This window comes from Pithys albifrons, chromosome 21 (assembly GCF_047495875.1).
Source record: "Pithys albifrons albifrons isolate INPA30051 chromosome 21, PitAlb_v1, whole genome shotgun sequence".
NCBI lineage: Eukaryota > Metazoa > Chordata > Aves > Passeriformes > Thamnophilidae > Pithys > Pithys albifrons.
The window spans coordinates 3,234,496-3,373,732 of record NC_092478.1 but is presented as its reverse complement, the minus strand read 5'-3'; the positions used below and the strand labels follow the sequence as shown (position 1 = coordinate 3,373,732).

At 50.5% G+C, this 139,237-nt stretch overlaps 7 protein-coding genes and 1 non-coding gene across 10 annotated transcripts in view; 4 read left to right on the top strand and 4 right to left on the bottom strand.

Moving 5' to 3' along the window:
* Window positions 1-10,864, top strand: part of MMP28 (matrix metallopeptidase 28) — a 16,079-nt gene extending 5,215 nt beyond the window's left edge. The window contains exons 2-8 of the mRNA XM_071574937.1: window positions 1,628-1,707; window positions 2,341-2,504; window positions 5,058-5,279; window positions 5,660-5,905; window positions 6,327-6,476; window positions 6,995-7,162; window positions 8,671-10,864. Coding sequence (XP_071431038.1) covers window positions 1,628-1,707; window positions 2,341-2,504; window positions 5,058-5,279; window positions 5,660-5,905; window positions 6,327-6,476; window positions 6,995-7,162; window positions 8,671-9,065 — 1,425 coding nt within the window. The 3' untranslated portion in view covers window positions 9,066-10,864. The remainder of the gene's footprint in view (window positions 1-1,627; window positions 1,708-2,340; window positions 2,505-5,057; window positions 5,280-5,659; window positions 5,906-6,326; window positions 6,477-6,994; window positions 7,163-8,670) is intronic.
* A 1,892-nt stretch (window positions 10,865-12,756) lies between these two features.
* Window positions 12,757-17,014, top strand: GAS2L2 (growth arrest specific 2 like 2). The gene is made up of 7 exons (XM_071575360.1): window positions 12,757-12,812; window positions 12,919-13,288; window positions 13,943-14,181; window positions 14,287-14,394; window positions 14,936-15,032; window positions 15,350-15,620; window positions 16,267-17,014. The coding sequence occupies exons 2-7, from the start codon at window positions 12,931-12,933 to the stop codon at window positions 17,012-17,014; spliced, it is 1,821 nt and encodes a 606-aa protein (XP_071431461.1). The 5' UTR covers window positions 12,757-12,812; window positions 12,919-12,930.
* A 3,513-nt stretch (window positions 17,015-20,527) lies between these two features.
* Window positions 20,528-26,937, bottom strand: RASL10B (RAS like family 10 member B). The gene is made up of 4 exons (XM_071574951.1): window positions 26,467-26,937; window positions 24,036-24,367; window positions 21,455-21,579; window positions 20,528-21,043 (listed from the first exon to the last, which is right to left on the bottom strand). Exons 2-4 carry the CDS (start codon window positions 24,249-24,251, stop codon window positions 20,773-20,775), a joined length of 612 nt encoding a protein of 203 aa, XP_071431052.1. The 5' UTR covers window positions 24,252-24,367; window positions 26,467-26,937; the 3' UTR covers window positions 20,528-20,772.
* A 2,728-nt stretch (window positions 26,938-29,665) lies between these two features.
* Window positions 29,666-111,447, bottom strand: AP2B1 (adaptor related protein complex 2 subunit beta 1). 2 transcript variants are annotated; one of them, XM_071574750.1, is made up of 22 exons: window positions 111,361-111,447; window positions 106,607-106,664; window positions 103,787-103,892; window positions 101,678-101,813; window positions 99,866-100,111; window positions 86,173-86,363; window positions 83,953-84,174; window positions 82,800-82,920; window positions 80,640-80,735; window positions 75,671-75,786; window positions 74,441-74,606; window positions 73,844-73,942; window positions 70,667-70,926; window positions 66,446-66,638; window positions 56,685-56,726; window positions 54,781-54,927; window positions 53,434-53,579; window positions 50,875-51,004; window positions 42,398-42,482; window positions 41,598-41,684; window positions 33,274-33,428; window positions 29,666-31,860 (listed from the first exon to the last, which is right to left on the bottom strand). In XM_071574750.1, the coding sequence occupies exons 2-22, from the start codon at window positions 106,641-106,643 to the stop codon at window positions 31,786-31,788; spliced, it is 2,856 nt and encodes a 951-aa protein (XP_071430851.1). In that variant the 5' UTR covers window positions 106,644-106,664; window positions 111,361-111,447; the 3' UTR covers window positions 29,666-31,785. The 2 variants fall into 2 exon arrangements, with proteins under 2 accessions (XP_071430851.1, XP_071430852.1); XM_071574751.1 differs by lacking the exon at window positions 56,685-56,726.
* A 134-nt stretch (window positions 111,448-111,581) lies between these two features.
* PEX12 (peroxisomal biogenesis factor 12) lies at window positions 111,582-115,751 on the top strand. Its single transcript, XM_071574965.1, has 3 exons — window positions 111,582-111,728; window positions 112,501-113,045; window positions 113,698-115,751. The coding sequence occupies exons 1-3, from the start codon at window positions 111,606-111,608 to the stop codon at window positions 114,095-114,097; spliced, it is 1,068 nt and encodes a 355-aa protein (XP_071431066.1). The 5' UTR covers window positions 111,582-111,605; the 3' UTR covers window positions 114,098-115,751.
* Window positions 115,752-117,253: 1,502 nt separating this feature from the next.
* LOC139681776 (Z30 small nucleolar RNA) lies at window positions 117,254-117,349 on the bottom strand. The gene has a single exon (XR_011699553.1). It is a non-coding gene; the product is annotated as a Z30 small nucleolar RNA (small nucleolar RNA).
* Window positions 117,350-118,709: 1,360 nt separating this feature from the next.
* UNC45B (unc-45 myosin chaperone B) lies at window positions 118,710-131,803 on the bottom strand. Its single transcript, XM_071574920.1, has 20 exons — window positions 131,638-131,803; window positions 130,211-130,380; window positions 129,430-129,466; window positions 128,961-129,136; window positions 128,316-128,405; window positions 127,691-127,858; window positions 127,290-127,458; window positions 126,849-127,019; window positions 125,863-126,034; window positions 125,287-125,587; window positions 124,663-124,757; window positions 123,880-124,021; window positions 123,304-123,444; window positions 122,991-123,118; window positions 122,462-122,528; window positions 122,007-122,120; window positions 121,638-121,753; window positions 120,896-121,013; window positions 120,391-120,546; window positions 118,710-119,455 (listed from the first exon to the last, which is right to left on the bottom strand). Exons 1-20 carry the CDS (start codon window positions 131,759-131,761, stop codon window positions 119,189-119,191), a joined length of 2,922 nt encoding a protein of 973 aa, XP_071431021.1. The 5' UTR covers window positions 131,762-131,803; the 3' UTR covers window positions 118,710-119,188.
* A 598-nt stretch (window positions 131,804-132,401) lies between these two features.
* On the top strand, window positions 132,402-138,366 carry RAD51D (RAD51 paralog D). Of its 2 annotated transcripts, none has more exons than XM_071574868.1 (11): window positions 132,402-132,600; window positions 132,903-133,019; window positions 133,623-133,684; window positions 133,839-133,957; window positions 134,215-134,296; window positions 134,403-134,537; window positions 134,952-135,047; window positions 135,231-135,321; window positions 136,038-136,108; window positions 137,020-137,187; window positions 137,832-138,366. In XM_071574868.1, exons 1-11 carry the CDS (start codon window positions 132,447-132,449, stop codon window positions 137,913-137,915), a joined length of 1,179 nt encoding a protein of 392 aa, XP_071430969.1. In that variant the 5' UTR covers window positions 132,402-132,446; the 3' UTR covers window positions 137,916-138,366. The 2 variants fall into 2 exon arrangements, with proteins under 2 accessions (XP_071430969.1, XP_071430970.1); XM_071574869.1 differs by having other exon boundaries at window positions 132,515-132,531.
* The last annotated feature ends 871 nt before the right edge of the window (window positions 138,367-139,237 follow it).

The window sequence follows — 139,237 nt, the reverse complement described above, 5'->3', positions numbered from 1 at the left end:
AGAGGAGGAGAGCCAGACACCTTCTTCTCCCCAGGCTGCTCCCTTAGGCCTCCAAGCCACCCCATCCCCAGGGAGGCTCCTCCATCCCTGTATCCTCCTTCCCTGCATCCTCATCCTGAGTTGCTGCTGTATTTTGTCTGCTGGTACCCACATAAAGGTGGAGTTATCCCAGTATGGCTGTGAGATGGCATGTCCAGGCTGTATGGTCCACCCCAGAGCAAAGGCGTTGTGGCTTCTCCCAGTGAACAAGCCGATGCTCTCACCTGCCAGCACAGCCCTTGCTGTGATTCATCCTGACTCACCTGACCAGGTGTGCTCTGTCTGGGTGTCTCTGGACACACTCAGGCTTTACTGTTGCAACCTGGTGCTGCTACAAGAAGCTACCGGTGCCTCCAGTTGAGAGAGGCACCTTTGGTGGGAAACGTGGCCAAGTGGATGTGCCTGCCCTGCAGGCCACGGGGATGAGTGTTTGGTGTTTTGGGATGATGTGAAGATGACTGTTAGTGGCAAGCAGAAGGTTTGGGCAGGAGGAGGAGAAGGAGAGGCCCTGACACACCTCAGGACTGCCAGGTCCATGAACTGGTCTCACTTCTTGCCAGGCAACAGGCCCAGAAAGCGATGCTGCCTCCTCTGCAGGGGCACCGTGGGGGACTGGATCACCCACCGGAGGTGGATGGTCAGGAGCAGCACTGAGGTTAAACATCCCAACCCCCTTCTTTTCCCTGCCCTGAGATGAGCAGGGAGGGAAGCAGCTTTAAAAACACAGGTTTTCCCAGAGGGCACCGGCCGTGCTGTCCCAGGTCAGCCCATGGCATTCCTGCTGCTCAGCTCACCTCTCCTTTGGGATGCGGCAGAGGAAGCCACCACTTTCACTTTTTATTCTTGTTATTATTCATTACTGTAACTCCGACTCTGCTGCACTAACAGGATGCTTGGCAGCTTGTTTGTCTCTCGCAGACATCCCCTGCGGGGCAGGCGGGTGTGGAGCATTCCTGTGACCCCGGCTATTAACTTCTCCTAAAGCCGCGGAGCAGCCTGAGCCGGGGGAAGCCGTTTATTTTCTTTAACATACAATTTAAGTGTTGGAGCAAGTTCAGAGAGACAACCTCCATCCGTGTCAGTGGCCGATAAGAAGAAGAATGATTTGGCAGAGCAGATTGCCCCCAGCGTGTCTCCACTTTGCAGCAGCACATCCTGCGTGGGGACGGGGGGAGGCTCCAGCCTGACCCCATCTCACCCCACACTCCCCGTGTCCACAGCTCGTTTGCCTTTATTTTAATCACTGCGTTGAGCTGAGATGATCAGAGCTGTGGGTTTGGTCGCCTCTGGCTGTGGATGACATGGCAGCAGAGTTTTTTGTTCTCTTGATGCAATGTTTCCTCCCACGCCTCCATCGGGTCATGGCCAAAAACCCCCAAGAACCATCAAAACTGATGGGAGGAGACACACATAAACCTGTATGAACACAGCTGGTGCGGCTGCTTGAGGTGCAGAGATCTCAGGAAAAAAGAATTGGGAATTTTGGCACAACCCTGGGTTTGCAGCCCTGGTTTCCATCGCATCTCCTTCATCCCCTTTCCCAAGCCAACACATGCTCAGAGCTGCGTTTCTCCCATGTCTTTTGCAGCTGTTCCTGGAGAAATACGGCTACTTTGGCGAGCCGGGGGCCGGCACACACAGCTCCGCCGAGTTCACGGAGGCGCTGAGGTAGGAGCCTTTTATTGCAAACCGCAGGGAAAAACTCAGCAACTCCAGCTGCGTGAACGGTGCCAGCACTCAGAGGGTCTTTCTGCAGCCAAAGGGGGCTGTTTTGCAGCTGGAGTCTCTCTCTCACGGTCCGGTGATAAAGCACAACCAGTCCTTTTGGGCACGGAGGGTCCGTGCCGGCTCCAGTCTGGGTGCTGCCTGCTGGCACCCGGCGCTCACCGCGCTGCTTTATTCGCCTTTTATGGCCCGGTGCTGCCCTCGCAATAATATCTGAGGGAGGCCGAGGGTGGCGACGGCTGGGATATGTCAGTGGGGGCGAGCTGCCAGCTCGGACTTCTCCGGAGGAGATCCCATCTGGGAGCATCCCTGGCGCAAAATCAAACACAGAGCCAAACAACTGGGGTTTAAAAACTGGAAAAGGCATTTTTTAGGCTCCACTGTCTGCTTTTGCCCTCCTAGGAGATAACTGACAGGTCAGCTGTTATTGCAGAGCCAAATCCTTGTTTTATCACCTGGATGAACTCCTCATGGCGGGTGTGAAGCTTGCTGGGTGAAAACCCTCAGCACAAACAGAACCGAGCCCCCCTGCAGGGGGTCCGGGTGAAGGTGCTGATATCTCCCTTCCTTTTCCAGGGATTTCCAGCGGGTGACCCACCTCCCGCTCAGCGGGGTGCTGGATGCCCCCACGCTCCACCAGATGGCCCAGGCGCGGTGTGGCACCGACGACGGGGACAGTCGCGCTGTGGGGACACGCCGGGGATCGGCCGCCCGGCGCCGCCGGCGAACGGCACAGCACGGTGGGCACCGACAGCAGCGCTCCCTGTGGGGTTTGGATGCTGCGCTGCTGCCAGTCCAGCTCTCCCACCCTGGGCTCTTAGGGATGCTGCTGTGAGTGGGAGGTGCAGCCCTGTCGGCACGGAATCCATCCCAGGACCCACTTGGGCTTTGTGCTGCTTTATTTATAAACCTCTTTATTTTTAGTAGTTCTGTGTCTTGATGTCAGCAGTGATTAGAGGCAGCTCCCACTTAAGGGGAATTTTGTCTCTCTCACGTGGTTTTTATTGGTATTGAGGGAGCCAGGACATCTCCCAAGGAGCAATCAGGTCACTGTGGCCCCAGACATGCCTGTGATGATCCACGATCTGGAGGGCAGGAGCTGGCAAACAGTGAAGTTATCTCTGTATTTTGCTGAGTTTTGGGCCTTCTAATGTGTTAGTGACCCATCAGTAACCACAAAACCTGCCAGCACTGGGCTGCCTGACCCAGAGAGTCTTCTCACCCATGTTAAGGGGTTTAACTGTGCCCCAAGCATTTCTGTGCTCCTGTGCATCCAGCACTGTGCCTCTTGTCCCTTGTGAGCTCCCTCCTGGGCTTGTGGATGAGTAACTGGATTCCTAGAGAGCAAGAGGGCTGGGGCCAGCTGTGCTTAGGACATGGGAAAAATGAAGGCGAGATTAAGAAAGGGCTCTGTGCCGTGTCAGGCTGTCTCTGCATCTGCAGGGCTGGTCATGGACGGCCCCAGGAGAGCCCACTCATCCTCCTCCAGCCTCTGGCTTTCCTTCCAAAGGCCTGACGTGCAGTGTGGCCCTTGCAGGGGCCATCCCATGCCCAAGACAGGTGGGTAGTGAGGCAGAGAGGAAAGGGCACACTACAGGAGATGGCAGCCAGTGCCCTGCAGCTTATGGGGGTCTTTTTTGGGGATCTGTGAGCGGGTGACAAGAGATGCCAAATGACTCAAGCCCAAGCAGGGAAGGGCTCTGTGTGACACCAGTTATTTCTCTGGTATTCTGGTGCCACAGGCAATGGGGATGGAAGCAACACCACATCAGTGTCCGCAGACTGGAGGGGCGGGAGAGGGTGCCTGCAGGGCTGGTGGCACTGGCCAGGATGGATGGAGGCTTTGTCCTCCAGGAAGGCTGCTTATCCTACTTGAAGCAGGAAACCCCTCCAGCTGAGCCAGCAAAGTGCTTTGTTATCCATCCTTCTCCCAGCAGAATTTTCACTGGGGAGCCGCTTTGTCCATCGCCCCCCTGGCTTTGGGTACACTCTCACCCCAGCATGTGGACAAATGCCAAACCATCCTCTTCCCAAGAGCTGGCCATATTTTTCTCACCCAGCCTTGCCCACTGGTGCCATCTGTCCTGTGGTGGTAGATGCTCTGCTCCTGTGGAGGGAAGGATGGGGTGCCAGGGCTTTATTTTAGGGCTGCAGCCATCCAGGCAGGTTTCAGCCTTTGCCTCTCAGGGGATGTCCTGATGGAAGCACTTCCATGTCCCTTTGGAGCTGGACGTTGCTGTCATCACACTGTCAAGGAATGGGAACAGACTCTGACCCCAGGAGTGTGACCAGCTGGTCCAGAATCCCTTGCCATGGGGCTCTCAGAAATGGGGGAGAAGGAAGGAGAGCTGGGCTTGGATGTGTTCCAGGCTTGCTGAGCTCTTGGCTCAGACCTGGAGCAGTGAGCCCCAGCGTGCTGCCGGCTCCGTTCCCCCTGTTCGCCCTCACATCTGGAGCAGCTGCAGACACTGGAGGTCTGTCACTGCTCCCACGCCTCAGCACCAGCTCTGGCACCCACATGTCCCCAGGGCCCCGTGGCTTTTTTCCTGCTCTTGGCCAGATGCACCCTGTTAGATGTAACTCCAGAGCCCTGGGGTCCCCACAGCTGTCCAGGGGTGCTGGAGGAGGAGGAGGAGGCTGTGATGCTGTGCAGCAGTGGTGGGAACACACATCTTTGCACTCCTGTGTGGTAAGAGGAAGGTTGGGAGCTTAGGGGACGTCACACAGGTTTGTCTCCTTCATCATTGTCACCATCTGTTGTGGTGGCATCGAGGCTCTGTCTCTCTTGAAAACTTTTAAGGAAGTCTTGGGCAGTGGTGTGTTGTGTCCCCAAGGTGCTGCCAAGAGCCCTTCCCATTCCTTTGCCCAACTTATTTTCAGAGTTGGCTTTGTTTTCTTTCCCTGAAATCCAGCCCTTGGGCTGTGTCTTCTGGACATGAAGCCGGCATTTGGCAGGAGACCTCCCAGCAGTGATCCATGCTGGATTTGGCTCTGGAGAGCATCCTGAGGCAAGGGTGGGGGTCAAACTGGGTGCCTCAGTTTGTCCTCTCCTTAAAGATGTTTTGGTCCCCCTCTAAGGATTTGGTTGCACCTCCAGCTTAGGCAATCTCTGGGTGGGCTCCAGTGTGGCACCTTCAGTGGCATTTCACGATGCAGAGTGCCGAGGTTGTGGGTGGCACACACATTCAGCTGGCAGTTTCCAGCACTGGGAAGCTTTCCTACACCCATGCAGCTCCTGAGTGGAAGAACAAGCCCGAGCCCCCCTGGTCATGCTGAGCTTGCCCCCGTTGCAGGTGGGAGGTGGTACAAGCGGCACCTGACGTACCGGGTGGTGAACTGGCCGCCGTACCTGCCGCAGCACGAGGTGCGCCTGGCCGTGAGAGCCGCCTTCGAGCTCTGGAGCAACGTGTCCTCCCTGGTGTTCTGGGAAGCCCAGGATGGCCCAGCTGACATCCGCCTCACCTTCTTCCACGGGGACCACAACGATGGACTCAACAACGCCTTTGATGGGCCAGGTGCTGGTCGCTTCCCCCTCGTAAGCTTCTCTTTTACAACAATGTGGGCTCTACCCCAGCAGGGAGGAGGGATGGGACGGTGGTGGGCTGGGGCTGAGGGAGACAGGGCCCTGCCCCAGCAGTCCCTCTAACCCAGTCTGCACCAGTTTGCTGTCTGATTTGGGGTCCTCCCTCCCAGCTCTGCAAATGAGATCTGCCAGTGAAGTGGCTGAGATATTCCCTATAGGATCATGCTGGTGGCCTTTAAGGAGCCCTCCCCTCTGACAGCATCCTCCAAACTGGGGTTTCTCCAAAACCAGCTAAAACTGGTGCAAATTTAGGCAAACCAGCACTGCATGTGTCCCCTGCCCTGTGGTCCCTGATGGCTGTTGTGTCCCCAGGAGGTGCCCTGGCCCACGCCTTCTTCCCCCGGCGTGGAGAAGCCCATTTTGACAGCGCTGAGCGCTGGTCCCTGCACAGCGGCAAAGGGCGCAACCTCTTCATCGTGGTGGCACACGAGGTGGGGCACACCCTGGGGCTGGAGCACTCCCCTGTCAAGAGTGCCCTGATGTCCCCATACTACAAGAAGCTCAGCAAGGATTTTGTCCTCAGCTGGGATGACATCTTGGCCGTCCAGAACTTGTATGGTGAGCCTGGTTTTCCTGACTATCCCTTCCTCTGGGGATGTTCCTCCTCTTTGGAGAGAGAGGAGCAGCGATGGGAGAGAATCCCTGCAAGGGGACAGAACTACATGCAAGGGACACAGCAGGGGTTGACACCATCCCCGTGTGGATGGGGAGGGAGATTTGGGAGGATATGTCGGATGGGCGACAGGTCCTTCAGGGCAGGGAAGGCTGGACTTGCTGCCTGCTTCTCTGCAACCAGGGAAATGCTGGTGTGTGTTTTTTTGGCTGCCAAGGGGTCTTTGCCACCATCATAGACGGGGACAGGAACCAGACAGTGGGACAAGGAGTGTTTTTAGCTCTGGGATGGCTCCTCAGCCCTGTTTTGCACAAAGTCCTTTCCCTGCCTCTTCTTCATGACTCACTGCCTTTTATTCCATCCCAGGGAAGCCCTCCAAGGGCTTGGCCATCCAGCTCCCAGGAAAGGTCTTCACTCACTTCCAGGACTGGAACACAGACCTTTATGGCAGGGACCAGCAGCAGAGGAGCCTCAGCACCTATTACTGCCACTCCTACTTCGATGCCATAACTGCTGGTGGGTGTTGACCAGTATGACCCTCACCCAGAATGTGCACCCCTACCCTTTGTCCCAGCCTGTTTCTACTCTGGATAAGCTCTGATAGTGGGAAAGGTTTTTTTTTCCTGGTCCACAGCTCCATGTGTGCTCTGGGGCTGATGCCATCACTGATGCACATTGCAGCTGTGGAGAAGAGCTCATTTTGGGGGCACCGTGGTGGCTTGGGGTGTCAGGAGCAGGGAAAACATCTAAAACTTGGGCCATGGCAAGAATTAATCACTGCAGAAGGTCAGCCATGAAAGATGAGCCTGGAGCTGTGGTCAGCTTTCATCCTCTCCAGCCTGGAGTGAAGCCCTGAAAACTGGAGTGGAGTTATGAAAGCCGAGGGGGTGCCTGGAGAGACAGAAGGGAACATCCAAAACCTGAACACCCCCAGAGCACCACAGGGCTGCAGGAGAGGAGAGGGGAGCTGGGGAGCAGTGATGGGCTGGTGGAATGGGGTTTCTCACCCAGAACATCCTCCCTATGCCTCACAGATGCAGATCACAACCTCTACATCTTCAAGGGCAGCCACTACTGGGTGGTGTCACCGAGTGGCAATGCCAGTGACCCACAACCCCTGGAGACACACTGGCCTGGCCTCCCTGCTGGCATCGATGCCTGTGCCTGGTCCCAGCTCAGTGGCAAGTTTTACTTCTTCAAAGGTAGGTGAGCCCCAAGAAGGGGAGCTCCCATTGTGGCTCCTGCTGCTCTTGCCTGTGGGGCTGGTTGTCCAGGTCTGGCTGGAGCACCTTCTCCTGCCCATGTCCCCTCCCACTGGTCCCCTCCCAGTGCAGAGTTGGGGCATTGCTGTATCCTGGGTGTGCCAGAACCAGGATGAACTGCATGGCCTGGGGTGTATTGCCCTGGCAGCCACATCACCCCCTTGTGCCTCAGTTTCCCCACCAACCCCTTCAGGAGAGCAGAGCTCACTGTGTGTCAAAACAAAACCAGGTGCCTCAAACCCTGTGGGATCTCAGGGGTAAAACACTCCCCAGAGACACGTGGTACAGAGGGGCTGAGTGTGGTATTTTGGTGGCCCACATGGATCCCTGGGTCATGCCGGGGGCTGAGCTGCCCTAGGAGCAGGAATGCCATCCATAAGCTGCCCAGCAGCACGCCATGGCCGGATGGGGAGAGGAAGGTCAGACCAGGCTGCCAGGGTCAGCCCCAGCTTTTAATGGAAACCAGTTGCTGGTTCTTCAGAAAAGGGGCTTTGTTGCTGCTGCTGGGTGGGAGCCAAAGCCCCTGTGCCTTCCCAGCCCTCGCCACTCCCTCTGTCCCTCCCCAGGGCTGGGCAGGCTGGGCTTGGGAGCAAGAAAGGGGCTTTTGTCTGCCTGTGCTGTAGGGACAGGGCACTGTGGGGACAGGGGTGTGAGGGGGATGTGGAGACAGGGGGAAGTGGGGACAGGGCACTGTGGGTACAGGGGGATATGGGGACAGGGGGAAGTGGGGACAGGGCACTGTGAGTACAGGGGGATGTGGGGGCAGGGGGAAGTGGGGACAGGGCACTGTGGGGACAGGGGGATGTGGGAACAGGGAACTGTGGGGACAGGGGGAAGTGGGGACAGGGCACTGTGGGTACAGAGCGTTGTGGGGACAGGGGGAAGTGGGGACAGGGAACTGTGGGGACAGAACGTTGTGGGGACAGCCAAGACATTGGTCCCCAACACAATTCCTGCTGCTGCAGTGCTGGTCTTGGTTGTCCCAACCCAGGTCAGGTCTGGGTTTGTCTGTCCCATTCGCTGTGTGGGAATAGGGGGGAGGTTTGCCAGGAAGTAGCAGGGGGATGGCCTTGCTCTGTCCCTGGCAGTCCCTTCCCATGCCTTCAAGCCCCTGAGCTGCTGTGCCTCAGTTTGCCCCCAGCCTGTTCCTTGGGACAGCCCCACAGAAGTGCTGGTTGGGTCACCAGTGGGATGGATGTCATGGACACACTCCACAGGCTTCAGGGCTGGCTCCATGGCTGAGCCCTTCCACATCTCCTGGAGCTGGTCCTGCTGTGGACCCCTTTGTGGTAATAACGCCAAGGTCATGGGTTCAATCCCCTCTGTGGGCCAGTGACTTAAGAGTTGGACTCGATGATCCTTGTGGTTCCCTTCCAACTCAGAATAGTCTGTGTTATTCTGTGTAATTCTGTGTGGTGGCCTCTGATCCCCTGCCCGTGTCCCCCCAGGTGGCCGATGCTGGCGCTACAAGGGCTCCACCCTGGACTCGGGTTTTCCCCAGAAGTGCAGCGCCCGTGGTCTCCCTCGGCACCCGGACACCGCGCTCTTCTTCCAGCAGCTGCGGCGCCTGGTGCTCTTCAAAGGCCCCAAGTACTTCGTGGTGAGCGAGGAACCGCTGGGCGTGGAGCCCTATTACCCGCGCAGCCTGCGGGACTGGCACGGGCTGCCCCCGGGCACGGCCGGGGCGCTCACCCACCGCGACGGCTTCTCCTACTTCTTCCGGGATGACCAATACTGGAAGTTTGACCGGGCAAAGCTGCAGGTGGTGGCCACTGGCAAATGGGCCACTCAGCTCCCCTGGATGGGCTGCTGGGACGCAAACAGTGGACAGGTTCTCTTCTGAGCGGGACCTGCCTCGATGAAATAGAGTCTGAGCCCCAACCTTGCTCACCACTGCCTGGATCCCTCTTTATTTGACTCAGGGTTCCTGTCTGACAAATGGTTTGGCAGGGCCTGGCTGCCTGTGGATGGCTGGAGCCATGGGATGGTGCAGCAGTGCCCTGGCACAGCACGGATGCAGCTGGGGCAGGTCTGCCACAGCCAGGTGGGCTGGAGGCTTTGGGAGTCAGTATTTGTTTGAAAAGACTACAAAAATTGCATAAGCCATAGAGACTGCAATCACACCCATTTCTGTTAACATCCAGGATATTGTCACACAGTTTTTTTCCAAAGCAGGACTGGGGTTTGTTGTTATTTTTTGATATCGTTGTTGATACTTGTTGATATCTGTCTTTTTCCCACGATCAGGCTGAGAAGTGCCTCACCACTGCTTGGTTTGGGGTTTGGATGCTTTTTAAATAAGAGGCTGAGAATGTTTCCTGCCTAAAACAAAAAGAAAAGAGACATATGGAGGAAAATTTGGGTCCTCGTTAAGCTTTGCCTCTGCTGTGTGTGCAGAGCCCCATGGATGGAGGGTCAGGGATGCTTTGCTGGGCTGTGCTCACATCCCAGAGCTCTGGTGAGGCACCAGCTGGAGGCACCAACACAGTGGGATTTTGGGGGAGAAAGCAGAGGGGTTTGGGGTAGGAGCTCCCAGAGAGGGGAGGCACAGCTGAGCTCTGACCATGTCGCTGTGCAGCTCACAGGCAGGAGCATCGGCTTTCTGATGGGTTTGGGATGGCTGGGTGGGTTCTCTGGTGTCTAATAAGGGTTGTGCTCACCTGACAGCTTTCCTTGTGTGCAGAGACAGTGTTTGTGCTCTGCTGTGTCTCTGCAAGAGGCAGGATCAGCATTTTTGAGTCCCTGTGCCACAATTGGATGAATTACTGGGGGAGGAGGGGAAGAGCAGAGGGTTGGCGGGACCGACGGACATGTCTGTGCATGCAGGCTCACAAGGACAGCGTGGCTGCATATTCCTCATTCCTTTCCCGAGGCAGGATCCCCACCTGGAAACACCACTGGCCTCTGTGCAGTCACCTGCCATGTCCACAAAGGGCCATCGTGTGCCATGGCTGGTGGGCAAGCACTGGGTTCCCAGGGCTGGAACTCCACAGCAGTAAATGCCATCGGTGCTGAGAAAGACAGGGCTCAACTTCATTAAAATGCCCTTTGATTTGAGAGATTTGGGGATTTTCACTGTGCTGGGGTTGCACACGGATGGGCTGCTGTGTCATGGGTGGTTCTGTCAGGAGTCAGACCCCAGCACTGCTTTGTGCTGGTCCTGCTGTGCCAGTGCCATGTCAGGGGCTGTGCTGTGGTGCTGTGCCAGGGGCCTGTGCTGTGCCAGGGGACTGTGCTGTGGTGCTGTGCCACGTGCTGTCCTGATGTGAGGGCTCTTTTCTTCAGCACAGCATCCTGCACTCACCCTCACCCACCCCAGACCTTCCCAGGCTTGCCCTGGTCAGGGTGCCAAGGCTGGTACTTCCCGAGGGCTTTGGTGCTGCCAGGTGCCATCTGGGATGTGGGTTTGGCAGGATGGAGAGCTACCACTCTTCCTGTTCTCCATAATATTTGTGAGTGAGCCCTTTGTGCAAACATGGACACAAAGAGTTCATCTGCTCAGAATCTCAGGGGACTTTCAACATTGCCAAAGAAATGGGGCCACAGCATTTTCATTTGGAATTGAATGATAATAAGGTGACATCACTTGTGGGAGTCCCAAGGGCTTGGAAACCTCACAGCAAATAAAATCAACCTCTGGATTTGTGGCATTGGGATTTCTGCCTGTTTTCATGTCCCAGTTTGGTTTGGGGTGTTTTTTAAAGCAAATCTCCAGTTTCCTGACAGTGCTGTGTTTAAGATGCCTGTGGGTGCTTGGGGTTGGAGTGGGTATCGCTGAATTTGCCTCAGCTTTTGTGCTTCCTGGATCAAAGGGAGGAAATGGACCCCACTGATGGTTATGAAAACACAGAAATTCATTTCCATACCTCATCTCAGATTACTGAGGGGTTTTCCACACCTTGGGATGTGTTTTTAGTTTTTTCCCCAGGCTGAATTCAGGCTGATGGGGGTCCTTCAGGTCTCCTCCTCCTTCACCCCATCCCACCATGGGGTATGAAGACGGGTCCTTGCTTTGCAAGGGACAGGGAACACCTGAACCAGCTCCCTCGACTGCCACCTGCTGTGGGATCTGCGATGTGATGGGGGATTGATGGGGTGATGGGGGATTGATGGGGATTGATGGGGATTGATGGGGTGATGGGGGATTGATGGGGTGATGGTTGATTTATGGGGGATTGATGGGGTGATGGGGGGGTTAATGGGGAGGTTGGTGGGGAAAGCTGGCTCTGGGCGAGTTCTTTCTGCCAAGACATTTGCTCTGGGTATTGAGCAGGGTCAGGAGAGCAGCGTGACTCCTGCTCCATGCTCAGGAGGATTTCTGGGCCCTGCTGTACCCCAGGGGTACCCACACCTGCAGCAGTTCACTATCTCCTTTCCTGTTCCCTTAGAAGAAAGCAGGCATCCCATCTGCTGTGTGGCTGGAGGCTGAGCATGGAACAGCCCCAAATCCTCTCCCTTTCTTGGGTTTTCCTCCCTGTCTTGCTGCAGTGTTTCCTGTGGCTGTGTCCCAGCCCTGGGCCCCTGTGATGTTGCCAGAACTGGGGCTGAGTGTGGCATTTCTGGCAGGGACAGGGTGACTGTGCTTGTGTCACCTGCACCCCACTGCTCTGGGGGGACCTGGGGCAGGTGAACTCCTACCCTGAGCTGTGCAATCAACCCCACTGGGTGCCCTGCTGGAAATTCAGCTTCACAAGGGTCCTTTTCTCCTGCTGGGCTCCCTGGCTGGGCATGCCAGGCACAGACTCCTCCAGCCTGCCATGCATTCCCCACACCAGTGGAATAGCTGGGATTCTTGTGTTTCCTCCCCCAAAACGACACTGGCTGGACAGTGAGCTGCAGTGAGCATCAGCAGCTGGTTCCAGGAAGGGGATGGGGCCCTCAATACAGCAAGAAGCCCCCCAAGGCCCATGACACAGCCCTCCAAGCACACAAGCCTTTTCAACCCTGAGGCACAAACGCTTCCCTGGTAGATTTGCTTTTTGCAGAAGTACCTGGTGCTGCTGCAGCTCTGCAAGCCCTGGGTTAGGGAGGGACTAGCCCACATTCCCAGAGGTGCCCACTCATGTGCAGTTATTTCCTTAAAGCCCCAACTCCTGGAGTCTCTGTGTCCCTGGAGGAGCTTGGCTTTTACCAAAGACCTTGCTGTTGTGGGCAATTTGGGAAAAAGTTTGCAAGGGAGCAAAGGGCAGGGAAAGCCCAAAGGTGAGTGTGCAAATAAACCCTTTTCACCCTGAGGTTGCCCTGAAGATGTGTCACCACACCTGGTGGAGGTGGGTGTCGGGGTCTCAGGAAGGGGGAAAATCCCCCTCATGTGGTTGTGAGCAGCCTGGGATGTTGATGAGCTTCTTTCTAATTCCTTCCTACCCTGTAGTCAAGGCCCTCGGGGGGGAAAATCCACCCCTGGCATGGCCGGGGAGTAGCAGGTGCTGAAGGGTTAACTGGGAGTGTTTGCAGCCAATCCTTGTCACCAAGGAGAAGGGATCTGCACTTGGGAAGGAAACAAAACACCCACTGCACAGGAGGGTGATTTCCTTCAGCCCTCAGACCCCAGAAGGGCTCTGGACACCAGGACGGCGTCACGTGGCACCGGGTGAGTGTGGCTGCTGGGGAGGTGGGCTGGGGGCATGGTTGGGGCAGCTCCCCACGTCCCCATTACCCATGTCCACCATCAGCCCTCTCCCTCAGCCTCCTCCCAGTCCTATGGCAGGATGTGGGGGACGCCGGGCACGGTGGCACGGAGCATCCGTCCCTACCAGTCCAGCCAGCAGTACCTGTACGCCATGAAGGAGGACCTGGCAGAGTGGCTGAAGGAGCTGTATGACCTGGACATCCAGGTGGGCACCTTTGTGGAGGTGCTGGAAACGGGGGCTGTGCTCTGCTCCCATGCCAACAATGTCACCCAAGTGGCTGAGGAGTTTGCCCACACCTACCCTGAGGTGGCCCGTCACCTCCACCTGCCCACTGCTGGTGTCACCTGCAACCTCTCAGCACAGCCAGGCACCTTCCAGGCCAGGGACAATGTCTCCAACTTCATCCAGTGGTGCAGGAAGGAGATGGATATCAAAGGTAAGATGTCAGGCTCCACCTGCTTCAAATCTCCCTGTGCAAGTCCCCTCCAGCTGCTCCTGACATCACCCATGTGTCCCCCAAAATCAGTGCCACCCCAGCATGGGGCAGCACCTTGTGGATGTACCCCTGAGCTGGCATTCCTTGTACAAGCTCCTCCAGGGCTGGCAGCAGCTTTGCAGGATGCTGGCACACATCTGGTGTGTTTGCTTGGGTGCAAATATGCACTGGGGGGGTGGCAAAGGAAAGGGTGTATGGGACAGTGTGTCCCTGCCAGGCACAGCCTGATCCCAGTCCCGAGGAGAGCAGGAGAAATCCTGGCTCTGAGCAAAGGGTCTGTCACCCTGTCCTTCCACTAGAGGATGCCCAGGAAGGGGAATGGCATAGAATGACACACCCTCAAGGCATCTAGACACTGAATTTTGTGGCTTTGGAATGCCATGAAACAGCTGTAGATGCCCAAGGAGATCTTAAAATCCTTTAACTTATCCCAACCCTTGTTGAACCCAATCATTCCCAGCGGGATGGCTCCAGTGAATAGCACTCCTTTGAGTGGGATGTGATGACAGTGGATGTCTCTCTCTGTGCCCCTGTCCCCTTTGTCCCCATCCCCACGTGCCAGCCCTGGCTCATCCCAACCCTGCCCTGTCCCAGATGTCCTGATGTTCGAGACGGAGGACCTGGTGCTGAGGAAGAACGAGAAGAACTTCGTGCTGTGCCTGCTGGAGCTGGCGCGCCGCGCCTCCCGCTTCGGCATGAGCGCCCCGACCCTGGTGCAGATGGAGGAGGAGATTGAGGAGGAGCTTCGCCAGGACCTGGACCTGCCACCCACAGACACCCTCCTGCCCCGACCCCCCAGGAAACCACGGGACCTCAACAACCTCGACCAGATGGTATGGAAAGGCATGAGATGGGGATGGGGATGGAGATGGATGGGAATGGCCAAGCCAGGACCTTTCCCAGGAGCCCTGGTGAGGACCCATTCCTGCTGCCCACAGGTCCAGCACCTGGTGAGCCGCTGTACCTGCCCTGTCCAGTTCCCCATGATCAAGGTATCTGAAGGGAAATACCGCGTGGGAGACTCCGACACCCTCATCTTTGTCCGGGTGAGTCTGCTGGGCCCTGTGCTTTTGGGGCACAGGCACCAGGGTTCCATCCTGCTCTGCTGCCATGGTGCCTTTTCCATAATCCATCCTTGAAATGGGGCCAATGTGGGAATTTTGGCCATTATTCCCAAAGCAGGACAGCAGGGAAGCTCAGCCTTGCAGGAAGTGTTTGCATGGATGTAACCATCCATGTGTAGGAACAAATCCTGCTGTCCCTCATCAAGTCAGAGCCAGGTCTTGCCCAACAATGAGAACACTGGGAATGCTTTGTCCCTGCCTGGATCCATTCCTAAGCCTGGCCAAAGAACTCAGCACATGACAAAGCAGAGGGTCCCCATTCTCCTTGGGTTGATGGCATGTTCCTGTCGGGATGGCAGCAGGAGCTGAGCCAGGAATGGAGCTGTCCTTTGGGAGACCTGGTGGCACTTATGGCAAGCCCACGGCTCTGGAAGCCCGGCAGAGTGTGCCACCCCCAGGCTGATTAAAAAGTTGGGGGGTCCCGCCCCAAACACCTCCCCGAGTCTCACGGCATTCCGCGCAGATCCTGCGGGAGCACGTCATGGTGCGGGTCGGCGGCGGCTGGGACACACTGGAGCACTACCTGGACAAGCACGACCCGTGTCGCTGCACCTCCCTCTGTGAGTCCCCGCGTCCCCAAACCTCGTGACTGGGTGAGAATGAAGGGAGATCTGTCGTGGGTCTGGAGCAGAAGGCTTTTGTACAGCCATCGTTGTTTTGCCGGAGAATGTCTGGTCTGGGGGACTCTCTTTGGCTTTGGTGGCCACTAGAGGTCATGGAAGACTTTTGGATGGAGCCAGACACGCAAAGCCCCTTTGCAGAGAGCGCAGCTCTGGCAGCATCCTCGGGGGCTGAATGCGGAGCGATGGCTGGGGGGCTGCACCTGAGGGTGGGTACAGGGGGCAGGATGCTGAGCCCGTCCCGTTTTCTCACACAGCTCACAAACAAGCCTGGAAAACCAGGATCCCGCAGCAGCAAGTGCAGCACGAGGTCTGGCTGTGCCCGGCCTCGAAGGCAGCCGCTCGTGGCCCCCAGCCCACGCTGCTGGTCAGCCGCTCCCAGAGCCCCCTGCCCCCCGTCACCTGGGGGTCCCGTGTCCCCCCTCGCCCTCAGTCTCCTGCCAACCCCTCACCACAGAGCTCGGGTCGCCCACCGGGTGCCAGCCCTCTCCGGGAGCCAGCGCAGCCCCGACGGGTCCCTTCGGGCAGGTAAGTGGTGCAGAGGTGCCCCCAGCTGCCTGGTTTCAAAGCAGTTTTTCTCACATCCTTGAAATTTTTCCTCCCTTCCCTTTTGGATGTGCCCACACCAGGCTGGACGGGGGGATGCAGCAGCTTTCCAGCTCCTCTCGGCTCTCTTTCCTTGCAGGATGGGGGAGCCACCGGCTGTCCCTTGGCAGTGGAAGCCACCACCCTCCAGGTCACCTGCTCGCCCCAGCTCCCCTGGCCACGGGGCGACGGGCAGGGCACCCACCCCTTCCCGGCTGACCCTGCCAAATGGCGTGGGGGTCCCCGGGGCACCACAGGGGAGCATTCCAGGGAAAAGCCCTGTGGCACCGGCACGGGGCAGAGCCACAGCACCGAGCCCACGGGTGACACCAGCACCTCCAAGAAGCACCCAGCAAGGAGCAAAATCATCACATCCAAGAAGCACCCAGCAAGGAGCAAAATCACCTGTGGTGGCTGCCAGGCCACAGGAAACTGGGGTACCCACCACAGGGACACCCCGTGCCCCCAGCCCCTTCAAGGGCTGTGCCCCCTCCTCACACCAAGGTGCCCAGGGAGACTCACAGAGACAGAAAAGCCCACGGGAAGGGCGATGGGGAGCCCTGAGCCAGGCCCAATCCCCCTCACCCAGCCAGCCCCCAAAGCAGGACAGCAGCGTTAAACCCCCCACCAAAGCCAGCCTGGCCACCTCCCGGCCACCCACCCCTCTGGCCCGTTTTGCAGAGGGGTGCAAGGTCTGTGCTGCTGGGGGTGGTCCCCAGAGAACACAGCAGTGCCACCCAGCCCTGAACTCAAGGGCTGGGGGTGCTGAGGGGGCTGGGGTGCCAGTGGGTGAACCAGGGGGGGTTTGTGGCCCTGGTGAGAGGAATGAGGGTCCTCGGCGGTGCTGGTGGCACAAGCAGCCCCCTGGCTATGACAGGGTGGTGGAGGAGCTCTCCCTCAGGCAGCGTCCCCTGTGCTCTGTGGGGCTGGGCAGACAGGCTCCCAAAACACCCCCGCGAGCTGCCCCACAGCCCACCACCCTCCCAGCCACGGGAGAGGCAGAGGGGCAGGGACTGGGGGGCCAGACCCCGCGGGGAACCAGGGCCACCATTGCCCCCAAACCTCGGAGGTGCCTGAAGAAGCCCGAGCGTGTGCCCTCCATCTACAAGCTGAAGCTGCGGCCCAAGGTGCGTCCCCGGCGGGATCACAGGCCAGGCAAGCGCCCCTCGCGCATCCCCACCCCGCTGGGGCATCGCCCACCTGCCCTTCGGGGCCAGCACCGCCCCACGGGGCCCCCCCGACCCCCCGTGCCCGGCAGCGCCCGCACCCCGGCCAAGCCCTGCCCCGCCGACGGCAGCGCCTGGCTGACCGAGGATGACGAGGAGTCGTGGGTGTGAGCCCTCCCCGTGGGTCTGAGCCCTCCCCGTGGGTGTGAGCCCGCCCCGTGGGTGTGAGCCCTTTCTGTGGGTCTGAGCCCTCCCCGTGGGTCTGAGCCCGCCCCGTGGGTCTGAGCCCGCCCCGTGGGTGTGAGCCCGCCCCGTGGGTGTGAGACCTTTCTGTGGGTCTGAGCCCGCCCCGTGGGGCTGAGCCCGCCCCGTGGGGCTGAGCCCTTCCTGTAGGTCTGAGCTCTCCCCGTGGGTCTGAGCCCTCCCCGAGTGTCGGTGGGGACCGTCCCCTCGCTCCAGCAGTGGGAGTGATGCTGCCGGTGGAGCTGCAGTGCCTGAGGGCAGCACGATGGGGTTGCTCCCGGGCAAGCTGGGGGTCTCCACCTCGCTCTTTGGAGCTGCATTCTCTCCTTCCCTGTGAATTGGGTTTGTACTGGTAATTCTTTGGCTGAATAGGCAGGTTTGTACTGGTTTGGGTGAAAAAATCCAGCCCCAAATTGAGAGAATGAGGTGCTTTCTGCAAGGGTAGGGGGATGTGGCCCCACCTAAACAGGGACACCCCATCCCTGGCACCCAAACATGTAAAACATCTCGAAACTCAGACTAGTCCTTCTGCACCATGGGACAGCCTCATGAGTCACATCTCCAAGAGTCTTAATGAGTGTTTGAGTCATTCAGGTTGGTGGGTCACTGGAAGGGCCCCTTTCTGACCCCCACAGGCTTCCTTGTGGGTGAAGGTGGGAGAACCAGAGGGGTTGTGGTCACCTCAGGGGTGGTGGCTGTCCCCAAGGGTCATGGCCAACACTGACACACCCTGGGCCTGCAGCACAGACCCGGCAGTGCTGTTTGTGCAATAGAGACAGACCAAAGCTCTTCTGTTTCCACACCTTCTCTTTGTGGGTGGGGAGGGAGAGAGAGAGGATTATCCTGATGGGGGTCACAGCTCGGTCTGCTGCCTGTGGGCACAACAAACATCCCTCTGAGAGCCCCACGAGGGCCAGGAGTGCCCCACCTTCCAGGAGAGGACTAAGCCAGCCCCACACCCCTGCAGAGACAGCAAGTGCAAGCCCTGGAGCTCTGGGAGTGCAAAACCTGTTTGCAAAAATACTCCTGAGGCAGGTACGGAACAAGGGGGACAGACCTGATTTTTAATTCGATTTCAAAGAAGGAGGTGCAGGGCATTACAGGTGGTGTAGACACCTTGGGAATCTCCAACAAGAAGTCCAGGGAGGAAAGGAAAGCCAAGTCCAGGCAACTGGGATGCTCATGGGGGTGGGAGGAGGAGGAGGAGGGGGAAGCATCCTTGGTGGGGCTGAGCCAAACCCAGGCATCACCTCCACGTGCACGGGGGCAGAAACACAGCACTGTCCTGGGGACAGCACTGGGGACATCCCAGCCCCTGCCAGGCCCGGGAGCAGCTTATTTTCAGCAGGACCAGGGTGGTGTTGGGCAGGTGGTGACATTTTGTACTACAGGTGTGAGGCACGGGGTGTTTGGAGCTGCTGCTGTGCTCCTGAATGCTCCGATCCCCACGTGCCTGGACACAATGGACCTTCCTGCCCCAGAGTCCCTGCCTGCACCCGGGGTGCCACCACCCAGGATGCCACCTCCTACCCCCTCCTGGGCTTTGGGAAAGTGGCTCTTTGTAGCCCTCATTTTCCTGGGAGCTGGGAAATGCTGACGAAGCAGTGAGAGTTATTATTACTAATATAACTTCCTCTGTCTACAAAGTACAATAGAATATAACAATTATATTTATAACCTTTTTTTTTCCAAAATACTAAATAGATGCTATAAAAACCTGTAACTAATTGTGCTATAAACTGCAGGCTACAGGGCTATAACAAACAATGTATTGGTTTAGTCGTTGATATGTCAGAGCACTTTATAAATGCTTTATTATCAGCATTTACCAAGGAATTTCCTTCTCAAACAATTTGGAGGGCTAAAGCTGGCCAGAGATCAATAAGTTAATAAATCCTGATGGGATGAGGTCGGATGGGGAAGCTGGATTTGCCATGAAGGCGAGGGATGGTGATAAGTGTCATTGCCCTTCCTGGCTGAGATGGAATCATGTCCTCCCATCGCCTTTTCTCTTTTTTTTTCCTTTATTTTTTCTTTCTTTCTTTTCTTTTTTTGGAGGGAAGGGTTTGGCTCCCCAAGCAGGGAGGGAGCAGGGTGACTCCCCAGCCCTGGCAGAGGGACAGGGGGGTGGGATGGCCTGTGTTGGAGCTCAGCTGGACCTGCCTTTCATAGGAAGTGTTTCCAAGAGCACAGTGATGCTGCTGGGGGGGAAGAGGGACTGGTGTCCTTCTGCTTTACTGCCCAGGGCAGCACTGAGCAGCTGCACCTCCTTGTTACACCAGCAATCACAGAGATGGCTTTGCTGGAGGATGGACCAACCACAGATCCTGCCCCAGGAGGTCAGGATGGTATTTCCCTGTGCCCCACAGGGAGCAGCCAAGGAGAAACCAGGACCCCCTGGGCCTCTTGCTCACCCCTCACTGCCCCATCACCAATTCCTAACAGGGGCTGCCCTTTGCCACCTGGCCCTGCAGGAGGGCGTTGCCGGCGAGCTGCAAATCTGGTGGGAAAACACACTGAAAGATTAAAAAAATAATAAAAAAAATTAAATGAGGGGCTTGCTTTCCTATTAGGGAATACACAGAGAGGGGAAGAAAAAAAAGGCAGGAATGCAAGAGGAAATGCAACTCCAGCTCCCTATTGCTTCTGAGTCTGCCTTCCCAGGGATCACCTTGGGAAAAGCCGGCGCGGTCGGACCCCGCGGCACGGCCGGTGGGTGCGGGGGCACAGGGCGCTGCCCACCTGCCCGGGACACGCCGGGGGCTGGGGCGAAGCCGTGCAGAGCCGGCGCTGGCTGAGCCCGGGACCAGAGGTAGCGGAGGGGTGACCTGCCCGGCAAGGAGCGTTCCGAGATTATTTGGTGTTCGACAGGCTGGTGGGGAGGAGGAGCCTTCCCGGGCTGTGCTGGGACAGAGGCGGACTGGGAACCCTGGGAAGGCAGCCCCCGGCACCCTGGGGGTGTCAGGGGGAGGGTGGGAGCTTTGTTTCCACCACCCCCTGCCTTTCGTGCTTTCATCTGGAAATCCCACCTGGAAATTCCACCTGGAAATCTGACCCAACTGAGCCAAAAGAGATCCCGTGTCACCTGGCCTCTTACTGGAGGCTGTTCTGTCCTCCAGGGGGAGAAACCCCAGCTCTGCAGGGAGGAAAACAGGAGTCCTGTCTCCCTGTGGCCCAGAGATGGAGCCACCACCCCCAGCACATGAGGATACAGGTGCTGGATAATTCCTTTCCAGAGGCAGGCGATGGCAGCAGCAGCAGCAAGCATTGCCCCTGTGCTGCCAGAGCAGCAGCTGGCAAGGATGGACCTGATAGCCAAAATCTGAGCACCCTCTGAGGCATCTCCTCCACCCTCCAGTGCCATGTACAAAACCCCCTGGGACAGCTTTGGCCTCAAGCGCTGGAGGCTCTGGGAGGGCTTGGGGATTTTTAAGGACCTCCCTCACCCCTCACGACCCCCAGGCAGTCCAGCCACCCACCTGCTCCAACCTGCCTCTGTCCCCCGCATCATCCTGCTCAAGGTGCACTGTCCCCAATGTCACCGCAGGGAAGCAACCCCCGAGGTGCCTCCAGCCCAGCATCACCCCCATGGAGAGCGGAGACTTGCAGTGCCCGCTGGGGAGCCGCGGTCCCCGGGGAAGGGCAGCCCCGGGGGCACGGCCGGGGGTCCGTCAGGGCAGGGGCTCTCACATGATGGTGCAGCGGTTCCTGCGGAGGGCGCCCTGGAAGCGGATGGTGGTGTGGACGTGCTTGCAGCGGGCGCAGCCCACGCTCTTGAGGAGCTCGCTGAAGAGCAGCAGGATGTGCCAGTTGTACTTGGCCGAGCACTCGATGTAGCCGCACTTCCACGTCTTCTTCACCAGGTTGGAGACGTTCCAGCGCGGGATCACCCGGCCCCGCTGCAGGTCCCGCTTGTTGCCCACGATGATGATGGGCGTCTCCGAAGTGCCGATGACCCTGTGGAGGGCGGGTGGTGAGGGAGGACAGGAGGGGATGGGGCACAGCATGACACCCAACCAGCCTACAGAGCTCAACGCATCTCAAAGTGGTTCCTGGTTTTGGCTTGCTGAGAGGGATGCACCTCCCCTTATCCCATTCTCTTGTCCCTCTCTGTGACCATCCACTCCCTGTGCCACCACCAGCTTCTCTCCCAGGAGTGGCTGCCCCTCCCCACAGGGCACCAGGATCCTGCTCCTTCTCCTGGTCCCAACTTTGATTTTGCTGTTGGGCTCCCAGCCCTGCAAAGGTGTTTTGTCCCAGTCTAACATCTCATCTCTGATGCCAAGAGCCGGGGAGTGCGGGGACAGTCATTACTGCTTTGCTGAGAGCTGCAGGACAGGGTACATCATCCAGCAAAGTGGTCCCTACCTTGTTTCCAGGATCTGCTGGCGGATGGTTTTGATGTACTCGAAGCTGTCAAAGCAACAGATGTCATAGACCAGGATGTAGGCATGGACACTCCGGAGCCCCCTGCAACACACGTCCGCCCACTCCTGCAAGTGCAGAGAGGGATCAATCCAGGCTCAGCCCCTCTGCCATGCCCAGGGGATGCCCCACACTGCTCTGGGGATGGGCATGTCCAAGAGGCTGCTATGCCAGCAGGCAGCATCCTCTGCAGCCCTGATACCCACTACCCATCTCATCTCTGCTCTGCAATCATCCCTGAAACAGCTGCACCTGCCCCCACAGCCACCCCCCCATCTCCAGAGATCCCTTATCCCTCTTGTTCATCCAGAGGAGAGGTAACAAGATTTGTCAGCCTCAATTCCTCTCTTGGGTGAGGATTACAGCCTGCCTAACATGCAGTGGTGAGCTGGGAGCAGGGCCAAGTGCAGCCCCCTGCCCAGGATGTGAAAGCTTCATCCTCCAGAGCTGCTAATTAGGTGTGCTAATTAGTGGTGCACCCCAGTTTTGGGGGAGGGCAGGTGAGGAGGATGCTGAGCCCATCCCCGTGGATCTGAAGGTGATGGACCAGCAGTTCTGTGGGTGAGAGCAGGAGGGTGAGAGCAGGTCTGTTTGGAGGTGACATGGGAACAGGAGAAGGGCAGTGGCAGCTCAGGAATTGGGTCTGTGAGAGCAAGATCAGAATCAAGGGCAGACACAGGCAGGGGTGGCCTCTCCATGGCCAAAATTTGGAGTTTTAAGAAATACATGCTGTTATGAAACTTTTGGTTTCTGGGAACAACAGGATTTTTTCCCTTGCTGTAAGAGTGAAAATCTCCCTCCCTTCCAGCCACTCTCCCAGCCCAGTAGCGGGACCAGCAATGGCAGCCTGTACAGGCAGCACTGCAAACTCTCCCCAGTGCCTCTGGAAAGGAGGAAGATGCTCCAAGGAGGAAAGGCATCATTTCTCCCTGAGTAAACCCTTTCAGAACCATCAATCAGCCCTTCCTCAGTTTATCATGGGAATGAGTAAAACGAGAAGACCTAAGACTGAATGGAACTGGGAAAAGGGCAGTTTTGGAGTGCAGGTTGGTCTCCATCGCAGACGGCAGCACGGGAAGGAGCTGGGAGTGACACAGCCCCTCTCTGTCCACAGAGGGGAGGAGGTGCTGGGAAGATCCTGTCTCAGAGACACAGGGTGGAGCAGCAGCGTCTCGGGTTACTCCGAGTCCTGATGCACCCGGGAGATTCACAAATCGCAGCTATTTCAGCTCGCTCCGGGGCTGTGATGTCAGGATGGTTCTCCTCGCGCAGTGCAGGTTCCCCGGGTTGCTTGAGCTGCAGAAGGGTTGCACTGCGGGAGCAGGATGCCAGAGAGCCACTGGCTCCTGCTCCTCTCCCAGGGTGTCACTGCAGGGATGCTCCTCCTGGACGTGGAGCAGAGTCCAGTGATGTTTCCCAGCAGGTAGAAGCGAATCCTCCACCATGGTCCTCTCCTTTCCCCTTGGGACCATCCATCTGAGCACCCTCTTCTCCCTGGAAACCTCCATCTGTTCCCACCAGCCACCTCCTCTTGAGAGCAGCAAGGCAGGGAGTTAATCGACTGTGTTACCATCGGCTGCCGTGTCAATAAATTACCCTTTGCTATTTCGGGCTCTCTCTCTCGTGCTGACCTTCCATTCCCTGCACTCACCAATTAATTTTTAAACCTGCTCCTGTCCCCTGGAGCACTCATTTCACCTCCTGCCCGATGGCACGAGGACTCTTGGAGCACTACATGGCCCCTGTAACCCTGTCCCTGTTGGGCACAGGAACACTGTGATTAACTGAGGTGGCCCCACTGGTGGCATTGCCCTCTGGAGTCACTGCAGCCATGGCTGGGCGCCTCCAGCTACTTTCCAAATGGCACTGATACAACCTGTGTCCCCAGGAGGGGGCATGAGCTTAAAATTCCCTTTTTTCCCCTATTAACTCCCCGTGAAATGGTCAGCACTTTCCAGCCCCACACTGCCTTTTGGGACTGCTCTGGAAGCACCTGAGAGCACTGGGGGGTGAGGAGGAGCCGATGGGTTCAGCACTCCAAGAAGGAGCCCAGGCAATGCCAAGGGGGTGACAGTCACTGCCAGGAGGGGACAAGCAGCACCATTCTGTGTGTCTTGGACAGTGGGTGTATCAGAGGTCTGGCTCTCCAGGAACCCCTGGTTTTCACACAAATACTCTGGCATTTTCTCTGACAGCCATGGAACTGGATCCCAGTGCTTCAAGATCCACCACTCGGCTGGCTACGGCTGTGGGCAGTGTCAGAGCCACTCTCCTTGGAGTGGGACATCACCTCTCTCGCATTTGCTGTCATCAGACTTTAAACACACTTTATCCTGGACCTGCTCAGACACTACCCATGAGGACACGATCCCTTGCACCAGCTTTTAGCAACCAAACCCTGACATAGCAGGAGAAGCATCTTTGGAGGAGGAGGAACTGGAACCCTGCAGAGTCATACAACAAAACCCCAGGGAGGTCACCAGAGACCCCCCTAAGGTGGAGGGCCCCTCGGGAGCACCCCTACCTGCAGGGTGTTGACAGGGAAGGCGGTGATGGGGGGAAAGTCCATGATCTGCAGGTCGTGCACGTGGCCGTTCATGACGACGGCGGGCAGGTAGACGCGGCGCGCCGTGGTGGGCACGCAGACCTCGCTGAACTCGTTGTAGAGGAACTGCCGGACTATGGCACTCTTGCCCACGCCCTGGGCTCCCAGCACGGCGATCTTGAACGTTGCCACCATTCCGCCGCGCGCCGGCCGCTGCCCTGGTGCTGCCTCCGCGGTGCCGAGGCTGCATATTCCCGTGCAGGGGCCTCAGCCCCATTCAGGATGCATTTCCCCTCTGGGACAGCCCGTCACTGCAAGGCCAAGGAGAAGCTGGTCAGATCTTAGCGACACCCTGGCATCCCACTGTTGTTGCTTCAGGGCATGTTATTTCAAGCCTGTGGAAAAGAGTTATATCTGTCCTTGAGGAGCCCCAGGGCTGGGCAATGGAGGCCTTGGCACTGTGGGACATCAGGGTCCCTTTTGGAGCTTTCCACCCTGAGAGTGTAGAATGCATTGCTACACTACCCCACACAGCCACAGAGAGCCAGAATGCGACTGAGCTTTATCCCAGGAAGGTTCTCACAGGCACATTCAGCCCTTTCAGTAGCACAGCAAAGAAACTTCCAGGGAAGGGTCTGTGTGTGTCACTCAGGGTGTGCTCAGCCCAGCAGCAGCAGGTCCCAGGCTGTGCTGGAGACTTGTTCTGTATCACTTGGGGGGACTGTCAGCAGCTACTCCTTCCCAGTGCTGCCCCAGGATGGGGAATCCATCGTCCCTCCACTTGGGCAGCCGGAATTTCCTTTAGCTGGGGCGGGGGGAGATTGCTCTGTGTCTGGAGCGACAGTTTTAACGTTTAATTTCAGGCTTTGAGCAGTTTGGCAATTAACTTGATGGAGAGTAATTTCGGAGCCAGCTGCCAGGGTGAGCCCACGAGCTGCTGGCACGTGCTGGGGTCAGAGGGGCCCTGAGGCAGAGCCACACGTGTGGGGAGACACAGGGTGGTAACTCACACATGGGGATGTGGGAGCTGGGTCTGAGGAAGCCAAACACCCACAGGCAGTGGGATGGGAGCAGCAAGGATGAGGGGATTAGTCCCAACTTTGCTGACTCTCATCGCCAGGAAGCAGCTTGTGCTTTATGCCAAAGTGTGGATGTTTTGACCAATTTGTGATGCTCTGGACCCTGAAAACCATCCCTGGAGCACAGGGCAAAAGCACCTGAGCTGGCAGAAAGTGTCAGGTTCAAACACCCTGTTTTGCCTGTTTCATAGGAATCATTTGCCCCAGGGAGAGCCTGGGCACAGAGGTTCCCACTGCTGGGTGCTGGAGTGGTTGGGCTTCCTGGGGTCCCCCAGGCTGGGCCATGGCTCACACCATCCTCACTGTCCTCGCAGCAGGACTGGGGTCCCTGTCACCCTGTGCTGCTGGACTGTTCCCAGGGGCCCTGGCTGCCTCCAGCCCCGGTAGCAGGAGTGTTTTCATGTCAAATGCAGAGAAACAGGAGGTGCAGGAGCCCTCATGCCCAACCCTGATGGGGCCTTTCTCCACCAGCAGACAGCACTGTCATTGCAAGTCCCGGGGGGCCACTCTGCTGCAGGGACAACCCTGTCCCCATAAACCCTCCCTCCTCACAGCAGCTTCCCCAGCTCCTCTGCAGGGCTGGAGGGTGATGGAGCAACACAACTGGATACCCGGTGCCCACAGGGCTCCCTGGAATAGGGACATAGGCTGAGCCTTACTGTGTCACCCCAAAACCCTGTTTCTCTCTGTGCTGGCCCACAGGGACCACTCACAGCCCCCAGCAGGCGAGCTTGTCCCCAGAACATCAGAGGCTGACCTGAGGGCCCTGGCTCCAGGAACAGTCACTATGGGAAACTGAGGTGCAGTGGGGGGACCCGCTGGGGGACCCCACGATGGGGTAGTGGAGCAGGACCAGCCGGAAGCCCCGGGCTCTCAGCACCAGGCCGGGCTCAGGGGGCTGCAGGGCCGGGTGGGAGCTCGCAAGGAGCTCCCTGGAATGTGCTCCGGTTCCCGGTGCGACCTTGCGCACCCCGCGGCGCCGGAGGCGCTCGGAGGAGCAAGCCCTGACCGGCAGCATCCCACACCCAGCACCCGCATCCCACATCCCGCACACCCCGCATCCCGCCCCGACCCTCCCGGGGATGCTGTGGCCTCGGTGGGCAGTGCGGCACCCCTGGCGGGTGCTGGGGCTGGGGGCGGGCGGGGGGCACCTGCGGGGGGACACCCGCATCCTCCGGGCCGGCGGGGCGGAGGGGAGCGGGGAGCACCGGCGCTCAACTTTCGCTGGGGACCCCCCGGTTCCCCCATCCCGCCCCCACCCTCGGCTCTGCCCAGCGGTAAGTTTGCCCCCCTCCCATTCTCCGTTCCCCGTTCCCAGCGCACCCCCGTACCTCGCAGCGCTGGCCCGGGCCGGCGGCGCCCCGGCGGGCGGAGGAGCCATGCGGCGAGCCCGGCGCGGGGCGGGCGGCCCCGCTGCAGAGCCCCGGCCCGGCCCGGCCCCCGCCCGGCGCGGAGACACCGGGGGGCGGCGGCGGGGAGCGGGGGGCCCGGCCGGGGCACGGCGCGGGGGCAGGCGGTGCCCGGGCGGGGACGGAGGCAGCGCCCGGGGGGATGGCGGGGGTGCCCGGGGAGCGATGGAGGCAAGGAGGCAGGCAGAGCTCAGGCAGGGATGCAGGCAGGGATGCCCGGGAGTGATGCAGGCAGCGGTCGGGGTGGGCAGAAGGCTCAGCCCAGGCAGGGATGCAGGGGATGCCCGGGGAGGGATACAGGCAGTGGTCAGGCAGGGAAGGAGGCAGTGCCCGGACAAGGAGGCTGGGAATGCCCAGTGCGAACCGCAGGAACCCAGGAGGGACACCGGCTTCTCCCGGGGCTCTGGGGAGGTGCCGATGGGAAAAGACCCTCCCATGTCCCCCCTGCAGTGTGCTGGGTGCAGCGCCATCACCTCTTCCCTCCCCGGTGCCCAGTGGCATCTGCGCTCTCATGCCCACCCCTACGAGCCCCCCAGACCAGACTCCTTCGGGGTGGGAGGGTAGAACCCCTCCCAGGGAGTCTTTCCCTCCTCTGGTGCCGCTGGTCGCTGTGCTCTTGGGCACATCATTTCAACTCCTTGCTGTGCCAACCCCTGGGGGGTTCTCTGTGCCCGCTGGCACCGGGGGGGACTCAGCCCAGGGCAGTGCCAGATCCCATCGAGGGAGGGACATTTCTGGGTCACCCTGCACGGAGCGTTTACCTGCGTGCTGGACGGAGGGGAAGAGGCTGGTCACACCTCCAGGAGTGCGGTCCAGACCCCCGGGACGCGCTGCTGATGGGCTCCCTGCACGTCTCTGCTCCTGCAAGCGGCCCCCAAACCCTGTTCCAGGTCCCCGTGACACCAGCGAGCACCGGGGAGTCTCTGTGGGTCTGGCTGTGATCGCTCGGGCTTGGCTGAGCACAAACACCGGGCACGGCTCGGCCGGGCTCTCCCTTTAGCCTCGTCAGCACCTTTGGCTGGGAAAAAAACCATCTCCGGGGGCTCCTGTCCGGGGTGAGGAGGGGGTGCAAGTGCAAACAATGCCATATCCTTCCCGGGGGACAAAGGGACGGCAGACACAGCCCCACGGCGGTGTGGGGAGGGACAAGGGCAGCTGACAAAACGCACAACAGCTTTTCTGCCACCCTGCCCCAAGGCTGGGATCAGCGCCAGGCAATGGGGGTCACAGCCCCTTTGCCGTGTCCCATCATTACACCCGGGCTTGCAGAGATCCGGGGGTTATTTCCCTGCAGAGCTGCCTGATGCTCGCAGCTAGGGCAATATTTATGTGTCCCTCGGGATGTTATCAGCCCTAGATGCTGCTCCCCATCCCTGCATCGCCATAAAGCAGTCCTGAGCTGTGGAATGTTTTCGGGAGAGGGAAGGGATCAGGCTGCACACGACTCTCCTGCACAATTCAGGCTCCAGCCTCGGGGCTATTTTTAGCAGTTCCCTCTAAGATGCTCTTCAGTTGCAGTTTTATGTGTGAAACTTAATATACGAGGGAGGGGGGAGGGGAGTGGGGCTGGATCCCGGCACGTTCCCACTGGCTGGGAGGTTTATCCCAGCCTCAGCGACAGGACTCTGATGCAAACCTAAAATCATCCATTCAAGAGCTCTCGTATCCTGGCACGCAGGTGGCAGCAGGGGACAGGCAGAGCTGATGGCTCGGGGGGCTGCAGTCAGCCCCCGCCTCAGCCACAGTCTCTAAAACCATCACTTGAGTCCCTGCCTCTTCCACACCTCATCATGGGCTCAGGGACCTGTTGTCACCTGGTGGTGGCCCTTAGCAGATGCACTGGGATGAGGTAGGATGTGTACAGGACCAGCAGGGGTTTCGGGAAGCCCACCCAGCACCGTGGGGCTGGCCCCAGCTGCAGCCAGAGCAGCCAGGAGCAATGGGAGCTTCCCGTCCCTGGGAACAATCCACCCCTGGGAACTCAGGGGAGCACCACCCGTGTCCCCTGAGCTCGCAGCACCAGGGGCTGACAGTGCTAATGAAGCAATCCCAGCTCCCAAGGTACAGCACAGCCTGGGGCTGGTGTATCCCTGTTTACATGTCATGAGTGTGGCTGCACGACCAGAGCATCAGGAAAGACCCATTTCTCCATGAGGAGCCCCTGGCAGAACAGGGAGGGAGAGAGAAACCTTTCCCTGTGCCACGGGACATGAGGGGGTCAGCAGCTGGCAGGGCAGAGCCCTGAGCATCTCACAGCAGCTTCTGTTCCTGTTAGGCCAAATCCTGCTCCAGGCTCATCACCAGCACCATGGCAGGAGGTGACCCACAGTGGGGAATGCTGATCCCATCCCAGGCACACCAGGGATGCATGAAGGGACACAACAACAAGATGAGTGACCCAAACCAGCCTGTCACTGTTGTTACTAAGCTCATACACCTACTTCTAACATGAAAACATCCCAGTGCAGAGCAAAGGGGTTGATAAGGTATCTGCCCTTCACAGAGGGTGCTAATTCCCAAATCTTCAAGTGCTGTGAAGCCAAGGCTGGGCAGGGGTGAGGGAAAGAGTTGCTCTGCTCCAGAGCAATCCCTCCCAAACCTGCTACTTCTTTTGTTGCATTTCTGCCCACTTTGAGGACTGAGTGTGGGGCTGCCTGAGCTCGACTCTGGCCCAGGGCAGTTCTTTTGCAGCCCAACCCACTCTGCCTGAGACAGGGCCAGTGATGGCAAAGCCCTCTGGAAAACAACAGCACCAGTGCAAACTGATCCAAATGCATCACCAACCCAGGATTTTATTGTTTCACCGCAGGGAAAACAGGTCACAGCCCACCTGGGGGCCCAAAAGGGCTAACTGAGTACATCCACCTTCTGCTCCTCGTCTGAGACTGTCCCTGCTGTCCTTTGAGAGGAGAGAGCAGCACAGACTGAGGATACTTGCTGCCTCCTCACCCTGCAAGCCCCCAATCTGGGGTGGAAAAAGAAGACAAAAGGCTCCTGGTGAGCCAACAGTCTCCTTCCCATCAAATCCAGCCTCCAGTCCTACTGCTCCCCTTGGGCACAGCCACCGTGAGGGGAAGCAGCTCCTCTCCCCAGCCCCACAGAGCCACACGCAGCCACAGCATCGTGGAAATGTGTTTATTGACACGGAGGGCAAGCCTGAAGAGCAACACAACGACGCGGCCAACACCGGAGTGAGCAGGGGCAGAGCAGCAGGAGGGGAGGGGAGAACCAACTGGGACCCCGGCTCTGCCCTGCTGGGAAGAAATCCGGCAAGGGAAAGGGGTGCTCAGCATCCCCTCCCCACATCAAAGCTACTCTCCTCCCTGCCCCGACACAGCATCGCACTCAGTGCCACTGGTGCTTCCTTAATTGCTCTGTTAATGATTTTTGCAGTGTACCCGCAGGGCTTGGAGCAAATCACCTCCCAGCACATGCTCAAGGGCTGGGTTGCTCCAGCTCTGCCCCACTTCTTCCCCAGCCAGGACACAGGGGTTACTACACAGGGACACCACTCTCCTCAGGTCCTGCAGCTCCTGGGCCCTGCTGGAGTCTCTCCCAGAGCACTGTGACCTTTTCCCAGCACTGGTTTCTTGGCTGCAGACAGTGCCAAAGCCCTGATGAACGATCTCCCACCGTAAAACACTTACTGACTTTGAAAGTGGCATCTAAAAGGACAACATGGGGGTTGCTACACGCAAAAGCTTTGTTAGGAGGGGAGGAGATGGTGTCCAAGCATGCTGGGGAGGGCAAAGCTGTTCTGGAGAAGGGCTTGGATTAAGCAGGTCAAGCTATGGATGGAGCAGGGACATGCAAGAGGCTTTGCTTTCACTGCTGTTGCTGCAGCACTTAGTGGTTGCAAAGGGGTGAGTCCACAGTCATGGACAGGAAGGGAAGCAGTCCTGCCCTAGGGACAGATCAGAAAAGAGGGGACAGGCCATGGAGCTGCTCTGGGCAGGGCCTGAGAGCAGGAACCTGGCTGGCCCTTGTCACTGTGCCTCTGGGCACAAAGAGCTGAGCTGCAAATGGGAGAAATGCTCCCTGATCTGCTCAGGCAGGCAGGGAGAGAACACCTCAGAGCCCAAACCATCTCCCATCACGCCACAGCCTGGCTTTTGGGGACAGCATGGGGAACAGGGAGAGCCTCTCTGCTCCCCTGGCACCCCAGGACACTGCCAGCAGTGGCTCCTCTCCACCAGGGCACAGCTGGCACCCACAGCCCCGTCAGGGAAGTGGCACTGCCACAGCTGGGGGCACCGTGAGCCTCAGGGATTGCCAGGGCCAGCACAGCCTCAGGTGAAGGGGGCACAGCTCAGGGGGTGGCTGAGAGGGCAGTTCAGCCACAGCAGGCACGGAAAGAACAGGAAAAGAGGGGCTGCAGAGGGGTGAGGATGCAGAGACCACACCTGGAGCTCTGGCACGAGCCTTTTGCTCTAAGAACAGGCTGGGTTCCTTCATTTCATCCACTGCTGTCCTGTTACCAATCTAGGACTGCAGCTCCTCCCCACGCAAAAGCAGCCTCACTCCTCAAATCAGCAGCTAATGAGCCAGGGAGATGGCTGGAGTGAAAACACCATCAAAGCAGAGCCGAGGCTGCCAGCCCAAGTGTATAAAAACCCCTCTTTAGGGCTCCACCTGCCTCCTTAGACAGAAGGGATGGCTCTGTTCCTGGTTCCCCGAGGCTGTGCTCACCCTGCTAGAGCCCGAGGTCCCTGCAGGGCTCCCAATACTTCCTTGGAATCACCTTTCCTTTAAGCCAATTACAATAGAAAAACTAAAAAAAAATGTATAAATATATAAAATGAAGTGCAGTGTTATGTTTTTGACACTTTTGCCTTGTTTTAATGAGCGGACGTGTGGGTTTTGTTGGTGGGTTTTTTTCTCCCAATGAGTGGAATTTTACAAAATCCAAACTACACCTAAAGCTATTTAGAAAACACTGAACATTGGCACAAAATGGAGAAGCCCACGAGAACGGATGAGCGAGGGGGACACGGGAGTAGTCGAAGCAGTGGTTACAAACTCCATAGATGCTAAAAATACCAAAGGGGTTTGTTCCCTATCATCGTTAGCACGTGGATACTAATTGCTACCTTGTTAATCAGTGCCTTTGACTGCAATCCTACACATGAATACAGCTGCTTCCCCTTACGAGTGCTTTTCCCCGCGCTAGCGGTGAAGGAGGACTTGGGGACCCCTTTTTCCCCCCTCCTTCTGCAGGGTGAGGCACAGGCTGATCTCCTGTTAGTTTTTCAAGATGGCATCGTAGGCCTGGTAGATGTACTGGGACACTTCTGGAGCTCGGCATTTCAGGGAGAGCTGTGGAGAGGAGAGCAGAGGTTAGTGGTGCTGCAAAGGGAGGCAGGAGCTTTCCAGCACATCCTCAAGGCAACCAGAGAGGTCTGACCAACAGCATGGGCTGCACAGACATGGACATGATGGCAACAGTCATAGAATCAATAATAGAATCATAGAATCAATTGGGCTGGAAAAGACCTCTGAGATCATCAAGTCCAACCCCTGGTCCAACTCCAGTCCCTTTACCAGATCATGGCACTCAGTGCCATGGCCAAGCTCAGTTGAAAAACCTCCAGGATGGGGAATCCACCCTCCCTCTGGGCAGCCCATTCCAATCCCTGAGCACTCTCTCTGCAAAGATTTTTTTTCTGATCTCCAGTTTCAATTTCCCCTGGCAGAGCTTGAGCCCATCGTGCCCCCTTGTCCTATTGCTGAGTGCCTGGGAGAAGAGACCAACCCCCACCTGGCCAGAACTTCCTTTCAGGTCGTTACAGACACAGTCACACAGAATATTCCTCCCAGGTACTGCTTCCTTCATCACCAACCCCAAACTGCCTCTACAGAGCTTGCTGCAAAAGCAGGAGGAGGCACACAAATGCAAACTCCCACTGTGGGGTTCCCAAATTCTTTACCAAATGCAGGGGCCCCAGCAGCTGTGAAGGAAGAGGACATGGCCCCAAACTGAGACAAGAGACCTGCTGCAAATCACAGCACTAAACCCAAGGGCTTGTGCTGATCTGCTGCTCAGTCCTGACGGACACAAACTTGGCTGTCACCCCTCTCTAAAGCAAAGATCAGGCTGAGACCAGGCTTGCAGCATCAATCCTTGTGTAAACACTTTAAATCACCTTCCAACACTCGCTTTCACCCTGCAGGTCCCCAGACCAGGCGTTTTTTTCTGGAAGCTCCTGGCACAGCTTCCAATGGGAGATAAATCCTCTAATACCAGGACACTCAGACACACAGGTCCTCAGAAGGGAGCAGAGTCAAAGAAGAGCTGCAGGGGTGCACGAGGCAGGACAGGGAGCACCTTCCCAACAGCCCCAGGCTGATGCAGCACAAGGCCAAAGAGCCTCTGCCATCCAGACAGCCAGTCCCTGCTGAGGGGCATAAATCACCCCCTGTCTGAGAGGTGGAAGGGCATCCTGGCAATGCTTTCTCACTAACATCTCTTGGCTTTATCTCTGGGTAACCTTGGCAAGTAACTGCTCGTGGCTGAGCAGGCACTGTGCCAGCTCCCTGGTTAAACAGCAGTGTAATTCTGTTGTTTCTCATTTTTTTCCTCAGGTCAGAGGGTGTTCCTAACCCCCAGTCAGATTAGCAGGGTCTCTCCCAAAACAAGTTAGGCAGAGCAAGGGGAAGCTGCTCTGCATGTGAGGTGGGTGAGCAGGATCCCAGCCTGCCCCACGTGCCCTCCATGGTCCGACACCTCACCGTGTAGTTGGGGTTCCCCGGCTGAATGCGAAGCTCAGCCAAGATCCAGATGCCATTGGTGAGTTTCAGAGACTGGTAGAGCATGTCCTGGCCCTCCACATTCCTCTTGGCAATGGTGTAGACATTGTTGTTCTGCAGTTTGCTGGAGACAGTGTCTTCAGAGAGAAGGAAGGAAAAAACACATCTGTTAATTCAGATTCATCATCTGAGGAGACAGGAGAGCCCAGAGGAGCATTCCCAGGATTCAAGTGCACAAGGAAATGCTGACTTCTTCCCTGGGGACAGCAGCAGACATGACATAAGGAGAAAAAATCCTGATTTGCCTCATGGACCCCCCTCATTTCTTTCAGGCTGTGATCCCTTGTTAAGTATTTGCCCATTTTATAAGGTTTTCACTAACTGCTCTGGGCCATTCAGGACTTACTGCCTTTATCAAGGTGAGAATATTGAGGCAGCTCAGAGGGCAAGAACACTCCGTTTTATCCATAACCCCAATCAGCTGCAGGCAGGCTAACCTGGAGGCAGCCAAAAGTCAGAACAGGAGGGTGGAGAAGAACAAAGATCACAGCCCCAGGCTGGCCCAGGTTCTGAGGTCTTGTCCCAACCCTGACAACTCCCTCCTCCTTCCCTCACACGCAGACACTTCTGGCCAAATGAATGTCCTACAAGGCAGTAAAAATTCCTTCCTTTATTTTAAAGGAATTGCTTAAAAGGGTAAAAGCCCACAGACATGTCTCTAGACAGCATGGGGATGTGACACAGCTTTAGCACAGAGCCTGACCTCAGCCCTCACAGACCTTGTGTGACTTCACCTGCAGATCTGTATGGATGACATCAGGACACACATTATTTCTACAGGACCTTTTAAGGAAACCAGAACAGAGGCAAATATGCAGAACACAAAGACTGAAACCAGCAACCTCTGGATGTCTTTTCTCAACACAGAGCAGAGCAAACCTCAGTCTTTGAATGCCAGCAAAGGGGCATACCCCGACTTTGGGAGGAAGGCTCAGGGAGGAAGACACCACACCTGATAAGCATCATTGTCAAATTCTCATTCCTGGTGCCCACCAGGGGAAACTTAACTCCCTGCTGGGGCAAATGGAACACATTGTCTATGCTGGGCCATTATCAGCAGGGTGGGCATTTTTGACAAAAAACAAGGGAAAGAAACAGCCTTCAACCTCTGAAAGGCCAGAGACTGGAAATGTCGGACACACCTCAAGGAGCACAGGGAGCAGCAGAGCAGCAAAGAAGCAGCCCAAGTGACTGTGCAGCTCTAAATCATCTCTGCACCCACAAACACTGAGATTCACCAGCTCCAGATTTGAGAAAGGACACAAGTCTGTGCTGTCATGTGGGGGGACTAGAGAGGGGACAGCAGAGTCTGCTCATGCACCAGGGAATGGTGGAAGGAGCAAAGAAAAGAGCCCCAGAGATCCATATCCTGATGCAGACACTGTCTCTCCCCAGGGCAGGGCTGATAACCAGAGCAGTGCAGCAGCTCCACAGGCAGCCTGGGCCCCTCACTGAACCCCTTTGCTCCCCAGCCTTCAGAGCAGCCACATGCAGGTCGAGGACAGTTCAGGCATCCAGCTACCCAGACACACTCAGATTTAGGTTTCCTCTCTTCCCCAGTTACTATGGAAACTGGCAGATATAAGTAACTAATGAGATCTTTTGCTTAAAACCCCTCATTCCCTGTCTCCTCCTCCCACCCATACTCCTCCTCTACACAACAAACTCATCCAGACTGGGGAAATAGGCAATGCAGAGCAGTCCCCACACAGAGTGTGGCTGGGAGAGGCATCACCCACCGGGAATGGAGCCCAAATTCCCCTCTCCTCATGCCCCCAGCCAGCAAGAGCAGCCTCCAGGGCTTTGTGAAGGCACAGTGTCCAGCACAAGGACCAGCTCAGAGGGCACATCCTTGTCTGAGAGGGACACTGGGATTTTGTTTGCCCAATTTTAACAGGCTGTGGTTAAACCTTACCCCCTCTGGGTGTGTATCCTGAAGGTGGAACTACTGGCAAGGATTTTCTCCAGCAACCATTCCACTGCCACAGCAGTCTCCCCTCTGCTGGGGGATGCTGTCAGAGCAAGGGCATTCCCTGGGGAGCAGGGGTGCAGGACTGGCAGCACAGCTGCAAGTGAGAAGCTGCAATTTTGGCAGCTGTGAGGCTGCTACCCCATCCCAGGTGTGATGGCAGAGGAGGGGAGATGTTTTCTGAGAGCACAGCAGGTGAGATGGGGCTGCAGAGCAGCAGCTCTTATTCCAAAACCTTCCTGTGATGGCTCCTCTTGCAATTTAAACATCCACAGTCTCTGCTGAGGGGCAGATTTCCAAGCAGGAGCATCCTTGTAAGGGGTAACAGGGAGGGAAAGTGAGTAAGGGCAACTCCTAGGAAAGCCTGTTTTCTGCTTCCCTGTCTGACCTCAGTTACCCTCTGAAGAAAGCAAAAAGCCCAACCAAAACATGCCCTGCCTCAGCCAGACACCCTGAGCAATGTGAGCAGGCTGGAGCTGGTGCTTGGCCTGCCCAGCTCCTCCTGCTCCCATTCCCAGCACAGAGCTGGGGACTGGGCAGAGCTGATCCCCTCTCCCTCCAGGTAGCAGCTCCCACCCCTCCTGTGCTGTGGAGTATCAGGAATTTGGATTTTGGAGATCATCAGAGTTGCTAAGCAACAGTGCCAGGCTGTGCCTGGCTGAAGGCAGGACCGCTAATGCCATGTGACAGCACTGCCTTTAAAAAAATAATAAACCCAGGCAGATCTTGCTGGGAGCAGAGAGCTGAGCACAGCCAGAGCACAGCACCCACCAGGGCCCCAGAGAGGCAGGAGGAGGGCTGAGTGACTCTGGGCTCTGGTGACTCTGCAAACCAGAGGCCTTTGGCACAGTCCACACCTGACCTTGTGCAGCAACTTCCCACAAGGTTTTTTCTCTTGGCTCAAGGCTTGTTCTCACAACCTTCTTGAAGCACAGTGTAAGGACACAAGGGAGATCTGCCCACCACCAAGGCCAGGGAGACTTCTGACATCAGCCCATCTTTCAGGGTGGGTTTTTTGGTTTCTTTCTTTTTCTTTCTAAACAGCATTCTTTGCCTCAGTCCAACAACTAAATAGAAACAGAGGCACACACAGGAGAACAGCAGGACAACGTCTCCTCCCCTGCAGTGGGATCCAGTGCTTTTTAACAGCACTTTCCTTATGGCTAAAGCAAAGGACATGCTTAAATATTCCATCCATCAGCCTAAGAACTTCACTTCTGAACTCAAACAGCCAAGATGACCAACTGGCAACCCCGGGGTATTCACAAAGGACATGCACAACTCAGAGACAACACCGACAATATACCTTGCCTGAACTTGGTGGCATTCTGCAACACACATTAGATATCCAAAAGTAAAATTTAATGACTGTATTTTATGCTGTGGTAGCTGAGAACATCCCCCATGCCATTTCCAGCCCCACCTGAATGGTTCTGAGCATCCAGCCAAGAGCTGCATTCAAGCACCAAGCGCAGACTCTGATGCTGTGGGGAGGCACTTTGGGCAATATTAAGACAGTACATTCATTTTCAAGACATGCAATATGCACTAGTGCTGTACTTCATTAAACTATCAGGTACAAGATTTGCACACACAGGAAAAACCCAACATACCAGGGAAGCTTGTGTATGATTGTCCCCCAGGTTATTTTATCAAAAAATCCAATTTCTCTTTGTTCTGGCATTAGCAAATTACTCAGGGGAGAAAAACAAAGTGACCACTGCATACCAATAAAGCCACTTTCAACTCCAGACACAAAAGCTGCTGTTTCACACCAAATTGTGGACAAGTAATAAGCAAGTAAAACAAAAACTCCTACAACTGCTGAACAGCACAGTAAGTAATTGCCTCCCATTTAATGGCACTCAATCTTCATATGCAAGTCAGCTTGTCCTCTTTCACTCTGTGGGTTTGGGGAAGCAGAATTTTAAAAAAAGAAAAATATTTAGCTAACCTAATTTGCATATCTTAATGTAGCCATCCTTTAAAATACAGTCAAACTTACATACTGAAAAAACAGAGTAAACAAGTCAAATTGAGATTTAGTGCAGACTCAGTTAGAGGGGAAGCCTGAACTGGTCTATATTACACCAACAGTACCCAGATTATCAGAGCTATAAGAGACTAGGAAACTATTTTCATGCATTATAGTCTTGTATTTTCATTAACATCCCCCCAATCAATTAATTTAGCACTGGATTAATAAAAGGTAAGAATGCTGGGCTATAACCATGACCTTGTGTTTCCATCATTTCTGAATGAGGTTTTCTTTATGGAACTATCCCAGCCTCTTCCTAAGAGGCAGATGGATAAAACAGCTCTAATGAATTTAAGATGTGCAGCACATCCTGAGAACACCTTGGCCCCATGACAGAGCTCCAGCCCTCAGAACAGCCTCAGGCCAGTCCCAGCCCTCACCTCTGGGAACCAGAGCCCCAAACCCAGAATTAAGCACCCATCCCTCACTGAGTCACTGGCAACAGCAGGAATACCTTCAAAGGTCCAGGATTTGCTTATTTTGGAAACTAAGATGCTGGAGACAAGGATTAGAGTAAAAAACTCTGACCACTTAAGGATCCCTGCTCCTCATCCCACAGCCTGGACCTTATCCTTGGCTTCAGCTTGCTGTGCTCTGGGCTTCCTGCAGCAGCCAAGATTTTCTGCTTGTTCTGTGCACTGTTTTGGGGTGAGCTGCCAGGGGCAGGAGCTTTTTCTGCCACCCCTGTTCAAGCCATCAAAGCATGAATTAATCCTGTTTAGTTTGTCTTGTGGGCACAGGATGGGTCTTTCACCTGCAAAGAAAGGCCTGGGAGCACAGACTCCCACAGAAGCACCTCCACTGGCTGACTGTGTTTATCTCCTTTTTATTTGAGGGAAGAGAAGCAATAACCTGAGGAAAAGTCTGCAGTTTGCACAGGAGGTGCTGTAAGTTGACTGTTGCGCAGTGACAGACAGCTCTGGATGCACAAGAGACTCACAAGCTGCTTTTTCTGTCAGATAAAAATCCCAGCCCCTCAAAAATCCCTGTTCCAAGCCTGTCTCAGTTTGGTTTAGAGAGAAAGAAATTAAAATTTCAGTTTCTTCACTGAAGAACAGCAGCATCCTGAGTGTCCACACAGAATCATAGAATCTGGAAAAGACCTCCAAGATCATCAAGCCCAACCCTTGGTCCAGCTCCAGACCCTTTACCAGATCATGGCACTCAGTGCCACGGCCAAGCTCAGTTGAAAAACCTCCAGGGATGGGGAATCCACCCCCTCTCTGGGCAGCCCATTCCAATGCCTGAGCACTCTCTCTGCAAAGAATTTTTTCCTGATCTCCAACTTCAATTTCCCCTGGCAGAGCTTGAGCCCATCGTGCCCCCTTGTCCTATTGCTGAGTGCCTGGGAGAAGAGACCAACCCCCACCTGGCCAGAACTTCCCTTCAGGCAGTTCCAGACAGTGCTGAGGTCACCTCTGAGCCTCCTCTTCTTCAGCCCCACTTCTCACATGGTGCAGAAACAGTGCAGATGGGAACACTCAGGAGAGCAAACAGCCCCTGCCCAGCAGCCCAGCTCAGCACCCTCTGCTCCATCCAAATCCTGCTGCAGTGAGTGGCTCCAAGTGGCTGCTGGAGCTGCTTCAGGGCACACCAGCTGGGAGCAGAGGTATTTTTAGCTCACAGCTGAATTCACATCACGGGGCTGGAATGGGTGAGACCAAAGCATGAATGGCATGGTGAGTCCCAGAGCTCGCCACCCAGTGGGTGGGCCCAGGCTTGGCATGAATTAACTGCTCCTGGGCATGAATTACTGCTCTGAGAGGATGTGAGGAGGGAGAACGACTCACACCTCTGTGGAGCCAGCGGTGCTCACACGCCCTTCCCTGTGCTGAAGGGTTGCACAAACACAGCCTCTCCTCAGGTTTGGTGAGGAGCTGCTGAGATCTGCAGAGGGTTTTAGGCATTGCACAGCTTATTCTGTGCACTGACATGGGCTGCACGTGGTGGTGTGTCATGAGTGAACAACAGGAGCACTGAAATCCCGAATCGAGAGCTTTATTCCACTTGGGCATCTCCTACAGGACAGCCTCTGGAACATGGACCAATCTTTCCTCTGCAAGGACCAAGTTTCTAAAGGTTTTACACCCAGAGTTGCTCTTCTTGGAAGAAAGGAGGTGTTCTTTCTATGATTTTCACTAGATTTAAACGATCAAGACTGTGAATCTTGAAACATTATCACTCTATTGTGGCACAGGCCAGACACAACCTTGCCCTGCAGTAAACTAGTACCAAGATGGATTCAACTGTTGTCAGAGCTCATCCAGCTTACTCTGCCTTTGCCATGGAGAGCATCAGCTTTCCATGCCGTGAGCAGCCTCTGTCCCTGAGGATGGTGGAAGCCCAGCCCTCCACGGGTTTTGGGATCTGGCTGATCCTCAGACAGGCAAGGCTTGATGCTCTTAGGATGGTCTGAATGAGAGGAGGGTATTGCTTAGGTGCAAATTAAGGTGAACAGACTGAGTCAGGGTAAGTAAAATCCAAGGGACTAAGCCAAGCACACAAGATTTCCCTGGCTTTCCCTCCTGCAAGCTCCTGGCCTGCTCTGTGCCCAAGCCCAGGTGGTCAAGGCCGGCAGAGTTGCAAGAGGGAGGAGGTGCCGGCAGCGGAAATCCGGGAACAGAACCCTCGGCGGATGGAAGTGTTTGGAATGTGTTTGTGAGCCATGACCCACTTTCTGCCGTACACAAGCCAAGCAGGCTGGCAGCTCCTGCCCACCCCCGAGCATCCCGGGGGATGGATCACACCCGGAGGAAGAGGCTCTCTGGCCACGGCTCTGCCCGCCCCAGCCTGGCAGTGGCTGCAGATCCCACTGCCGAGAAACCACCCGGCATTCCCAGCCTCTCCCTGCCAGCTGGGAACACATTCTGCTCTGAGTGTCCCCAGCTCAGGGAGGCCTGGACAGGCAGACCCTCCTGGAATGGGGAGCATTCTGTCACTCCATGTTTTATAACATTTTCTTCTGGAGGGAGGAGGGGGACAGGCCAGGCTGCAGGATCTCCAGGGCTCATCTTCCCAGCCATGCTCCCTGCTCACTCTCCTTCCCAGCCCACATCCTCTGCTAGCCAACACCAAACAGGAGAAGCTTCCAGCATTTCTGATTGCAGATAACAAGCCCTAGATGCAGCCAGGACATGGCCAGGCCAGAAGGCACCACCAGCAGCAGCTCTGCAGTGCAGGGGGAGAGGCGATGCCAAGCTCAGCTGGGAGCAGAGGGAGGGCTGGGGGAGGCACAGAGGTTGTTCTCATTTGAAACCCCACAGTGAAATCAAGTCATAAGGTCCAACAGCTGCTATTTTTTTCCTTCTCTTGTGTGCTCCATCTTTTATATTCCAAAATAGTAATAATTACGAGTACAAAGAGACCCATGGCTTCTGTCTGCAATTGAAGCACGAGGGTGTTCATTGTGTAATAGCAGACAAGAGAGAACAAAAAGGTTACAGGGTTGGTAATCAATAGGGACACTTCCTTCATCTGTGAAACACAGCAGCTTTTGGAAGAATCACCTGGCTCCTGTCCAGAACCTTCTGAACAGGAGCAAAGCTGCTACACTGGCCCCATTCCACTCTCTTACACTCTGCCATCCTTCAGCAGCAGTTAAGGTCATATGTACAAGTAGGATGCTCACAGAAGCAACTAGGTGGCTAAACAGACTGAATGGGACCAAGTTTGATCAAAAGGCATCAATATCTCAGCTAACAACAGCAGAGCAAAGCTCTGCTCACATGGTCCTCCACAGATATCATAACACCTTAGAGTCTATGTAGGGTTATTCTTCCCCAAGAGAAGGAAGAAAGGAGCTGCCAGAAGGTGAAGTGACTGGCCCAGGATGGTACAGTAGGTTAAAGTCAGGGCTGGAACACCCTGTGCAGGACTCACAGCAGCAGGACAGGGTTGCTGAACAGCCCCAACACCGTATTCAGCTCTATTTAAAGAGCAGCTTTGCAGGGAAGCAAAGTATAAAAGAGAAAACAACAATACAAGGCCCAGAATGAAAGGAAGAAACAGATCAGTAGAATCAAATATCTGGGATTTTAGATGTGCTTTTATGGGGACCCAGCTAAAGCTTTTGACTGAAACAAGCCCTGGGATGCCAGGTGGTTCTGTTCATAAGTCAAGGCTGCTCTGTTCAAAAGTGCAATTGCCATCTATTCATTAACCATAAGGTTATTTTAACAAGGTGGTATTAATAAGGTGATATTTAGTGCCCACACATCAAAGGTGAATTAAGCTACTCACCAGCATTCAGGTGACAGTCTTTAATCTGGAACTGAAGCTCATTTTCATTTGGAATATCCTTCCATGTTGCAAGGAAGACCTGGCGCTCTGGAAAGGAGAAAGACCATCAGCACTGTGGGATCCTCAGAGCACCACAGCATTAATTAATGCACCACAGAATGTTTCAAGGTAGACACACAAAAGAGCTTTGGGTCACTTTTTGCCCTGCTGTGGACAGATCCAGTATTTGCTCCTATAACAACCTCAGTCTTTCTGTAAAAGCAGCAAAGCTTTGATGGATTTTGGCCCTCCCAAAACAGAGACAGTCTTTAACACGTGAGCTGTTTACAAGCCAAGAACAGGCAGGATTTGACAAGAAGGAGCAAGATCCACACATTTAGGATCATGTTAGTGAAAGCTGCTTTTCAAGCAACTCCCCAGCCAATTCAAACAAAAATTTAATAAATGTGACTAGGAAAACATAAATTACAGTGAAAGTGGTATGGGGGCAAGTCTTAGACCCATTTAAGTGAATCAGACCCTCAAAAAACCCCAAATCAAAGCAAACAACCAAAAAATCAGCCTTGAAGAAAACAGATCCACCCCTTGTCTGGCAGAGAGGAGCAGAAGATGCAGGTTCTGGCAGCTCTCAGAGTCTGGAGGACAACAAGGGCAGCCACCAAGCCAGATCAGTTCAGGCACTGGCATGAAGGTCATGGCCAAGCACACACAGATCCCAGCCATGAGACAACTGCACCCAGCTGGGCAGTGCCAGCACAGCCTGGCTGAAGGAACATGACCACAGACCTAAAAGCACTCACCCATTTTGCCATCCTCGACAAAGAGCACATTGAGAGGAATGAGGCAGCTGAAGTAAAAGACATCAATGTTGTTTTTCACGGCCACCTGTCACAGAAGAAACAGGGAGGTTAAAGAGTCTCCATCAGCTGGAAACCCAAGGGGATCACAAGATTTCACACAGTCTCATCACCTTGAGTGCTCTCTCCGAGCAGAAGGCAGCTCTGAATGTGAGACCCCTGGAGGGATGTTCCTGAGCTGCTGGGTAGTTTCAGACAAGGACCAGTCCCAACCCTCTGCACTCACTCCATTTTCCCCAACAGCTGCTCAATCTTCTCCTGTGAGCCTTTCACCATTGCTGCTTCAGAGCCAATTGCACTGATGGGCTCACAGCAGCATCCTCACTCTTTCCTGCTCTTGTTCAGCCTCTCCTCTCTCCTTACACCTCTGAGGTACATCCCAACCTCCTGGTTGCACACACCTACTATTGAGTCTGTCCTATTGCACATCAGCTTCTTCACTGCCCCTCTTTGCCATCTCACTGTTGTAATTCCCCAGCTCCAAACCCCTGTGCATTCTTTATTTGCACCTTAATTTCCTTATTTTTACTTTCTTGATTAGTCCTGTCTCAGTCCACTTTCTAGAAAGCCTAAATGGTCCAGTGCCTGCCTCTGCCTTGCAATATCTCCCAAGCCTCCTGCCTTTACCTTAGTGAAAGCTACACAGGGAATACGTGCTGGTGTCAATTCCTGGAAGAAGAAAGCCCTGCTAGAGAGCAATCAGGGCAGGTAACAACAGATCACTTCACAAAAGACTTAATTCTCAGTGTCATTAAACTCTGCCAGCCAGGGAAATGCACTGGTTTGGCTTTATCACACACACTTGCCATGTTCCCCACTAATCTCTGCTAACACAGAGCAACCTGCAGCTCTCTCCAGCCTGAGAGCTGAATGGTACAAGCAGGAGCACACTGGAGGTCTGGGGAGTGCACTGTCATAATGTGGCACAGAAAAAGGCAGCTCTGGGCTTTATTTCCATGCCTCTCACACTCTCCTCATGTCAGCCCTCACAGTCAGAGCCTGTCAGGGGAGTGCAGCTCAGCAGACACCTGCCATTGCCTGCAATGAAGGGATATAAAGCCTGTAAGAAACACCAAGAGTTGAGGCTGTGTGGGGAATTTCAGGAGCCATCTGAGCTCCTCCTTCCTTTGAAAAACCCCAGAAGGAGTTCTCAGAGTTGTCACCCAGCTGAAACACAAACCAGACCATGCTAAATGCTGAGCCAGAAGAATACACTGGCTGCTGTAAAGATTCATGCCAAGACAAACTCCACTGACATTAATGACATATCCAAGTGTCCTGCTGAGAAAATCTGTTGCCACATGGTGGGAAGTTTAGAAAGACACCCCCAATGTCAGTAAAAACCAGCTGCAGATAGACAAGGGAGGTGAATTAACCAGAGAATTCAAACAGAAGTCAGCTGATCAGACATCCATGCAAGCCAGAGGACAAGTAAAAGGAGACCAAGCTCCCAAACAAACTCTTTTGGCAATTAGGAAGGTCCCAGAAGTGCAAAGAACTGCAGAAAAGTAGATGTGACAGTCTGTGGTGTTTCTACTTTCAGCCATCACTAAAGGTAGCAGTTTAAATTTAATTCCCACAGTGCAAACCAGCTTAAGAAGGGATTAATGCAAAGCCCACTGAAACCACATAAATGATGGTGCAACTGAGACAAACCCTGGAAATTGTCCTCAGTCACAGGGAACTCTTAATGTGCTTCAGTTGCTGGAGTCAAGCTCACGAGTTGGAGTGCTCAGTGTTGGAGCTGGAGGCACCAAAGCCAGAGGGGTAAAACCAGATTGGTGGGTGGACTTTGGTGATTCACCTCTGTAAAATGTGATGGAACACACTGGGTGAGCTGCCAAAAATGCACCTCCAAGTCTGGGAGGGGAGAGCTGGGGGAGGGACAGCAGAGTAGCCATTCCAGATGCTATGCTTGGATATAAGTCATGGAGATGAGCCAGAAGAGGGAAAATTTAGGCTAAATGTCTGGGAAAACCCATAGTGAGAATTATTAAGCAGCACAAAATTCCTCTGAGGAAGAGAGAAGCTCCAGCACTTGACTATTTAAAATCAGCCTTGACAATGCTCTCAATAAGAGGAAGTGTAGGAAAACAACAAAGCATAGCAGGGGACAATCCTGTGCGACCCAAGATCTTTTCCAGCTCTGATTTAACGATTAATTGCCTTGCCATGGAACAACAGAGATTACTGAGCTTTTGTAGCTAATTGTTGTTGCCATACAACAGCAGTTTCTTGCAAGAGGGGCTGGAAAGCAGAGCCTTCTCTCCAGTCATGGTTTGAGAGGCACACTCCAAATTAATATGCCAACCCTGTCCCTGCAGTTATAAGGATGCTATAAAAAGGTATCTGCTGACCTGCTTCTCAACTCTGCAGAAACATACTGAGTAAGCTGCTTTGGCTACACTCTGGAGAGCTACCCAATTAAGATGCTCTGAAGTGCAATTTCTTCCCAGTAAAGAAAAATCAAGCCACGTGCCAGCCTTCCTCCCAAACTGCATCACTGGGTTCAGAAATGACATCACGTGTCACCTTGCAAGTCTGTAATGATGCAGAAACCAGCTGTTACCAGGAACAGGAAGGGAAAAGGCCGTGGTCTCCTTAAACCCACAGCACTAGGACAAGGCTGGGGAGCTTTTCAGGACAAGCTTCCATAGTTCCAGCGCCCCATCCTTCCCACAAACAGCCAAGTACACCCTGTCAGCACTGTGGTCCACAAGATTTGGTCCATGGAAAGCCACCTGCAGGTACCTGGATGGGGAAAGCTGAGCCAAGGAAAAGCTAAGAAGCCCCATCAGTCAATAACAGCTTTCCAAGGTCATGGTTTGCTCCACATCAGGAGCAGCCAATGCCATATGACAGGGTACAAAACCAACCCCAGGCAGAAAGCAGATCCACAGCAGTGTCTGCAAGAACCTGAGCAGCTAATAACAATGACTTGCCAAAAAAATCCAGTGCTCCTCAGTTGGGAACTTTGTCCTGAGTGTCAATGACATTTGAAGTGATAGCAGTAGCTGAGAAGCCTCTCCGGGTTTGACATGCCTGAAAGGAACCTCTACTTGCATTCAGTAAATCCTCCAGTCCACACTAACTTTGCTCGTGGCTCTGCAGCTTTAACCTGTTGACCTGGACATGAACTATTAAACCTCTTGCTAGACCTTCAGCCTCAGACATTTCAGAGTTGAAACAGAAGTATTTTTAATAAAAATGGCTTTCTATCAGCAACCTTTTCAAGAGGAAAAAAAATATTAGTACCTTGTGAATTTAGTCAAGCAGCCTACAAAGCTCTGAGGGATAGAAGTCAAAAGGTGGCAGATTTTTGTGTGGTGCTTCACTGATGAAAAGGTGTGAGCCCACTAAAAACTGGCACAGGGTTTCAAATCACTTATGTCTGGTCCGTGATCTGACTAAAGGAAGCAGCACCTCTAGAAACAAACCCTGGAATGTATTTGCTTACCCTGTAGCACGAGCACCCTTCTGCTGAACTTCCTTGAAGTGCAGCTCTCTGAGAGCCAACACATGGCATTATTTTGGGGAAGAGGTACCTCACAGGAACAAGGTTCAGTTATTTTCTTCAACAGTGTAGGTTTCTGACGCTTTAAATCCCAGACTTGAGCACAAGAACTGACTTTCAAAGTCAAGTCTGAAAGCAACACAGATGCTTTCCATCAGCAGCAAGTACACAACATACCCACTTGGAATCCCATTAGCACCTACACTAAATTAAGGATTTACTTCAAGTTGGGTTTTGCTTTAGAGCCTGGTAACAGCCAAACTGTTAAGGTGAGAACGACTCTCCACCGCAGAGCCTTTTTTACCTCTGCCAGCACAAGGTCAGGGTTTGTTCTGTGACAGTCTGCTGCTCTGCCTGTCACATGTCCCCAGGGAATGTTGCTCCTTCACGTCACTGTGTGTGACAGGCAGGGTTCTTGGGATCCCAGGGGTGTTTGCAGCCACTGCCAGGAGGATGCTTTGCCTCCAGGCAGACCCTGGAGCCCGGGCTGGAGCCTGCACAGACAGCAGGGCTGGGTTACGTCAGTGGTCAGGGAACACGGAGTTACTGGGAGGGCTGCACTCTGCTGTGCCTTGCTGTACTTGGAGCTCAAAATGCACATTTTATCCAACGTGCTGGGCCATGTGGCAGACCTGCCCTTAACCAGCAAAGCAACAGCTGTTGCAGCCGAGTCAGGAACTGGCCGTGACCACCAAGCTGTGATCCAAGTCTCTCATTCAGGGAGTTCCCAGGAGGATTCTTTGCCGAGATAAGACTCTCAGGAGTACAGACTGTTAAAAAATAACTTAGGCAACAAATTCAAGAAAGCACCTTCCCCACCTACCCAGCCAAGGCTGTTCTGTGGTGGCTGGTCAGTGGTTTGGACACAGCTCACGCATGGGCAGGTATCGTGTTGTGTATCAAGCAGGCTCGGAAGGGTGAACATCTGCTGGCTGGACTGGCTGCTCACACAGATCCTCAGCCTTGTTTTCAGGGAGAGCTGAATGTGTGAAATCTGATCCCAAGTACTGAGTGCTCTGTCTGTGCCCTGAGATCCATTACCAGTTCTGATGAATGGGAGCTCCAGCAGCTCTGCACTGCCAGGAGCAGCACAGGTGATGAGTTACAGCAGAAGTGAGCGTGGAAGGAAGAGCATGATTAGTGCATTAGCAAGATCAATATTTTCCTCAATGGAGAAGCTGTACCTTCCTATGCCTTTACAAAAACACTTTGCCAAACTCACTGCAAGAAACAGAAGTGTTCTGCATCTCACACTGCTCAGCAGCAAGAAGAGGTTTGTGTGTCAGTGTCACTCTCCAGGGAGAAACGCAGCTGGGGGATCCTTCCCTTTTCACGCTCATCAGATCACTTTACAGGCATCTTGGAAAACTGAGGCTGTGCTGCTTTCAGTTGCATGCTCAGTAGCTGCATCAGACAGGGCTGGCAGGTGACAGCAGGTAATGCTGGGGGATGTGACACGCTGATGCTGAGCTTTGAATGTGGGTCCCCGGAGTGGCTCCAGCCTCAGGCAGACCTGCTACTGCCCCAGGAGTCCCTGCAGCTTGTTTTCCATTGTATTGTCTCCTGCAAGGGGTTGTCGTTTCACAGAAGAGATGATCCTGTTTGTGTCATGACAGGCCAGGCCTCAGCTCTTAAACTCTCTCAGATTGGCTCCACTTCACCCATTTCCAGAGTCAGGGGAGCAATTCTCATGTACCCAAATGTGTATTCCAATTTCACAGCATTTCATAGCCCTTCAAAGGCTGTTTATTAGGAGCAGTGGTTCACTTCAGCATAGAAAGGCTTTCATCACAGGCATTTACTAATTCCAAATTTGACCTGAAGTATCTGAAAAGAGTTACTATTCCTCACCAGTCAAATCCTTATTGCAGAACACAATTTCCTCTTTGATAGATGAGGGTGTCACACACACGGTGGCAAAGACACCTCACCCTGCCCACCTCTTCCACCAGGTATGACCCCAACAGCCCACAAATCACCAGAGGGGCATCACTGCTTTGATTATGAAAAGGCAACTACAGGACCCAAGCAAACCTGTACAACTTCCAGAGTCATCTCTGTGGCTGCCAAACACTCATGAAGGTCAACACAGTCTCTCAAGAACCTTTGGGCAAGAACCTGTCATTGTTTACAAGTGCCACGTTCTGCAGAGGCAGCTCTGGGCAGAGGAAACAGCACCCACAACTGCCAGGTGGCCTCCAAAATGCTGACAAGGCACTGCAAGAGTGACCCCCAGCAGAAGTCAGCAGCACACAAATAACTAAATCAGATTTTCTTCAGCAACAGCCACACTCCAAAGGCATCTGATAGCAGCTTTTTAGTCTGTAAGAAGTGAAAGAGATGAACAAGGGAGCAGGGATTGGAGTTTGTTCAGCCCTACAGTGCTCTAACTTTGGCTTTACCCTTTGAATCAATCTCTGCTTGACTGGGGGTTAAATCTGAGTCTACAGGTCAAGAAAATTATCATCACTAATTTGGGATGTGAGGGAGAAGCCTGGTGTTCAGATCACAAGATGCAAGGTCACTGGCAAACAGAAGACTTCAGTTATATTTTACCTAAGTGAGCCTCAGAAAATACTTCAATCTTCCTCACCTTCTTGCAAAAATGGGTTTCTTGTTACCTTGTCAAATATTTTAGTTTCTTTCCATGATTACAAATGTTACAATTAAATGAGCTGTATCAGGTGAAAGATTAGAAAGAGTAACAGAAATAACCTGAACAAGACCTGAATTCATTACTTCTGAAATAGTTGCCTAAGGAATGTACAACTAGTCTTTGAAGTTTCTAATTAACATGACAAAAAGTTGAAAGCTATCAGTTTGGTTACTTCAGGACTTATTTTTCTTGTTACTAAAACAAAAAACACCCACCAGAACAGGAGATGAACATAAGGGCCTCAGGTTCAAACCAGCCCTGCATCTGCTCCAATGTTCCCCAGCTCAGAAAAAAAGCATTAAGCAAATTCAACTTGATGAGTGTTTTGGTTCTTCAATGAATACAGGAACATTTGTATTCTCCACTCCTATATTATGCTATAAATTATTCCCTAAGTAGGTCACCAAAACGATTTCTGAATGTTTCAAGACAAATCCTCTCTACATGAACTCCCAAAACAAAACCAGAGCCTTGGCTGTCCAGGCAATGACAGATCTCCATCAAACCCACTGCTGTCAAAAAAGTAAGGGGAGTGCTCTTTTTAACTTGGCATCTGCTATTGTGATTCAACTCTTTGCAGAGAAATATACTATTACTCCATATGGCAGCTTCCCCAATTGTAAAAGGGCAGCCAACTTCTATGGCAATGAGAGCTTTAGCAAATTAGCAAACGAGTCTGGCACTAATGAATGCTCCACTGTCTCAATAGGAGGTGGCTGGAGGTTTCCTCCCATGTTTTCTCTTTGCTTTGTTCTAGCAGAAGATGCTACAAGAAACAAACTGTGTTCCCATTTCTTCAGAGATTTAATAACCCAAATACTTCACTTCCTTCTTGATCAAAGGAAGCAGCAACTCGAGACTGCCTTGTTGAGAGTCCCTGGTGTTATGGAGGCTGATGGGGACTGTCACCTGCTACAGACTCCCAAATTTCCTTTGGAGCAGGAGGCAGATTTTACCACAGCTGACCCACGTGCAGTGATGGGATCTCATCCTCATGACCTGGATGCAGAGGGGATCCAGCTTTTCCCGAGGCTGGAAGGGCCCTCTGTGGAAGACACGACATGTAATTCATTCAGTGTCTGCGCTCCCGTCGCACGATGCGCTCGGTGTGGGACTGCTCGTTTGAGTGCCAGAGAAGCTATTTCAAGCTGTTTGCCCAAAGACTCATCAATAAGTCATAAGCCCCAGAATGGAAGTCAAAAGAAGGGAAAAAACTACTTGTTCAGGCAGAATAAATAGTAACTTCCATTGCTTTCTCTTAATCTAAAAAGAGAATGAGCTGTTTCAAAACATTTCCCTCTGGGCTGCTGCGCTACAGGAACCCAACCTGGTTCCATCTCTTGGAGATTTGAGGTGAGAGATCTGTGTGCAACTTCCCTGCATCTTTGGGATACTGGGAAAATCATCCTGGAGGACCCAGTACCCAGAGCAGAGGCAGGAGTTGCTGACTCCTCTGCATGGCAGAGTGGGGAAGGGCCTCCTTGCAGGCAGAGCTGTCTGCCTGATGCCTTCCAGCCCACTGCCCCTGAGGCACGCCAGGATTGATGGAGACAGTCTGGTCCAAAGCAGAGGGGAACAACTCCCTGGATCTGTCCTGTCTTTATCAGATTGACAGCCCAATCTGATAAAGAGCCTCCTCTAGGGAATGCTGTCCCTGCCGTGCACCAACACCCTCATTAATGAAACATTAGCTGCTAACGTCATTTCTCCTCTGCCTTTCCTGGAACACATCATTTGCCTCAGATTAAACTATCTGGGACAGGGATATGCCAATGCCTTTGTAAAGCACTCTGGAACTTAAGAGCACTAGAGAAGTATTAATCACTCAGCAGTTGCCACATTTCCTGCAATTCCTTTAATTGTCTCAGTTCTCACTGACAGCTCTCACTGCCCGCTCCACCACAGGCACCTTCTCTGCCCAGACCTGCTCCAGTTCTGAAGTCCAACTAAACCTCATGCCCAGTTTACAGAACAGTGTTACTGGTACAAAGTTCTTAACCTATACAGATGCAAGTGTTGAGGTGTTTGAAAATTCACAAAAATTCCAGAGGTCTCTGTTTCAGTCCTTTTGTGACAGACTAGAAAAAGGAAGAGGACTGAGTTTTGGCCAGACCTGTTGCCCAAATCCATGAGGTCTGCCTGGTTACACATGGTATTTTGTGACAGTGTCTCACCACATTGTGTTGGGCCAACCAAACTGGGCTGAGCACCTGCTCATCTACCCCCTGCCCAGAATGAGACAACCCTTACCTGGAGGTTGTTCAGAGGCTCCATTTTCATGACTGGTCCCAGAGTATTGAGGGGCAGGGAGACATCAATACTTTGGTTTGGCATCAGAGGTGTGTGAATGGCCAGTGGGGTGCTTGGGATGACCCCAAAGCTGGGCAAGAGAAAAAGAGAGGTGATGAGAGCAGCACTGCATTGTCCAACATTATTCCCCGTCTGTCAAGCACAAGTGGCTCATCTTCCTACTACTCCTGAGCTGTTGCTACTCCAGGGAGGGAACAAAGCCCAAAGGAGCAGACACTCAAAGCAGGACAAAGTATGGGAAACTCATTCAGGTTGGTCTTGCTTACAACATGAACCAGGGGGCCAGCACCTGGGAACTCTCCCAGGACCTCAGGGCACTGGTCTGTGTGCTGAGCACCAGCCTGCCCAGCAAGGAACAGCACCTGGACTTGGTCTGGCCTCTTGGCTCTGTCTTACAGAGCTCCAGAGCACTGCAGGTAGTGTGTCACACCCTGCATGGCTGCTGTACCACTGGGAGCTGTGCAAGGAGGAAATGGAGCCAACACAGAGTAAATAAATAGCCAAGGAGGAACATGTGGTTTGTAACAGCACTGCAGAACAAATGAACCAAAGCAGCCAGTCCCAAATGGCAGTGCCTGGCTCAGCCACGTGGTTGGAGGCTCCTTCACTGGGGATGTATCCCATCAAAGCAATGCTTAGTTGACCGTTCAGTCCAAAAGAGACATTTAATTCCACCTCTACTTACTGTGGAGAAGGAGGAAAGCAGCTCACATTTAACCAGCAGCACTCCCCTAACCATGTACCTGCTGCTTTCCAAAAGCAGATGGAAGTGCAGATGTTTTGGTGTCCTCTCAGAAATGCCTTTCTCTCCAGCAGAACTCACATGAGCTCAGAGGTCATGGAGCATTTACAGGATATATAGTGTGTATTTTTGTTTTATTCACTAAAAACCTGATACTGACTCTGCACAGAGTCAGCCACATTTATGGGGTTTGTGGCTCCTTCAAAAACCAGTAAATGCCCCATTCTTGGTCCTCCCTCTAGGGAGCTGAAATAAGAATATTCTCAGTCAGGGCTTAGCCACATGATTTGCCTTCTTCAGCCATTTCACCTTGGAGGATACAAACTATTGTGCTTTCCCTAAGACTCAGAGGGAAACCAAAGTTGCAGTTTGTTACTGAGGGGCTGTGATATTACAGAACACTAGAGCTTTAGCTTTCTTTTATTTTTTTTAATGCTTTATCCCAAGACTGCAGTGAATGTGATTAGTGGCAGCAGGAGAGGGGGGGAAAGCAATAGAAACTTCTCAATCACAAACCTTAATATTTAAACCTGAAGAACCAGCTCTCTGCAGCTTTTTGCAATGCACCAGCCACAGTGGAGAGCAACAACAGAAGAAAAGCATTCATAGAAGAAGAAACAGTAGCAGATTGTATATGGAGCTTATGCTGCAAGAGGAAAAACTGCTGGTTTACTGTAAAGTATTTAAACTTCTTATATCCTTAAAGCCACAGAGGTGTGGCTACAACACAGCTTGATGTATGGGGGAAAAATCACAAACAAAATGCCTTTTTTTCTAGGCCAGTTTGCACGAAACATTTCCATATAGCAGCTTAGCAAAACTCTTCAGAAAATACAGCAGTCCAGGGAGAACATTTACGAAGACTTACTTAGCATAATGCCTTTTCTAAGTAAATCTTATTCATCCCAAGAAATCCTAAATTTGCAAGGCTAACAGTGATATAAAAGAGATGATTTCAGTGGATTTTTAGTAGAGACAACCCTTTTCCAGTGAAGTGATATTAAGAAGTAGGGAGGATGTTTCAGTCACAAGATACTCTTTATGATCTTGATAAGAACTAGCCTGGCCTTTGCTTGAGACAACATAAAAGCACAGGATAAGCTCTTACTGGAAAGGATATTTGTGGGAAGAATTTGTGGCTGTATTGCCATGTCATGTCCTTTGGCTGAGATGGGACTCTGAGAACAATCTGTATGCTCTAAACATTCAAGTGGCTGCTCCTTCTGACAAAAGTGTTCTGCTGCCAATTACGGGTAAAACATGTGCCACAGGCTCTTAACTTGCAACTTCTTCACTGACAAACAGCTTTATTAACGAGTCCTCTACTTCCAGACAGGCTGAGGGGCAGCACAGCAATTAAGTCAGGAGGCAGAGGCACTCTGGGTTGATACTTGTGCAGCTCAGATCTTGCCTGTTTATGCTCTTGCTTTCCTCAGGGCAATCCCTGGCTATAAAACCACTAACCTGCCTAACAACTCATGAGGCTGCTTTAAAACTCTGCAGAGATTAAAGGGGGCAGATGCTGTTTCAGAGCTGGGAGAGCAATGGGAGCTGCCTGTTTCCCCTCAGTCTGTATTTTCAGCCCTTTCACACAGTTGTGGTGTGATGGAGAGTCCAGGTTGTACCATCCAGGCTATTTCCACAACTGTACTATAGACCTACATAAAAGTTGTCCCTACGTCCACCAGTGCAGACACAACATCTCTCACAGGGTCATGCAACCTTTTGAACTCAGTGCATTGATTCTGGTTTCTTACCTGTTCTTATTGAACTGAATGGCAAAGTCAGTCATGTGCTGCAAAGCCTTATTGGTGAAGTTCATCTCCATGTAGATGTGTCCCTGTCTGTGGCTGAACGTGCCTGAGATCTCCAATCCTTTGGCCTTCACTGCAGGCAACCAAACCTTCAACACAAGAGATGTCATTGCAGCCTGAAGATGACAAACAAGTAGCTTTCCCAAAAACCAGAAGTCCTGAGTTCAGAAATCCAGCTACATTGGCACACTAAGCCCACAAAGAAACACTACAGGGAGGATGGGACATGGGATGTTGGAAGGATCGAGCTCATCAGTGAGGAATAAGCTTGCTGCTCCTAATCTGTGTTTGTTCACAGCACTCACGGAGGAACTCAAATAAACTACAGCATTAGTGTGCACAAGAGCTTGTGTCCATCACACTAATGTTGAGACTTACCAAGTCTGCTGATGGACAGGCTTCTCCAAGGGCTCGTGGGGCTATTAGAGGCAGGACAATACTGAAGTTTGAACCAAATAAAATCACTATTAGGTGTTCAGGTTCTGGATTCCCAAACCACCTTTGTGGGAAAAACCCAGACCCAAATTTGAGTGGTGCAAAATCAGCTCAGAATTCCTGTGTTCTTTTGTACTTGGCCTTATATATGGTGTAATAATTGCAAGGATCAAAAGCTTTGAGTATGCTCTGCACACTCAATTTCATATTGCTCTGTTTCATAGGATGACTTAAGTTTATCCATCCATGGACTATTTAATAAGAGTGCTAATTGTTGCTTATTCCCTTTCAGGTAGGAAAGGCTAACCCAGAGCTCCCTGTGGCTGCTCCATAGCCTGTTTCCAGAACCATGTTCTGCATCTCCCGACCCCTCCTGACTAAGACAATGCATCTCTGTCACTAACAGAGCCTTTATCTGCATTACACTGCGGCATGTTCATCCCCATCACATGATTTTATCCTCACTGTCACGTTGGATTCCTCCAAACAAACAAATCTGCTATGAAAGTTGTATCCTGCCCTCAGTTTCCTGAGGAAACTTGCCAAGCAGCAGGTCTGCAGGAGCACTGCTCTGACAGAACAGAAAAGTCTTGGCTCTTTCATAAGAAGTTCTTTAGAGTATGATTGTTACAGGCAAAATGAGGGAACTGTGAGGGAATCAGAAGCCTGTAACTAATAACTAACATGGTCTCCAACACATTGTCACTCTACTGGGAAAACCCCACAGGACTGAGTAGAACTAAGGTGCTGTGATAGCACCAGAGACTCACAATAAAGGGGACAATGAGCAACCTCAGACTTCCTGTAGCCCAGGGGAAGGCAGAGCAATGGGGAGGGCTGTTTTTCCTTACGTACAGACTTTGGAGCCACATATCCTCCAGGAGCCATGCCTATACCAGGAGAGAGCTCGAAGAGATCATTGAGTCCAGCACAGACCACAGCAGGGGTGGGTGAAGGGGCAAAGGCGGCTGGCACAGCAGAGGGAATGTAGGTCTGTCCCACCTGGAAGAGTCAGAAAGAACAGGCACTGATTAACACCCCACTTGAGCACTACTTATTAAATAAAGCATGAACTCGGGCAATATCCTAAATATTTTAGTGCCATTTGCAGCTTTCTCACTGATTTATCAATAGTGCTAAATTATGCATTTGAATTCCAAAGCTCTTGGCAACTAATCCCTATGCTCGGCTGTCACCTTCATCCAAGCTTTCACATCATTTTTTATAGCTTCAGTTATCTATTCCCACTGTAGAGCAATCTTTCTTCTCCAACTCTCCTTCTCATAAGACAATAAGCTTTGTGGATCTACCCTACATAAACCCAGGGAAAAGAAAAAATTGCTTCAAATCTTCCCCCAACTATGTCAGTCTTCAGGAATCTGCAAAATTTTGCATATCCAGAGATAGCAAGGGAGTCATGACCGTGTTGTGTGCTCCCACCCAAAGCCAGAGCTCTGCATTCTCAGCACTGTGGTCCAAAAGGTTCACTACATGAAGCAGACCCAGCTGTCTCTGCCTGCCAGAGGACAACTTTCCTGCAAGAAGGGCAATTCTTCCCTCTAAGGACTTAAATGAGGGCACCAAACCTGGAACATTAACCACCACGTGCCCTGCTCCAGAAGGGACAGTCACACTCAAGTCTGACTCCCAAGTTCTCTTCCAAGGAGGAAGAATTATGTGCTTGAGAACAGGATTCTCCAGTCAGCTGCCCAGAAACAGGCACAATTACTAAGACAGAACTACTTGGGGGATTTTTGTTGGCTCAGGAGGGCAGAGATCTGACTTTGTAGGTATGACCACTACAGGGAAGTATCTCCCATGCCCTGGTGTGGATGGACTGCCTGGGGGCTACAGGGATACTGTGCCACCAGCTCTCCTCTGCCCTGGTGCTGAAGCCAGAAAGCAGTGCCACATTCACAGGGAAGGAAGGAGAGGGAATGACTGCAGCCATAACAAGGGGCTCTGAAAAGCATTCTCTCCAAAACTTAGTGTGCTTTCCCCACTGAATTACTGGAAAGAGGGCCTGGAGTTTTTTAGGGGACACTACTTTTGGCTGAGAGTTGTAAGCACACTCTGTCCTGCCCGCTGCATCTTCAAGCCATCTTACACTCAATTCCCATGTTTTCCTGGGAAAAGTTGGTATGTGTTTGAAGCCAAGGGTGCTTTGGAAGCAGGCTGAGACTCTCCAATGCCCTGGCAAGTGCTGTAGGCACCAGGGCACCCACAAAGCAGAGGCACAGCAGAGGTGGCCCGGTGGCAGCACTGACCACAAACAGGAGGAGAGCTCAGAGCACCTGCTCCTGATGTCCAGGCAAAAATCCTGTGTGGAGTTTGAGGTGAGAAAAGCACTGAACTGAGGCAAGCCTGTGGTTACAGTGGGTTAGGGTTACAAGAGACCAGGCTTTATGAGTAGAGATGAGCATCCTTGGCCTTTCAGCTGCCAAAGCAGTTGCACAAGGATGGAGTACTGCTGGTGTTAACGCTGGTGCTTCAACTAAAAGCTCTGAGAAAGAAGAGCTAAGCAGACAGAGTGAACAGCTCTGGCCCTGGCTGCTCTTTGGAAAGCCCAGGTGACAGCTGGACTCAAAGCAACATAGGTGGGGACCTGTGTGTTTCAGACTTCAGTTGCATTTGCCCATTTTCAAACATCTTCAGGGATTTAAAGCATCTTCCAGCACATAACGGGTGAGGTTACATTTAAAAACCCTGAGCTTTGAGCAGCTTTTTTAAACTGGGGAAAAAAATGGAATGGCACTTACTGCCGGGCTTCCTCCAATGCCCCCGCCAAGGTCACTGCCAAGCTGAAAGAGAGAAGGAGAGAGAGGAGAGAAAGACAGAGATCATTTAAGCCAAGTGTCAGATGGCCGGAGCGGAGCCCAGTCGCCCGCGCTGCTCCGAGCACGGCTCGCTCGCCACACAGGACAGACAGAAATGCAGTGCTGGGAAAGCACAGGGAACAGAGGGGCTTTGTGCTGTTGTGTGAGCAGAGCTGCTTGGAGAGCCACCCCACACACTGGCTGCGGACAGGAGCGTTTTGCAGGTTATAAAGAACAAAACCCCATCCTGTTGCCTGCAGCGGAATCTTCGCTCTGTTCCTTCACGTTTCGTGCATCGGTGCTTTGCCTTCAGCCCACTTTGCTGGCTGCCAGCAAGCCCCAGCAGCTTCACAAAACCCAGTGGGGTAACTGTGGAATGGCATAAAAATAAAACTGACAGGAAGCTGACTTCCTGAAAGCTTTAGTTTTCTAGGGAACAGCTCCGAACTACGGGCAAACACAAAGCGCCTTGGCTGCGTTCCTCTGACATGCGGCTCTTTTCAATAGCAGGGAAGAAAGAGCAGGGATATGTGCTGGCTACTGCAACAGCTCAGGGAGCTGGGCTTTGTCTTCCTTTTGAAGATGCTCCCCTCCCACAGACAGGGAAGAAACGGCTTCATGATCTAATGGGCACTCCAACAGCAAAGAGACCTCGCCGTGCTCCAGGTTATTTCAATAACAACCTTTGCCAAGCTACACAGCCACAGTCTGAAGTGACTGAAATAGTGACTGTGTACACCTGCACGACCCTCCATAAACACTGTATCCTCTGAGGCCCCCCTGCAGCCCACCCAGAAGCTTCTCCTATCACAGACTCCCTTCACAAAGCATCCAGACCACTTGCTCAGTGACAAAGCTCATTTTTCAAACATGCCCATCATCCTACACACTCAAGAGATTTCAGTGATCAGGACAGGCTCCAAAGCTTGGCTACAAGTGCTGTTTGTGAGTACAACATCACTCCTGTGAATATTTAAAAAGCACTCAACAGATGACTGATAGCCAGGAGGGAACAACCACAGATCTGCAGTGGTTATTCACTGCAGAGACATCTCCAGGCTTGTCTGTGTCCCAGGCTTTTCTTCAGAAAACCATGGTAATTTTTTGCCTAGTACAGGGTTTTTTTGGGTCACATTCAGACAAGGAACATGACCTGACAATAAGCACAGAGGATGATGCAAGTGCAGGGGTGAGTTAGGAGCCAGTCCCATTAGGAAAACTGGACTGTCAGACCAGATCATCACAGCTCACCTTGTAGATGGTTTTGCTCTTCCATTTGATTAGAGTTTGGGGTGTTAGTTTGCTTTTAAAAAAAGCATGTGACAAACTGGGTCAACAAAGGCTTTTAGATGTGTTGTTCAAATAAATGCTGATGTGTCAGAATACTGAATAAATGCACCATACAGCAAAAGCAGAAGCAGCCAGGAGTGCCTATGCTTAGAGCCAAAAAGGCTCCAACTTTTTCCCTCTGCACAAAAAACTTGGAAATTAACTTTGCTCTGATCCCCCCCAGCCTGTTCCCTGGAAGATCTCACCACAAATGTATTTTATGCTGGTCAGGAGAACCATAAAGCTTCACACCTCTCTCCATCAGAGCACAGATAAAAGGATAAATTGCCCTGAGAACAGCAGCAAAGTTGTAAGACAGTGACTTACCAGATGATAACCAGCCTCCATAAAACCTGTAAAATTTGAAAAATCCCTGTGCTACCCTGGATCCCTCTTCTATCCCCTGACATCTCTCCCTCATCAGTCCCCACAGGAGCCACCTGATGCAACATCAGCCACCATAAGTAGGTATTAGAGAAGCACAAATCACACACAATTTGCTTTTTGTAAAAAGCCTTAAGAGCTGTTTTTCTTGTGTGGGACTCAGTTTATCCCTACTTGAGGTCATGGCATAAGTTAACAGGAAATTCCTCATTTTCTGCAGCAGCCACCTTTCCATACAGCAACCCAGGCTCTTGCTGTCCAGTCTTCCTCAGCTTACTTAAGAGATAATAGATAAATGTGAGTGATTTCAAAGTCAAAAGAAGGATCAGTCAGAGACCAAAGGAAGCCAGCCAGAGGATGTAAATCCAATTAATATTGAGCTTATAAAATAAGGCTTATTACACTGTCAAGTCTCCCCCACTGAAACAGTCTGGCAGAGCTGAATTTTGTTCTCTCAACTGCTAAGCTAAGCCATGATTTAGATGAATATATCAGATCATTTACATCTTGTTACTGGCTCACTGAGGAGTAATAAATGCAACTATTACACCTCATCCCTATTCATAGTCTTGCATGCAGATCAACTTCATGCTTTATTAGTGACAGGCAGTGAAGTCTTGGGGAAAAGAAGGAATCCAGTTCATTTCCAGGTATTATTGTATGCATGGAGGACTTCTGGTACTGTTGTCTGGTTTATCAAGCAGCAAGAATTTTACAAAGAGTATTATGGAAATGACTGAATAATTCTGCATAATCAAGCCAGATGTTAACTACCCTACCATTTCCTATGACATTCATCACAAGAAGCTGCAGGGTGGGAACCCAACCTCGAAGCAGCTCCTACTCTGGTACCTGCATGCACTCACTGTGAGGGAGGGAAGGAATGACATATTGGGGTTCCTCAAGCTGTCCACAACTCTTCCATTTTCCCTAAATGTCAGGCCTTGGGGAAAAGTAGAATTGCTTGAGTTGAGACTCCAGCTCTCACAACCTACAAGGAGTAGGAAAAAACCCACCTCAGTGGCTCAGAGAATTTGCCACAAGCCCCTTTGGGTTTTTGGATTGTACTCAACATCTCTGTGTGAGAAAAGGTCTCCTCCCAGAGGCAGGAAGGTCTGAGCTCCTGAAGCCCCTCCTGGAGGGCTCTGCACACACACAGCCTGTGCCTCTCCTGGCTCCTGTGCTTGGGCCCCAGCACTGCAGATGTGCTACGGAGCCGCAGAGCGAGCGCTGAGGAGCTGCAGCTCCTCCAGGTCCCTGCAGGCAGAGCTGGCTCTACCTCACAGTGAGAGGAGAAGTGACAGCACATCTACTGCAACACAAGTTAATAAAGAACTAATCAGTTCCACACCAGATCCGGGGTGCACTGCCTGTTTCAGCAGCACACAAGTCCTTGTCTCGGTTTTATTTGCCTCTCAGTGTCCCATGGCACCAAATCTTTCCCCATTCAGGAACTACAGGATTGGTTTACTCCATCCTCCTGTGAGATGCCCAAGACCTCACTTTATTCCAAACTCAGAATGATGGAAGAGACAGTAACAGCAATGTGTGTGAGTAAGAGGGAAGGAGGAAGACAGAGGGAACAGGAACCAATTACCCACGGAGTGTCCTCTCCCATCTGGAGTGACAGGCAGAGCGCAGAAGGAAAGAAGCAGATATTAGTCAAGCTGAAGTGCTGCTGAAGCAACTCCCCAGGGCTGGCAGCTCTAGTTAACCATTTCCATTCATCTCATGGGTGGACAGACACTGCCAGAAGGACAACCTGGACCTGCTTTACAGGAGATCAGGCAACAGCCCTGTGGAGGAGAGGACCATGTGAATACAGCTGCCAGCCCCATTCAGGCTGAAATGCTCACCAGTGGACAAGGACTGGCATTTGATGGTCAAAGGGAACTTGCAGCACTGCAGAGCCCTGATCCTGAGCCCAAAGCTGGCAGGGTTACCTCTTGCTGAAGAGTGCAAAGCCTCTGTTCAGGATGAAGAGCTGCCAGCTTCAGGACACAAGCAGGGGATGAACAGGGAGTCTTGGCCCCCAAAAGCATCAAGTCCTTCAAACAGAAATTCTCTTCATTCCCTCCAAACCCATCCTGCCACAACAGCAGCCAAGCAGCCACATGGGTTTAAAGAAGAGGCTGGGCTCAAGGCTGTATCAATAAAACCAGGACTAGCACCTCTTCCCAAAGCACACCAGTGCCATTCCTTGGTACGAGTTGGCTTGGACAGCGCTGCGGCTGCTCTGCAGTGGGGGAGCCTTTGCCCTGGAATTCCAGCCCTGTGGAAGCAGTTATGCTGACTTATGAAGTGCAGTTACTGCATTAGGAGGGTTTATTTGCATCTTAACAGCAGCTTGTAATGAAGTGACTCTGCTGAAGTGTTCATGTGATCCAGAGGGGTTACAATCACTTCTGCAAAATGACGTGAGGCTTTTGGAGCACCAAAAAATAACAGGGAGGGTGGAGACAGGGACAGAAACTGCAACAATCACTGCCCAGAAAACACTTTGCCCTGTGTCCAGAGCACAGCCAGGGCTTTCAGGGCAGCTGTGCACTTGATGAACAATAAATAGTTCATGGGTTAACAGGGGACAAGTGCTGCCTCCTCTCTCGGTCATACTCCAAACCAGGAGTCAAACACCACAGCTCAAGGAGCTGGGTGAGAGCCTGCACTCAGTTACACAGCAGCAAGGAGCACAAGGCTTTCACAGGAATCAGGAGCTGGGGCTGACTGAGATGCCACTGATCCAGGCTAATCCTGTTAGAGACACCTGAGCTGCAGGACAGACTGGCTGCACCTCCCGATGGGCTGCAGGGATCTCACTGCAGATGCTGCTGTGGCTCACACAGAGGCTCTTTCAGTGCCTGTTTGCTGCCTGTTTCATGTGTCTGTTTTCACACCACCAAGCCAGGCTTGCAGGGCAGAAGGGTTGCTCTCCAAACCTTTGACAGCTGTGTCAAAGGTGCTGCAGGACAGGTTGTGCTGCCAATACCACAGTCACTACTTTCACTGCAGTTACTGCTAATGCTTTACCTGCCTGAACCTCTTCCATCAGCAAACAATACTGAGTACTAACCATTTTCAGTTTCCAAAGTGCAAAAAAGCAGCTTGCAAAGCTCCAGCAGTCCTATGACTGCTACAACAACAGCCTTAAATCAGACATGAATGAGTGTGACCCACCAAAAGAGCTCCTTTTCCACACCAGCCCTGCTCCAGCAATGGACATGTGTCCTCTGTCAGAAATCTTAATAGATGCCCTTTGAACCTCATCAAACCAGAACAGCCCAGATAGAAGGAGTCACTCAGCCCCTCATCAGAGGCTGGAGGAGCACTCTGGGAAAGCAGCACATCCACTGCTTAAATGCATGCTGGGGCTCACCCAGCACAGACACTCACATTGTAGTTCCAGGACAAGGTAAGGGAAGTAACTTCCCTAAGATCATACACAGCAAGTCACTTGCAGAGCCAGGAGAGCAATCTGGCACTCAGGGCAGACTGGGGGTCACTTTTGGGCTTCCACAAGTACATGAGGCTTCCTACCCTGACTATATGAACCACCAGCAGAAGGGTTTTTTCAAAGCACATCGGTGAGTCCCTAATCAACCCCAACAAGTCAGGATGTTGGCCCCTGAGGCTACACTTTGAACTCTCCACTCGAATGCAGTCAGACAGGAGGGCAGTAACACCTCCCTCTCCCCAGCCTGTAGGATGAGGCAGGCACTGAGAGCTGCTGCAGCAGGGGTTTCCTCCCAGGCTGCCAAACCTACAGGAGCTCAGGACACCCTGGGGAAGACTGTGACCTGCTGCACTCTCCATCCCACTGCAGAGCCAAGCACAGCAGTGGGACACTGCCCTGAACTGTAGGGAAGGGAAGTTTGGGGTCAGACTCCCACCATATCCAGCCTGATGACACAGAGGGGCACAGCTCCACCTGGAACAGCCCAAACCAGCCCAGGTATTACAGAAAACTGCAGATTACCCAGTATTTATCAAACAGCTTTTCAATTAAGGACATAAATCTATCTGACCAGCTGCCAGTCCTGAATCAATAATATTCTTGTAGCTGAGTGGCTCGAGTATTAAGTAAAACCCTTACATAAGAGGCTATCCAAGCCTGTCTATTCCCACAGATTTACTGCTTTGCCCCTGGGTTTCAAGCCAGCCTCCCTGGCTCCCAGCCATGTGTCCTGCTCCCATCACATGCATGGGCTCCCAGGGAGCTGCAGGATGTGCTGGGCAGCACAGAGCTCTCCTGCCCAGGGGATTTTTCAGAGCAAATGAACACACAAAAAGGTTTAAAGGCAAAATGAGCTCATGTCAGCATGGACAGACATCCTGGGAAGCACCACATCAACAGCAAACAGGAGCTGGGAGGGGGCCTGTAACCTGCATGAAGTTCAGCCACTTCAGAGCTGCCTTTGAGAAGATGAAGCATCAAACTGCCCAGCTCTGCATCCAGCAATCTGCTGTCCCAGGAAGTTGTGCTGCTCCCACGTTAGTGGCTGGCATGACTGCTCTGCACTGCTGAGCTGGAGAGCTCAAGTAGTTTTGTAAAGTGGGCTTAGTCACCATTCTATGGAAAAGAAAACTGAGCAGAGAAGATCTAGATCTGCCCACAGTGGTAAACAGGGGCACAGACCAGACTGGCTTTGTTCACTAGAAAACAGCTCTTCATAAGTACTACAGCAAGTCTGCTCTGTTATAAGCAAATCATATCTTGTTTTTGTACCAACAGCCCCTTTTTTCCTTTTTTCTTTTAATTGTTAACACATGCTCAGTATCTGTGCTTGCATCTTACATTTAATACCAATTACAGAACTCAGTATGGAGATAAAATAAGATTTACTCAATAAATAAATTACCCTCTCAAGCAGCTGGAGTCTCACTGGTCATGGGGATAAATATCTAGCACTGCTGAGGAAAATACAAATGAACAATATTAATTTGGTGTTTATCCAGTTTTACACCATGCAGTTTCTTTTTAAATGCCTGGAAGCAAAACAAAACCCTCTAGTTTAAGAAATGAAAATGCAGAATGGCACTTGCCATGGAAGTTAAAGCTGTTGTTGGTTTTTCTGGAGCATCCTTCTGAAGTCAGACCCTCTCCAAAGAAAAGGGGGTGGAAGAGGGGATAGCACTACATAAATGTAATTTAATATTAGCCAAAAATTCAAATTCCAACCCTCCTGGTGAGCCATTTAGCCCAGAGACACTGCCCAGCACTTTGGCTAATACCAGGTTAGGGCTAACCCAGTTTGATGCTTGTTAAACACATGCCCACAGCAATAAACAAAGACACAGATCACTAATTAGGATTACTATCACAGACTCATTTAGGCTAGAAAAGCCCTCACCAAGGAGGTGCCATCACTGCCAAGGCCACCACTAACCCATGTCCCCAGGTGTCACATCTACACGTCTGTTAAATCCCTCCAGGGATGGAGACTCCACAACTGCCCTGGGCAGCTGTGCCAGGGCTGGGCAACCACTTTGGGGAAGGTGTTTTTCCTAACATGCAATTTAAACCTCCCCTGGCACATCCTGAGGCTGCCTCCTCTTACCCTGTCACTTGTTATCAGGGAGGAGAGACCAACTCTCACCTACAGCCTCCTGTCAGGGGGTTGCAGAGAATGAGAAGGTCCCCCAGAGCCTCCTTTTCTCCAGGCTGAGTCCCCCCAGCACCCTTGGCTGCTCTTTATTAGATTAACTCCTTCCCCTACTCCATTCCCTTCTCTGGACACTCTCCAGCCCCTCAGTGTCCTTCTTGTTGTGAGGGGCTGAAAACTAATTCCATGACTTGAGGTGTGGCCTCATCAGTGCCCAGTGCAGGGGGACAGGCACTGCCCTGGTCCTGCCTGGCCACACCACTGCTGGTACAGGCCAGGATGCCACTGGCCTTCTTGGCCACCTGGGCACATGTGGGCTCAGGTTCAACCACTGCTGACCAGCACCCCCAGGGCCTTTTCCACTGGGCACCTTTCCAGCCTCGCTGCCCCACACCTGGAGTGTTCCATGGGGCTGTTGTGACCCAAGTGCAGGAGCCAGCACGTGGCCTTGTTGAACTTCACACCACCAGCCTCAGTCTACAGATCCAGCCTGTCCAGATCCCTCTGCAGAGCCTTCCCATCCTAAGGCAGACCAGCACTCCTGCCCAACCTGGTTTCATCTGCAACATCAGCACCAGGGAAGGAAAAGCCAGAGCTTTGATGCAACAGCACTTCAATAGAAAGCACCCATCAAAACCCCTTCCATCATTCAGATATTGTTTTTAGTGCTCACACCATCAGTAACTCAGCTGAGACAGTGCTGGCCTGTGCAGCCCCAGGCACAGCTACTCCCTGTCCAGACATGATCATTTTGTCAGATCACACTGCACAGCCCCACGGATTTACTTAAGGCTTGAGAAAAATGTTAAGTAAAAGCCTAATACCATATCAACTAACAGCTCTACTTGTCAAAGCAGGTCACTAAATTAAGCCCATTAATGCCAACTGTGAGACAGCTCTTCTTCCCAGACCAAGTTTTAATTCTACTATTTAATTTGTCTGACACTAATGAGAAAGAAAGGGTTACTATATGAGTGGCCTGGAAAGCAGGACAGAGAGAGGAATTTAAGTGCTAACCATTCTCTGCCACCACAGACAGCACCATCTTCTGCAGTTCCTCAACACAATCACCAGTCCCTGGTTCTTTGTGGCACGTCCTGCAATGCAGGGAATGGCTGCACAGGTCTCTGGGCTCACTGTTTGCTTTCCCAGCAACTCCAACTTTGCCATTCCATAATCCCCACTGAGATACCCCCCAGGTAGGAGCAGCCTCCCCACAAACCAAACAAACCACTGGCCAGCACAGAGGCTGAAGCACATCTGACCTGTGTGAATGGCAGTGCCATTAAGGGTTACACTGTTTCCAGTTCATTAGCTCACAAAGAGCTGGAAAAACATTTAATAACTGCTTTCATAAGATTATGGCAGCTTAAAAAATTATATATTTGACAAAAAAGGATTTGTTGCATTGGGGTTCATCCAGCTGCCTCCTACCTCTGTTATTCAGAGCTTGACTCAGAACTGAAATCACCTAAATCAGGCAAACATAACCCAAACCAGTTCACCACAAGTCAAACCTCAAGCAAGACAAATCCACTACAGGTCTGAAAAACACCCAACTGTGTTCTCTGGGGCAGTCTCTCTCAGGTCACACAGTGCCAACACACCCAGGAGTGCTGCTTACCCCTGTAGGAAAGTCACCAGGGAGCTGGGGACCCGTGTGCTGTGCTCCCCTCTACAGAACAGGCTGATCATCATGCACCACCTCAATACCTGGCACAATCCCACAGCACTGACCTCTCTGCTGCTTCTGCCTCCTTGCCAAGTGATTTTCTCACTGCAGCTCATGCCCAGCTCACTCCCCAGAGCAGAAACAAAGTGTGATTACTCCCACTGGAGCCTGACCCTGTTAGTACCAGAGCAGGTACTCTGTGAGCAGCTGTGGCACAGGGAGGACCACACAGAGTCCTTCCCTCTTGACCTCACTGCAATTAAAATGTCACCCACATTAAACCATGACATGCTCTGGAGAATATACAAATGAGAGGACACAGGGTTACAGTCTGAGAGCTTTGCACTGAAATTCAGGAGGGCTGGGAACTGGGTGGAGTAAATGTCTTATTGAAAGGGAGCCTGAATCAAATAAAAAGCAGTGGAACACTTCACATCCTTAAAAAGGGCTTTGTTTTTTTTTCTACAGACAGCAAAAGCACAGAACGAACACACATCCACTGACCATGGGGATTCTACAGCATGCAGCAACATCCATTTTATGGCAGGAAAAACCTGCTGGAAGTTGGGACAACAGCACTGGTTAAATCCTTTTGGAGTTTCAGCACTCAGCACTGGGAGCTCAGTGATCCAAACATTAAAAGCACAAATAATCAAGGCCTTGCAGAGATAAGCACAGCTCCAATTATTTCCCCCCCAGCTAACGAGGATGCTGCTTACCAAGCTGTCCAGCCCTCCTCCCAGGAGGTCCACAGCGCCCATCTGGATGTTGGTCACTTGGGGAACATTCACGGGGGGGCCCAGATCCAGGTTGAGAAGGTCCCCCAGGAGGTCTCCCTGGAAGGGAATGACCTGTGGCTGCTCCAGGTTGGTGGTGGTCGTCGTGCCCACGGGGCTGTCGCCTGCGTCGGGGCTGCAGGAGGTGGAACAAGAAGCAGAGGAGAGAAACATCAGTCACCTCTGGCCTCCAGCTTTGGATTCCCAGCATGGGGAAGCACAGCAAGAGAAGCAGAAGCCAGTCCAGAGCTTACCCCAGCAGTGATGTGCCCACTGACACACCTGGCAATGTGGTATGGCATGTGGATTTTCACCATGTGCTTTGAGCACAAGGACTGCCCAAGCATTGGGCACGGTTTTCAGTCCAGCAAAGGGAATCTCCCAAGGTGTGGAACTTGCCCACCTGGAGAATCACAGTCCCACCCAAAACGGTGAGCCATGAGTACTGCACAGACTACAGCACTGAAAATAAGTATTTCCAAGCTCAAAATAGATCTACAGAGATGACTTTCAGCCCACTGGGCCTAGGAACCACATGGAAACATGGGGGAAAATAAATAATTGGGTTTCCTGGGAGATCTAACATAGATAAAACCCTTTGAGCCCTCACTCTAACCAGTGCAAGCTCCACCACTCCCCACAGGTCTCAATTAATCACCTTCTACTGACCAGCAACAAGCTCCACAACTCTTTCCTAATTAAAAACCTCAGTCTAAAATAGATTCCTCCCTTCTATCAATAATTTCCTTTTCCCTGAGTTAGCAGGCATGCTAATTGCTAGTCTAGAAACACTCATTATACAGCTTGATAAATCTCTCATCATAGGCAGTCTGGCTACCTTTTACATTCACTTGTCACTGAATTCTGTAACAAGAAGGGGGGGGGAAATAAAGTAAGTGACTGTAGCTCCTGGAGATCTGACTACAATGCATTTATTCTTTGAGTCCAGAGATGTTCAGTTTAGATAATTAAAATCCATTTTGCATCCTGTTGCCAGCAGTAACTGATAGAAGGATTTCCAGCTCATGTTCTTGCAGTTGCAGCCAACGGGTAACTGCACACAAATGCTGTGGGAATTAGTGTCCTGTCACGGTGTTTAACACTGGGGCTCTTCTGTAAGGATTGAAGCTCCTGGTTTTGAGTAGCCAGAATTACCTTATCCTTGCTCAGCTCCTGACAGGGAAAGATTCAGCCACAGAGCCTAAGCTGCTCCCAACTCCAGTGCCAAGAGGCAAAGATGGAGCATCAGGACTGCAGAATGAATTAGTTACCAGGCAGCAGCAGAAAGCACTGAAAGCTTCTTTGCATTAAAAGCTTTAGAGCCCCAACAATACCAATAAAGCTGTCCCTTCTGCTCCTGCCTTCAGCAGGGAGACTGCTGAGTGTGCTGAACTGCTCACTCAAACATCTCTGAAGAGCAAGTGGTTCCTGTGATCCACTCCCACCCCCACTCTGAGAAGGGGAGGAACAGCAGCTCCAGGCAGAGACACATTACAAGCCACTTGGTTCCTTCCCAGCCTATAATCCCTCTAACACTACACCTCTTCAACACTTACTCATCCCTCTCCTGATGGAGACAGAGAAATCCCTCAAGGTCTTGTGTAACTGCTGCTACCCCAAAACCCAATGAGAAATTAGGAAAGGACAAAGCTAAGTCAGCTTGTATTAAAAAACAAAAACCCATTTGGGAAGAATAGGTCTCTTTGAAGAGATTTGTATGAAAAACCTTGAAATTTCCTATGAAAGAAAATAATTAATAAAGAATTTGTGTGTTATAAAGGGCAAAAATGCTTGATGTAAGCTTTCCCCCTCAAAGCCTTGGGCAGTGGGTAACAGCTGGGCTTGCCCATGTGAATTGGAGATTTGGCCCCACGAGTTCAGCCTCCAGTTCCCAGATCTTGGGTTTTACAGGAGATCCACAGAGAGACCAGAATCAAAAATTTCCTGCAGCCACCTGTGAAACAGGGGGATAGACAGTCCTGTCCAAGCCTAACGAGGCTCCTCCCTGGGGCCCTGTAAACACCCTCCCAAATTTCCAGCTGAATTATGGCTGAGCAGGGGTGGTGGGAGCCACCATACAAGGAAACCCTGCCAGGCAATCAGATTTCTCCCCCACCTTCAGGATACATCTGCAACTCTGTGACACTTGGGCTCATTGAAGAGGCAGGAACATTTCACCATCTGTGAGCTGCTCAATGGGTCTTCCCATCAGCTGAGAGCTGAAAGAATCTTGCCCTTTCTTTGAATGAAAATTAAATGAATCAAAAAGCAATGCAGTGAATTCTGCCAGCCATAACTAACTACTCCAAGGTTCATCCCCAGGGAAGCACCACTCATCTGGTTACCTCTGCCCATCCACTCGAGGGAATGTTGCCTTGACTCTCAAGTGACATTCACTGTGGACATGTCCACACTTCCCTGCTTTCACCTCTGTCTCACAGTGCAATCTGAAGGGAAATCTCAGCCTCTCACAGCCACCAGAATGGCCATTATTGGAGTGCAGGAGTTAACAGGTAACTCCAAACCATTTGATGAGGTCATTACCTTTCACTGGACACCCTTAACTTTGCTCACACTGATGCAGAAAACTCCAGTAATGGGGCCTCTTTCTGAGGTGAGCTCCCATCAGAGGAGCCCAGGGTGCCATTACATTAAATCCACTCATTTTTTTTAATTTACCAAATGGGCTCCAGCACTTCATCAGTATGATCAGCCATGAGCACCCTTCAGACCTTCCCCCAGCCTGATACTGATGACTGAGGCCTGGAGGGTTTATGTTGAAACAATTTCTGCTGTAGTCAGAAAAGATTTAAGGGCAGCAGAGTGAGCATGAGCTCCAAGAGTCAGGCACACACACAGTATATGCAAGAAGCTGGTAAAAAACTACTTCAAAAAGCTGAATTCCTTGAGTTAAATCCTCTAAAATGCTGTCTTCTGTAGAGACCTGAAAAAAACAGTGTACAGGAAGGCTGGTAACACCAGAAACTAAAGCCACCTCAGCTCATTTTGAGACAAATCTTTGCCTAGGAGGGGCAGGAAAGTGGCCACTGCTTTTCTTGTCCCACTGTAGACTTGTGCTTAATGATTCTGGGTCAGTGCAGCCAGACTTGATTTCACAGGCAGGGAGAAAACAACTCAGCTTCCCAAAGCCAGTCACCACAGAAATAGCTTAAGTTGCTAAGAATAGCAGAGAAGTGGTGTCAGAAAATAGAAAAGAAGCAGCATCACACACTGATTTATCAGTGCAACAGCAAAAAATAGCACTCCAAATGTCACTTTGGGAATATTACTAAGAGGTAAGCCTGGATATCCTGCCTCTTGCTGCAAAGCACACTCAGTTGTGTAATTAAAACCAACAGTGCAAACAGCACTGCTCACCTGGATGAGGGACCATGGGAACAGGCTCAGTGTCCCTCTGCAGCCTGGGACTACAGCACTGCCTGCTCCTGCAGACCCAGCCTGCTTCCAGGACTGTGATCACAGGGAAGCATTAAAGCTTCAGGCAATATGCCCAAAGCATTTCCCCCCATCTCCCAAGGGTGAGACAGATATCAGTCTACCCATCTTCTTTTAAGCTCCAACAGGCTTCAGTGAGGGAGCTTTGATGGCTTTTGCACTTCCCTTGCTTTACATGCACTGAGTGAGAAAGGGAGTTTTACCAATCCTTCTCCATTTCATATTCCTACAGTGAAGGATCCCTTCACTTGCCTGTTTCAGGAAAGTGATACTGTATTCCAGGAGACAGGCTCACAAAGCTGTGCTGCTGCTGAAGCAAAAGCTTTTACAAAGCCACCTTCTGAAAGATGCCTGTTCTTACTATAGTTCTCCTGCCCCTGAAGCAAGCCCTTGCACCAAAGGTGATTCCACTCTTGCCCAAAGCTTCTCCTTTTTAACTCAAACCCACATGTCAAGAGCCCTTACAGCCAATGTCTTCTCAAAAAACATCACACCTTCTCCTCACACAAGAACTTTGACGCTTTCTGTGTCTTCTGACCCAGAAATTCAGAAACTACATACCCATGATTACCTTCAACCATGAAAGGACCTACAAGCCCTTAAACTTAGCAATAAAAATCCCACTGGAGTGTTCTAAAAGATCTTGGCATCTTTTGAGCTGTTTGTCAGCAAGAAACAACCACCATCCCCCCGGCTGCCTGAGCTTACCTCCCGTGGTGAATCGGCAAGTGCTTGCGGTGGATGCCGTGGCTGCCCTCCACAAAGGCGTTGGGGGGTTTGTGGTACACAGAGGCCAGAGACCCAATGTGGCAGATCAACTCATCCAGCAGGGTGGGCTCAATCAGATCAGTCTCCTCGGAAATCAGTGGCTTTTCCGAGAGAACCACTTCCTTGGCAGTCACTGGATCCGTGGAAAGAAGGCGCCAGTAGATGTAGCCGCGATCCCGCAGGTCTGGGTTGTCGGAATCCTGGGACAAAGCAACACATCCCTCAGAGTCTGAAGTGAACTGATCTGAAGGGAATGTTTGTAATCACTTTATTTGTCTAGCAGTGATTCTGCTGGATTAAAAAACCCCAACCATCCAGCAGCAACAGCCACCAGTTTCAAAATGATGTTACAAACTGCCTGTCGTGATGAACATCCCAAAATTAAATTGAGACCCAGTATTAATGCCTGGCTTCCTGCTCAGCTGGTCAGGGAGCAAAAAGCCCAGCATTTACATCCCACATTTGCCTCAAACCACAGAGCTACCAACTGCTTTCCAAACTCTTCTGCCACTTGATTAAGTATTATGAGAACTCTGAGGGAGTGGAGACAGGAGAAAAGAATGTGAGTGAAAATCACTCTGCCACATACCAAGAGTAGAGACACAATACTGCATAATGATCCAAGATTTCTGGATATATGACTTACCCAAGGGCACTGCTGGACAAAATGATGCTGCAGAGCTACATCTTAATATGCCATATTCCTTCTACCAAAAGAGATCTTATTTATCCTGCCATTTAGTTATCTAATGAAGTATGGAAAGATGCTAATGATACACACTTAGGATACTTCATCAGCTCTCCAGCTGTCAATAATGCCCTTATTTTACTGCAGATACTTTTGCCTCTGCATGAAGTGCTAATTATTTCTCTCCTCTTTGAGCAGCTCTGCCCAGAGCAGCAAAGTGAGCTGGGATGGTTTGCAGCTCATGTTCCAGGGAGAGGGAGGTGCTGTGGTTTGAGGCTGCAGTGCAACATGTTTGAACTGTTCATGGAAGCAAGACCTGGGATCTTTATTCCCCAGGCCATCAGAACAACAGGATAAATGTTTCTGAGGGTTTTTTCCCCTCCCCTAGAATTCCAGCAAAAATCCACCTCATCAGCCTTTGTCTTGGTATTTCTTTTCCCCTTCCGTGATCTCACTCATGCTGCTGCTGACCTGTTAGAACCTGCCTCTCTGCCATCTGCCTTGACATCCTCAGGCACACAGTAAAACTTCTGTGTGGAATGAGACTGAGCCAAGCTCATTTGCTTTTAAGGACCCAGATAAATCTACCTGTTGTCTCAGACACTGTCTGCAGTGCTGGTTTTGTTTGAGGGTACAGTTGTGGGCTCATTACACCCTTAAAAATCCCTACAATCCTTAACAATCCCTTTGCCTTTAACGATCCCTGTAAGACTCTCCACGTCCTGTCTGCAGCAGCAGCTCAAGATCAGGAGGGTTTCTGCAGGGCACACGTGAAACACCACATGTTCCCATCTACTTTCAGGCACACACAGACTCAAAACTGACTGTTTCTTCCCACAGCCAAATAAACAGGCTTGAAACTTTAGTAAACCTACTGAAAACAACAGGCTCAGATCTTCCCTTTCCCAATTTCTCTCCCAATTCTCTGCTGTCCATGGTCTGCATACCAATGAACCCTGGCTGGCTCAGCTCCCCAGACGTGCCAGACCCACAACAGCAGTGAGGATGGAGAGGTCTGTTATGGGTTATGGACTTGCCAGGGACCTCAATCCCTGCTGCACATCTGTGTCCCTTCCACACCCAGCTGCTCCACTGCTATTTTTGCCAGTGCTGGCTGCATGGAGCTGCTCCTGCTACACTCACACCTGCAGTTTGCTGTGCAGACATACCCTGAGACACTCCAAGTGCAACAATACCTAAGCTGGGGAAAGAAACACACGTGTAATTACACTCCCCCTCAAGTGAGAACCAGCATCTCCACCTAGAAATCAGACTTTGAAGCATAGGGCTTTTTAGTGTTTCACAGCCAGTTATCCTACATTGACTTATTATTCATGTAAAATACAAGAAGCCAGACTGAATCAACATTTGTGACAAACAGAGAAAAAACAGACGCCTATTACATTTCTAGGGTGCCATTAAGTGGTTTGTGACTCAGCACAGTGGGTTTTAACACTTAGTACCTTTCCTCTGCTGGCTCAGGCGAATGATACAGCAAGCCCTTGGCCCACTCCTCTCCAAAGAGCAGCTGAAATCCTGCCCAGAAGCAGGTTTTGAAGGAAGAAAAGCAGGCCATGGGTTTCTTGCTGCTGAGCAATGCAGCACCCAAAGGGATGAATAGAAGTTCTAAGTACTAATAAGTTCACAGCCACGATTTCTTGCAGCAAAGAGGATCAAAAAGGCCAGCTGATGAGGGACTCCAGGTTTCCTGCTCAGAATCTCAGCCCATTCAACTGGGAGAATGGGAGACTATTTTTATCACTTGACACAGCAGGTCTGGAGAGAAGCTGCTTTTTTGGGGCTGTTCACCCCAGTCATTACAGCCAGGGAGTGGAGGCAGATTGGCTGAGGTCTTACCCACCCCTGTCACCAGGACATGTCCACTTCTGTCCTGCCAGCTCCATCCCAGCCTGGCCTGCAGTGATGTGAGCTCAGAGCACAGCACCTCATGCATAATGAATCCGTGGTCTTAACCCACTGCTACAGCCTCCAGCAAAGCTGCCACATCTGCTGACAGCATCCAAGTACAAAGGAAAAACCCCAAACTCCAGTTCTTTCTTTTTCAAAGCACTGCCTAAACTTTGCTGTTCACAGAACAAAGTCACTGTCAGGCTCTTTCCCTCTGTTACAGCTCCAGATGTTTTAACTGCAAGTCACCTTGAAGGAGAAAGCATTCTGGTTTCTTGGTTACTCCACCCCCTCCTTAACTTTCCTTTTAGTGTGGGAATGGGGAAGGAATTTGGATGAAACAAGAGCCAAGAAGGAGCAAGCAGATTCCAGATGGCAACAGGCACAGAGCAGCTCTTAAATGAAGCCTCCTTGGGAGAATCCCATCTCCTGCAGAGCTGAGTGGCCTGGCAGATGGGAGACACCACATGGCAGGCCAGCAGTGTCTGGAGGGCTCTGGTTCTCTGGGTGTCTTGGCTTACCTGGGTGGCCAGGCTGAGCACCTGCTGAACCAGCTCCTGTGTCTCAGAAGGCTTTTTTAAGAACAGCTTCACTATAGCAGTCAGTAAGGTGAGCTGCACCTGAGAGAAAGGGACACAGAGATTAGAAAATTCATCCATGTTTTAGCAACAACATCTCACAGCTCTCCATGTCCTTTACTGCTATAAAGCAGAGGACCTGAGTTTCACAACAGCATTACACTGTTCTTTGCCAGTGAAACCCAGAAGAGTGAGACTCAGACTCTTGCCTGTTGCAAAACACTCTCACAGACAAGTCCCTGAGCACCACACTGAGGTTTACGTCGTGCTGTGATGCATCTCATCACTACTCCTCTGTATGTTCTGGTCCCTGGTAGGGCTATTCCTCCAAGAAATATGGAACATCTAGAAACCCCTCCAGTTCTGCCTTGTCCTTCCAAGAAGAGAAGTTTTGGAGACATGGACAACAGAGCAAATCTACAGACTCCCAGAGGGGGCTTTTAGCCAAATATTGAAGCTTCCATTGACTGAATATTTGCTGTCCATCCCATTAACACACTGCATGAAACATTGTAGGTAAGATGCACAATGCAATTTTACCTGAGTACTTTCATCATGGAAGCCCTCCAGAAAACTCTCCAACAGCTCATCTGCGTTGTCAATTCTTTCTGCATATTCACCCACTATCCAGATCATGGCAGCTCTGGCATCTGGTTCATCCAGGGAATCCAGGTTCTCACACAGGGTGGCAATGATGCTTTCATACCTGATTTGTCAGAGTACAGGTGGATTACTGGGGTGAACTGGACTTGTCTTACTCCATTTCTGCCCACATCATTCTGCAGGGAATCCTGCACTAAATATCTTGTATTTCTATGCAGCATTTCCCTTCACTACAGAAGATATTCCCCAGCTTTTTCTTTTTCCAAGCTGACCACTGGGATCTCACAGGGTCTTTGCAGTTCAGTTTATCAGCAAGACCACCCAGACATGGAATTCAAGAGAGAGTTGCCTCACTTTGTTTGCTGATGGGAACACTGGATCCAACAGTTCAAACCATGAGTCTGAATCAGATCCTGCAGCCTCACTAAAGTCTTCAGAGTGGTAACTCTAAACTGGATATTACACTTCCCCAAAGGCCTCACTGTAAAGCAGACAATACCCCACACTAATTTAGCTTCCCCCACTCCCAAGTGTGGGTTTCCCTGTCACAGACAATCTGTCTTGTCAGTGACAGCAGAAATTGCCAGAGAGAACCTGCACATGGCCCATATTACTTTTTAGGTGATTACCAAGTCTCTCCTTAAAAGCATTGCTGCTGTTCTGTAGCAGAGGAGACAAAACCTGATCACAAAAACAGCATAAAAGAAGCTGAATCTGCCCAAATCAGAGAACACTCAATGGGGAAAGACAGTAGTGTTTTGTTCAGCACAACCTGACTGGGGTCTCAGATCACGAGAGCCATGAACTTTCACGGCCTTCTATGTAGGACTTCTAGAGGAGATGAGCAAACCCAGAAAAGTCTGATGCTGTAAACTTGGACAAATTTTCCTTCTGGCATTCTCTGCAACAGCTTTACTGGCTTTTGAGTAAGGCATCAATATGGAGTGGTGGGGAAGCAAAAGCTTTCAATGCCAGCTAACAATGAGTCAGGCTGATACCTCACCTAGAGGAAACACCTGAATCCCTCCAAACCAGGAGCGGAATCAGAACAGGCAGTGCCTCCACCTTTGCTTCAGAGCCCTGCTAAGCTGTGCTGAGCTTTGCATTGCTCTGTTCTGAACAGAGCAGGCAAGGGCTGCCAAAAAACCTTTCAGTGCTTCCACGCACTTGTTGGGGTACTTGCGGAAGATGTCCCTGATGACAACGATGGCCTCCTGCACCACGTAGTTCACCTTGGTCTGGATGAGGTCCAGCAGTGTGCTCACACAGCGCTCTGCAGATTGCTGCAAAGGACAGAAAACAGTGAGAAAACACTCCTGAGCCCACAGCACAGGCTGAGGAACAAGGCACAAGTACGAGAAAAGGCCCAGAGCAGCAAAACAAGAGGACAGTAGCTACCAACTGTATCCAGGAAAAAACCCAGGTTGATAAATGTTTCTGTATTACTGTGGAGATACCAGCAGACTCCAGATCCTGAAAAAATTAAGTCTGAAACAACCATGCCAGTAGGTAGCTGGGTCACCACACAGACCTTCAGAACAGCACCTGCACTGCTCTTTTTATCACCCTCTTTCTGGCAAGCATCAAATGAGATCTCTTGGACTTGCCAAGCTGGGCAATCAGAGCTGGAAGAGCTTTGACAGGGAAGTTACAGGACAGGAGACCACCATGCTGGCAATCACACTGCAGGAACAGCAGCAAACAGGAGCTCACAGCATCAAGAAGTTCAGTATCCTGGGGGTGAGGTCACTATCAACATGTGAAGATACAGCTATAAATAGAAATCCAGCTGTGGCTAATGCAGCTTTCACATTAGTTAGTTAAAAAATCACAGGCATTGTAAGATAACAAAGACTGGACACTGTCACAGCTCCAGGAACCACAACTGCAGTTAAAGGCAAATCATTCAGGGAGGTCTATTCCCAAACAGCAGAGTGAGACAGGACATCACAGGAGCAACCAACACCAGAGAGCCTCCAACAAGGACAGTGATTTGGCCATTAGCAGAGCACATGTGAAGCCTCATTACACAGCTGGTGATTAATGTGAGAAGCAGCCTGCTCCCTACACTGCCGAGGCAGAACATCCATAAAGCATTCAGGACTGAGACAAACACTGTAGGGCACAAACAATAGCAACGTAGGTGGATTTTTCAGTTTCAGTGGGTTAACAGTCCCTTTGACTTACAGAGCACTTGAAGGCTGGGCAGGGGGAGGAGGATTGAAATGGCATTTCAGTCACAGGAATCACTTTTTTGAGAATGGACAGAAATCTCAAGGACAAACCTCAAGCCTTGTAGAGCTTAATTTTGATCCCTCTATGGGTCATTCACTTGAGAGCTGCACTTGATGGTCCTTGTGAGTCCCTTCCAACTCAGATTATTCTGTGACTAAAACCTCTTGATTTCCTGCCCTCCTGACTCTAGGTGGGGTATCTTACACATGATCTACCAGCACAAACAGGGGCCATGCCAGCCTGGGGATCAGCCAGGGGAGGAGACACCCTAAACCAGCATTCATTCACCTTTGCAAAGTGGCAGTAAGTCATAAGACATCTCCTGAAATTCACACCAAACAGAAAATATACCAAATACAATTGGTGTCAGAGTAAAGAGAAGCATCACATAAAATTGTACAATTGGTATAATAATTTTTTATGATACCTCTCCCTCCTTAGCACAGCTTCACAGGTACTGTGGAGGCAGCAAAATGCCAGCCTGGCAGTGCCCTGCTCTGATCTCTTCTGCTTCCAGCTCTGTGACCTGGAAGACTCTCCCCCTTCATACAGATGGACCATGGATGTGGCTCCACACAGTTGGACTCTGCTCAAAGGCCTTGCACAATCGATGCTTCAGAGCTTGCAATTTCATCTCTTCATCCCAATACCTTTCACCAAGTGTCTTAATAAGGGACCTTAAGGAGGTAAATCTCTCCTAAACCAACTCCCCTCTACAGAACCTGCAGCTCCAGTCACTGCTGGCAATAAGCAGTGCAGCCCTCTCACAGCTACAACTAGAAAAGCCTTAAGAGCTGCAGAATTCAGGGAAAAGCAAATTAAGGTTTGAGTTTTTTTTGTCTCAGATGTTATGAAGTGTGTTTTTTCCAGGAAGAGCACAACATCCAGTTTGAAATACAGCAATGATTTTTAATTTTTAATCCAAGAGTCCCTTGGAAAGTGAGCAGTCATGTGGACACATGCCCAGAAGAGCAGTCCCTCTAACAAAACAGATCTAAGCTCACCCCATCCCTTGTAAACACGTTGCTTCTTTAAGGTGGACACCCCTGGGGACTGCAGTGCTCTGCAAACTGATGAAAGAGGGCCCCAACTGGAACAGCTTTCAAGCTGCAGTGAGGAAGAACTACAAACCAAAGTCAGACTTGCTTTGTTTTTCTGCAGAAACCAAATGAAAGCCCACAAGATTATGGAAGTGGCACATCACACATCACATTCAGCCATGAGCCTCAGTGATTTCTAAGAATGAGGCTGCTGGCAGAAGCTCCTGGAAACAAGACAAATTTCCCTGTAATATGGCTCTGTTTGCTTCTCCTTTGCTCCAGAAGAATCCCTATTCTTACTGCATCCACTTAATTTCCTTTTCCCATGGGAGTAGTGCTTGTTTTCCTTACAGTCTGAGCATGGCATGAGGATTTCATCTAGTGCTGTGAAAGGAGCAAACTGATGCACAAGTGAGACAAGTGCAGCTGCACCCCACAGGTCTGCTCCAGACACATCCAAGCCACCTCTGAGCCCTGCTATCAACAGCCCAGCCCTACCCTCAGCACTGTCTGGAACTGCCTGAAGGGAAGTTCTGGCCAGGTGGGGGTTGGTCTCTTCTCCCAGGCACTCAGCAATAGGACAAAGGGGCACGATGGGCTCAAGCTCTGCCAGGGGAAATTGAAGTTGGAGATCAGAAAGAAATTCTTTGCAGAGAGAGTGCTCAGGCATTGGAATGGGCTGCCCAGAGAGGGGGTGGATTCCCCATCCCTGGAGGTTTTTCAACTGAGATTGGCCGTGGCGCTGAGTGCCATGATCTGGTAAAGGGACCGGAGTTGGACCAAGGGTTGGACTTGATGATTCCATGGCTCTATCCCTGCAAAATGATGTTCTGACACCTCCCAAAGCAAAATGATTACTCAGGCCTGGGCAAAAATCCATCAGCCTTGCTACTCAACATGGGTATTGGTTCCACATCCCAGATGAGCACAGACAACACCACATTTGCTCTATGGTGCACCTCAGAGCAGGCAAAACAATTTACTGTCTTTCTCTCCTAGGAGAGACAATTAGACAGAAGGTGGGATCCTTGAAGGCAGAGCTAAAGTGTTCTGTGAATGCTCATTTATCAACAGCTCCCACCAGCTGTGTCCTCTGTCAAAAAGCAGATTTCTAAGCCTTGGGAACCTGGACACTGATGGCTGAGAATGCTCTTCTATTGGTCATAACTCACAGAGTAAACAGCCTTTAGTAAACCCAGATGCACTGGGGACAGGGATTAATCTACAGATGAGGACACTGCACTGAGTTGTTCTATATGTGCCCTCTTTAAATCTGGCTCTTGCCAGAGCAGGAAAGAGACCTCCTCTTTAGGAGCAGTGCTAAAAATCAAGGTTCACTTATGGGGAGACAGAATTCCACTTAGAGGGTCGCTGTGAACTTGCTGGACATCATTATTAGTTCTCTGTATATTGAATATGACTGTCATGGTATCAGGGATGGGGAAAGGGCAAACACTTCTAGAAACACCTTGATACTGCAGGAATACACCAGACCCCCTGTGAAACTCAGACAGACACGTGGCCAAATCCTAGTGAGAAACTCCCTGCTGAGAAATAAAGCAAACTCCAACCCCCCAGCACAGCACTGCTACAAAAAGGGCTGTCACCAACTTCTTTTAACTTCCCCACAGCCCTTTTCGGTGCTTAGGGGGTTTTCTGCTGTCACTGCTGTGGCTCCATCCAGACAACCTCCTGCCTGGACACAACACGGAAGGAGCACTTTGGTATTTTGAACTGCAGACATGAAACAGAAGCAGCAGACACCTGCTCTGTGGGGCTTCAAAGGAAGCCCATGGCAGGGATAAGCCTTTAAGAGATGAAGGAAGGAAGGAAAGAAGGAAGAAGAAAAGGCTGCACAGGCAGCTGATTCTCTCAAGAGGACAGGAGTTGGTGTCCTCTGTACACAGAGTTACATGAGTTTAGCTGAAACAAGAGAAACCTGTGCACTGACACCACACTAAGCCAGGCAAGATTAGGTTATTATTTAAATCTGCTGTCGGGCAAAGCTCATGGGAACACACTTTAGCAAAAGCTAAATGAGCTCAGCTGAAATTAGAGCATTTATGTGACATTTTGCACTCAGTCATCAGTTTACTGAAAAGCACCAACACCACAGCATAAATCTTCCCTCTCTGCACAGGATTTCTGAGCTCCTGTCAGGCATTTCAGATTCACAGGGAAATGAAGAGGGAGAGCATAAAAAAAATAGTATTTTATTATGAGCATTTTGGTGGATGTTTCCACTGGCAGAGGACATTTCAGACTTGTTTTGGAAAACTGCAGAGGTTCCTGGGAATTTATCTGCATAAGCACTGAGGCCAAAGAGAGCACATTTCAAATGAAGGCACAAGTTATACAGACCTAAGTAAGCAAATAGAGTCACTCTGTGTTTGAATAAATTGCATTTAAGTGCCCCAAACCTCTGTAATTCTATGCCTGTGTTCTGTTCAGCTGAAATGGAGGAGAGGGGTGACACAAAATGTTTCATAGTACCAAGTTTCTCTGCACAACCTTTTCTCCTTTTCCGTCAAAAGATCAGTCCACAGCTATTAAAGGAGGTCCTCATGGATAAGTGGTCAGTGCTTCACTGAAGCCAGAACAGTAAAAGATTCCACCAAGGATGAATTCTCTGCCTTGCTGTGCTTGCAAGCCAAGATCTGAGAGGAGCCCCCCACCCTCCTGTCATGCACTCACAGCTCACACGCCCCGTTGTTCAGCTGCTGCTCTGCCATGTCCATGACGTACCCAGGCCACTTGATGGCCAACAGAGAAGCAAAGGAACTTTGTGTAACAAGGTGGCAAAGCCCAGCATTGTTTCTGAAGACAGAGAATCAGAGACAAGCTCAGCATGCAGTACTTGCCTCGACCTTGATGGCGCAGCGCCCGATGGCGCGCACGGCCTTGCGCACGAAGTCGACGTCCACCTCTGTGGCGTATTCCTTGAGCTCTGCCAGCACCTGCAGGGACAGGACACCAGCTGAGCCCCACCAGGGCATCCACAGAACACCCCACTCTCACAGGTGATGCTGCTTGAACACCAGAACACAAGCAGCATGTTTGTCCACAGCTACCACAACAAACCTCCATCCCCAAACCCACCGGTTCAGACCACACTTGGTTTAGGCTGGACAAAGTCTTGGTTATCTTCAAATTCCCCTGTCTTGGTTATCTTCAAATTCCCCTGTCTTGGTTATCTTCAAATTCCCCTCAACAAAAGCTGGGGGAAAATCTGCCCTGCTAAACTTAAATGTTGTTATTCCTTCCTACACTGAAAACACATTCACTGTATGCAAAGCTCTTGACAACAACCACTCTTGATCTCTCCTTTTCTTTGCTGAACTTTTGGATTGCCACAGAATCCAAACAGAAGATGCAGAGGAGATCTGAGGACACCCAGGAATATCTATACAGAGATTAATAACAGTGCAAAGATACTTACCCTCTTAAAAGTAAGATTTATTATTTTGTCTCAGTGTTTTTGCTAATGGAAACTGAAGAAGGGCTTAAACCAGGACCTGCTGGGAACCTACAGACCTTTAACTAAAAAACTACTTTGTCTCAAACAAATCACTTAGCTTAGAAAAAATGATTTTAATAAAAGACCATATGTAATTTATATTCCCTCAAAAGCTCAATTTATTTCAGTTTCTCATGCCAAACATGACATCAGGGATTTAATAGTGATGTCACAAATAGATGGTGAGGGAGAGGTGAGCAGCACAAAGCCAGACAGTTCTCTGAGAAATCTCTCATGAAGGCAAATTGCTCAGAACAATGACAAGATAAAGAGGCCGTGAAGGGCCAGACTGCAGACAAATAAATCTGCAAGGAGGAGACGGGACATCTGTGTTTTGAAGTTTTATTATTTCCTTGGATGATCTGTGTTGCACAGCACTTGGAGCACCCGAGTTCAGCTGCTGATGCTTTCCAAACACTGCCCAAGTGCCTTGACTGGAACTGTCCGGCTGCCTCGGTCCAGAACGGGCACAGAGAGGGAGAGGCTGCACAGGGAGGGTGTGGGTAGAACTGCCCTCCTCAGGTCTCATGCCAGGACATATTCCTGATGTAGCTGTGTTGTTTTATGAATGTCTTTTCAGAACCACGAAGAGATTCAATCATTAGTCTGCAGATCCCAAACAGCCCTCCAGACACCATTGCCTTTCACAAACAGCCCATTATGGGGACATTATGCATTGAAACTGGGATGGAGCCTACCAGGAGTAAAGAGAAAATTCTGAATATATTCTCAAGGAGACTGATTTTTAAAATGTTTTCCGTGTCCACAGTGCAAAAGGGGCATGAATTACCTTGCTCTGTTCCAAAAAACATCAGGAGAGAGCTGAACAGAGCTGCTTAAAAATGTCACATTAGATGAAATTGCTCTGTGACAATTAGGAGAGGACAGTAATAGCAGTGACCAGAGGCATTAATCACTCTGCATTAGTGTTGGGCCTGGTGGCCAGGGATGCACTTGAGAACACTTCCCTCCAAAGAAACTTGGATTCAAACATCATCAAACACAAGAAGAATCTACACTGCAAAGCTGCCTCAATTCAGTTTAGCTTTGTGCTACTTCCACTCTGGAAGCAAATTAAGCAAAAGAGATTCATTTTTAGCCTGTGCAAGCATTAAACAATTTTACTAACTTGAAATTTGCACTTCAATAATGTTTGGCCTTTCTGAATGCCTCTGTTACAGGCACACCCCTCTCACTTGAAACAAGCCTCTCATTCCCACCTCAGCACCAGCAGTGACTCATTTGACAGGAACCATCAGCTTTCCCCTCCTGGAATTGTGATCTGTGAAACAAAACCTACCTAAAGGTCACGATGCAACACATATCATGGCATTAACATTTAAATTATGGAGGAAACTCCAACCCCTGCCATTAAAGAGCATTATACCAGGGACAGTGATGCCTAAACACCAAGAGAACTGTAGTAGTGGGTGCACACATCCTCAGGCAGAGACCAGGAGAGGGTTTTCCCCTCCCAGAACACAAGAGAAGTCCCTCAGCTGACCTGGGCAATGTTTGCTTGAGAAGCCAGGCGGATCATGATGTCCAGTTTCTCCAGTTTGACATAGATGGGGTCGTTGTACTTCACAAAGAACACCTTGATTTCCTGCTTCAGGATTTCAGGCCTGGAGGGAACGTAACGTTGTGTGTTAAAAACCCAAATGGGTTCTTTTGCAAACAGATTCATCTTTTCTTTAGAAATCTACCCAAGCAGTCACCCAAATGGTGTCATTTTGCCCAGGCTGCCCAGAAAGGTTGAGGACTCCCCATCCCTGGAGGTGTTCTAGGCCAGGCTGGACAGGGCTCTGAGTAACCTGGTGAAGTGCAAAGTGTTCCTGCCCACAGGGAGGTTAAAACCTGCAGGGGAGCTGGAAACCAGATGACTTTTAAGGTCCCTTCCAACCCAAACCCTTCTATGATTTTTGTGTCCAGGACATGCAAAGAATCAACAATGTGGAGAAAGAAGGCTGGATGAAAGGATTGTTTAGATACAAGATCCAGAATTCAAGTCTTTCTGTGGCTACATCTCTACTTCCTGCACTTGAAATGCTGAATCAACAGGCAGGTAGTGGACAACTGTTTTCAGTGAAGAGAGTAATGTCCTTATCTCAATGCAAAACCTAAAATACACCTACAAATTAATTTCTACTTTCACTGGCAAGATGTCAGTGCACAGTTATTCTGCCCTGAATACAATTAAAAGTGCTATCCCACCTTTCCAGCAAGGAACAGCAGCAGTGAAACATGCACATGAGAGCAAACTGGTGAAAAACCCCAACCCACTGAACCCCAGGATGTCCCCAGCCTGGTGGTTCTGTGCTGAAAGGAATAGCACAGGCACGCTGAGCTCCAGCAGGTCACTCTGAACTGCAGTTACACCCTTGCTCCTGTTTGCCACCTGATTTATAGAGGGCAGTTCTGAGTGCTCATAGAAAGGCAGTGAAGAGAGGCAGGTAAAGAAATGCTGTATGAAACTCATACCACAATCGTGCTGTAAAGAAAATTAATTCAAGCTGCCAGAGCCATGAGACTGTTTAATCTGTCTCTAAAGGGATCTGAGCATGGATTAAAAGAAACTGTGCATATGGAAATATCAGAAGGTCTGAGATAACCAGATGCCCTTCAGCAACACAGGAATAACACCCCTGAGCCTTTACCTTTTCTGCACAATCAAGTTGATGTTCCTCAGGGCAACATACTGCACTTCAGGCTCTCCAGACAGCAGAGTCACCAGTGGAGGGGCAAGTTTCTTCAGCAGCATGTTGTAATAGTCAGAGTCCTTGGGAAGGAGCTCCAGGAACTTCATCAAGACCTTCACTGCTGAGAGCACCACGGCGGAGTTGGCGTGGGACAGTCGGGGGGTCACCCGCTCACAGATACTGGAGACACAGGAGCAGGAAAGGGGTTCACATGCTCTTCAGAACATCACAAAACTCAGAGCTGAATTTAGGAGACTGCACATGGCTCAAGGCAGCTTTGACTTGGTTTCTTTCATGGAGAACAGGCAAAGTCCTGCTTTCCTGAACACAACAGGAAGCAAACAAGGACTTCTCTCACAGCTTCAAGTTTCTCTCCTGCCACAGTCAGCTCAAGAAAAGCTCCAGCTCTCAGCATTACAGTCCCAACACATTCCCAGTTATCAGTGCTTCCTGACTTTGCCTGGTGGTATTCTCTATTTCTGTGATCCTGTTTGTCACTTACAAACATAACTTTAACAAAACAGCTACTGGAAAACCACTTTAGTCTCCATGTAAGAATTCAGAGGTGGTAACACACTTCTGTCTTGCCTGGGGGGTGTGTTGCCATTTCAACCATTTCCATCTACAAAAAAAAGACTTCTGGTTCTCTGAAGAAACAGGGAAAGAAGGACCTAAACACCTTCCCAAGTCTCAGCTTCACCACTTGCCATAATGGATCCTGTAATCAACAGCATCCTAAACAATCCATCCCAAGCAGAAAGGAAGTTTGGGTTCATATGGTCTTTCTTACAGCATCTGTCAAGTTTCTTCCCACTCCCTCCTGCTACTCCAGAACAATCTTATTCCCATCTGTGCCTCCTGAAGCTCCTTTCCCTGAAAGATTTGCTTTCAGCCACTCTGGAGGGGAAGCTCAGGGAAGAGCAGAGGAGTCCAAGGCAGAGCTGGGGCAGCTCTGCCCAGGTCACCTGCAAGTCAAAGCTGCTGATTCAACTCTCTGTGCCTCAGTTTCCCTCCACACCAGCCCTGCTGGAATGAACATTATATAAAACCCAGTGCTGTCACTCTCCTGCCTGAAACAAGGCAAAATCAGAGAGAAACTCCACACAGAGCAGTAAAAGTAGTTGCTGCCCATGCAGTTTGGTACATTTATTCTTCAGAGGAAATGCAGGTGAGGAACTGGGACATGTTCACAGTTGTTCAGACTAGTGGTGCCTCTGACAGAGCTGGGATAATACCAGCCTCACACCCTGGAGATCTCTGCAGGTTTCTAGCACTCATTAGGAGCTGTTTCTGGCACAGAAACAGAACACAAGGGGGAAGGAGGTGGTAGAAAAAAATCAGCAAGACTCCTGGCAGGCTTTTTAGGGAGAGTGGATTACCTGTTGTACCTGAGAAAAAAACAGACAGTGAAGAAACCCATCAAATTCCAAATGGCCTGTCCAGGATTTTGCATGTGGGCTTGGGGCCCTTCCTCCCCATCATCCACGTGAAGCAGATCATCTGACAACCCAAGTTAGTTTTCTTGCTGGTTCCTTGTCTTCTTAGGAACACAATCTGACTTTTTGTGATTCTGGAGACAGATGAGGAGGCGGCTTGAAGTGCAGGAATTTACACTCCACTACCTAAAACCTGAGGTCCTTGTCTTTATGTTTAGTCACTGCAGTTAAAGGTAAAAGCACAAGGGTGAATTTGGAGAGATAAGAAAAATAATTTCTTACCTTTATATTCACTTCTCTCATATCACAGTCTAGTTTTCAGTTGGAAAAAAAGTATTCCAGACCTGTATTACTTTGGAAACCTGCAAACCTATAAAGGCTTTTGGCCTCTCAGAGCAGCAACACCAGATATGAACGTTCTGCTTTAAATCAGAAAATCCTCCAAACAGTGTTTTCACTGTTACAGGCTTGGTCTTGGGCTGATCCCCTCTTAATAGTGCCAGTTCCCACACGAATTAGCCTTTTAAATAAAGAAAAGTTTAAAAAACTCTGAAGACAGAGAAAATGGTTCTGCTGAGGGAAAGGGGCACATTTCCAGCATCAGCCCAAAATACCACAAGTAGCCTACTTTTTAAATTTCTTTTATCAAGTCTTATTTGTGCTGCTGCAGACCTCAGAACCCCCATTATTTAAGTACTGTAACACTCCCCAAAAGTGCCAAGCTCCTGCTCAACCATCCTACCTCTGGGCTTCCCGGTCATCCTTGGGGTTGTAGTTGGACAGACAGTCCAGGATGAAGATCTGGCCCCACTCAGTGCACTCATTTAAGGCTGTCAGCAGCTTGTTGATGTTCTGAGGGTTCAAATCCAGCAGGTTGCTGTTGGGATGAGACTCACTGATCTCTGACAGGGCGGCCACAGCGTTTGCCACCACCTGGGAGAAGGGACAAGAGGAGTTCCTTGTTAGCAGGACCTCAGGGGCCTGGCAGGGAACCAAACACGGAGATCCACCAGGTGACAGTTGGTGTGTTATCAGCTGCTCTGCACCAGCCACCACATCAGCTATCCCAGCCTTCCAGGACAACCTCACAACCAAGCTGAGAGCCCAAAGCTTGCCTGGAATCCACAGGGAACAAGAACATCTTTGCCTTCCCTGCAGGCTCCAGATCTCCACCCTGGCTTGCTTCAATCAGGCATCACAGAATCACAGAATCAGTTGGGCTGGAAGAGACCTCTGTGATCATCAAGTCCAACCCTTGGTCCAACTCCAGTCCCTTTACCAGATCATGGCACTCAGTGCCACGGCCAAGCTCAGCTGAAAAACCTCCAGGGATGGGGAATCCACCCCCTCTCTGGGCAGCCCATTCCAATCCCTGAGCACTCTCTCTGCAAAGAATTTTTTTCTGATCTCCAACTTCAATTTCCCCTGGCAGAGCTTGAGCCCATCGTGCCCCCTTGTCCTATTGCTGAGTGCCTGGGAGAAGAGACCAACCCCTCATGTCTCCTCCAGTTCCAGGAGATGCTCAACTGATACAGCCAAGGTCTCAAAACCTCCAGCTGCCCTACTTATTCAGGAATGTTTTCCTCTTGCCCAATTTCCCCTTAGCACGTGGCTTCAGGATATCCAGAAATGAGCTGTCAGGTGCCTGGCAGCCTCCAGCCCTGCAGCAGCACTGTCAGGTCACCCAGTTTGAAAGCAAACACGTAATTTCCCTAAAATGGACAACTCCTGCTAAATTTTAAATAACACATTTCAATTCCAAACAGTCTCCACACCATCCATTTGCTTTACAGAGTCACATTAAAGCAAAGACTCCAGCATAACTCAGCCCTGAAAATATTCCTGCCACATTTGGGACTATATAAGGTCTTGTCTTTTCTAAGCAGGGACGAAAGGATCACAGAGAAAAGGTCCCACTTGACAAGAATGAGAAGTGGGAACACAGCACAGATTTCTGATTATTAGTTCCATTCTCAAATTCAACAGTTATTCTAACAGACTATGTGAAGATTTCTAAAATAAAAAAGTTGCACATTATAGAGGCAAAAATAGAAAATTTGCAGATGAGACTTATTTGTTTAACTAACTAGAAAAGGGATTTAAGCTGAGATTGACACATAGAACTGAAATACCCTATGATAAGGCATTTTCAGGAGATTTTACAGTGTACATCATGTCCAGCCTAATCCCCAATAAATACCTGCTCAAATGAAGATTTATAACATTATTTTCCATGGGATTAAGGCAAAGAAACATCTTCTCTAAAATCATCTGCTTGGATGACTAAAGATGCTTTTGATGCAGTACAATGAAAACAAGAACAGCACAACCAGAAATGTCTCTGCCTTGTTCCCATCACTGCCTGTCATTAAACCAATATATTCCAAAGTCCTTGCACAAGCACAGTAATGTTGATTGCTTTGCATTTCACACCTAGAGGTCACAGATAGGATTTTGATCCAAGATTTTATGAATTTCATTAGTTGAATGAGCCTTCTGTCACCAAAACCATTAGCAATCAGAACTGCTGTCTTCTTGTACTGTTTTAATGAGTAATTTATTAGGATGTGCTGCTTATTCTTCTCATTATTTCATTTGCCTAATTCCTGAATGGCTAATGTGACACAGCATTAAAAAATGAAGTAAAGGACTATGTTAATTTCATTGCATTTTGGAAGTTCACAAATCATAAACACAACTGAGAAATTCATAATCCTTATGAAGAAGGACTTACAAAGTGAAACTACTATGGAAAATAATTCTGAAGTAATTAAAAAAAACATTCAGAGACAAAGCATTGCAGAAAGGGACCTGCCAGTCATACTAAGGAACAGGGCTGAGCTCTGGCAAAGGCACTCAGACTGCCAGGCACTACCTTTGTTGCAATAATTGATAAAATAGTATTAGTGATAAATTTACAGAGTCACAGAATTGTTAATGTTGGAGAAGACCTCCCAGATCACTGAACACAGCACTGCCAGGTCCACCACTGCTCTGTGTCCCCAAGTGCCACACCCAGATGTTTCTGAACACCTCCAGGATATCCTAAAGCCCGGGGTGAGTCCCAGCTGTGCTTTTGTTTCCTTCCCTGCAGAATCCACAGTCTATCCCTGTGTTTGCCACAGGCAAAGGATGCACAGAAATGCTGTTCCCAGGAGGCTGGTGATTAGCTCAGTTGGATAAAAAACTTGATTGTAATAATGCCAAGGTCATGGGTTCAATCCCCTGTGTGGGCCATTGATTAAAGAGTTGGACTCGATGATCCTTGTGGGTCCCTTCCAGCTCAGAATAATCTGGGATTCTGTAAAGTGAATGTACCAAGAGACAGAAATCTGTGATTCTGGGGCACACCAGCTCCAGCCTGGAGACCCAGTGCTGAAGGAGGTCTTGCTCTTAGGATCTTTTGGGGCTTTTTTCAGGAATTAACACGTCAGCATCAGCAAAGCTGAGGGTGGGACACTACATGGCAATCCACACAGATTTCCATTGAAAGCATCCCTCAGAACAAGTGTCAGATGGCAAGATGCCCCCAGGAACATGGGCTGTGGTCCCTCTGGGTGTTCTAAAATAAAAACAAAAGGACTGGAAGGGGCTGTGAAACATCTGGCAGCAACTCAGTTAGAATCATAGAATTGATTGGGTTGGAAAAGACCTCTGAGATTATCGAGTCCAACCCTTGGTCCAACTCCAGTCTCTTTACCAGATCATGGCACTCAGTGCCACGGCCAAGCTCAGCTGAAAAACCTCCAGGGATGGGGAATCCACCCCCTCTCTGGGCAGCCCATTCCAATGCCTGAGCACTCTCTCTGCAAAGAATTTCCTTCTGATATCCAATTAAATTTCCCCTGGCAGAGCTTGAGCCCATCGTGCCCCCTTGTCCTATTGCTGAGTGCCTGGGAGAAGAGACCAACCCCCACCTGGCCACAACTTCCCTTCAGGCAGTTCCAGACAGTGCTGAGGTCACCTCTGAGCCTCCTCTTCTCCAGGCTAAACACCCCCAGCTCCCTCAGCCTCTCCCCACAGCACTTGTGCTCCAGTCCCTTCTCCAGCCTCGTTGCTCTTCTCTGGCCCCGCTCCAGCCCCTCAATATCCTTTCTGAACTGAGGGGCCCAGAACTGAACACAAAACTCAAGGTGTGGCCTCACCAATGCAGAGTCCAGGGGAAGGGTCACTGCCCTGGGCCTGCTGGCCACGCTATTTTTGATACAGGACAGGATCCCCTTGGCCTTCTTGGCCACCTGGGCACACTGTTGGCTCTGCCAGAGGAACTGGGATCTGCAATCCACAGTTAAAGCTGGTCTTCACCTCCTACCTCAGCAGACAGTGCTCCTGTCACCTCAGTGACAAGAAGATAAATGAAGCAAAAAAAGATCAGGGAAGGGCTGGGGAGTATCTTCAAACTTGAAGCAACATTTATTAAAAAAAAGGACAATTTGCACCAACATGTTGACATGTTGTGTTATGCCAACAGAAATAATTAGCATCTTCGAGGCTTTTTACACAGCCACAGCACAGCTGAAATGAAAACAGATTTCAGGAGCCAGTCCAACACAAACACTGGTTCAAGTACACATGCTCACCTCTCCCTTGGCACTGCCATTGGCTCTGCTGGGAGATGGGAACACAGAGCAACACAAGCTGGCACTGCAGGGTTCCATTCCAGCACAGAACTCCTCCCCTGCCAACAGCCCAGGTCAACAAAGACTGAAGCACTGCCCTCTAACAGTGACCACTCTGGCTCTTGATGGACTTTTTTCCATACCTTTCACACCAATTCCAGCATTACATCACCTGGTGATTGAGCATCTACTCTGGCAGCCATGGAAGTGTCACTGGAAATATTTAGGGATCTTAAGACTGCAACTCAGCTGATGCTTCTTCCTTAACATGGCAACACAAGATCGAGAAGTCCAACTGCACTGAAGGGCAAGTACACAGAGTGGCAAATTAAACAAGTTGGTTATTTGTCCTTGAAAATAAATAGCAGTGATGGACTTGCTGGGGGACATACAAAAGTAAAAAGCTTTACAAGTGATATAGGACAAAATCCTCCATGGAATTGGACAAATTTCATAGGCTGGCCAAAAAAAAAGCCCTAAGATTTTTTAGAAAACTAAGTATTCTCTGCTTTACAAAACATGCATCAAGTTCATTTCAGTGAGAAACCAACCAGGGGTTGTGTAAATTACTCCATAGATTAGACCCTCAGATTAGCTCAGTTGGTTAAAACTTGGTTGTAATAATGCCATGGTTGTCATAAGGTCATGGGTTCAGTCCCCTGTGTGGGCCATTGACTTCAGAGTTGGACTCAATGATCCTTGTGGGTCCCTCCCAGCTCAGAATAGTCTGGGATTCTGTGAAGAAGGAACTAAAATGACAAGAAACTAACATTTATTACAGCCTTTAGTTCTCAAAAATAATGAAGAAGATGTGGCCAGCCCAGTAGCCACAGATATGTGAGCCCCACAACTAATGAACAGGAAAAGCAACTTCTCAATTAACTCCATTTAAGTGCCTCAGTTGACTCATAATTAAGGAGACCACCTTTAAGCTAAGAGGTGCCAACCAATGAGGATCCACCTAAAAAATAAAAAATGCAAAGCAGATTGAAGAATTAATTATAATTATTACCAATAACAGGTCCCTGGCTTGCTGATGTAAATCAGTTCACCCTGGCTACATTTCAGCATTATTCAAATGCAGCCACAGCAACATCCCCCTGGAGCACAGAGGAGCTGAATGACAATAAACCTGCTTTGGGCTGGAATTCCCCAGTAAATTTAGACTCTTGGAGAAGAGGATAACTAAATCTCACAGGCCCTTATTTAAAACAAACAAAAAAAAAACCCCAACCAGAAACCAACCCTGCACTTAGAACTGCATTACAGCTTTAACAAGAACCCAACATTTTTAAATCCACCTACGGACAAACTCCCTCCCTACAGCCAGAGAGACCAGATCCGACCTCATGGAAAGCTGCAGAGGTAGGAACACTGATTTGCCAGCTATTCCTTCTGGCAGCTCAAACCTTTAGCTCAGAGCAAATGGTATAAAATACATTAACAAGGAGGGAAGGGGGTGGGTGCAAACCTGAGTGTCTGCCTGTCAGCCCACACGGAAAAGCTTTGCAGGGATGGGGGACAGGGGGAAGCTCAGCACATCCAGAACACCAACCAGTGGGAGCAATCAGATTATTTTCCTACCATCCCAGGCTAATTGGAAATTAAACCAAGTGTGTAATGGAGTTAATGAAATACAATGTTCTGATGCTTAAAACAGGAACCTCTGGCTCACCATGCCATTAAAAAGAGGAGAAAATGAAGAAGAGGAGGAGAAATTAAGGGGCTCTGAGAAGATGCTGAGGAAGGGCAGCATTCCCCACCCAGCTGGAGGCCCCCATCCTCCAGGGAGCCAGCCACCACAGGATGTTTTTGGGAATGGAGAGGTGCTGACATTTCAAAGAGCACTCTCAGCTTGCATGGTACATCCCTGTCATTAAGCACAGACTCCCAGGTGGGATATTCAGGGTGGGTATTTCACAGGGCCACTCATTTTCATGGCCACAGCCCAAAAGCTCCCTAATGAGTCCTAACACAGACAAGCTCTTTCCAGATTATAGACTCCTGCTTCTGTTCATATTGTATCTTTTGTCTACAAGCTCTCTTTACTTTGCTTCCCTAGACAGGGTGCAGGAACAAATAAAATTACTTTTTAAAAGTAATTTTACGTTTAAATTTACAGAAGAAATTCTTCCCTATGAGGGTGGGCAGGCCCTGGCACAGGTTGGGCAGAGAAGCTGTGGCTGCCCCAGCCCTGGCAGTGTCCAAGGTCAGGTTGGACAGGGCTTGGAGCAACCCGGGACAGTGGGAGTTGTCCCTGCCCATGGCAGGGGGTAGGACTGGATGAACTTTAAGGCCCTTTCCAATCCAAACCACTCTGAGATTCCATGACTATAAAATGGCTCAATCAGGCAAGTCAGGGATCTTATATGAACCTCTCACACTGTTAATGCATGTAATATGTACAGATATAAATTAAAACTCTGTGAGACTAGCACATGCCCAGTTCCTGATCACATCCCAAAAACTGCCTGGGTGGGGAAGACCTCCTGGCTTGCTTTTTGCAAGTGGGAAGAATCTTTATAGAGGTGGCAATGAAAGGGAAGTTAAGTGTGATCCTTCCCACAGTGTGCTTGCCCTGACTGGTGTTTGTACTTCCCTGCAGGAAAATGGCACTTTGTGGCAGACTGGAACACCACTGCTGCTCTCACATCCCTGCAAGCCCAGGATGTGTCAGCTGTAAGGCAGGAAAACATGCTCCCTCCAACTGCTGAAATCTTGTGGGAGGTGGGCAAGAAGCTGTTCAGGGCTGGCTCCGTCACGAAGGGTTTGTCCCTGGCACAGCTGAGCCCCCAGTGCAGGAAACTGAACTCCACAGGAAGACAGAGGGTCTGCAACTCCCTGAGCCTCTTCCACGAAGCACCACGGTGTGATCCCAGCCTGGATCAGGCACCTGTCACACACCAGGAAGGCTCCCTTTGCCTTTTTTTTTGTGTAAGACCCTTTGCAATTTTCCTCGCAGAGGTTCTCACTGGCACCATCCAGTGGCAAACAAGCCAAGCTGCTACGGAGAAGAAAAGCACCAGTTAGGCATGAACAACCCCCTTACAGAGCCCTGAACAGAGGGATGCAGAGTCACAGAACATCACAACCACAGTGTGATGTCCCAGGCACTCAGCAATAGGACAAGGGGGCACGATGGGCTCAAGCTCTGCCAGGGGAAATTGAAGTTGGAGAGCAGAAAAAAATTCTTTGCAGAGAGAGTGCTCAGGGATTGGAATGGGCTGCCCAGAGAGGGGGTGGATTCCCCGTCCCTGGAGGTTTTTCAACTGAGCTTGGCCATGGCACTGAGTGCCAAGATCTGGTAAAGGGACTGGAGTTGGACCAAGGGTTGGACTTGATGATCTCAGAGGGCTTTTCCAACCCAATCCATTCTGTGATTCCGTGTTCTCTGACAAATGGTGCTTGTCAGTGTCTGTTCCAATTGAAAATGTAACATATAGACACATGTCAACAAAATTCCCAGCACCCTGACTGATGTCAGGGATCCTGGAGTGATCTATTTGGCAAGGCAAACGCTTTGGAAATTAGGCACACAGTGGTGGCTGTAATTGGAAGGAGACAGGTCTCTGATGGATGAATTTGTCAATTAAGCTGTATAAATGAGGGGTCTGGGAAGACAGACTCTCTGGAGCCATGGAAATTCATGCATTGTCATATAAACTCGTTGCATCTCTGACAGAGAGAAAGGGAAGGGAAAAGCACGGCTTTGATGGAAGGTGCTCAAGATCTGTGTCCCTCACCCACAAGCTTTCTAAAAACAAACAAAGAATCAAGTCCCACATACAGGCTTGACATTCCCTCAGACCTGTTCAGGATGACAACCTGGAGAAAAAAACTAGCCACTGGGCAAGTCAGAGTCCAGCCTTCCTCTGGAGAAGCTGTTGCAGGAGCTCATTCCGAAACCAAATCCAGGTATCATCAGCAGAGCCAGCAGGGTCAGAGTGTGTAACCACAAGCTGTGCCACCAATTACAAACATCAGCTCTCCCTTCTCCCTCAATTCAAGTTTCTGCACCCCCTGGCAGTCTCCCATGTTGTCTCTCTCGAGCACCCACCACACATGTTAATGTAACCACTGTTTATAGAGGCTCCTCCACAACCTCTCCCTGTTTCCTTCCCAGCTTGTTGCTGGCTGGCTGCTTACTCTGCAAAAAGTGTTGCTCTCCCTCCTGGGCAGCCTCATGTAAACAGCAGAAACACCCATTAAAAAGCTCCGAAGTGTTGCCACCACTTTTCAACAGCCCCAAGCAATGGGTTTATTCACTGCAACAAATCCATCAATGGGTAAAAGAAATTCCGCCTACAAATGCCATCAAGTGTGTCCCAGAAGGAAATATGATCTCCATTTGCAGTACAAACAGATTAAACCCCCAAACCACACACAGGACCAACACAGACATGGCTGTGGGACTCCAACATCCAGCCTGCATCTCCAACACCCACGTTGAAAAGAAGGGGGACGTTTTTCATCCCAAGGAACAGAGGGAGTATCCTGGAGCAGCTCCAGGCTGGTGACAGAGCCCACAACTCACAGCAACATTCAGCTCCACACTGGGATGTGGATTTTCAAGTCGTTTCAAGCTCCATGAGCAGGAATCATGAACTCAGTCAGCACTGGTGGTTCACTCCTCATACTCCAAAAGCATCAGCTGCACAGAGGAAAACACGTGGCTGTGAGAATCCCCAGGAGGAACAAGTGCTCTCCTGTGCCCATGGAGAAGGAGGGTTTCACTCCCTGTGGCATGAGAGAATTCCCACATCCCTGATTGCCTCCCACAAAGCCCTTCTGGGACTCAGAGGATCAACCAGTTTCCCAGCTTTATTACACAGAGTAGGATTAAAATTCCTGCAGAGTACTCAGTGGAGGAAAGGCCCAGGAGACAAAAGCTGCTTCTGTTTCTAAACTGGCTTATTCCTCAGGACATCATCTCACAAAGACATACTGCTTGCCAGCTGGGAAGAAAAAGAACAAAAGGAAGACCTCCTTCCTCCACAGGGTCATCCAGCAAGCCCACACACACACACTCAAGTTCTGGCTGGCAGAGAAGGAGCCCACAGCACTTGCAGGCACAGCAGGGGAAACAAGAGAGCAGTGATTTCCATCAACAGGTTTTCAGTCTCGTCTGTGAGCTGTGGAAACTCAATACTGCTCGAGGAAATTGGGATGAGATCAAGGTGGAACCTCACCACTCCCAGCTGTCAGATCTCAACAGATTCCCTTCTTCTTGTGGTTAATGCTGAAGGCAAAAAACACCCCAAGTACAACAGAGTTTAATTATCTCCACTCAGTGCCTTTCCTTATGTGATCTCAGCTTACTCCATGTTGATTTCAACAGTGTTTCTCCCAATCAACTGATGTGTAGATGGTGTAAAACATGACATGTTATTGGACAGCACAACAGCTACATCTGCACACCCCAGGAACACACAGGGGCAGGACAGCCACACCTGATCCAGCACATCCCAGTGACAAGGCACAATGGAAGGGAGAAGAAATGCTACAGGAAGGAATTAAAAACTGAACAGCGCCTAGAAAATAACAGGGAGAAGGTGACACCAACCTAACTTAAGCCACGTGGATAACAGACTGTCAAGAAAACTATTCCATGGGTTAAAAGATACCTTAGAAGGTCAAGGATTGAAAGTATTTGGACAGAAAGGTTGTTCTATGCAAATATTACAAGACCAGTAAGGTTTAAGATGGATTTCTTTTATGTTTTCCTGCTAATATTTACATTCTGAAAGAAAACCAAGTGCAGGGATAAGAGCCAGGAGGGAACTAGTTACAAAATGAGGTGCCCAAGGATATTCAGCCTTGGTTCTCTTTAAGCTGCTGCCATCTCGTGGTCTGCTCTCCCTCACCTGGGCTCGGCTCTTCCAACCATGAGCAGTCAAAAGGTTTGAAAAGGCCATAAGAGACAGCACCAGGAAAAAGGGAAAAAGTTTTTCCAAGACTTCAGGGAGCCTCTGGTGATCAGCAGATAGAATCAAAAACTATTCTGAATTGGAAGGGACCTACAAAGATCAGTGAATCCAACTCTTAAGTTAGTGGCCCACACAGGGGATTGAACCCATGACCTTGGCATTATTACAGCCAAGTTTTAACCAACTGAGCTGATCTCAGCAGGTGTGTTACAAACCTCCTTCTCCCACCCGCCTGTTACCTCCTGCTGTTGCTGGGTGTGAACAGTGTTCTGCAGCACTCTGGAAGATACAAAACCCCTGGGATCTCATTTTGGAACTGCATTTTTGTTGGAATATGTGGACTGTGGAAGCCACTCAGTGGCTTCTGAGTGGAACTGTACCCAGGTGAGCAGTGAGAAGGCACTGAGGGCTGGGCAAGTCCAGCAGCCCAAAGCAGCCAGGCCCCACCCCAGCATTAAATCCCTCCAGAGCTGCTTTTGCTGAGCTTCATGCAAGGAAATACACAGCCAAAAATGAAGGGTTTGCCTCAAGACAGGCTCCCTCTAGGGAAGGATCCTCCTCTTTGGCAGGATCCCAGGAGACAAAGGGCAGCCACAGGCACTTCAGACCCATCTGTAAAAGGAGATTAAAGACTCCTTCCACAATCAAACTCCTGCAATGCCACTGAACTGGGCTCCTGGAGGGGCTGTTGGCCCAATGCCTGCACAAGGCAGGACAACTCCAATAATTGCTGACATGCAATAAGTCACCAGCCACTCTGGTACCCCATAAATCAATACATATGCAATTAAAGGTTTGAATTAATTCATCCAGAACTGCAAAGCTACCAGAGAGATTTTCAGAAACTGTCAGTGAACTACCAGACTGAGATGTCAGTGCTTTAATCTCATCTACAGACACCTCACCTGGAAGGGTGAAACACTGAATGTGAACTGAGGCCACATCCTGGCCACAAAAAGCCCAGATAAAGGGGGCAAACACCTTCCTGTGCACCTACAGCACCTCAGTGCCCTGAACATCCCCAGGCTCTGCTACCTCATTAACACAGATTCATGCCACTAGTCCAAAAATACAGCAAAAAAACCCACAAAACAACAAAATGTTTCTGACAAGGTCACCTCCCAACTTAGTCAGACATCCTTACATGAAGGTGAGCTGAGCCAACAGAAACGGGCACCCTGATCTCTGCATAATTACAAGGCAATTAGCAAGCCACAGATGGAGATGTTACTTTAGCAAGCACCCAGCTAGAACGCTTAGTGCTTGCTCATGTCCTAGAGGCAACCAATTACCAAACCATAATAAAACCCTTCTTGAAGGCTATTTTTCAACTGCAGCCTTTTTTAGCTCCTGCTCAAAATCCTCATTTCTCAGAAGAGAGAACAAGTGTGGATTTCCCATCTAAAAAATTCTGCTTCATTAAGTGTCTAATGTTGCCCATTTCCACAAGCCATCAAAAGAGGAGAAACATTTATAATATAAATATGAATGAGCTCAGATAACAGGTTCCAGTGATTGAGATGCACCATTTACAGAGGAACAGGCCATGAGGATTGATCCATCTGTACCATTTTCCAGCAGTCTTTCTTTTGAAAGCCAACACTGATACAGACATTTTTTTACTTAAAAAGAGCTTCCAGGCAGGGCTGAATTCCATCTGATCAAGGTAAAACACCTTAATAAATATCCACTTGCACACAAATATAATTTACCTGGCAAACACAACTCCTGGTCATCTGGAACCCCACTGGAGTTTCACATGGAGAAAGCAGCAATGAGATGGATGGTCTGACTAGAAAGATGAGCCTTAATTAGGGGTGGATTGTTCCTGTACTTTTGAGAGAATCACTGAGCCACAAAGGCATGAATTATAAGGGGGACCAAAGGAATAAACTCGAGTAGAAGGAATGTCTTTTTCTACTAAAATTGTAACCACATTAAATATTGTATTAAATCAGCAGCTATAAGAGCCTCAAACCTTGGAGAAAATCTCTCCCCATGCACCTTTAAAAAGCAAAAATATAATGCTCCATCTACAGTGCAACCTGGGAAATCATTACATGGAACACCAGCTACATGATCCTCTCCAAACCACACACCACAGGCCTTTCCACCACTATCCCTCCTCCAAACTGCATTCACTGCTGTGAATCCTCAGTTTGGGAAAGGGCAGGTGAGCACAACACGAGGCAGGTACTGTGACCCTGCCCAGCCTCAGTAGCTGCAGAGCTGCCACCAACTGCAGCAGCTGCAAAGGTTCTGCTGCCCCAGCCCACCCTGTTACCACCCAGCAGCTCATTAGTTCTGCTGATCTTTTATTAGGACTCCCTGTGCTACTTCTGGAGGTTTATTTAGCAAATGGAGCATTCCCTGCCCTTTGGTGTCTTTTCTCTTCTCTCCATTAATTTAAGTCAGTATTAAGTTAATGCACTTTTTAAATACATATTGGTGCTCTCCTATCAGCCTGTGGTTCATTTACCAAACCACTGAGATCAACAAGCAGAAAGGGCACAAAAATCTTATCAGTTTCTCCTGAAGTACCACATCTTTCCAGCCTGAGCTCTTCAACTCACAGCCAGTGGCTGTAATTAGAAGAAAATCAGAGCTGGAAGCAAGGCCAGGAGAAGAGGAGGTTCTATCCTTGTCCACAGCACATTCCATTGCTGCCTGTGAGCTGGTGAAGGGCAGGGCCAGCATTTAAGGGGAACTAAAGCAACCCAAGGAGGTTCTTTTGGAGGCTGCAAGGCACACCCTCCACACAAAATTAAAACAGCAGGTGTTTCTCTACGTGCCTCAAGGTTGCTTAGACAGAGAGAGCATCTTCAAGGAGTTATCAGTATTCATACAGAAACCTGGCATAAGGAGAAAATTCAGGCAGATAAAAAGAACAGCTTGTGGATATCAGGGGCAAGAGGTGTCTGTGTCTCCTGACAGAGATCTCTGCTCAGACTGGTGCCTGTGAAAGTCAGACACCTCTAGTTACACTGCTCTAGAAAGTCTTACAAAAAGCAATCAGCAGCCTTCACTCTCTTGTTAAAGGGGATGGCACCTTACCACCTGCACTTGGTTCATCTAACCTGCCCAGAGACAGCTACTACAGCAATTTGCTTTATATGGTTTGATTCATGCACCATGGAAAGAGCTGTTGGCTGTGCCCTTATAATGTGCAGGGTAACACCAGTTCTGTGCTCTAAAAGAGCTAAAAAAATAGAGGTCACATCCTTAAATTCTGAATTAAACTGAGCTGCAGAAGTTTTCTTCCCTGGATGACATATATGGATATGCTCACTGGATTCCAGTAGGTAACAGGAAACAATATTGAATGAAGGGATTAAGCAGTGGGACACTTCAATACATTGGCAACCACCTTTTAGCTACAAAATAACAGCAGAACATGCCTGGCTTGGAAATGGGCCCTTCATCAACCATGATTAAATGCTGATTTAGTAGGTAATTTACTCCTGTGAAATTCTTGGTCATGATCTCCACCTCTACTCTGACGACTCATTTAACTTTATTAAAAACATTAGCATTGATTTTCTCCACTCATTACAAGCCAGTGGATTTATCTGCATTAGTGAATTAATTCATCCAACCTCTTATTCCAAGAAGAGCCAAAGCCTGCAGGGAAACAGTAACTACAAGCTGTCATTGAGGGAACAGCATCAAATATTTCTTGCTCTTATGACTCACCTGACCAGGAAGTTACACTTTTGCTGCAGCTCAAGACAAAAAACACAGGCAAAAGCCCAAACACTTTAACAACAGAAGGTATTTCCTGTTTTCTGAGGCAACAGCTTGTTCTCTAACCAACACATTCATCACAGTGCAGCAATTAAAGACCCTTCACATCTCTGATGATCTGCCCAGAGCTCTGGGGGGGCGTTACCATGGGATTGGAGTCTGCAATCAGGTCACGCAGAGAATCCAGGAATCCTTGGTCCTCCACCATCTGGGCATTGATGTCGTGCAGCTTTGCCACGCAGACAGCTGCAGTTTTCCTCACATAGGGGTCTTCATCCTTCAGACACTTGCGGAGGGGCTCGCACAGGTACTCTGTGATCTTGTCCACCCTGATGCAGCCCATGGTGCGCACGGCCAGGGCGCGGATCAGCGGGTTGGGGTCCTCACAGTCCTGCAGGGGGACACAGCACCCAGTCAACAAACCTGCACCACCACCACCACCACCATCACCCCCCACTGGTGCCCTCCCTGCAGCCACAGTCAGGCTGCTCTCCCTCAAAAAGAATTCTCTCTGATTACACGACAAAAACCAGGCAATTATTTCAGGGCAGGGCTAAAAGGTGGCACTCGCTGGTTCTCAAGATGTTCTCAGGCTGTGTTAGCTTGTAAAGTTGTGATCTTGGTGTGCCTTTGTTCTCCCAGGCAAAGCTTCTTTCAATAAGATCCAGCACCTAGAGAGGCAGCTCTCGCCACCAAAATGACAGGCAACCTTCAGAAAAAAGAATACACTGATTTCCAGCCTTACAAAAGCAAGAGATATAATGGGAAAAGTCAACAACTAAATACAATGCAACAGCCATCAAGGTCTATGCATCCCTTAGGGTTGTAACATGAAGAACTAAGCAAAGGCTGGTCTAGAGGTGCTTTTCTGATGAAGAAAAAGCAAAACCAGACAGAAACACAGACCTTCATACATCAAGACTACATAATTTTCCATACATCCAATCCACCTACATGAGCTCCTCCACAATCAGCCTGTAAAAGGATGGCTGCAGAATGACCTACAAAAGCATAAGGTCCATTTACCTTTCACTCTTTAAATTTCCTACAGCTGACAAAACACTTAAAGCATTACAAGAGAAGTCACAGCTCTTACCAGAGCATTCCACACCTTGAACTGTGTGAAGTGCTGAGTTAGTGCAGACCAGTGTCAACACTTGCTCTTTTTACCAACACTTGCCCCTCAGCTTGCCAAAAGGGACACCAGATACTTCCTTGCAGGGAAAAGCAACAAGATGGAAAATACCATTTTGTTTGTCAGCCCCTTCCAACAGAATTACACTTGAAATACAGACACCAATATTCTGTCCAGAGAGGGATGCCCTTCCCTGGCCAGAAATAACCTGCACTCATCTTTTTCTGCCTCAAGAACCACAACACAAAATTGAAACTCAGTTCTATTCCCCAGTATCTCAGATTTCATTAGACTCTACAAGGAGTTTCAAACTTCCTCTAAGCACTGGCTTTTATCTTGAATAATGTGCAATAACATTTCCCAGATAAGCAGAGGCAACCTGACAACAGAACTAAAGGTAACACAGCACTCAGGCTGTTATTTCTCCAGTGAACTGTCTTACAGTTTCACCACAGACAAAGGTTTTCCACACAGAGTACAGCTGAAACACTCCAACAGGAAGCAAACATCCATCTATCAGAGATGCTACAACAGCTGGGAGATGAAACAGATAAAATCTGTTAGCCAACACCAGAAGTGGGTAAAACAACAAAAGCAGCTTTCTCCTGAATAGACCCTCTCATAACCACTTACAGAGGTGCTTCAGTCACCTCCTCTGCCATAACAGCAAAAAGTGGAGAGAAAAGACCCAGAACTTTGGCTTCAGCATGAGCCCAGCCCAGAGGCTGAGTCCAAAAGCAGCTCCCAAAGGCTAATGGACAAAGGGGATGTGTGACAGCCACTGTGCTGGACCACTCCTGATGGGCCCTGGGAGCAGGTTACCTTCACAAAGCTGTTGACAGCCATGATGGCCATGTCTGGCTGACTTTTGGCATAGTTCATCAGGTACAGGTACACCAGCTTCTTCAGCTCCAGGTTGTCAGTCTGCATGCAGTTCACAACATCAGGAAAGAGAGAGCTGGGTGGACAACACAGGAATACACAGTAAGCAAGAACAGAATCACAGAATTGCTAGAAAAGACCTTTAAGATCATGAAGTTTAAATGTTAGCACTGTCAAGCCCACCATTAAACCATGTCCCCAAGTGTCAAACCTACATGATTTTTAAATCTCTTTCAGAGATGGTGACTCCACCACTGCCCTGGGCAGACTATTAAAATTCAATATAAACATTCCTGGCACAACTTGAGGCTGTTTGCTCTCATCCTACCACTTGTTACCCAGAAGAAGAGCCCGACCCCAATCACGCCACAACCTCCTTTCAGGAAGCTGTAGAGAATAAGAAGGTCCCCCCTGAGCCTCCTTTTCTCCAGGCTGAGCCCCCCCCAGCTCCTCCTCACCAGACCTGTGCTCCAGACCCTTCCCCAGCTCCTCTGCCCTTCCCTGGACAAGCTTCAGCCTCTCAATGTCCTTCTTGACTTGAGGAGCCCCAAAGTGGACCCAAGATTTGAGGTGCAGCACAGGGAATGATCCTGGTTATTCTGGCCACGCTATTTCTGATACAGCCCATGGGCCACTGGCCTTTTTGTCCACCTGGGCTCATGTTCAGCCACTGTCAAACAGCACCCCCAGGGCCTTTTCCAGCTTTCCAGCTGCTCTGCCCCAAGCCTGGAGCATTCCATGGGGTTGCTGTGACCAAGGGCAGGAGTTCACACCACTGAGCCTCATCCAGTGGCCTCAGCCCACCCACCCAGCCTGCCCAGACCTCTCTGCAGAGCCTTCCTGCCCTCCAGCACAGCAAGACTCCCACCCACAAGGAAAGAATGGTATGGAAAGGGAACAGCAACAATATCAAAGAAGCCAGAAAAACTGGAGTTCCACTTTAAGCACCCTGCTGTCTAACAAAAGGTCACCTTCCTTCCCAAAACAGTTTGCAGTGGCTTTTATACTAATCATTTAATCTCTTCTAGGGCTTTAACATAGGTCAGTTCTGGAAGAGGTGAAAACTAATGCAATTTCCTAAATGTGTTTTAAATGGGGAGTTTACCATCCAAGAAAATTCTACCATGTCAGGCCTGGAAATGAACCCACAAGAGGAAAATTGTTGCTTAAAAACGTTTTGGTCATGCAGGACACTTCCAAAGAACCTGCCAAATTTCAGACTGGTAAATTCTAGAGTGCTCAGGAGCTTAAACACTGACAAGGTGAGTTTCACTCCAATGCCAAGCAGCAATCTGTAAACATCACTGCAGAAGGACACGGGACATTTCACAAAGATCTCTGCAGCCCCCAGGTAAGATTTAGGGATGTAAGGGGAGGGGTAAATGCTGTTGGCAAAAAAAGGTTAGTTTTTTTCCTTCCAGTTTATGTTACTTCATTCTATGATGAAGTCACGATGCTAAATTTGTAACCTTATACTGATTTCCGTGGCAACAGAACTGAATGCAGGACTGCTGTGACTCTCTGGGAGGCTCCAGTAAGAGAAGCTGGAGGGAGAAACCATTCACTTAGGCAGGTTTTTCTGGTTGTCTCAAAGACAGAAGAACACTCTGGGGACAGTGTTGTAGAAGGTAAATGCTGGTGGCCTTTAAGACACAGGTTCAATTTAAAAATCACTCATTTTAAAATGTAGCTCAGATTCATGCAATGACAAGCAAGGCTAAGAAAACACTTGGAATTGCCTTTGTAGCACTGGATGGCAAGCAGGGAGGAAACATTTAAAGTGGCACATGAAATGGTCATATCCTGGAGGGGTTCTAAATAAAAAGGGCTATTGGCACTGGGCTAAATCACACTCAAAGTAGCTGTTTCTCTGGTTCTCAGAAACAGGAAGGAGCTTGAGAAAATTGTAACCTAGACAAGGACACATCCAACCTCACCATAAGCCACACCAAGGTGCCAAACTTGGAGCTGTTCCACAGACAGCTGTGCCACCACCCCTGACGGAGTCCCAGGACCACGAGAGCTGCCACAGGTACAAGTTGCCTTTACCTGACATCCTTCCCCACAGTCATGGCTGCAATAACCTTCTTTACAGCTTCTTTCCTCTTCTCTTTCTTCTCATTATTAAGTTCACCCTTCAGTTCAAAAATCTCTCCTGGCAGAAGACAAAACAGATTGAGCCTCTTGGGAGAAGGAAAGGGTCTCACTACAGGGATGGTTCAGGAGTGAATTTTTACTTTCCCAGCCTGTTGTTCCCACAAAACTGGTAGAGCAGCACATGGAAGCTGCCAGAGCTTATGGAGAACATGGTTCAGTGAGAGGCAAAGCTGCAACACTCCAGGGAATGGACTGGGCTACACCTTGCTGAGGAAAAGGCTGTTCACAAGAACCTGCATGTTGCAGCTCTCCCACTTCCAGAACACCAAATCACAGCCCTGTAGTGTCTGCTTCTCAGAGACAACTATTATATAACCAGGATGAAAAGATATTTGGAGATGCCAGATTTGTGCCTGCAAGAAACAAAAACTAAGCTAGGAATTTTGCCCAGGCTTTTTAACTTTTCTCATCATGGCCTGCTTCCTGGGAAAACTGGAGTGGAGCCCAAATGCTGTGGCTGAAACAGGAAAGCATCTATTTAGTCCAGTGGAATAAATTCCTTTCAAGCTGCACAGACAGAGCTACTCCTAACAAAAGCTGCATGTAACACATCTTGCCTGGAGTCCAAGGTTGCCAAAGCAGCTTTTCCCACAACACAAATTCTTCCAGATATTACTGTGTGGACAGTCAGTTCAGGCTGGGTCACCACATTGGCAAAGCAAGTTTGTAAAATAAAGCAACATGTGCAAAAAAACTGTTTATCAGGCCTGTTCCAGACAGAGCCAGTGGCATGAGAAGGATAATGCTCCCAGCTGACAGGCAGCTTTCTGCAGGAAGGACAGCCAGCAGCACTCCCAGTGGAATCACAGAATCATAGAATGGATTGGGTTGGAAAAGACCTCTGAGATCATCAAGTCCAACCCTTGATCCAACCCCACTGTGATCACCAGCCCAGGGCACTCTGTGCCCTGGGCTGGTGATCACAGTGGGGTTGGATCAAGACATGGTGGATTCTCACTCAGTGCCACATCCATAGAATCACAGAATCATAGAATGGATTGGGTTGGAAAAGACCTCCGAGATCATCAAGTCCAACCCTTGGTCCAACTCCAGTCCCTTTACCAGATCATGGCACTCAGTGCCACGGCCAAGCTCAGTTGAAAAACCTCCAGGGATGGGGAATCCACCCCCTCTCTGGGCAGCCCATTCCAAGGCCTGAGCACTCTCTCTGCAAAGAATTTCCTTCTGTTCTCCAACTTCAATTTCCCCTGGCAGAGCTTGAGCCCATTGTGCCCCCTTGTCCTATTGCTGAGTGCCTGGGAGAAGAGACCAACCCCCACCTGGCCAGAACTTCCCTTCAGGCACTTCCAGAGAGTGCTGAGGTCACCTCTGAGCCTCCTCTTCTCCAGGCTGAACAACCCCTGGAGCAACAGGACACATTACAAATACTAAAATATTTCTGGGAAAATACATTTTAGCCCCAACTTTCAATTCCTACACACCAATGTCCCTTTGTGAGGGCAGCAGCAGCAATTACTGACACAAAGGGACTGCCAGGTACTTCAGAAAAGGAGCAGTTGCTGCTGTGCAGGATGGAGTGCAGAGACCACTCATCATCCCTCCTGCCTGAGGGAGGGACACGGGCATTACTCACCCAACCTGGAGCAGAGCTGAGCCAGCAGCAGAGCTCACCAGAGCCCACACTATGCAGGCTGACTTCCTGCAGCCACCCCTGAAAAACCTGCCTTTAGGACTGAACTTACAGACAGTTGCTGCTTAGAAAGATGTCAGCTGCATTAGCTTCATTTATGGGCTCATTCTGAAGCTTAATGAAACAAACTGATCAACAGTGTAGGTTTTTTTTCCCTGGCAAGCATTCATCAGATGCACTCAGACATTGAGATGAGCTCAGTTGGTTAAAACTTGGTTGCAATAATGCCAAGGTCATGGGTTCAATCCCCTGTGTGGGCCATTGACTTCAGAGTTGGACTTGATGAGCCTTGTGGGTCCCTCCCAGCTCAGAATAGTCTGGGATTCTGTGATTCCATTTTGAAAAGCAGAGTTTAATGCAAAACATTCTCCATATCTACTGGAGAAGGATGAGCAACACCAGGCTTAAATTGCACTCAGCAAGAGGGTTTTGTTTACAAACAGGTTAGAAAATAAAATCTGTCTGGGAGAGAAGAACGAGCCCAGCTCTGAAACAGCTGAATGGGTAAAATGTTCTCAAAGATCCTTCCCAGGCTTCCCATTTTTAAGGGCAGGAGTTTGTCCCAAGGTGAGGTGACCCCCACACCTGCAGTAAAGTCACAGCAAAGCCAAACAGGGCTCTGCAGCTTTGGTGGGAATGGCAATAGGAAAACTCATCACCTTTACTTAATGTAAGTACCCTTATCCCCAAAATATTAAATGCCTCTCCATCAGTTTAATCCTGTGATGCCCATAGAACCATCCTCAGTGTAGAACTTGTTAGCCCACAACTAAAATTTTGTCTCTGACCAGATCTGCACTTCAGGCTCCAATATTTTGCTCTTTGATCCTGGAAAAAGCAGCAATTTGGGTCATTTTGTGCTTCACAAACCCATATAACACACCAGTTTTGTCTTTTGTCACCATGTGACCTACTTTGGAAGTTTCTCCCTGGATGATTAAGAAGAGAAACAGGGACAGAGCCACAAGAAAAGCACAAGTTCTCCTGCATGCATTTAAAAAAAAACTGTGTAAAAATAACCACCCACCACCTCCAATCCACTGCACCAGATTAACACCAACCTTTTTTATTGGGCGTGAAGTATTTGGCGTCAGTCATGGCTCCAGTTCCTTAAAACACCTGAGAGTAACAACAATAACAAGAAAGAACAGGTCAGGTCCCAGTGCTGTTTGATGGCAACACCCTGTTTGGGAGGCAGGAGCTCAGAGGAAGGACAGGAGGGGAGGGAAGAAGCAAATGCTTTGCAGCCACAGGCACAAGTTTGCCCATCCTCATCCTGCACCTGCTGCTGGTATTGCTCGGCAAACCCAGGGATTTAAAGGGCTCAGATGAACAATGTTGGTGAAAATACAACAGCCCGAGGTGGAGGGGGTGGGAAAGCTTTCCCAGTTCCCACTCTCAGAAGGGAAAAGGCCTTTTTTAACTCCTCATTAAGCAGCAGATCCCGGTATGTTCTGCAGCTCATCTTTCCCAGGTGCACCACTTCATTTTCCAAGAAAAAGCACATTTAATCTCTCTCCTGGCAGTGAGAAGTCCACCTTTCAGACAAAGGAAACTGTCATCTCCCCCTAACGATGTTTCCCTGTGCTGCATCTTGATGGAAGGCACAATTAGCCCCACTTGCAACACCCACCCCCAGGCCTTTCATTTCTGTCCCTTCTTTTGTTCCCAGAAGATGCAAAGCAGCTGTCTGGGTTTTTTTTTTTAAAGAAAAGCCATTACTTTTCAGTTCTCTCAAGCCTGAAATGGAAATCCTCCTCTGCCAAGATCCAACATCCCACCTCTGAGACACACACAAGCTTATTATTTCAGTGCTGCACTGCTTGTTTTGTGGACAGGAGCGAGAAACACTGTTGGGCCAGCAAAGTGCTGAGGAGAGCTGAAGGAAGGGGCTCTCCAGCACTTCTGTTGCTCCACAGAACTGAATTATTAATGCCTCAGAATACAGGGGTTGTCCTGATATATGTGGATGTCCATCATTTTATTCTGACAACTGCCAGCTCTGTGTCAAACATGACTCAAAGCATTTTCAAGTACTGGCAGAAAACCAAGCAGAGGAGTGGGCAGTTTTACTGCTCTTGATGAAACAGTCTGTACCAGTGCCAGGAACTATAACCCTAAAACCACACTAAAAATGGCTTTTTTCATGTCTTACCTCTTTTTTCTATTGTTCCCCTCAATTCCCCTTTTCTTACATATCCTTCCATGACCTCAAGCACTGCCAGCAAAGCACTAAGTCATCTGTTCCCTAAATGTCTTGCCTCTAAACCCTGCAGGTCCTGCTTGCTCAGCAGCAAAAGGACCAGCACAGCCCTGAACTCCAAGACTCAGCCCAGCAGTGCAACCAGCTGGGTGTTCCTTAACACTTCCCTTCCTCATCCCTGAGCCAACCCCAACTCCATCCCAGGCACTCAGCAACAGGACAAGGGGGCACGATGGGCTCAAGCTCTGCCAGGGGAAATTTAATTGGATATCAGAAAGAAATTCTTTGCAGAGAGAGTGCTCAGGGATTGGAATGGGCTGCCCAGAGAGGGGGTGGATTCCCCATCCCTGGAGGTTTTTCAGCTGAGCTTGGCTGTGGCACTGAGTGCCATGATCTGGTAAAGGGACTGGAGTTGGACCAAGGGTTGGACTTGATGATCTCAGAAGGCTTTTCCAACCCAATTGATTCTATGATTCTGTGATTCTATGGATGTGGCACTGAGTGAGAATCCACCATGTCTTGATCCAACCCCACTGTGATCACCAGCCCATGGCACAGAGTGCCATGGGCTGGTGATTACAGTGGGGTTGGATCAAGGGTTGGACTTGATGATCTCAGAGGGCTTTTCCAGCCCAATCCATTCTATGATTCTTTTCCCCCATCCACCTGGATCAGCCCAACACCTCAGCTGTTGAATTCCCAGCCCCAGCCCCAGTTCCCACCTCCTTCTCCATGTCCCACATGGCACTGCAGGGATCATCTTGTCCAACTGCCAAACAACTGGATGAGAGGAACAACCTGTTGCTTTCCCCAGTTCCCTGGAGCTCCTGCTTGCCCCGTGGTTACTGTCACATCCCAGTTAGGCACCATGACTGGGTTTGGTTTGATTTCTCTCCCTTTCTTTTCCAAGCTGGAGAGCCAACTATGCCTGGAGACAGCTTGGGAAGCACCTTATTCCCACAGAGGAGGTTTATCCTCCTTCCCAAACAAAGGCTGGCTTGGGAAAGCCACGGGTGCCACAACACTGCAATTTTTCCAGCAAAAAATATCACAGTCCCCTGAAAGCAGAGGCTGCTCTGGGGCCTGGTTTGTAATTAAAACCAGAGTCTGTTCAGCTGCAACGTTATTTGGCACAGTCCTTTGGATTTGAGCCCAGCTTAAAAGATGACTTAAGTGTTTTTCTCTCTCAGAGTGTTTGGCACAGGGCCACAGAAAAGGCACTGAATGTGGCCTCATGTTCTTTGTTTGTGTTTTATGTGGATTTGTCTGCCAGGGTTGTATCTCCCAGCTGAGCTACTCTTATGGAGCTTTAACAGGGGCCAGAGCAGCAGATTAAAGGGAAAAATCAAGGAGAAAAAAACCCCAAAGCACCACAAGCATCCTCCCAGTTGCACAAAGCCACACACACAGAGGGAGGAAACTCACTGAATTCCAGAGATGATCCTTGAATCCCTAAAACAGGACATTTTGCTGGTTTTCTCTGATGCCAAAGGGGTTTTTGTTCTGATTTTCACATTTTGTAGATTTTAGGAACACAGTAGTTGTAGATTTTTAGAGGGTTAATATTTCTAACAGTTTAAGTTTAATGCCTTTCTATCACTACCCCTGTCCCAGAATAGGGAGCTCAAATTCCTTGAGTTAATTAATCTTGTTTAGACTCCTTTCCAAGGTAGAGCTGAAGGATATCAGAAGGCCCACAGAATGAAACATAAACACAGGTCAGAGTGACCCAAAAGCCAGAAGTGGATGAACTCCAAGAGACCTTTGTGTGCCCAAGGAAGAGGAACTGATGAAGACAGAGGGTCTTGACGACCCCAGACCCAATTCCAGGGGTTGGACCAGGGGTGGGACTGGGGCTGAACTGAGAAATGTGTAAAGCAATGATTGGAGGGATCTTATTATAAAAGCCATGGAAACAAGAACTGAGACACATGCCTGTCATCCTGTATTCCTGTGGGCCATAGGCCTGTGATATTAAAGGACCTTTACTTTTTATCTGACCCTGCACTAACGTGGCTCAAAGTCCTGGTTTTGGGGGGAAGGGTCATTCACAGCATCACTCCCTCTGGATCACATGCTTGGGAACATGAAGAATCCCAGAAACCCTCAGCCAGAGCCAAGCACAGCCCATGTGTTTGCAACCTGCTTTGATAGAGCTGACTTAGGTCAACAACCAAACCACCCCAGTGCAGGAGCAGCACAGGATAAAGCTCTTTTTCTCCTGAGCACACACATTTTTGCTCCATGCATGTCAGGGGCTTGCTTTGCTCATTGTTCACAGACAGCACTGAGTGTTATCTCATCACTAACAACCTCAGAATGGTTTGCAGCAAATGGAACCAAAACAGCCCAGATATTTCAAGCACTGCTGTTGGTACAACCCCCACAAATTGCCAGCTGCTTGTACACAAATCTAAACTGAAGGGGCCTAAGATAAATGATGACAACATCATGAACAGCCTTGTGTTTTTAGAACAGCTCCACCAGATTGCTCACTCCCTACTACTGTTTGTGTCCAGCACTTGCTAAGGTGGAAACAGGTAAGAGGTGTTTGAAGTTGACAGCAAAAGGCTCCTGATCCAGGAGCAAACAAGAAGAGATGAAATAGAGGAATTGCTCCAGAAAGCTCCAGGAATGTTTAATGCTGTTCATTGACATTTAAATGTAGACTGAGCCAAAACAGTGAAGTGAAAGGTTAAGTGAAAGGACTAAAGAACCATCATAACCAGGAAGATAAACCTCCTCTGCCCGAAGTCACACAGAAAACAGAACCCTCTGTCTGACCAACACCTGCTTTAATAACAGCCTGATCCACTCCCCACCAGATTCCACACAGGAATCACCAGGAAGGAGGCAGGTTAAGGCCTCAGGATACATCCAAGCTCTCTGGCATTGAGACAATCCAGTGTTGCACCCCCAAATCTCCAAAGTGATCCCGGCTTTAGCTCCAGTGCTAAGTGGGGTTCCCACTGCTCCTGAAAAGCCTCTCAAAGAGCCACATGACAGCCCAAGCGTGGCCCAGAGCCACTGGAGCACCTTGTGCCAGTCCCCTCTCCCAGTAACCCCTCCCAGTATCCCCAGTGCCTCACCAGCGACTTTCACTTCTCCCTGTGCCATCCCCCCGCCCAATACCGGGGCCTCACCAGTGCCCCTCACCTCTTCCCAGTATCACCTCCCAGTGCCCCTCCCAGCCCTATCCCAGTCCCCTCTCCCGGTATCCCCTCCCAGTGCCCCTCCCAGCCCTATCCCAGTCCCCTCTCCCGGTATCCCCTCCCAGTGCCCCTCCCAGCCCTATCCCAGTCCCCTCTCCCGGTATCCCCTCCCAGTGCCCCTCCCAGCCCTATCCCAGTCCCCTCTCCCAGTATCCCCTCCCAGCATCCCTTCAGCCGCCACCAATACCCCACCAGTGTCCCTCACCATCCTATCCCAGTTCCGTCCTCAGTCCCCCCTCCCAGTACCGCTCATCTCCTCCCAGTATCCCCTCCCCACGATATCCCAGTCCCCCTGTCCCAGTGCCGCCCGCTCCCTCCCTCCCCGTACCCGCCCCCAGTGCCCCTCCGGGCCCCATCCCAGTCCCCCCAGTGTCCCCAGTTCCCGGAGCCCCTCACGGACCTCACTCACGGCTGCGGGGGCGGCAGCGGAACCGGAAGCGGCGGGGCTGGGCGGACTCGCGAGCAGCGAGACCAAACCCTCCCCCGCCCAGAGCGGCCCCGCCCCGCCACCATAGAGCGGTGGGAGCGGGCGGAGCGCAGGCCGGCCCGCACTTCCGGGTGGGAGGGGCGGAGCGGTGCCTGCGGGGGGCGCGGCGCGGGGCGCCCCCTGGCGGTCGGGCGGAGCGGGGCGGACGCGGCGCTGCCATGGCGGAGGTGGGCGCTCACCTCACGGCTCCGGCCGGCGCGGACAGGCCGTCCGTGTTCGAGGCGGTGGCCCAGGACAGCCTGATGGCCGCCGTGAAACCCGCCCTGCAGCACCTGGTCAAGGTGAGGCGAGCGGGGCCGCGCGGGAGGGAGGGGAGAGCGGCGGGGCCGGGTGTAACTCCGGCTGCACTCACAGGCACTGGGACAGTTGGGACGGTCCCGAACCGGAGTTATTTAGAGCTGTAGTAATTTATCATTTGGTACATTACCAATCCCCACCTGGTTACAACATCCTTTCACGTAGTTGTAGAGAATGATAAGAAGAGGCTCAGGGGAGACCTTATCACTCTGTAAAAGTCCCTGACTGGAGGGGATTGGTCTCTTCTCTCAGGCAACCAACAGTAGGACAAGAGGGCACAGCTTGAGCTCTGCCAGGGGAGGTTTAGGTTGGATATCAGAAAGAAGTTCTTTAAAGAGAGAGTGCTCAGGCATTGGAATGGCCTGCCCAGGGAGGGGGTGGATTCTCCGACCCTGGAGGTTTTTAAGGTGAAACTGGATGTGGCACTCAGTGCCATGATCTGGTGATCAAAGTGGGGTTGGATTAAGGGTTGGACTTGATGATCTTGGAGGTCTCTTCCAACCCAACTGATTCTATGATTACTCCACTTTCACTTCCTTCCCTGTGAGGGTGGGCAGACCCTGGCACAGGTTGCTCAGAGAAGCTGTGGCTGCCCCATCCCTGGAGTATCCAAGACCAGGCTGGACAGGATTGGAGCAACCTGGGCTATGAAAGGTGTCCCTGCCCATGGCAGGGTCGGGCCTGGATGGGCTTTATCGCCCCTTCCACCCCAAACTGTTCTGAGAACACTCCTGTTCTGTCTCCCTGTCCCAATAGGTGCTTGCTGAGTCTAATCCCGCCCGGTTTGGCTCCCTCTGGCGCTGGTTTGACGAGATCTACGTCCTCCTGGACTTGCTGCTCCAGCAGCACTACCTGGCCAGGTGCAGCGCATCCTTCTCGGAGAACTTCTACAGCCTGAAGAGGATCCCGATGGGAGAGGGCACAGGGCAGCCCCTGGCCACGGCCGGGCTGCCAAAGAGGCAGCACTGGAAGTCGCTGCTCCTGCTGGTTCTTGTTCCTTACCTGAAAGGAAAGCTGGAGAAACTGGTGTCCATCCTGAGGGAGGAGGATGAGTACTCCATCCACCCTCCATCCTCGTCCTGGAAGCGCTTCTACAGAGCCTTTCTGGCTGCCTACCCCTTTGTGAACATGACCTGGGAGGGCTGGTTTCTTATCCAGCAGCTGTGCTACATCCTTGGGAAAGCTCAGCATCACTCCCCCTTGCTGAGGCTGGCTGGGGTCCGCCTGGTCAGGCTGACTGCAGAGGATATCCAGGCCCTGGAGAAGAAACTGGCTGGAGCCACCTCAAGTCAGACACACAGGTATGTCAGAGCCTGTTGCCCTCCAGGGGGTTCCATGGGTGTGTTAATTGAGAGCTGATGCTGCAAAGTAAAAAGTGCCTTTTTCTCCAGAAATTCTTCAAGATGAAGAATGGCAAAATGTGCTCCAAAAGGGCATATTGTTAGTGAAAATAAGGAAACAGGAGGGATTAGCTTGGCATTTTGTGGTAATGAAATTGCAGTGTTTGGAGGTCTTTTTGGGTATGCCAGCCTTTATCCTGTTCAGTTTTCATCTGCACTTTTCCTAGAAGGGAAGTAGATTGCAGCAATGTTGCTAAAAGGACTGAAGCTTAGCTCTTGGATTTTCCTGAGCAACAGTTAGTCATGACCACACTTAATATCCTGTAAAATGGTCATCCACAAGTAAAATGCTCAGTGGTCCAGGTCCCCTCAATCCAAACTCTCCTAATTTAGACTTCTGAATAGAAGAGGATTTGGATCTTTCTTAAAATACAAAGAATCTGAGAGAAACATCCTAACAAGATGCCTGATACAAACATGGGACAGGCTGACCAACTTCTCGGCGTTAAGGAGCTGTAGGAAGCAGTGACTCCCCAAGTACATATTTCCAGAGTTTCTATGTGGGTCAATGTGCAGTAGTAACCACCTCTCCACACTTCCCTCTCTGCTACAGCTTTAGCTCACGAGTGCAGTTGGCAGCGAGGAAAGCTCTGGGCGGCATCGCCTTCTCCCTCTCCACGGGGCTGTCCGTCAGCGTGTTCTTCCTCCAGTTCCTGGACTGGTGGTACTCCTCAGAGAACCAGGAGACCATCAAGGCTCTGACAGCACTCCCAACTCCCCCACCCCCCGTGCACCTGGACCCCGAGCCCAGCTCAGCTGTGCTCCCCAGACTGAAGACGGTGTGCCCGCTGTGCCGCCGGGTCCGCGTGAACGCCACGGCCCTGTCCACCTCCGGCTTCGTGTTCTGCTACCGCTGCATTTACAGCCACGTGAAGGCTCACCAGCGCTGCCCTGTCACAGGTTATGCCACAGAGCTGCAGCACCTTGTCAAACTGTACACCCCTGAGAGCTGAAAGGCTGCTGGGAGCCTCCACTGCCCCTTCTTACATGCCACAGAAGAATTCTGGCTCTGCTGCAGCTCCTCAGTGAGCTCTACAGCTCCTTTGAGTTTGGTGGTACATCAGTTCTGCTGCCTCTGTGCCTTCTGCCAAGGCTCTCCCCTTTGTTGATCAGCTGTTCCAACATCCTGTGGCAGTTCCAGAGGGATCAGACAGCCCCAGTCTGTCAGCTGGCACAGAAATGCTTTCAAAGACCAGCTGAAAGGGAAGGAACATTGATTTGGATAAGAAGAATGCAGATATGAGGATCAAAGACTAGCACTGGTAAAAGCCCTGCTCGAGGGCATGAGCCAGCAAATTAAAGAGGTGGGAAACTCTCCAGGAGAGTTACTCTTTCTTTAGCAGCTTCCCAGGCTGAGCTCTGGCACTGGTGCTTGTGAAAGAGGAGGAGAGAGGCTTAAACCTCTGCTCTGGTCATGCTGCCCTTCAGCCTCTGCATTTTCAGGCTACTCACCCCTGAACTGAGAACATCGTGCCCCTAATTGCCATCAAGGGTTCTAAACGAAGACTTTTGACTCATTAACAACAAGAGGTCATGTGTGCAAACAGGGATACAAGAGACTTGTTACATGTTCTGCACAAGGGAAGAAAATGACAAACCAGATTAAAAGAGAAACTGCCAAATGATGGGAGTTGTTTTTTCTTAAATAAGTCTTTGCATTCATTATTATCTGCTTTTATAAAGCAAAATTCTTTCTTGATTGAGAACCTAATTATTTTCTGGTTATTGGAAAAACAGCATTTACTTCTCTGGGGGCTCTATTTACCTGAGACAGACCAGACTGAAGCTGCTTTCATCTTTTCATGTGATGATAATGGATGTAAGATTAGCATTTTGTAGACTGAGAATCATTAATCTTTAAGTATTACATTGCAATTATTGCAGTCCCAGCCACGTAGCACATTCATATCAATACAAAACATCCTGTCACTGAACACAAGGAAAGGAAACTGGTGAGACATGGCTGGTTCCTGCTTGCCACCTGATTTTTCAGGGTGGAAGGGTTTTTTCCTGACTCAGGGAGCAGAAGTGCTCCAGACATCAGTGACTGCTTACTGAATGCAAGAGCAAAGTTTACTGCACAAAGTTCTTTCCACATTAAGAGATATCTTCAAACATTTAAACTACTGAACCAGACATCTCATTTTCCCCCCACTTCAGCTCTGTTCCAGAAGATAAAAATCTCCAATATCCTCCCTCACCTGTAAGCAAGATAAGCAAGGTTATTGAATAATGTGGGAAAACAGTAATTTGCATCCTCCTGAAGGTGCTCTGGAAAACACCTACTGCAACAAATGAGATTTGTCCCTGACAGTTGTCTTACCATCCTTGTGCAACTTCCAGACCCTTTGACCTGTGCCACTATAAAAAGTGTCTCATTTCTCCTTTTTCCAGTAGTCACAGGACCCATGAAGACACCTCTTTTCCCTCAGAGATCCAGTAAGGGCACACACATCTTACTGGAAGAGAAATCCCATCAAGGTGTGAGATTATGAGGTGTCACTTTTCCCAGAGTTGGCTTTGGGCCAGATATGGATGTCCTGGTGACTCCAGTGCAACTGCTGATGTAAATAAAGGGCTGAAGCATTTCACTGATGACTCAATTTCACAAGCAGTTTATTTTCCTTTTACCCTTCCTATCCTTTCCAAATTATCCATCTGCTGCTCAGGGAGAAACTGGGTAGACCTGGGACAGAAGTGCTGACTCACCTGAGCAGCTGTAATCACTTTTGAACATTAAATTGCTCTTTAAATTAGATTTTACTCCTGTAACAGGCATTAAGCCCACAATGGTGACAGGCTCAGCAGTCACCTGGTGGATTTTGTGTTCCTGTAGTAGCTTCAGAATGCCAGCTTGGATTTGACTCCTTTGAAACCTGTCCTTTGTAGCCGAATACATATATATTTAACAGGTTTAATGTTCTAAAACAAAACTAGAAAACCAGTCAGGGTTGCTGAAAAATTCCCATTTACCTGCTTTTTAACAGCAATAATGTTCTTAAAGCCATGATGGGCTAAAGATTGAGACAAAGTTTTTTTCAGGTAATACCAACTTTATTAAACCAACCTTTGAACACACATTAATTTGTGATTTCTACACAGTCATGTATCATACATGCCTTTGGGATGCTTTATTGTTGCTTAATACAATTTCACCAACATTAACAGCAGCAGTGGAGTTGCCCAATACCTCACTGCCAGAACCTGACTTTGCAAGTCTGTTAAAAAATAATTAGTAAACTTAAGGCACATTCACAGCCCATCCAGGCAGTGTTCAAAAAGTAGTGTATGAGCAATTGAGCTGCTTTTCCTGTTTCCTTAACAGGAACCATGTGGCTTCTCCTGTTAAGGGGAAACCACCATAACACACTCCTAGGTATATATTCCACATAAACATTTGCTTCTCCACAGGAAGAGAGAAATGAATGTAAAGATCACAGAATCACAGAATCCACTGGGTTGGAAAAGCCCTCTGAGATCATCAAGTCCAACCCTTGGTCCAACTCCAGTCCCTTTCCCAGATCATGGCACTCAGTGCCACGGCCAAGCTCAGTTGAAAAACCTCCATGGATGTCATCAGGACCTGGAAAAGAACAAAAAACTGGATTAGAAAACAGCTCTATCTCTTTTCCTCTCCTTGCTTAACTAGCCCAGCCTCTCCCCCAGCCTCAAAGGGGCTCTTCATGGAGAGTATTCCAGAAATACTCCAGGCCCCATGCTGGGAATTGCTAGATGAGAACACAGCTGAGCCAACTGCTCTTGAGCACCTACAGGACAGGCAGCTCAGACTCCTCCTTACAGAGTCTGCACTGCACTTAAAGGGAAGTCCAATGGCAGAGTATCTTGAATTTCACAAGCCCTGTCATACACAGGAGACAAAACAAGAAACCTCCTCGCTGCAAGCTCAGTCCTAAACGCAGGATTGCAGCAAGATACTTGTTTGGGTTTGGGTACTTGCACTACTCATTTTTCAAATCAAGGTTTTATTTTTCTACTATTAAAAGAAACGGCTAAAAATTCTTAATATTTTTTCAGTATTTTTTGGGGGTGCATCAAGAAAGTTTCAAGAAGCAGCAAAGCTGTTTCCTCCAGACGAGCTTGGCCTAAGGAAGCTCAGAGAGAAGATTAAGTGATCATGCCCTGGTCAGAGCAGGGACAGCGTCCCGGCAATACCAGTTCAGACTATACTTCGCTCATCATTGCTTTGAGCAAATCCATTTCCATTCCACAAGGAGCCTCCTCCCAACCCAGGGGCTGTGAGCAAATCCATTTCCATTCCACAAGGAGCCTCCTCCCAACCCAGGGGCTGCAGGGTTTGCTCCTCGCTCGGAGGGCGAGCACGTGTGGCCGCGGGGCACAGGGAGGGAGGCGACATCCCTGCCGGAGCCGAGCTGGGGAACACAGGCCGGAGCGGAGATTCCCACCCAGGAGAGCCAGTACCAGGCGAAAACAGGAGGGGGAAAAAAGTGTCGTACCTACAAAAACCGCCGCGGTCAATGTCGCTCCAGGGGTCCAGAGGCCTCTTTTGACCCCACCTTCCCCTCACTCCCCCAGCTCCTTGCCCGTATTGTCCCCCCCCGGCCGCTGCAGCTCTTCGGTCCCCAATAATCCCCTGCCCGTGCCCGTCCTGCCCCAGCCCCGCATCCCCCGAGGCCCAGACACCCTCCATCCCTCCATCCCCGCCACTCACACCCAGCTCCGCGGAGTACAACCCCCCCAGCCGCTTCCGCGTCGCCCCAGCCTCCCTGTCCCGGCTCCCCCATACACCAGGCTCTCAGCTGCGCTGCCCCGGTCCCCGTGTCCGGTGTCCGGTGTCCCCTATCCCCGTACCCCCCGTCCCGGGGTCCCCTCACGCCGCTCTCCGCTCCCTCAGGCCCGGCCACCCCGGGGCGGAGCCCCTGTTTGCCCCACCCCCCCGATGGCCAACAGCCAATAGCAACGCGTGTTTCTGCCGGAGAGCCGAGTGACAGCCAATAGGAAGGCGCGTTACAGGCGCTGTGGGCGGTGCCAGCGCTTCCCGCCCAGCGGCGCCCTGAGGGGTCTGAGGGGCCGGGCGGGCTCTGTCCGGGGTGAGGTGAGTGTTCTGCTCATCTTTCAGCTAAAAATTGCCAGTAAATGGCTTTTACAGAAACAGTTTCCCCACTCAGTTTCAGCAACAGTCAGTATGGGTTAGTAGAGCCCAGTTGCTCCAAAGAGAAGCTTTAGTGGGAGAAGGAAAACTTTGCCCTTCAACACCAAGGTCGGTTTTTGTCTTGGTGTCAGAGATGCTGGTTAGATAAAACCGTACAGAGTGAATATAAAGTACTTTGGAAAGGCAGATTCAAAATCCCTAAAACTGGGTAGCCAAAAATTGCAGGCTTGTTCAAAGAAAACCATTTGGACTCTGCATCTTAATTTGAGCAGCACTGGGTAGTTTGCAACGGGCAAAAATTCAGCCTGTTACTATATTATATTACTCCAATTATCCAATTGCCTTACGTTTTCCTTTTGCTTGATAAAAGCAAAACAGGAATTCCACATGGAACAAAGTAATGAATTTATTAAGAGTCCGTCGACCATCCTCACACTTTGGCACACAATTTATAATAAATGAACAAAAAAGGCACACAGCTAAAATCCAAGCTATTTTCTGAATACAGAATAGAAGGCACTTAACCCTCTCTGTTCCTCCATTGCTGGGAATTCCAGAGGGACCAGGAGCTGGGGGTGGACTCAGAACAGATTTCAGCTCACCTGAGTTTCCTTTCAAAAGCCTCCTGGAGCATTTCCATCCCAACTGACTCTTTTACAGCTGGGCCTTGAAGTTTTCATTATTATCAACTGAATGGGGGCAGAGAAAGGATTTACACCATCTGGAAATTCCTCAGAGGAACACTTTCCAAATTTCCCAGGCAAATGCCCTCCTTCTCCTCATATAGAGCTGTCCTCAAACTATTCCATGCCTTGACAATGGCACAAAGTTCTCCTCCTGGCTCTCACTCCACCCTAATTCTCCACAGCATTTTCCCTCCATATTCAGCCTTTTTTTGGTGCTTTTCATCTCCTCATGCTTGAGAGAAGGGTTTGATCAGCTCATAATCCATGCACCTGATGAGGCAATCACGTGCTGCATTAATGATGTGCTGCTTCTTGGGGTGATCCTCCTGCTTCCCAATGTATGTCAGGATCTCCAGGAGCTCTGACTCCACCAGCTTCTTGGCCAACTCTTTGTCAGCACTGATTAAGTTGAGAGCAATGACCAAACCTCGGTGCTGCAGCTCCATGTTGTCGTGCAAGCAGAGCCTCTGCAGGATTTCCAGCCACTGGGTGGTCTTCAAGGGAGAGAAAGATTATTAATATTGACCTGAAGAATATTTCAACCAAAAAATGCAAGTTTGGCAAGGCATTGCTCAGCAGGAGGAAGAGCAAGACTCATGTCAGTTCTGGTTGTTTCATTCTTTAGCTAAGGAAAGCTGACCCCAAACACTTGAACCCAATTTTTGTTACACTAAACACAGAACCTTTCATGGCACCACATTTATATCACAGAATCCCAGACTATTCTGAGCTGGAAGGGACCCACAAGGATCTTGGAGTTCAACTCTTTAGTCAATGGCCCACAGAGGGGATTGAACCCATGATCTTGGCATTATTACAAGGAAGTTTTAACCAACTGAGCTGATCTCAGGATCAGAGATGACAGAGATAGATAGATAGATAGATAGATAGATAGACAGACAGACAGACAGACAGACAGACAGATAGATGCATGTTTCACGTTTAGGCTGCTGCAGAATCTCTGTGCAAGGAATCTGACCAGAATATTGACACAGCTGAGCAGATCACACCACCCCAATCTCCCTGAGCCTCTCTTTTGGCTTGATTAATCATTTTTATTCTAACAAGCCCCAGTGTCCAACCCCATCATGTGTGCAACACAACAGGGTTCAGAGGTCCCAGCCACAGATCCTCAGGGACACTCAGCCATGCAGGGTCTGGGTTCTCAGGGCCTACAGGGAAGGGAGATGCTCTGGGGTCTGTAAAGCTCAGGAAGTTGTTGATGAAGCTCTTCTGAGTGAAACAAGGTTTGGATTTCATGTTATTTAGCAGAATGGACAAGGAGCAGCACACCCAGGTCTCAGTTTCACTGATTTCCTCACTATCCAACCAGTTCATTGAATCTTTCTGTTCAGAGGCATTTTCCTGTCTGACCCAGGCCCCTTCCAGGGTACCCCCACACTGCCAACAATCAGAATTATGGTCCTACCACTTGAGTCATCTTAAAGCAGAGTTTCTTTTGTGCTGCCGTGAGCATGGCCAGGGCTCCTGCTGCTGCCACCTGGACCTTCTCATCATCCTCCCCACACAGCAACACCACCAACTTCAGCCGGTCGTTTCCATCAGCCACAAACCTCTCTTGAACCTAAAACAGAACCCCAAGATACCCAGAGAATGGCTCATTTCCATCAGCCACAAACCTCTCTTGAACCTAAAGAAGAACCCCAAGATACCCAGAGAATGGCTCGTTTCCATCAGCCACAAACCTCTCTTGAACCTAAAACAGAACCCCGTGATACCCAGAGAATGGCTTGTTTCCATCAGCCACAAACCTCTCTTGAACCTAAAGAAGAACCCCAAGATACCCAGAGAATGGCTCGTTTCCATCAGCCACAAACCTCTCTTGAACCTAAAAAAGAACCCCAAGATACCCAGAGAATGCTCATCACAGGGGCTGGTGCACACAGCCAGGTTGGAGATGCCCAGGGAGTTACCTCCTTGCTGACCACCAGGTTGCACATGCACTCTGTGGCTGCCTGTCGAAGCTGGTCGTGGTTCTCAAACATATAGTTTTCAATATCTGGCAGGGCCTTCTCCTTGACTATCTTCAACCTGTGGTGAGGAGCAGTCAAATAAAATACATTATGGGCCAAGCAGTAGCCAACTTATCAAATATTAACTGCAGGGAAGGCCTTGAAACAAAGCGGGGTCTGCAGCACTGGAGCTCATGACTGTTCATTCTCTCTCTAATGCAGATTAGGGTCATGTGTTTCCTGTTTCTAGAGGAAAATGTGCCACTCTCTGTGGGGGTGACAGTGTGAGGTGACTGATGATCCATCCCTAAGGACCAGAGAGGCACCTGTAGGATGTGGATGCCTTGTAACCAGTAGACTCTTTCCATGTGTGAGGTGAACTGCTGACCACTGGTGTGCTGGCATGTTATATACAGGAGTAGATAAAAGTGAAGCTGTTACTAAAAATAAAGTCCTTTGTCTTGGGTGAGCCTCCTGATCTCACTGCAGCCTGAGCTGTCTCTGCCTCCTCTGACCACTGCTAAGCTGATCTACCTTACCCCAATAACTCTACTTATCCTATTCTATTAATCTTTTATCTCTGAGACCTCTGCCAAAGGTAGCTCAACTGACCAGTCTTCATAGTCCAACAAGAAAAGTGCTGAACTGCAATTCACATTCACTCCTGGAGAAGTAAGAAAGTTAAAAATCAGTTTAAACTCACCTAAGTTTATCACTTCTTCCTGAAAAGTTAGTGAGACCCAACAGAGCCTCGTAGTTCTGGAGCCCATCTCTCTCTGTGTTCAGCAGGCTGACAAGGGGCCTCACCACCTCATAAACCTAAGAAGAGAAGGCATGTCACTCATTTCCAGCTCTCAGATTTTTATTTGCTAAAGGAATTATTCACAGAATCACAGACTATTCTGAGTGGGAAGGGACCCACAAGGATCATCGAGTCCAACTCTTAAGTCAATGGCCCATACAGGGGACTGAACCCATGGCCTTGGCATTATTGCAACCAAGTTTTAACCAACTGAGCTGAACTCAGGGTATTAATACTTTGAGTTTTGTTATTATAACTTTCTAAGCTTACCCTCTCCCCTGGGAATGCAATGTCTGGATTGGAGATAGCAGCAATTTTTGCCAGAGCATGAGAAGCCTTTATCTTGCCAACTTCTGTGCCTTCCACAGCCAGAGGTATCAGAGCCTGGTGACACATGGGAAAACATTCAGTGCTCTGAGAAGATACACAGGATTGCCTTAATATACTAAAACAAGTTAAAAATATCCTAAATATGTGTCTGTTGAAGAAATGGGTTTGAACAGCAGCTCACAGGGATGTCTTGCTTTTGTTCTCAAATAGCACCACACCAGAGCCTGTAGCTCACACGCAGCTTTTCCAAGAACACCCCTTCTTTGGAGCCTTGCAGAGATGGGACTGGAGTGCCCAGGGGCTCCCAGGGCAGCTTGTGCTTTTCTGTCCCTGTCTCTCACTGCAGACACACCACAGGCTCCCAGCAGACATGAACCACACACAAAAGTCATCACCTTTCCACCTCCTTGGGCAACAATGGTCCCACGGTCCTTGGGGTCTTCACACAAGGCAAGAAACACCCTGTGGAAGCACAGCAACACTTAGTGAAACAGCCACATGGAACAGCAACAGCCAACATCCCTCATGGAAGGGGGATGAGGTTTTTCAGGAGTGCCACAGCCACCAGGTAAATTCCAAGTGTTTAACCCAGTGCCCCTGGCACTCTGAGAGGAAGCCACAAATGGCACAGTAAGAAGTTTCCAGGCCTGTAAGATGAACTCTATCCCAGTTAAAACCAGTACAGAGCACTAAAAAAATCAAAATGCATCCTAGCAAGGTAGCCCTGTAAACCAGCTTCAGGGTCAGAATGCAGATTTTATGACATTGCTTAACAAAAATGTTGCTTTAAATCTTTTCTCTCTTTCCTCCCTCCCCTGCAGGCAGAAGGCCCCACCCCACGAACAAGGAGCCAGCCCAGGTGTCCATGTCCATGGCACATGAGCTGGGCAGCCCTCCCGGCTCCCAGGACAGCGATGGAGGCACCTGGCAATGAGCTCCTTGCTCTGGTCCGTCAGGATGGCACTGTCTGCCTTCACCATGCAGGCCAAGGCAGACACAACCCCGGCCTTCAGCAGCCGCTTCACCCGCTTCACCACGAAATCCTTCTTGTCCTGACGGGGGAACATTGCAAAAGGATTAGCCCTCAGCAGCTGCTGTCCTGTCCTGCCACTACAGCCAACCCAAAGCAGTTTCAGCCTCAGAGACAGGAGACCTGAAGTCTGTGACAATGGATACACTAAAGAAAGTTTTCAGCTCCGAGCAGCCCCTCCCAGCTGCCCAGCTGCACACAGCCCACCTTTGGGTGCTCCTCAGGCACGTGCTGCTTGGAGAATTTTGCCAGTTGCACCAGCTCTGGGACCAGTTCCTTGGTGTCATAGCTGTTGGTACAGTTCACCAGTGCAGAAGCCACAGAATATAAGATGGTCTTGTCACTTGTCTGCACAGAAAAATAAAAGCTTATATGAGGGTGAGGAGGACACAGCAGGGAAAGGGGTCCCTTTGGACTGTCATCGTGGTGGTTTGCACTAGCTGAAGTGTTCTTAGCCTTATAGCCCATGGCAAGGATAACCAAAAGTTTTCATGGTCAAACATGCTGTTTCACATCATCAGGTGCTGTGAACACCTTGGTGCTTTGGTTTTCATGCAGTTGCTGACAGTAAAGGTAAGAGCAATCTTCCTGAGCCTCTGGAGAAGAGCAGGGTGGTAACAGCCTTGAGGTGTCTCTAGGGCACAGGGAAAACTGAAGTTATGCTAAACTAGAGGGGAGGGATTGGGGGTCACAGCCCCTCTTGACTGGGGAGAGGGGAGGGCTGGAGAGCTGGGAGAACTTGATGCTACCAGAGGAATGAGGGAACAAGGATAGGAGACAGACCTTGGCTAAATCAAACATTGCTTTCAGGGCTGGCTCATCTTCAACAAAGTCATCTTTCACATCTGCATCGAGGGTGAGGTATGACATCCCTTCCACAGCCCATTTCCTGGTGCGGGCATCAATGGTGGTGTTGCACAGCCATCTGGAAAAGAGAGAAACACCCACATTTCTGTCTCAGGAGCCAGTCCTGATCCCAAACATGTCCTCAGGTTCAGCTGCAGCTCCTAAGACTGTGGATGCTTCCCCTTGACACATGACCTTCCTCCCATGGCCCAGCTTGAGGGATGTAAATGCTGCAGGGAAAGGCAGACTAGGACAGCTACTTGGCACAACTTTGCCTTCACCCTCCCACAAAACACGGGGTGCCCTGATATCCAGTGCCTCCAGGAATGACCACCCATTCAGTCACTTCCTAACTTCATCCCACCTCCTTGGTTGGTCCACCTGGTAAATTCACCTTCAGAAGAGACTCGTGCCTATGCAAGGCAGCGCTTGGTTAGGCTGTGCCACTCTGACAGAGTGGAGAGAGGCACCACACTGGTGTCTCCTGTGGGCAGTGAGCCAGGGAAAAGGTTCATCTGGATATTGAGGCAGGAGGAACATTTGGTTGCTTCAGACAGAGAAGAGCTCCAGGTCCCAGTGCAGTGGCTCTGGGGGCACTGTCAGCTGTCAGGCAGCAGCAACAGGAAATGAGGGAAATGTTTGGGCAGGATCTCATGGGAAAGGAACATACTGTGTTTTGCAAAGTATGGAACAACTGAAGAAATCACTGAAGTCACTCACTTTCGGCACTGCCTGGCCAACTTCTCAGTGGAGCCCTCAGCAAACTGCCGCAGGCCGTAATCTGTGCCTCCTGCTGAGCCCAGCTTGCAGAGACCCTGAGCAGGGTGAAGAGCATTTACCAGTGAGAAAGGCTCATTAACCCTCGTACTGCTACCCAAAACAGCCTAACCCCACACCTGAAGTGTGCAGCCCATTCTAGCAAAGAACTAACAGCTGGTAGATTATTCAGTTTGTAGCACAGCAAAGGGATGTTTTGTGCTTCTATTGGTTGTCTTTAGAATCACAGAATCGCAGACTATTCTGAGCTGGAAGGGACCCACAAGGATCATGGAGTCCAACTCTTAAGTCAATGGCCCACACAGGGGATTGAACCCATGGCCTTGGCATTATTACAACCAAGTTTTAACCAACTGAGCTAATCTCAGGGTCAATGGAAGATTAACCAGTTTTGCCTTCAAAATTACCAATAATCCATGTGCTCTCTCCCTTGTAGAGGGAAACACTGTAAACATTACCCATATGAGGTGAGTGAACCCAACCCCTTCCCAGGACCCCCCACTCTCCCAAGTCTGGGGTTAAGCTGGTGAATGTGTCAGGTGACAGAGGCAGGTGCTGCATCCTTACCACCAGGGCTCGGATTTTGATCTTCTCATTCTTGGTCTTCTTGTAGATCTCCTTCAGGAGGTTGACCCCGTTGGAGATGATGAAGGTGGCCCGGCTCAGCTTGGTGGAGGCGTGGATGAGGGCTTCCACAGCCACCAGCTGGTCGATCTCCCTCTCAGACCCACACAGGGCCACCATCATCTCCATCACACCCTTCATGCCAAGCAGCTTGTTGCCCAAGTCAAAAGGCCCTTGCAGAACTCCAGACACAATCTGGACAGCATGGAGTGTCTTATCCATGTTTTGTGGGTCGATTTTGCTCCTGTGTGGGATAGAGGGAGTAGCACATGGGACAGGAGTCACTTACAGTTCTCATTCCCTTGGGCAGGGAATGTTGTCCCTCAGATTAAGAACTGAGCAGCACTGCTGAAACATATTGGTATCTGGGACAGGGCTGAGCCCAAACTCCTGCAAAGGCTGTGATCCAGCAGGATCCCAAGAAAACCATTCTCTCCCAGGCCCTCAATTTGGAACGTCAGTGGACTTCAAGTGCCCCATCTCACCCTGGAAAGCCCCAGGAAGCCATTCCCAACTCACTTGATGTACTCCTCGCAGATCACCCGGTAGTTGTCACGCTCCGGGTCACAGCGCAGGTCATCGTACAGCTTATTTAGGAGGACAGAGGCAGTCAGCTGGGTGTTCTCTGTCAGGGGCAGGCAGTCAGGCATCTCAGGAATCTGGCCCACCACTTTCAGTATCTTTTTTAAGCCTGGAAGCAATGGAGTGATAGGGCTGTTAGAGGGGAGAGGGTCTGCACAAAACTCAAGATAGCATTTGTTGGTTTCTTGCTGTGAAATAACCAGCTTGGATGGTTTTCAATTATTTGCAGTCTAATCATATAAGTTTTGAACAGAGAAGACACTCAGATATTCACTGGGGAGAAGCTTCTGCTGTGAGATTACAGTTTTGCAGCATCAGGCGTTTTTCCAGCTCTTAGAGTGAGATAAGCAAAACTTGCATTAGGTCCCTGACTGGATCTGTTATTTTTGTCAGGAGACATTAAACATACTGACCTTCAATGCTGGAGGTTTTGACTGAGGAAAACTCAGCAACTTTTAAGGGATTCTGGATGTCTTAACCCTCCTTTTGCTCAACTGTAATTAAATAACTTCTATCAAACTGGTAACATGCATTGGAATTAGCATAAAACCACATCCCACACAAATCCCTCACCCTTGTCCAGTTTTAGAATCGATCAGTTTATGGATCCACCAAGCTCAGCAGGTGCTCATCCCATCTCTTCTAAACTAGACAATTTATCCAAGCCCAATCCTCCTACCATTAGCAAATAAATTGAAAAAAACTAACCAGAGACATTAGTTCTTTAGAAATTGAAAAATTCTTGATTGCATAAATGGGGCTTTTTTGTGACACTGTAAGTCTAACTTTGCTCCAGGCTTGCACACACCAAAAAACCTAGAGAGGATTTATTTTATAGGGAGGATCAGTCCTACAGGTGCTTAGGCAAGAACACACAGCTCCACATCTCCCAGATCAGAACAGGATGGTGGGGAAGGGCTCACCATTGTCAATGACAAAGATGGTCCTGCTGTTGTCATGGTCTTTGAGGTCCTTCCTTGGTATGTTCTTGTTGAGGAGGTTGAGAGCTCTGTCTCGCCCCTGCCCAGACACATTTTTACTGACCAGCATATCCAGCAAACGCATTGTGATCATCTTCAAATCTTTCTTAGTATCTACACAGAAGCAAAACAGTAGCAGTCAGTTACAAGAAATTATCTCTGAAAGCAGCTGAACCCAATGAAAACCATGCAAAGCTATCATGTGGCTCAGAGGTATTTAAGTTATCCACGAGGGTAAGGGCTTGTGTGCAGGTTGTCATCCTGGACAGCTGAAGGGTAAAGTCTCCACAAAAGAACAAGGAATAAGGTGGAACATCCAGAATCAGAGCCCTCCTGCTCACCCCACTTCTCCAGCCAGCCAGAAGGATCACCATGTGCTGTTACCTAACACAACAGCCTCCTCCTTCCCGTGGTGCTCCTCTTTCCCCTGGCCCAGCAGGCAGTCGGTGATGGTCTGCAGGAGGTTGCAGACAGCCAGGGAGATTTCTTCATTGTCCACAGACATCCACATACAAATGCTGTCGATGCCCAGGTAATGGAGAATGGCAGTGGCCTGGCCCCGGGGAGGAGAGAGCAGTGTTAGCAGAGGCCTTTTCTTCCTCTGTGCTTTAGAAAGGTCAGGTTAAGCTTGGGCAAAGCAACTATTTTCCTCAGTGAATCTCAAGTCAGTACAAGGTAGAGTTTAAATTTTTCCCCACTGCTCACAAACATCACAAACTATTGCAATTTCCAACTCCTCACGTGCAAGGCAATAGCAGTGAACATCCCAAGCACCCTGTTCTTACCCGAGCCTTGTGTCCTGTACACATTCCTGAAAGTGTCCTCACAGCTGCCAGGATCAGCTCAGGATTTTTGGTTTCTATCAGCTGCAGCAGCAGGTTGACCCCATTATTCTGGAAAATCCTCTCAGCACCTGCTTCCTCCCGCCCCAGGACTATGAGGTTGTTTGCAGCCTGGGTAGGAGACAGAAGAACCAGGTCAGTGGCACAGGCAGGCACTCAGAACACCACAGGCAGCTCTGGGAGGTCCTGGGGGGAGCTGTGGATTGGCCATCTCCTGACAGGTGCACCACACCAGCTCAGAACCCCCCAGACAGTTTATCCAGGTGCATTTGGGATCACTTCACTCTGCCCAAGAAGAGTGGGTCACTGCTTGGAGGGGAACATTTGGAAAGTGGCAGAGATGGCGCTGAGCAGAAACCCAGTGTGATCCCACCTTTGGTATTTTGGAAGACTGGGCCACCTTCCCTCAGCACAGGAGGAAGTTGCTGCCCCTCTGAGTGTAGTTCATCTCCCAGCTCCTTCCCTCTGCTCCATCTGGGGAATGTGGGGAATGGAGTGCAGTGTTCTGCTCCTTGGTGCAGCCTCTGACATGAAACAGCCAATTTGTCAAGTCCAGAGCAGCTCTCACCTTTTCCCGCTTTTCTTTCTCGCTGTTCTCATCAAGGAGGATTTCAAACATCTTCTGCACCCTCGAGTCCGTGGAGAACTGAATGCGCAGCTGTGCCGAGGGAGAGGGCATGGAACATCACAGGGAGAAAAGCAAGGAGCAGTTTTCCTTTTTGTGCTTCCAGGACACCCCAGACCCTCAAACCACAGACTATTTAAGCTGAATAAGAAAACAGGTACCACTTCTCAGCATTCAGCATCCATTATCCATCTCAGACTAATGGACACAGACAGACAGCCCTAAATCATTATTTCTGAGACAGAGTGATGTAAGGTCTTCTTCACAGCAGCCCTGTAAAGGTAACTGTCTCAAGGTGGCAACTGCCAGACCCAGTCCAAAGCTGATCCTTGCCAAGACTCTTCCAAGACACTGAGAAGCAGATCAGCCTCTGGAGGGAGCTGCCACACTTTTTAATTTAACCATTCATTTAACCAACCCAATCCTCAGATTTACACACATCAACTATGAACTTCCCATTGATGGAGTCTCTTTATCCCCTACACTGTTTATGAGTTTCCAGTATGACCAACAATCCACTGGTGTAACCCAGAGCAAGGACTTCCCACACCCAGTCTGTGAATCCAGGACTGCTCCTCCAGCATGTACCTTCTCCTGGATGTTGGCCCCCAGTCTCCTCAGGGTCTCCTGGAAGTTTTTGTTGCGGGGTTCAATGGTGGCACATTTCTGAGCATCTTTGAATGCTTGGTCCAATTTCCCCAGTTTTTCCAGAGCTTGGCTGCGCCGGTACAAGGCTTTAATATCCGAAGAATTGATGTCAATAGCTGGGAAAATGATCCAAAACATGAAGTATCAGAGTTTGCTGCTTGGGAATGGCCTGTGTAAACTGTGATTTGCTTTGTTATTAACAAAGTGGGTGAATTGGTGCCTGATTAGCACCATTACACTGAATTGGTTGTCTTTTGAACCTCCAGTAATTTCCTTGTGGTCTCAGCATTTGGGTGTTACTGGACATTAAGGGATAAGGCCACAGTGTCCCAAAAAGAGATTTGAAAGCAGACAGAGCACATGTACCCAGCAACACAGCTCTCCTCTCTCAAAACAGCCCCCTCCTCACCTCTAGATGCATCTGAGGCTGCCTTGGCATATTCCTCCTGTTAAACCAGAAAGGAGAGATTTGTTAGCCATGGAATAGCAGGGCATGTCCCCATTGCTGATGGACACTGTGACCTCTCTGTTCTCACTTCCTAACAGGACATCCCAGTGAAGCCAGCAGCAGCCTGTGGAAGGGAAGGGGACCTGAGGTACCTTTGCATCACTGATGGAAGGGAAGAGGAGAAGGTGTGTGGTGCAGGTGAGACAACACCTGCTGTTGAGGATGCAGCAGGAGAACAGGCAGTGAAGGAAGAGGGGATACTCCCCACAGCCTTGGTCTGGGTTGGTGTCACTTCAGGATTAGTGAAAATTCAGGAACATGCAAACAATCTGCTAAAATTCCACAGCCATTCACTCCAGGCTGAGACAGTTTTGATACAGATACCAATAACTTTTTGTTTTACTAAATATCTTCACCTGCTTTTCTTGTGCTGGAACAGACAGCCAAAGCAATCCCAAGCCATGGCTTACAGAGCTCTCCCATAAGTGTGGAGCAAGCTGGCTGCCAAAAGCTTTTGCTTCCAAGTGATTCAGTGGGACCATATCTGAGTTGAACCCACGTGCTCAGCCCCACCAGGATGGAAGCAAGGACGCAGCTTTGCAGCTCTACTACCAGCCCCAAATATGTAATTTCAGACCAGTTTGCAAACACCCTATTCAATAGACAAACCACACAGTCCAAAACTGATGAGCCTCCCTGCTCTTCTCCCCTTGAGCACTGCCCAGAATGGAGCTTTTCTCACCTTTTTGAGGTAACAGGCTGCCCTGTTCCTGTACAGCAACCCCTGCAGCGCCTTGTCCTTGTTGAGCTTCATGGCTTGAGTGTAGCTTTGAAGGGCTTTCTCATAGTCATTGGCCTGAAAATATTTATTGCCCTCCTCCTTCAGCTGGATGGGATCCTCCATCTGGAGAACTTTAAGGAAAAACACCAGTTTGTGTCCCATTTTCAATGGTCTTTGTCACCCAGGGTCACCTGCCTACTGCCCCAAGCTGAGTTTCACCATGAGACTGACATATAATTAACACACACATTAATGAAAACAGCTTACCAGACTGAAAGGTTTGAAAATTAAGACCTAAATTGCTCCTCAAGGCTGTAACTTCTCAGAAGCTTTTCCCACTGCTGTAGATCCTTAGGAATCAAGTAATACAGGGAAGAAAACCAGCAACAATAAAGGGAATTGAAGAAGTCTGCCAGCACTATGGAGAGTCCGTGTGCTCAGGAAAGAACTCGCGTCCCAGTCCAAGTTTGGGCAGGACCTGGCAGCTCCTGCTGCCTGTCAGTGTCACCTGTCACCACAGCCTGTCCCCCTGTGCTATATATGCCCAGGGAGGGCTGGAAGCCAGGGCCAGCTCGGGGGGCTCCTCCCTGCACGTGGGCAGCACCTCTCTGCAGCAAGAGGGGATCCTCTCCTGCCTGCCGGGGCAAATCCCAGCTTCCCTCTGCCTGCAGAGCTGCACAGGGTGTGGGGGCAAGAATGGGGGGGGTTCATGCCAAAAAAACACAGGGGTGGGCTGACTGACCCCCGTCACAGTGCTCAGACCCTTTTCCCTTTCTATTTAGGGAAGCATGAGACAGCTGAGTCTCAGGGACAAGTGGCCCCACGCCAGCAGCTGCAGCAGCAACCAGCACCTTCCAGAATTCCCTGGCATGGAAAGCTGACTGACATCCAGTGCTGCCTCCTCCTCCTCCTCACAGGGCCTTTGGGAGCCCTTCCTGTTGGAAATCTCAGCTGTGTCTGGCACTGATGCCTCTCCTCCTTCAGCAGCCCATGACACAAAGACAGATGTCTGTAGGGAACACGGACTCACTGCTGCAGTGGGATTTGAGTGACACCAGTAAACAGAACAGCACTGAGCCCCAAAAGAGTTGAACCTTTAAACCCCACTGTTTCTCAGGGATCACATTGAATCAGGAATTCTGCTTTGTGACCTATCTGCCCCCAAAAACAGGCCTTGCCTTCCCTACGAGCATCCCATCTCTAAAGTAAATGGGGGAACTTGGAGAAGGATGGGGAAATGACTGAGGAGAACACGGGCTGATCACAGAGACACTGCTAAGAGGAAAAATATCCTTGTCTTTAATTGTGTGATCTGTGTTGTGGTTTGTGGATCTTACACAGCAAGAACTGGCACAGGACTGCCCTGCCAGCCCTCCCATTTTACTCACCAGGCACCAGCAACCCTGCTTGGCCTCTCGTATGCAGGCAGGGGGCAATCCCAAAGCACACTGGGAATCCCTTCACAGCACATGACCAGCTCAGGCAGCTCCATCGAGGGCAGTTCACACACATTCACCTGTTTGGGGGTAGGCCAAGGCACAAGGACAGCAGGTGTGGCAGATGCAAGAGGCCATCCTTGCCTTGAATAGACTCAGTCCAGTGACTTTTCTGGGATTCACATGGATTATCACACCAGAAACCCCTTCCCACATGGCTGTAGATACAAAGAAAGACTCATCTGGCTTCTTTTCAGTACTCGTGGGATTCAGCACAGCCTTTCTCATGACAGCCAGAATAATTAAGTGTCAGAACGTGGCAGCACAGCAGGTACTGCAGGCAAAGTGAGTTACAAAATAAAATGGTGTTTGATGCTGCTCATGCTCAAGGCAGAGCTGGGAGTGCAGAGCAGGGCGGGCAGGACAGGGTCAGCAGCGAGTGCCGGGAGCCCTCTTCAGGCCTCGCTGGGAAACAAAAACAATAATAATCTATATAAAAAAGCGTTTCCAGGAGAAATTCAAGCCCCAGACAGCCGAGGAAGGGCACATGGCTCCCCACACCTGCAGGGTAGCAAAGCCTCCCTGCCCTCCGTGCACCGTCATTTTCCACCCTGCTGATTTTCCCTGGCTGATGAGCCTGGACAAACCCAGCGCTGGGAAAACCGCAGACCCTCGGCCTGGTTTGGGCTGGGAGGGACCGCGGAGCTCTGCACGGTCGGGCGGAGCAGCCGGGGCAGGGAGAGCCGGGCGGGCTGGAACAGATGCGAGCGGGACCAGGAGCCGTCCCGGCGCTTCCGCTGCCGGCAGGAAGCAGGAAAGGGGCCGGCAGGGCCGGGGGTCCCCCCGGTGCGGGGGCGGCGTGCGAGGGCGGCGAGGGGAGAAGGGAGACTCAACGTGGGGCTCTGCTGGAGAGGGGTGGGCATGGGGAGGATACCCCGCCCGGGGATGGGGCTCCCCCCGCCCGCTGTGCCCTCCCCGAGCAGCAGCCGCTGGCTCAGCCCCAGCGATGCCCCCCCCGCGGAATTTGGGGATGCTTGACCCTAAAAGAACACTAAACACCGCCCGTAACCACCCACTCCAGACACAGCCTGGGTAGCATCTCTGCCGCCCCAGGGGCTGGTGCCATCCATGGCAGATCGTGGATCAGTGTTGGACTTGATGATCTTAGATGTCTTTTCCAACCTTAATGATTCCATGAAATCCGCTCTGCTCCGCAGGTCTCTGCTCCTCCCGCGCCCCCGTGGCTGTGGACATGGTGGTGCTGCGGGCTGGGCTCTGCCCTGGCCTCACGGAAGAGATGATCCAGCTTCTCAGGGCAAATGGCATCAGGACAGGTAAGAGGGTGGCACTGGGGTCTTGGGTTGGGGAACATCATCCCCTGCCCGTTTGCTGTGCCTGTTCATCCCATGCCCTGGAATGATGCTGGTGGTGGAATATCCCTCTGTGTCCTCATTGCTGGATGCCTTCTGGGTCCCCCTGGGTGGATATAATGGTTCAAGACTTCTCCATAGGAGCAGGAGAGTGTAAGAACGTGGTTGAGATCTGTGCAGAGGCTTTTTAAAGGTTAATCAATTATGGCTTTTCAAAGGTATTTCAGGAGGGTTTCTGCAGTTTTCTCTCTGAAAAAAAGCCCAGGTTCCTGGCACACTGCATCCTGGGCATCTCCTGCCCTTAAAGGGAAAGGAAAAGGTGGTGCTGGGCAACTCTTGAGCAAAACAGGGACAACTTTTACCAGCTTCTCCCCCTGGTCTGTTTTACAGGAAATAATTTGTTTTGTGATGGGTGACAGGGCCATCTCAGAGAAAAAACTCAAATACTCTCATTTTTTGAGGTATCCTGCTCCTTCACTCAGTGTTGGCAGAGGGCACAGACACTTCTGGTGTTTGTGGTCTGACCAGATTTGGCTTCCAATCTCTTGTCTCTCATGTTATTTGCAGTGGTGGACTTTGTGTCATCAGACCTGGAGGATGTTGCCCAGAAGTGCTCCCTGTCTTACAAGGTAAAGAGGATTCCTAAGTCCTCTTTACATTAATCAGGGAGCTCAGAGCTGATTCCCTCACAGCTTGGCTGGCCTTGTCTGGGGGAAGCTTCTGCAGCAGATGTTTGCCCTGGACTTGCTTGGTCCCATTTCCAGACATGTCTCTGCCCCCCAGGCCCTGGTTGCAGTGAGGCGTGTGCTCCTGGCCCAGTTCTCTGCCTTCCCTGCCAATGGAGCAGACCTGTATGAGGAGCTCAAGAGCTCCACGGCCATCCTGCCCACTGGAAGCCCGAGGTGGGTTCATTGCTTGGCGAGCCAGCAGGTCTGCCTGGGGCTGGGCTTGCTGCACAGGGCCATGGTTGCCAGCAAAGATTGGAATTTCAGTGTGGTGGTGACCTGAGCAGGGTTGGGGGTCTCCACACCACCCCCAGGCACTTGTGTGCATTTGGGAAGGGGACTCTGGGGACACATCTGGGCCCTGCTGCTTCCTGATGCCCCTGCCTGTCTGGCTGAAGGAGTGTTGGTAATCCCACCTTGTGTCCAACCTGTAGCCTGGACCAGCTGCTGGACTCGGGGCTGTACACGGGGGAAGTGACGGAGCTCATGGGAGCACCGGGCAGTGGGAAGACACAGGTGAGTGGGATGGAGGAGAGGGGAGAGGACAGGGAGGGTGAAGATGATGCCATCATCAACAGAGGGGCGTGGGAGGGCTGGCTGAGCCCCATCCATGTCCCTCCAGGTGTGCCTGAGCATTGCAGCCAGTGTGTCTCTTGGCCTCAGGCAGCACGTCCTGTTTCTTGACTCCACCGGGGGTTTCACTGCCTCCCGTCTCTACCAGATGCTCCGAGCCCAGACAGAGGATGAGGAAGAGCAGGCAAGTTTCCCTGGAGTTGGTCCCTGTGTTCACACTAAAACTGCCTTTGCTCTTGCCTGTAGACAGCCCCCAGGGATGTTTTGTCTGTCCAGCTCTGCTTTTGTGCCCATAGACTTTTTTGGGTCCAGATTCTTCCTCCCATGCTCAGGACAGACACTGCTCTTGGTTGTTTTTCTTGGAAGAAGGGGAGGCCTTGCTGTAGTTGCTCACATTTTTGCTCCCTGAGCTCAATCCACGTTATTTCTTCCATCAGTGCCATAGGGACCATGGTGTTCGTGGAGGGGAGGTAAATGTGGAAGAATAAGGGCTCTATGTCATGGTATGAATGTAAAGAGCTCGTGGCAGCTGGAGCAGGAGGAACATGACAAGTCTTGGAGAGGGGGAGGCTGTTGGTGATGCCACTTTGTGCCACAGGTGGAGGCTCTGCAGCGGATCCAGGTGGTCCGTGTGTTTGACATCTATGAAGTGCTGAGTGCATTGCAGGACCTGCGGGATCGCCTCTCCCAGCAGGTAGGAGGGAGGGTCTGGACCCTTCTCCCCTCCCCAGAGCTGCAGGGAGGGCAGCAGAGCTTGTGTGCCTGATGGGTGACTGCAAATCACCTCGTGCTGGGGACATCTGAGCCTCTGTGCAGCTCAGAACCTCCAAAGCTGCTGGATTTGTAACTCCACCTTGCACATGGTCCCTCCTTTCAGGTCGTGAGCTCTGTGGGACCCCTCAAGATCGTGGTGATCGACTCAGTGTCAGCTGTGATTTACCCACTGCTGGGTGGCAGGCAGTCAGAGGGTGAGCTGTGTCTTTGGGGTGTGCCAGGGGGCTGCTGAGCTCTCTGCTTGTCCATCTTCTGTGCCTGGAACTGGGGCAGGACAGATGTGGGTGCGACTGCTCCCACCTTTTCCTTTTGGGACTGGGTAAAAAGGCAGTCAGTTTGGATTGTTATCAGCAAACATTCAGGCTGGTTATGTTTGTGGATTGTGGCAATGGTTTGAAGCCTGTCCAGGGGAGGCACTGAACTGTTTGTCCATATATTAAAACCTGTGCTTGCAGTGTCACAGATACATCATGGTTGCTGGCACAGTTTGCAGAGCTCCCCTGAGGTTGTTTCTGACAGAAAGGGCTTCAAATCAGAAGTGATGATGCCAAGGAGGCCCTTCAAACACATTCCAGAGGATCTTGCATACTGGGGTGGCAACCAGTGCTGTCACAGAAGGTCTTCTCACAGCCATAAGGGCAGGAAATGAGGCTGTGAGCTGGAGAGATGGGTCCTGTACCTCTTAAATCAACCTGGCCAGCTTTGTCTGGAACTCTTAGTGCTTTTGCAGGATTATTTTTGGCCTTGGAACTTCTACTATAGTAAAGGAGGGTGATTGGTCTGGTGAAGATGTTGATGAACACCAGCACTGGCACTAATCCAATGCTCATGCAAATCTAGATGCCACCTGCCTCCAACAAGCACTTTGTGTGTCGATCCCCAAACATCCAAGTGCTTTGTCCTCCTCCAGGTTTGGCCATCATGATGCAGCTCTCCAGGGAGCTGAAGACACTGGCCAGGGAGTTCAGCCTTGCTATTGTGGTGAGTGTTGCTGCTCTTGTCCTTTGTGTGCTGGTGTGTGTGCTGAGGAGAGGAGCTGTGGAGAGGCTTTGGAGCCCCTGGGAGAGGGGACTCCAAGCTAAGCAGGAACAAAAGGGTTGTACCCCACAGTGCTCTGCTCCCTGATGTAGCTCTGCATCTCTGCAGCCCACAGATGTCTTGTTCCAGTGAGTGTGGAGCAAGACCAGGGCTGGTTTGCTGCCTCTTGCTATTGCTGTCCTCAGCCAACACAGCATTCTCTGCATTGAGCAAGGCAGAGTTAAGTACAGGCAGATTGCAAGGTTGTTTGTGTTTATTTTTGATATAGAACCGTTCATTTGAGGGGCTGGCCAGCTTCCTGAGTAACCTCTTAGTTACCTTGAAGGACCTGCAGGGCATTGCATCATCCTAAGGGAGCTGGGGACTGGAAGGGTTCCTGCTCCAGTTTGCCCAGCCCTTGGCAAAGCAATTGCATTTGCTAATGCAGCCAGTCAGGTTACTAGGACCACAACTAATGTGTCTAACTGAGAAGGCCACAGCAGAGAATGGTGGTCTGCTGAGCCTGGCACTGGAAGGCACCTGGACAGTCCTGCCCTTCGTTCTGATAAAGTGACAAGTAGGTGCCTGGAAGGACACTTGGAGGCTCCAAGTCAAACTCTGTGGGTGTCTTCAGCACCAGGAGTGATACAGCTTGCAGATACAAGCAGGATCCTACCCGAGTACCAGTCTGGGCCAGTTGCCTGGGCTGTGTTTAGAGACAATGGCACAGCTGTGCCAAAAAGGAGGGCTCAGGATGGAGAAGGAAAAACCTTCACAGATGTAACAGACTGGCCACATTCTGGTGACCTCCAGTGTTCCATTACACTGAGTGGCACTGCTTTTCCTGGGAACTGATAAACCTGTTTGTGCTGCAGGTGACCAACCAGGTGACAAGGGACAGCAGTACTGGCCTACTGAAGCCAGCCCTTGGCCGCTCCTGGAGTTTCGTGCCCAGCACCCGAGTGCTGCTGGAGAGCAGAGAAGCCACCTGGGGGAAAGGCCCCACACAGCGTGTGGTGTCCTTGGCAAAGTCACCTCGCCAGGTGAGGCTGCCTGGGCTGGGAGGGAGGAACAGCTGCGTGACTTGGCCATGACTTCTGAGCAGAGGGTCAGGCAGGATCCAGCCCCACTGGCTGAGCTGTGGCAGTGGGAGAGGAGCTCGTGCAGCCTGGCTGTGCACTGTGGCAGAGAGAAGTGTCTGTTCCCAACAGCCTGAGCTTGTATTTATAGGCATGTTAAATGTGTGGCACCACTTCCAGTCTGGATCACTGTGTTCCTCATGCTTGTCTCGCTCTCCTCATGGTGTGTGGGCAGTGGGGGTCCCATGGAAATGTCTCCTACACTTGAACCAACCTGTGTATAGACAGCACTGCCTGAGCCTCCCAGCTCCAAGCCTCCTCTGCTGCCTGATCTAGACAGATTTGCTTGTGTGCTGGGCAGCCTAATGCACCCTGAACGTGCTAAATAATGGTGTATCTGGGGATGTCTCAGAGCAAGATGTTCTTTCTTTGCTAAATTGCATTGTCTATTTGTATCTCTGCATTCAGCAGACCCAGTAAAAACAGGGGCACCAGCAGAAAAATCCTTAGGGGGATATAAGTGGGAATTTCTGGCTCTGGGGCAGGTGATAGAGTGATGTAGAGTCCCAGCAGTGTGAGGTTAAGCTTCTCTCTGTTTCTCCTTGCAGCCAACAGGGTTACAGGTGGAGCTGGATATTGGAGATGGTGATGCTCCCGAGCCAAGCCCAGTGACACCCACACAGGGGCTCTGATATGATGGAAAAACAAATGTCAAGGTCCAAGAGAGCTGCACAAAAGCAGGCAAGCACACTGAAGGGTTTACAGACTGACTCAGAGTCTACAGCCCCAGATCAACATGAAGAACCTCTTATTCTTCTGCCTGGGGGAAGAAACTGAATGTGGGGTTCCCAGGAGATCTCCGTGTTCAGCAGGTGCTGCCTGCAGTGGCAGGGCTGTGTGGGCAGCATCACAGGCAGGTCCTGTCCTCTGCTGCAGGCTTGTCTTCACCCTGCAGAGCCAGCCCTGTCCTCAGGTGTTGGCTGGGGACCAGCTGGCTTGTCCCTGCACAAACCTGTGACTCCCCATGGTGGTTGTGTTACTCCCATGACTTGCTGCACTCTCATCCTGTAACTCTGATGATCCTTGGGCAGCTCACAGGGGTCTTGGTTCAGAAATAAAAGGAGAAAACTGTTGCACACTGTGGTTGTTGAGAGCTGGAATTCACTTAAAGGTGACTGCTGGGAACTTAATTAAAATGCTGAGGTTTAGTCCCCAGCAGGACTTGGTTGGGACAGGACAGGCTGGGAAGGGAAAGGCTGCTGATGAGCAGGGACATAATCAAATGTTTGATCTGGTCTTCTCCCCAGAAGAACACCAGGCCCTGTGAGGAGCTGCTGGTATGTTTGAGGCACTGCTGTGCTGCATAAAGATTTGCTGATAACTGATGAAGGTTCTGATCTGGATCAGCTGGGGCTGATGAGTCCTGGCTGACACCAGCTGGTCCTGCCTGATTATCACGGACCTATTCAGTTGTGTGTGGTGATGTTTGAAATATTCTCTCCTTGCTCCAGTGCTTTCTAGCTGCTCTTGCCTGCCCTGGACAACCTCCTGGGCACTTGTGTGGTGCTGGGGAGGAGACTGGAGGTTGGGATGTGGTGTTTTCTCGTGGTGCCAGATGTCTCAGACACCCTCATCCTCTGCATAATGAGAGACCTCCTTGGCAGATGAGCTGAGCTCTCAGCCCAAGCAGCAGAGATGCCTTTTGGCTCTAAGGACTTATTTGCCCTTGCTATGTATAAAACACACATCTAAGTGTGTGTTTACATGTATTGTGTGCATATTTGTGTGTATGTATGTATGTATATGGAGGGAGTGTGTTCATGTCTGTGTCTGGGTTTATCTGTCTCTACATGGCTGTATCTCAAGCTGCACCTGGAGAAGTTCAGGTTGGACATTAGGAGGGATTTCTTCACAGGAAGGGTGGGAATTGCTGCCCAGGGAGGTGGTGGAGTCGCCATCCCTGGAGGTGTCCAAGGGACGTGGCACTCAGGGCTCTGGACTGGGGGACACGGTG

Coding starts and splice junctions, on each gene's coding strand:
- GAS2L2 (XM_071575360.1), top strand. CDS start 12,931: ATGTGGGGGACGCCGGGCACGGTGGCACGGAGCATCCGTCCCTACCAG. Junction 13,289..13,942: donor GAAGGAGATGGATATCAAAG/GTAAGATGTCAG, acceptor GCCCTGTCCCAG/ATGTCCTGATGTTCGAGACG. Junction 15,621..16,266: donor CGACGGGTCCCTTCGGGCAG/GTAAGTGGTGCA, acceptor CCCCTCACCCAG/CCAGCCCCCAAAGCAGGACA.
- RASL10B (XM_071574951.1), bottom strand. CDS start 24,251: ATGGTGGCAACGTTCAAGATCGCCGTGCTGGGAGCCCAGGGCGTGGGC. Junction 21,580..24,035: donor TCCCTGTCAACACCCTGCAG/GTAGGGGTGCTC, acceptor CTGCACTTGCAG/GAGTGGGCGGACGTGTGTTG. Junction 21,044..21,454: donor CAGCAGATCCTGGAAACAAG/GTAGGGACCACT, acceptor CGCCCTCCACAG/GGTCATCGGCACTTCGGAGA.
- AP2B1 (XM_071574750.1), bottom strand. CDS start 106,643: ATGACTGACGCCAAATACTTCACGCCCAATAAAAAAG. Junction 86,364..99,865: donor TTGCAGACTCCAATCCCATG/GTAACGCCCCCC, acceptor CCCTTCTCCCAG/GTGGTGGCAAACGCTGTGGC. Junction 54,928..56,684: donor GCATTGGAGGAAGCCCGGCA/GTAAGTGCCATT, acceptor TGACTCTTCCAG/GTGGGACAGACCTACATTCC.
- PEX12 (XM_071574965.1), top strand. CDS start 111,606: ATGGCGGAGGTGGGCGCTCACCTCACGGCTCCGGCCGGCGCGGACAGG. Junction 111,729..112,500: donor CCCTGCAGCACCTGGTCAAG/GTGAGGCGAGCG, acceptor CTGTCCCAATAG/GTGCTTGCTGAGTCTAATCC. Junction 113,046..113,697: donor ACCTCAAGTCAGACACACAG/GTATGTCAGAGC, acceptor TCTCTGCTACAG/CTTTAGCTCACGAGTGCAGT.
- UNC45B (XM_071574920.1), bottom strand. CDS start 131,761: ATGTGTGTGAACTGCCCTCGATGGAGCTGCCTGAGCTGGTCATGTGCT. Junction 123,445..123,879: donor CAATGTTTGATTTAGCCAAG/GTCTGTCTCCTA, acceptor TTTTCTGTGCAG/ACAAGTGACAAGACCATCTT. Junction 122,529..122,990: donor AGCAAGGAGCTCATTGCCAG/GTGCCTCCATCG, acceptor GTGCTTCCACAG/GGTGTTTCTTGCCTTGTGTG.
- RAD51D (XM_071574868.1), top strand. CDS start 132,447: ATGCGAGCGGGACCAGGAGCCGTCCCGGCGCTTCCGCTGCCGGCAGGA. Junction 132,601..132,902: donor TGGGGCTCTGCTGGAGAGGG/GTGGGCATGGGG, acceptor TCTGCTCCGCAG/GTCTCTGCTCCTCCCGCGCC. Junction 133,020..133,622: donor GGCAAATGGCATCAGGACAG/GTAAGAGGGTGG, acceptor TGTTATTTGCAG/TGGTGGACTTTGTGTCATCA.